Here is a 144,179-nt window from a genome sequence, read left to right on the forward strand (position 1 = left end):
GGTTGTGACTATAAAATTTAGCCTGAATTTTTTTAATTGGTTTTCAGCTCCTTACAATTTGGTGTTTAGTGAAGAAATGCCAATTTTAAGTGTACACGGTTAGAGACTGTGTTTTTGCCTTCTTTTGGATCAACAGTACAAACTGAAGTGAGAGAGGCTGAGATTGATGGACAAAAGTATTTTTCCCCCCACCTATATTGCTATTTAACTATATTATATAGCGTACAATAAAAACAACAAGTTACTTGTGCACTATCTCAAATCCCTATGCACATTTAAATAATTGGAGTTTTTTTTAATTTTTATATCACTCCAATGGCCATTTAAGTGTAAGCTCACCTGCCACATCATTAATCTTGCACTTGAATGGCCATTGGAATGATTATATAAAAAAAAACTCCTGTTATTTAAATGTGCATGGGGATTTGGCATATTGTGCACGTAACTTTAAATTTTTCTTAACTGTATGAATTGGGGCTGATGTGTACTATATTATAGTCAGTGCTGCTGCTCAGGAGTGATGGGAGTTTGAGCGCAGGGCTTAGTTTTGTATGTTTAATTATATTGCATGCCTGCTGTTTTAAGATAATGGTTTCGTTATTTTTTACTAGTAACAAAAAGTACAAGGAACAGGTTTGAACCAAATGACGTAAAGTGGATCTCACTTGGTCTTCTGAGTACAGCAGGAGTATGGGCCTTTGCGTGTTTTTATAGAACTGGATACACTTTTAGGCTTATCTTACAGATATAAGCATATGGTTATCACTAGACTTAAAGGACCACTCTAGTGCCAGGAAAACATACTAGTTTTCCTGGCACTAGAGTGCCCTGAGGGTGCCCCCACCCTCGGGGACCCCCTCCCACCCGGCTCTGGAAAGGGGAAAGGGGTTAAATCTTACCTTTTTCCAGCGCTGGGCGGAGAGCTCTCCTCCTGCTCTCCTCCTCCGATCCGCCTCTTCTCCTCCCCGTCGGCTGAATGCGCACGCGCGGCAAGAGCTGCGCGCGCATTCAGCCGGTCACATAGGAAAGCATTCATAATGCTTTCCTATGGATGCTGGCGTGCTCTCACTGTGAAAATCACAGTGAGAAGCACGCAAGCGCCTCTAGCGGCTGTCAGTGAGACAGCCACTAGAGGACATAGGGGGAAGGCTTAACCACTTTATAAACATAGCAGTTTCTCTGAAACTGCTATGTTTATGAAAAAATGGGTTAACCCTAGAAGGACCCAGACCACATTAAGCTGAAGTGGTCTGGGTGCCTAGAGTGGTCCTTTAAACAGTAACTTTCAGTACTTCACATCATTGTAAAGGTTAAAGGGACACCCCACTGCCCAAAATAAATAAAAATCACTGTTTAGTAGATATACCCCAAATAACATTTGTATAATCTAAAAACCGCTTGCAAAACCTTCAGTTCTCTTGTGTGCAACTTTTACAAAGCCCTCCCATTCTAACCCGCCCAGACTTTCTATGGCCGACCAATTACAGACTTCCCAATGCAGCTCAATGAGAAGTCTTTGCAAGGCTAGTTTCTCCTAGGATCAGTCCAACTTGTCTGTGCGCGCAGAGTGTTTCCCAATGGCTGCAATCCATTTATTGAGTGGTTTTACTTGTCCTATATGATCAGGTCTGAGACTAATTCCCAGCATACATTACATAAAGATATATTATTTTAATTTATATTTTTAGCTTCCCTCCTTTTCGAAGGGCTTTTCAGTGCATAAATATGGTCTTTGCCATTTCATGTTCTTTTCTACACATCTTTATGACCTATAAATGGAGTAGGCCTGCAAGGGAGTAATTTAAAGGAACATTAAAGAGTTGGGAATGCTAACCTGTGTACTTGACACTATAGTGCTGAAGTGGCTGTTTAGGTGACTGGCTCCTTGATTTTACTCCCTTTTACTCCAGCTCCATGCCTGACTTGGTGCAGCTCGCCCCTCCTCCGTGGCTGAGATCATCAGTCTTGATGACCATCCAATACATTGCTTTCCCATAGGAAAGCATTGAGAGCCTATTGTGTATGCATGGCCAAACACCACACTGCACCATTCAGTATCTCCTCATAGAGATGCATTAAATCAATGGGTGCTGCACACTTTGCAGCACTGGATTAGGAAGCACCTCTAGTGGCCACCTGAGTGATTGCCACTAGAGGTGTTACTAGGCACCAATGTAAACACTGCCTGTTTTCTGAAAAGACAATGTTTACAATGCTAAAACTACAGGGAGAGACTATTGACGCCAGACCCATTACATTAGTCTGTAGTGGTTCTGGTGACTATAATGTCCCTGTAAAACAAAAAGGGAAAAAAAGAATCCCCCACCCCTCCCAAATAAATTATTTTGACTGAAGTAGGGACAGGAATGTGTTTTTCATTAAAGCGGCACTGTCATGCCGAACTTACCTTTCTTTTCATCGATTCCTCTTCTCTCATGATCTGTCTCCTCTAGTTTTCTTTAAAACATAAGACAAAGTAGGGACTATTTTGTCTTATGTATTTGTCCTACGCCTGACCATCACTGACCAGCGAAGGAGCAAAGTGTGCTTCATTTCCGGTGGTCATAGAAATTTCCCACAATTCTCACCTATCCTCCGTGTTCCCACAAAGCCTCCTTTCCGGAACGTCCTGTCACTTAGACAGAACACCGGCATCTTGCATCCGCTTAGTAGAAAACGCCCTAATTCCCACAGTATCAGGGAGCTATCTGTCAAAAGGCTGAAAGACCTAAATTGGTCTTTCAGCCACATTTACTAATACTAAGTAAGGATTACCCAGAGGAAGATTACTTAGTATTAGTAAATTCTGCCCCATGTCTATTAAACAGTGAGCAGCCTAGTATCCCCCCTCCTGAGCCCCCACCCGTGCTGTGCGAGTGGGGGCTATCAAACTGAAGGGGGGACCTAGTAGTAGTTTTAAAGAAAACTAGAGCAGACAGGAAGAAATGAAGAACAGATACTGACAGAGGGAGAGAAGAGGAATCGATTGAAGAAAGGTAAGTTAGGCATGAAAGTGCCGCTTTAAGACCGTACCTATATTTGTTTTTGTACGCATTTCAAATTATTTATTTATTCTTGGATAACCTTTTCGAATATATATATTTTTTTTCAAAATAATAAAATATCAAATATATCAAAGTATTAAGTTGTAATATTTATGGATACATTTTTAAATCAAGGCAATTGTAAGCTGAGTTAAATATTTAAAAAAAAAATTTAAACTTCTGTACAAGCTATTAAGTTTTGAGATTTGGGTTTATTTTTTTTATTTTTTGGGGGGGAGGGGGAGTTATTGATTGTTCTGTCTGATGTAAAGAAGTCTTGATGATAACCCGATTTCCTCCTCCTGTTGGATTCATTATGGTTTTAGAAGCTTATCTGCTCCTTGCTTTATCTTTGCCCTCTGCCTGTCAACACCAGGAGGGGGGTTAGATGGGACTGCCATATTTGGACTTGGGGCCTGAAAGTGCACTCCTAAAACTGTCAGCATCTCAGAATGCTACAAAAGCACATTCACCCTGAGTGGCGTCGATGGTACTTTAGACCTGACAGGCATGCTTCATATCTTGGCTTCACCTAAAATAGCGTCATGAAACCAACTGAAAATCCTCTGGGTTATTTGTGTAGCAGAAGACTTAAGTCGGGTCATTGGGTCAAAGTACGGAAAGAGTAGTAGCTGTAACCAGCTCTACCCCTCTGTAAGGGCGTTATGGTGGTGCATATATATAGCTAAAGGTCTTCTGGACCAAATACTCCTCCTTAATTTCAAAAGAAAATTCCTAGCACTGTAACAGGGCAAAACTATAAAGAAACAAAAGCCAACAGATCTACGTCAAGTATCTAATTCCGATCATCGGTCAATAGTGTTATAAAAATAGTAATGTGCTATAAAGTTACAGTTTCTGTGCCGGAATGTTCGATTATACTGACAGTAGTTATTAATTAATGTGTGTGTGTATATATATATTTGTTTTTTTTTTAAATCTAATTTTTATTAAGTATTTTTCACTGCAAATTGCCCATATTATTACCACCAGATAAATACATTCTAAAATGCTAACTTACGTACAATCGTACCTTCTATCTTCTTAAAAATTTCACTTCCCTGGAATTGTTATAATATTCTTATTCATTATACATTATTGTTTCTTACTTATTCAGGGAAGAAATGCGATCTAAATATCTACTGGTAATGGGTGTAAACATACATATTACCAACATAAACATGGGCAAAAATAAAAATATATATAATTGTCCAGAGTCATCTGGGGATGAAGGGGCAAAGGGACAGCTCTTTATATAATTGATTTATTCCTTGGGTGATTAATTAATTTAAATTGCCGTGAATTTAAAAGTGCATAAAGTGCACTTCAAATTTTACGCCAAAATAGTCCAACTTAACACATGGTGGGTTTGGGGGTATTTTTCCACTTGGAATATTTTGGTCTAACGTTTGAAATTCTCTTTGAGTAGGTCACACTTTAGTATAAAATAAACTGCATAAATATGAACAATCGGAAGATATGTGTGGCCTCCTTTGCATCTTGCTGATAAGAAGTTAGTTGAGCTTCTTTCTTCACTGAGGTTAGAGACTCACATTTGTTCGAGCCCTTCGCTTCCAGAGTCTCTCCTTTGCTACGTCTATCTCAATGGATGGAATAAAGTGGCATATCATATAGCTGTGTACTGGGACATATCAGCTGTCATGTCTATCACCTTTGTCCTTTATTAGGCTCGAAGTACTCTTGTTTTCTTCTCTTCTTCTAAGTCCTGTTTTCTTCTCTTGTGATTTTTGTCCTTGTAGTATGTCTGGGTTCCTCTAGAGGGTGTAGGTAACTTTGGTATTGCTTTGAATAAGTTAGTAAACAATAAATTGCTCCTAACCCACAATATCATGTTGCTACCCTACATGCTGCCTCGTTTTGCAGAGATGTGCCACAGTCTTCCTTCTGGCCTGGTCCCATGCAACTAAATTCAATGAAAGTTTCTAGATTGTAACCTTTTACCCGGGTCTTTATCTTTTAATGCATATCTGTTCTCGAACACTCATAACATTAACCCCTTAAGGACCAAACTTCTGGAATAAAATGGAATCATGACGTGTCAGACATGTCATGTGTCCTTAAGGGGTTAAAGGAACACTATAGTCACCTAAATTACTTTAGCTAAATAAAGCAGTTTTAGTGTATAGATCATTCCCCTGCAATTTCACTGCTCAATTCTCTGTCATTTAGGAGTTAAATCACTTTGTTTCTGTTTATGCTGCCCTAGCCACACCTCCCCTGGCTATGATTGACAGAGCCTGCATGAAAAAAAAACTGGTTTCACTTTCAAACAGATGTTATTGACCTTAAATAATTGTATCTCAATCTCTAAATTGAACTTTAATCACATACAGGAGGCTCTTGCAGGGTCTAGCAAGCTATTAGCATAGCAGGGGATAAGAAAATCTTAATTAAACAGAACTTGCAATAAAGAAACCCTAAATAGGGCTCTCTTTACAGGAAGTGTTTATGGAAGGCTGTGCAAGTCACAGGCAGGGAGGTGTGACTAGGGTTTATAAACAAAGGGATTTAACACCTAAATGGCAGAGGATTGAGCAGTGAGGCTGCAGGGGCATGTTCTATACACCAAAACTGCTTCATTAAGCTAAAGTTGTTCAGGTGACTATAGTGTCCCTTTAATTCCTTTTGCAATATTAACTTTTGTAAAAAGCTACAATTTTTCAACCTAGTAAAGGTGTATGTCAAGGGTGTTTTGAACCATTACGAAGACCCTTATTAGAGCAAAACATTGGCCAAATGTCTTTTTGATTGAATAATAAAATCTAACCATGAATGTAAGTCAATGAATGTATTACCGGTATTTAAAGTTTGTATTTCCTTTCCCACCACAAAAAAAAAACAAAAACATAAAGATCCAATTGATGGCAATGTCTCCAAATGCTGAGCCTTCCCTGCTAATTACAACAAACTAAAAGTAGCTGTGATACACTGCCTGATCGTTGGTTTAGGCACACCACAACCGACTCTCATACAGAGCCAACGGCGTTATGTACGGCTTATTGTCCCTGACTACAAATGTTAAGGCAAAGCCTGGAGTTGTGGGAGGGGCTTACCCGGCCTATTTACTCCCAGACTTACATCTACTCAGCAATACAAGACAGTAGGCTGCGCCAGGGGGTTAGGGGTGAATGAATACTCAATAAAACAACTGAAGTAAAACAGATAATACGTGCTCAATAAAATGATATAAAATCATATATGCATAAAAGCGAACAATCCAAAAAGTCCAAAATGAAGTATAAAGGTATAGCTAAATCTATGAGAGTTTGCCTCTATCTCCAGTGACGTCATATTAAAGCGCACATTACATTCTAGCTCCCAGTATCTGTGTTTGGAGGTTTAAGCAGCTGCTGTGTTTATACTGAGACGCCCTATTACTGTGAGATCGTACAGAGGTAGTGGATACAGTGCTGGGAAACACAGGGAGTAGCTGCCAGTCAGGCATCAAGTTTTTATCTTCCCAGTGAGGACCTCACAAAGTATCCCTGGTGGTGATTATACCACCTACGTTGATTACACTGAGCGGGTTATCTGCTCAGATAAATGTGAGTATTATTTATTTATTTCTTCTCCTGGGTTCATATATTTTATACAACGAGCACTATTTGTTGCACCTTTGTTTGTATTTTTACATACCTTGCTGACAAGCTACGCAATGGTCTATATCTTCTACCATATCCCTGAAGTGGGGGAATAATACCACTGCAAGCGCTCCACACTAGAGCTGGTTTTAAGCTCCATCACATGTGAGTAGGCCAATTTGGATTTCGTTTTACCTAGGCTTTTAATATATTTTAAACATATTGCCCTATTGGAATTCTTCTCTTCTCTTTTATGTCCCTGGACCTCAACTATCTGGAAGACATACTCACCTGGAGATAAAGGCAAACTCTCATAGACTTACTGTGGCGAAACCAGCTTCGCCACTGTGAACTGGAGAGGCCTGGCTGCTAGCCTCCTGCCCTGCGACTACGGCCCCTGGACATATTGCTCTATAAACACTATATTTGGGCATGTAATAATTTATATTGCTGCTACTGGCCCTTTAAAATCAGCGATGGACATATTGGGACTTTTGGGCCTACTGTCCCTTTAAGACTGTGAAGCATATTCTAGTGTACTGCCTGTAATATTGTATATGTATTCATGTGTTAAGTTTAACCTGGGTGATATGTATGCAGCATTCAACTGATTGTTCGGTAGAATCACTCCATTCATTATATTGAGTGAAACTACCGAACAACCAGACCACCCAGGAATAAGTGTGCCTCCAATTACCGTTTGCAACAATGTTGCAAACAGGTAATTGGCAATCCATGTAATGTATTCTTTGTCCTCTGGGTGGCCGCCATTCGGGAAACAAACACGTGGCGGCGGCCATCTTAAACTACCGAACAGCGGTGTTTTGCCGTCGAGTGTCTGGAACTGAAATCGGACACTCGACTAGGCAAACACCGCTGAGACCTCCAGACTTCCAGGATTTCGTGGGGAAACTACCGAACGGCCCGCCGTTCGGTAGAAAGAAATGTACGAACTAGGGGATTCATGCGAATCCCCCTTAGTCTCTATAACACCAGTAATTCGTCTGCTTCATTCACTTGTTTGTGACCGACCGCAGGGCCAAAATGCATGGAACTGTTTTCGGATACTTTACCCATGCGGTCGGTCAAATCTTTGGAACCTCATATCTCCCGAACCATTCATCCGAATGACCTGATTCTTGGATATGTTGTCCCCCTGAATAAGGGCTATCAGGGGATACCTGTTTTGGAGGTGTAGCATATGTATTTGGGGTACATCCAGGAATTGGGGAAAAGGGTGTACGGTATAATTATGTTAAGTGCTAATCTAAGGGGAGGAAATGTGTGGGAGGTACATCCATGTGATTGGTTAAATTCATCCTCCCCCTGGGAGTGTCCTGTATGTACTTGTTTGTAATAAAAGCCAGACTGGGTGTCCCAGTCCAGAGTTCTTGCTTAACCCTCAAAGCGATGTGTCGTCTCGTTCTTTGGGGGAATGGGATTGTATGCTGACTGCCAGGAGTGTAAGCCGATGTCTGCTTTTCTTGTTCAGCTGTTCCAGTGTTCGTGTGGTTCCAGTCGGGAGAATGGTGTTTGCAGTAGCTGCCTGTGCATCTGGAAAGGGGATTATCGCATAAACTGGGTTTTACCCTCTTGTAAGTGAAACGGTCCGTTACACTTACCTATACCTTTTATACTTAATTTTGGATTTTTTGGTTGGTTCGCTTTTGTGCATATATGATTTTATATCATTTTATTGAGCACGTATTATCTGTTTTACTTCAGTTGTATTATTGAGTATTCCTTCACCCCTAACCCCCTGGCGCATCCTACTGTCTTGTATTGTTGTTTGTCCTTATTGGGTTTTTAAGAGAGTCTTACCCATTTAGGTGTGCTGCCTTCCCTTCCCCTGACTTAGCGCTATTCCACTCTTTGTTTTTGCTTACCTCTACTCAGGGCTGACACTGATCCAGACTCCCCACCCACTACACCCCTTAACAAACACTTCCTTGGTGGGCCCTCCTTTATTTCAGGCCTACCCGATTGTTGGTTTAGGCACACCACAACCGACTCTCATACATAGCCAACGGCGTTATGTACGGCTTATTGTCTCCGACTACAAATATACAAATTCATACGCTATGTGAAATGATAAATTATAGAGCTGTAATATTTTGTTCCCAGGGCTGCTTTGTATTCCCAGTCCAGGCCTGAATCTATGCCTTGACACATCAGAGCTGTTCTGGCAGTACGTGGAAGACCTACACAATATTAGGCTGGTGGTTTTAATATGTGTATATGCAGCATGCACATCCTGTATGCATGCAGCACTTCCATTCAAATTAGGCAGCTATCTGCTAAACCGAGACCTCGTATTGATTAACGGTGTCCACATTTCAGAAGCAAACATTTTTTTCCCCTGAATTTACTTTAGTTCCGAAAAAAGAATTTCTGATTTGCTCATGGACCAAAATTAGAAAATGTAACTAATCGTAATTAATTTTACTATGTTTTTCAACAGTACATGTCCATATTTAATATACTAAAAACTGGAACTGCACTCAATCCATAAATAGAGCCTGGGTGCAACCAAACCGTGGGCCAGCACCTACGGCCAAGAAGTTGTTTGTAGTCACTAAAGAAAAATGTCCAGGCCCTCCACGGTTTTGATCAGCTTTTTATTGAACTGCAGTGTCTAGCAGCAATGTTTCGACCAAATTCGAAAAGACCCTTTCTCAAGCTTGAAAAAGACCCCAGGGTCGAAACATTGCTGCTAGACACTGAAGTTCAATAAAATGACGATCAAAGTCTTGGAGGGCCTGGACCTTTTTCTTTCTTCAGTGACTACACACGTATTTAATATACTGACATTTTAGCAATATATTAAATAACTGCTAACGTTTGTAAGGGAGTGCTTGGTCTGCACCTCCTGCATTCATCAACGAGTCAGAACACTGCCGCTGGTTTACCATGGCAACCCTCTGGCTCTTTAAATGACCACACTAACCAGATGGAGTGTGTACTATGGTCTGCACCAGTCAGAGGTGCAAACCACATGTTCCTCCACTGGACGATCAAGGTTCCTGTCAGCAGCACCCCAAGGACCACCATGGATTATACCCCACTCCCTGCATAAAGGCAAGCACAGGGGCCTTCATTAATTCTTACACCAGGGCCCTGCAGTTTCTAGTTACACCACTGGCCTTTGGGGCCTCTGAACCACGAGTTCTTTTTAATAAGAGATATTGAATAGTTAGTAGCTCTAGGTACCGTGACTGTGAGACAAATTGTGGGAGAAAGTGTGAAAGGAGTGAACTAAGGTCCATGAAGGCAGCCGCTTACAAGTAAAATGTGCAATGTACCCTCAATATATGATATTTAATATCCCCAATATTTCTGTAACAGGTGATTGAAGAAGGTGCAGAACATATATTTTGTTGTTTGAAAATCTGAAAATGTATGAGTTGTGGTTTTGTAATGATTTCAAATGCTAGCTATAATAATATACTTTATACTTTCCACAGCACAGAAAACCCTTTTTTCCTGCTTATTGCTCAGTAGTGAATGTAAGGCACTCACAATAGCCGTCAGGCCGTGCTAGTAAGGGATGTAGTTATTGCAGCTGTGCCCTGCTCACTCCGTTTCACACGGTAACAACTTGTAATTTATAGATGCAGAATTAGCTCACATGCTGTACTGTGGAAATGTTAACACAAGCATGCCTGATCCAAAGCGTTGTGCTACCAGAGACTTAGAATAGCTTAGCTTAAGAAAACTGCATAACCCTGTGGGTGCGGACTGGCATTAACCGTAAGCTGTAAATGTCAGTCAGTAGCGGAGCTAAACGGAGAGCCCCACACCACCACTTTTTTTTAGAGCCCTTAACCCCTTAAGGACACATGACGTGTGTGACATGTCATGATTCCCTTTTATTCCAGAAGTTTGGTCCTTAAGGGGTTAAAGGGGCATAGTCAGCACCATAACCACTACAGCATACTATGTGTGATTCCAGAAGTCTGCTAGTGCCATCTGATGGTAAATTGCAGAATTATAAACTTCCACTTTCGCATATTAGCTCAGATCAGAAGCAGCTCCGGTCCTGACAGAGGTAAGTGTAAAATTGTTCTTAAATGGTTTAAGTTTACCATTGTATGTGCTAGGGGACTCTTGGCGCTGTAACAACTACAGGGTGTTGCAATGGTTGTGATGCACAGACTCTCTGGTTAACAAGTATCCCCTGCCATTTACATCACCATATTCCATGCCAATTATACCCAACGCTTCACAAGCCAACATTAACCCACCATTAGATCCTCTCCAATTTACATTCTCACAGTCTCTTGAAAAATAACTCCTTTTAAACTTAGTATAGATGTCCATATTTTCCTGCACTTAATCATTTGTTCCCAAACTAGAGCCCTTTACTTACCATCAATTTAACCTAACTCCCCAATCTCTCCTAGCTAGGGATTTCTGATGTCCCCAATAAGTATCAATAGAGACATCGGAGCCTGGAAGTCTTGAATAAAGACTGTCTGCTACTCATAGCTTTGGGAACGGGACAAAGAGCTTAAAGTGACACTATAGGCATCAAACCAACTTTAGCTTAATGAAACAGTTTTGGTGTATAGATTATGTCCCTGCAGTCTCACTGCTTAATTCTCTGCCATTTAGGAGTTAAATCACTTTTGTTTCTATTTATGCAGCCTTAGCCACACCTCCCCGCCTGTAACTGACTTCATTTTCAGACGTTAACTTGCTTTCCTGCTCTGTTATTTGAACTTTAATCACACACACAGGAGGCTCCTGCAGGGTCTAGCAAGCTTTAACAAAACAGGAGATGAGAAATTCTAAATTAAACAGAATGTGCAATAATGGAAGTTTAACCATTAGATGTCTAATGCAGAGACGTGTGACTAAGGCTGTACACATAAAGTTATTTAACTCCTAAATTGAAGAGAACTGAGAAGTGAGACAGCAGTGGCATGATCTATACATCAAAAGGCTTTGTTAAGCTAAAGTTGTTTTGGTGACTATAATGTCCTTTTAAAGGAACACTACAGTGTTACGATGCTGTATTCCTAGCCCTATAGTGTCCCAATGCCCAACATATCCTGTGGTATCTGGCATAAAGACATTACCAGCAGATCCTGCTACCATCTTTTCCCGCAGGTAAACAACGCATACACACCCAACCATCCACATGATCTAAAAGAAAATGTGATTCATCAGACCAGGCAACCTTCGTCCATTGCTCCATTGTCCAGTTCTGAGACTCACATTCCCATTAAAGGCACTTTGGAAGGTGGACAGGGGTTATCATGGGCACTCTGACTGGCACTCTACCCAGTGCAAACTGTGACGCACTGTGTGTTTTGACACCTTTCTATCATGGCCAGCATTAGGTTTTTCAGAAGTTTAAGCTAGAGTAGCTCTTCTGTGTGATTGGAGCAGATTGGTTAGCTTTTACTCCCCAGGCATCAATGAGCTTTGGGCACCTGTGACCCTGACACTGGTTGACCTTCCTCGCACCACTTTTAGTAGGTACTAACCACTGCGTACCAGGAACACCCCACAAGACCCAGTCTAGCCATCACCATTTGGCCCTTGTCATAGTCACTCAGATCTCCTCTCACTTGCCCATTTTTCCTGCCTCCAACACATGAAATTCAATAACGGACTGTTCACTTGCTGCCTAATATATCCCATCGCTCAACAGGTTCCATTGTAACTATATAACCAATGTTATTCATTTCACTTGTTATGTAGTGGCTTATCGGTGTATTTCCAACAGTGTTTTCTCATCTGTTACTTAAAGTTAAATTCTTTATTTTTGGTGTGTGATACAATACAAGCAAGCATCTGTTGCTACCACTGTGGTATCCATAACATATCAGTACATCATAGCATAGAATCAGAGTGGAGTTCTTACGTACTACACATTTTGTTTTTGTTTTTAGTTTATAACATATAACTTGAAACGTAACATGCGCTATTAGTAGGTAACTGAACAATCGTACCCTATTGTGGTGTTTTAAGTATTGATAAAGTGTAATCCTTACTTCATAGCCGTTTAAGTATGTTCATAGAGGCTTATATGGTCTACCCCCCTTCTGGTTGGCTGCTGGTCTCTATCTCCCCATCGGCTACCGCCGAGCTGGGGCAGGTCCTATCTTGTGTATGCTTCCGACGTTTGATGTCGGCCCTGGAGCGTAGCCCTTACCAGAGAGGCAGAAAATAAAGAGTGAGAAAGGAAAGGAAAGAGAGGTTAGAGGTCGAGGAGGGGTGGAGGGGGTCTCCGAGCCGGAGGGCAAGGCCGCCGCTTTACGCAGTGTGTGTGGTCCGTTTGGTGGTTGGACCCTAAGGGGGTCTGTCCCGTGGTGGGGTGGTGGGAGGATAGTCTCACCGCCTCTGTAGAGGGGTTTATTAGGCTAGATCGCTAGATGTCCAGGGTTCCCACTGTTTCTCGAACTTCGCCATGGTTCCCCTTACCCTTGCCGTTAGGTTATCCATAAGGCATACATCTTTAATGTTGGACAATACAGAGCTCACTGGGGGAACTTCTACTTGTAGCCACGTTTGGGCTAACGCTCTTCTAGCGGCTAGTGTCACCTTGTGTACTAGTTTTTGTTCTCTTTTCGTCCAGTTCTCAAGTGGTCGATTGAGTATGTATGTCCATGGACTTAAGTCTGGTGCTCTGTGAAATATGTGTGCTATCAGGTTGGATATTTCCTTCCAAAATTTTTGTACTTTGGGGCATTCCCACCACATGTGGAGGTACGTGCCTTTGAGGCCGCATCCCCTCCAGCAATCATCGGTAGGGGTCTTCCCCATTTGGTGTAGTTTGACTGGTGTGGTGTACCACCTGAATAGCGTCTTGTAAGCCTGTTCCTGAAAAGACACACAAATTGACACTGAGGTGTTTGCCTTCCATATCTCCTGCCATTCTACTCCCTCCAATACCTCTCCCAGTTCCCTTTCCCACGTCTCTGTGTAAGTAAGTGTGCCCCATTAGTTTGTTTCCGAGCTAACGTGCGTGTATAGTAGTGAGATGAGACCTCGTGGCGTATGTTCGGTCAGGCACATGTGTTCGAAAAAGGACATACGCCCTGTTGCTGCCTGTTGTAAGCGTGGGTGTTTCATGTAGTCTTTAAATTTTTCGGGGAGTCCCAGGTGTGACAGTAGTGTGAAGAGGTAAGGCCACTCCACCCTGTCGAACGCCTTCTCAGCGTCGAGGGATACCACTAGGGTGGGTGTTTCGGTTGTTTTTTGTTGCCAGATTATGTCTATATTCAGTCTAGTGTTCTCAAATAATTGACGACCTGGTATAAAGCCCACTTGGTCCGGGTGTATCAATGTTTTCAAGTGGGGGTTGAGCCGTTCTGCTAGGAATTTAGCTAGTATCTTTATATCGTGGTTAATCAGGGAGATCGGCCTGTAATTCGCTGGTAGCATGGGGTCTCCGCCCGGCTTCGGTAGAAGGATTATGTTTGCCAGAGACATTCCTTTGTCGGGATTACCGCCTGCCATAAAGTCGTTGAATAGCGTCATTAGCTTGGGGGAGAGTTCCTCCCGGAACGTCTTATAGTACCCTCCGTCAAAGCCGTCGGGGCCAGGTGCCTTGTGGCTTTTCAATTGCGATATGGCCCGGTCAATTTCCAAGCTGGTTATGTCTTCCGCTAAGAGTCGTGTCGCTTCGCCCGTTAGTTTCAGTAAGTTCAGGTCCTGTAGGAATGTGTGCATGGCGCCTTCTGCTGTTTGGCGTTGGTCATCAGTTTTGGGCGTATGGTTATATAGTTTTCTATAGTACTCTGTGAATATTTGAGCAACGTCCGCTGGGATGTTTTTTACAGTTCCATCTGCGTGTTTCATCGCACCGATGTGTGGTCTTCTTTGTCGTGGCCGTAAGGTTCTAGCTAGGAGGGTGTCTAATTTGTTCGCTTTTTCATAATAGGTTCTTCGGGACCACGTGAGATCTCTGGCTGCGTCGTCTAATAGTAGTTCTGTAAGTGTTCTCCTTGTATTTCGGAGTGTCTCCGCAAGATTGGGGGTAGGTGACATCTTGTGTTTCGTCTCTACGTTACGTAATTCATCCAGGAGTTGCTTTAATCGCTCCGTTTTTTTGCTTTTTATTTCTGGTGGCTAGCTTTATGCATGTTCCTCTGATTACGGCTTTATGTGCCGCCCAGATGGTTCCCGGTGATAGATCTTCTGTCGTGTTGTCTAGGAAGTAGTCCTTGCTCCCCTGTTTAATCTCTTCCTGAGTCTGTTGATCTCTGAGCAAGTTGGGGCTCAGTCTCCAGTTCCACGGGGGTGCGGTGCTTAGGTGCCCTAGGGTCAGTGAGATGACCGCGTGGTCCGACCAAGCGATGGACCCTATCGTTGTATCTGTTACTCTGGCTGCACCAGCGTCGTTGACTAAAAAGTAATCAATCCTCGAATATGTGCCGTGAGGGGCTGAGTAGAACGTATAGTCGACGGTGCTGGGATTCTGCGCCCTCCAAATGTCTATTAGGCCGGTTGCTTGGAGAAAGTCGTGCAGTGCCCTATCTTGTTGACCTCGTCCCTGAGATCTCAACTGTCCCGGTTTGGAGCTCCTGTCTGCGGCCGGACACGGCACGGCGTTGAAGTCGCCTCCCACCAGCAACATACCATGTGGCAGGGCCTTAACCTTGTCTGTTAGCGTCTCCCAGAAGTTCCTGTCAGGGGCGTTAGGGGCGTATAGGTTAAGCATATGGATGGTGTGTGAGTGCAGCGTCCCCGATAGGATCATATATCGCCCCCCTATATCGGCTTCTACTGTGGTTATGGCAACTGGGGTCGTATTACGTATGAGTACGGCTACCCCATTCTTTTTCTGGTGTGATCTGGCCTCGTAGGATGTGGAGTATGTGTGGTTACGTACTGTGAGTGTAGTGTTTTTCATCACGTGTGTCTCCTGAAGAAAGGCGACATCTGCCCCCATCCGTTTCACCTATTTAAACATTAAACGCCTCTTTCTAGGAGCGTTCAGGCCCTTGACGTTGATGGACACTACCTTCAGAGCCATGACTTAGGTTGGAACTTGTGCGTTTTTGGTCCTGCCCTGTGCCCCCACGGTTCGGCCAGCTTTGGTGCACGCGGCCTTTGGCGAGCCCCGTCCTCCAAGCCCGGTGGATATAGGTAGGGGAGGTTAAAGAGAGGGGAAAAGAAAGTAAGGGAAATAAAAGTGGATTCTGGTCTTACTAGTTGCCAGAATTAAATAGGGTGTAGCACCCGGTCTCGTCCCCTCTAACCTCGGGGTGACGATATGTAAATGCATAAAGCCGGGTGTGACTCCACCGTGTGGAGTGTGCTGTAAACGGTGAGGCCGGAGCGGAGCTCTACTCAGATGCATCCAGCTCGCTCCGTGTCCTGGCCACGCCCCTCTTTTTTTTTTTTAAGATTTTCTGTTCAACCAAAATTTTTGTTTCTTTCCATGAAATATCTATGCATATTGAACACAAAAATACATTTACAAACATTACTTCACAGGACACCCAAAATGCTGTTTTGTTTTTTCCATATCTCCAAATCACTGGGTAGTAAAAGTGTTTAATTGTTACTTTACCAGACCACGTCTCTGTGTATTATATAAAAGCGACAAATTGGAGATTTTAAATTACTCTAGGCTCTCCGTGGATTATTTATAGGACACAACCCCCATGCAAATATCTTACAGGAGAGGACTCGAGGGTCTTTATATACACGGCAGGAAGTCCGACATGTGGAACCTTCTTCCAGAATCTCCTTTATATCCACAGGTGATAATTCAGGGATATATTTTGAAAAATAAGCCTGTGTTCCTTTATCGTATGAGTCGGTTCTTGATAAATTCACTTTCTGTGGTGCCAATAGTACACACATCCTGGGGAGCATCACATACCAAGAATGCGTTCACATCATTTCTTACTTATCAGTTAAAGGAAATCACAAAATATGTCAAATGCGTCCTTCACCTTCATTGGAAGTGGCAACACTTCCAGTATTCCTGGGCTGCAGTCGTTCCTATAACCACAGCAAGACGCAGTCTGGGGTTTAAAGTGTAGTGAGATGATCTAGCTAATTGCAAGCCTTTATTATTGAGAATAAATATTCGGTAATAAAACTGAACCACAGCCAATTAAAAAGTGTTCCTTTAAGTAATTCCAGGTTTTTATTTCTTTGTAAAAAAAAAGTTTAATTTTTTCTCTCCTGTATCATATTTTTAGTACAGCCTGGAAAAGATCCTGCAAGTCCCATAATATGTATGTAAGTAATTGCAATTATTACAGTAATTTACACAGAAGCAATATCCTTCATGTAACTAAATGGGGCATTAAAGGAACAGTTACTTAAATAATGGTGTTTATTCTACTTTTTAAACAGATGGCACTGGATTTTATTTAGTCTTGTGTATAATATCAGTTCAGGACTGACGTGATGTGTAAAAGTTGACGTGTTGTGTCAGGCTCGTCCTACCCCGTGACTCCCTTTCCGCCTTCACTTCGTCTCTGGGCACCCGAGGGATTCTGCCTGGCTGCTCCCTGTCCTCCTACCTTGCTAGCCTACCCGGTGCCTCTGCTGATCACGACATGGAACTCTCCTCATCTTGTAACCATCTCCGACTCTAATCTGTCTTACATCACACTATTCTTCTATTACCTCTCTATACTTCTCCTCCCATTCACAATGGGACTCGTAATACACACCGTCTACTTAATTAATATTTCACACTGAAACCCGTAGACCAGAAAGAAAAATTAAACAGAAAAACCCTAATAAGGCGGGTCCAAAATAACAAACGCAGAGACATACGTATTCATTGCACTAATGTCAATATGTATTGCCGGTAAAATAATGCATCTTCCTACTTGGCCTACTGCCACTTGCAACACCGCTGGGCTTGTCCATCAGCAAATAGACATGTACGATTGTACGTACCTGAAGAATAGACCCAACCTCAATAACCGCTGCCAAACATCTCAACTACTAAAGTTACAGGTATTCATATAACGATTAAGTTGCATTAACTGTGCAATCAAAGTATTGTCAAAATGTATTATACTTATGTTACTGAAGACTTGATTGTTCTAGTCGATGACCTTGCCAAGATCGGCAAAAAATAAAGAATTAAAAAAAAAAAAAAACGGTTGACGTGTTGTAGATTTACCCCAAATTCTCACATTATGTTGACCTTTGTCACAGTCATACTGAATGAGTAGGTGAAAGTGCAGGTTTTCCATAGTCACACAGAATATATTGAGACCTGGGATTCTGTGGAACTCTGTGTTATCTTGGCTTGGGTAACAGTAAAGAGGCCATCAGATTCAGGGGCGAAAGATGAATGGCAAGGTACAATTAAGTGCCAAGTGTAAGTGTGATTAACTGAAAGATGACCCTGTGTTCTTGTGTGTCCAACTTGTCTTTTTGCAAATGCTTACTTGTCTTTTAGATAAAACAAAAAAATAGATTAGTCGGCTATCTGCAAAAACAAGGAACTTGAAGTAAAAATATATATTTTTTGTACAGTTTTTAAGGAATAATATGTACATTGCAGTGGAGAAGTGGCCCCAAAAGAGAACCATGTATTGTAACTAGTGAGGTCATCAGGAAATAACAGAATACAATTTTATACAATGTATAGACACAGCAAAATGGGGAAAGCTATAAAAGGCGATGAAAAAAATGACAAAATTATACTATACAAAGCCTTCTAATATGGTTGACCAGAATGGGGACTTTCAAAAGGTCCATTTAAAACCGGGAAGAAATTGGCTGCAAAGGGTTGATGCAGTCCTAAAAGGGATAGTAATATAGTTTGAAATATATGTATTGAAGTCCATCAACACTGACTGGTGGATGGAAGAAGAGAAAATCGGAGAGGTGAGACTTAAAGCAAGTCAGCTTTATGTAGTTGTTCTGGCGAGTATAGTCAGTTCCTGCAGGCATTTTTATGTAAGCTTAGTATTTTCAGAGAAAAGGCAGTGTTTACATTGCTCCCTAGGGTCACCTCAAGTGACATTCACTCAGACGGCCACTAGAGGTGCTTCCTAGGTCAGTGCTGCACATTGTGCATTCTGTAAATTAAAGGGACATGCATCACTTGACAATTGTTTTAAACCAGCAAGCAAATAAACCAAAATAAAGAAAAACCTTGAAAAGTATGTAATAACATGTATACAGTTACTATAAACTTGGTCAGATTGCACATCATTGTGTGCAGCAGCAAGCGTCTCAGTCTCCCTGCACTGTGGAGAGAGAAACCAGACACTGGAGACTGTTCTGCATGAATCACATTGATCAGACTCCCTTTCTTTTCTCTCTGTCAGAATGTTGCAAGGTGAAGAGATCTTCCCGCTGCACATGTGTGAATCTGTCAGGCATGCCCAAATGCACTCTTCCAGCATTCCTGGGGATGGGAAACTGATTGGTTAGATCAGAGTCCTCCCCACAGGGGGCGTGGAAAGCAAAAGAAAGAAGAATCAGGTGATTATTGCATTCTTTTTTCAGCCTGCAGAGTGAGAGAAATGCCTCATTCAGAGCTATAGCTTTTGAATGAGACAAATGTCAAAAAGTGATGTATGTCCATTTAATAGTCATTGATGCAAAACTGGGTCCATTTGTGGTTAGTTTTTCCCAATTTGGAGGTCCAAGCAATCTCGTTATGGAGTCTGCACCCAGGTGTGTACATGCTACACCAAGTGTAGTCCTTAGGAGGACAACCAGAGCCAGCCTGATTCACTATCTGAGGTCCATTTGCCAGCTGAACCCCTGCTGAATAGAGATGGCCAAATGTAATACTGTATAAAGCCAATAGCAGAGTGGAATGTAAGCCCCAAAAGTGGACAAAGTCAAAAGACGCATTCCAGCAGCGCAGGTATGAGTGTGAATGGAACTTGGCAGAAGAGCTTACATATGGCAGAAAATGTGTAAAAGGGAAACACAAATCCAATTTCTTTAAACCACTATGTAGAGGAAAGACAGGAAATAAAACCACTGTCTAAATATATTGCTTTATTTCACCTTCCAAATCATCCAAACATATATTTTGCCAATAGATCACTATGCTCCTCTGTGCACGGACAGAGCTATACATTTTCCATAACTGCCGCCCATCGCACAAGATGAAGCCCAGAATCACAGTGACACAACAATAAAAATTACAATTTTAAATCAAAAATGTTCTATGTGGTGTGGTTTTCTTTTTTATAGCGTCCTTGAGTACTACAGAACACAACATGTTTGTAGATTCCAATCTCTGGCTTAAATCCAATTCCAAAGTCACCTGTTAAAAAAATAAAATAAAAAAAAAAGAATAAATGAAACCAGTTAGACATGGCAGAGGTATCCCTGTGTTAAATCAAATTCACACCCACAACACCTGAAAGGTTTCAAGTCACAGGTTAGGAACCAAAGGTTGTCAATGCTAGCCATAGACAAAATAGTATTCTCAGCTCCCATGATGCATTGTCAATTTGGGCAGCTGGCAAAGCATCAAGGGGATGTAGTGTTTAGCCATCACGATACTTTGGGCATATACAAAGGTAAGATAGTAAAGCCAATATTTATCATTTTTTTAATAAGCCAAGACCCAGTTGCCAATGATTGTAGAACTACAACTCCCACGATGCTTTGCATGCCTTTAGAACGCTTTTAGCATGACAAAGTATCATCAAAGTTGTAGTTTTAAAACATCTAGGGATCCACCTTTTGGGCACCCCTGCTGTAAGCCGTAAGTCTGGTCATCTATTTCGGGACACTAAGCTGAGTATAAAAGGGAAATTGAGGGCACACTCAGAGAATTTCTCAGAATTGGTCCTCTGGTAAAGATCAAAATACAAAAAATAAATATGAAAAATACAGTTTTAAGCTGAGTGGAGGATAGGTCTACATAGAGTCTGGGGGTATAAGTAGGCATTAATACATAGCCCACATGACTCAGACGGCCTCCGTGCCCAGCTTCTATCCCACCTATAACTGGAGCACGAGACCTAAGGTGCCAGGGGTGTAGAGCTCATTTTAATACCTGTCTTTGGCATATTCTACAAGACAGACCATAAAAGAAAGAGCTGTACTCCCAGGGCATAGATCCCTTGCCCCTCTTTAACAGGCAATCAGAGGAGCAGGTAAGTGGCCCTCACAATTACTCACTCATATCACCCCCCTCCACATATCACTGGCTGGGTGTTGTCACATCAAGTACAAACTTACCTGCCATCAACCAACAGAATCCTTACTGAGGCACTAGCAGAACAAAGAGAAAAAACAACATATTACAAAAAACACAATATTCAGACACACTTTAGTTTCACAGTTTGCTGTAGGTTCAGATAAACAGGGCTGGCAGCCTGAAAGAACAAGCCAATTGAACTATATCTGCATCGCATTTACATAAAATGATGGCAAAGTCCTCCACAGCTAATCCCGAAATGTCTATTTGGAATATTTGACATATGTCTGTGACCTGAGAAAATGATGGACACTTATCAATGAGACTAAGTACTTTAACAAGAAGCAAATAGCGGTAAAACCTTAAAGGATCATAAAGGGTTTTAATTACCAGGCATTTGTTTGGAGTGAGTTAATAATGGGGGGAAAAATAAGGCCTTAAATAACGCAACTCACAGATTAGTGAGTAAGCCCCAATATCATATAGATTTGTTTTAAGTGACGATTGGGAATAAATTTGGCAAATTACAGGTCACTGCATTTGCTCACTCACCTCGGACCTCCAACCGGCACTCTGTCTCGGCTTCTCCATGCTCATTCACTGCTTTACATGTGTAGACTCCACCATCAAATGGGCTAGGCTTCCTCAACTCCAATGTAAGTACTCCCTGCTTACTGAATGAGCGGTAACGAGGTTCTTCCGAGAGGAGCATCTTGTTTTTGTACCAGAAAACCTTAGGCTGTGAAAGGGAGAAACAAGACATGATCAAGGTTAACGTGACTGGTTTACAAACAGTGTCTATATACAGATACAAGCACCTTTATGGTAAAACATCATAAAAGGCCATTTCTTGAACTATTATCCACAGCTTTGTAGACAATGGGGTTATAGAGAGATCCAGATCCCCTAGCGACATGGGGCTCATTTCACAATGGGATGTGTAGGGAGAGCAAAACTCACCAGCCACACGTTCTGCTACCCTAACCATACCTTGACAGACTCCATGAAAGTAATCCTATCAATACAGTCTGCGTTACCCAACCAAAACTGGATGAATTATCCTAACTCCATCAAGACTGGCTCTGTTACCCAACCAAAACTGGATGTATTACCCTAACTCCATCAAGACAGGCTCTGTTACCCAACCAAAACTGGATGTATTACTCTAACTCCGTCAAGACTGGCTCAGTTACCTTACTCCACCAAGACTGACGGTGTTAAACTAACTCCTCCAAGATTGACTCCATTGTCCTAACTTCTAACTCAACATCAAGTTACCCTAACTCCACTTAGACATGCTCCACAACACTTACCCCACCAAGACTGACTCCGTTTACCCTTACCTGACAAAGACTGATTCAATTTACCAATACGTCACTAAGACTAACTCAATTTATTGTAGCTAAAACAAGACTGAATGTAATACCCTAAGCCCACCAAGCCAAAATATATTACCCTAATTCCTTCAAATTTAGCTCCAAAACCTAGCTCCACTACATCTGACTCCATTATCATAACTCCACCAAGACAAGCTCCATTATCACCAAGATGTTTCCAAACTCCGACATGACTAGATTCCCCTTAAGGACACATGACATGTGTGACATGTCATGATTCCCTTTTATTCCAGAAGTTTGGTCCTTAAGGGGTTAAAGACTATACCACCCTAACACAATTGAGTTTAGCTCGAGTCTGGCTCCATGACCCTAAGTCCTAACCCCACACTTTATGTCTCGTTATTTTCATATTTTTATTACTACATAGAAGGACACAATGGGATACATCAGCATTTCACTTGCTTAGCTGTGAAGTTTACATTGAGCTACTCTTGCTCTTTGTGTCCTGTTGCAGTGTGATAGGACCATGTGTGCGGGTGAATATCACACATTGCAATGTAATGAGTAATCTCAGTTCAAAACTTTCCAGAAACAAAATCAGTGTTCTGCTACAGAACCTAGCTAAAATATTGTGTCTGCAGTTTCTCTGGTGAATAAAAGAACATACAATTATAAAATTAAAATAATTAATTACAATATCATAATTTATAATGTATCTTAGCAAAGTACAAAGACAGGGCTATTTACTAAAGTGTATATTGCTGGGAATTCAAATTTAAATTTAAGGCCACAGTAGCCTAACTGGAAGCATATTTGACTTTGGCTAGTTTGGCTGTTTTGACCTTAAAATGATTTATTTACCAAAGTGAAAATTCTAAGTGAATTTCAAATTTAAGTGCTAAAATGTAAAACACTTGGGGGCAGTGCTGACTTATTCTGAATGAGTCTTTTTTCAGTGGGTACAGGAGGTACGGTGAATGGATTTGAAATGATCTGTAAACAGTACGTCACAGGGCCTATGGTTGGCTTGGTCTGAGCAGGTCAAAAACATCTCAACTCCTTTGTGAAAAAGGAGATAGGCAAGTTCCATGATACCATGACAGTCCTGGCTAGTCTTGCTCTTGTAAATTATGTAAAAATCATATGTAAGCATTTTAACAGACACCGGATTTCAAGTTCCCAGCCTTGTACAATAAAGATTTGAAATATAATTTTAGAATTTGCCATCCTATGCGGATATATCCAGTATAAGCACACAGACAATGTGGGTACACACATTTACACACACAACAAACACATTGTAGCAAATACCTTAGGTGACCCTCGCAGTGCGCAGCTGAGGGTTGCATTGTACCCGGCCACCACAGAACGATTCACAAGAGGGTGGGTGAACTTAGGAGCCTCAGCAAACTCGTGATCTTTATAACTGGGGGGTTTGTAGGAGGTTCCTGGGAAAGAAAGAAAAAAGGAATTGGCAAAGGACCAATCACGAAATGAATTTCACTTAAATATATGATGTAAAACACGTTCACATCCCAGAAACATTCTCTGTCAGACTCTAATATTTGCCAGAGTAACTAGCGGTTACAATCCCACACTCACAGTGTGATCTATAGTATCACACCTTCATACAGACAGTGCACACAATGTATGTAACAACTAAAAAAAAGTAAAAGCAAAATGGACTTCTAGTGTAGTAAATTAAAAACTTCTTGATAAGGTAAGGTTAATTAAAAAGTATTCACTCACACTTTCAGGGAGCTTAAATACAGCTCCGACTCGCACGCCTGGGAGGAATAATCCCGCCTATGGATATATTGTGGTACAGATTCAAGTTGTTTTCATAGCGATGTGTATCCTCATAGAAAAATATAAAAGACAAAATCAAAGTATATAGTGTAGTATGTTGAGCTAATAAGCAGGGGTAGGTCATAGATAGGTGTACACTCACATATTATGGAGCCCAAGTATTGGCTCCAGATGTAATGCGTGAAGTGGTATAGGATATAGTTGATGTGGATTTTCCTCCGTGAATATATAAAAGAGAAATTTAAAAAACCCACAATAGTGCGTACCATAAAATAAGAGTGTAAAGCACAGTAGAACACTGTGTTTTTATTACTGTGCTTTACACTGTAATTTTATGGAACACATTTGTGTTTTTTTATTTCTCTTTTATATATTCATGGAGGAAAATCCACATCACCTATATCCTAGAGTGGGGATCATACCACTTCACGCATTACTTCTGGAGCCAATACTTGGGCTCCATAATATGTGAGTGTACACCTATCTACATACCTACCCGTGCTTATTAGCTCAACATACTACACTATATACTTTTATTTTGTCTTTCAGATTTTTCTATGAGGATACCGATAGCTATAAGAACAACTTGAAGAATCTGTACCAAAATATATCCATAGGCAGGGATCATCCCACCCAGGCATGCAATACAGAGCTGTATTTAAGCTCCCTGAAAGTGTGAGTGAACAATTACAAATTTTCCTTCCTCTATCAAGAAGTTTTTAACTTATTACTCTATCAGTCCTTTTTATTTTTCCTTTTTTTGTCATTACATACATTCCCTAAAGGACACTTAAGGCGCTACTCCTTCCTTTCCTGTTTTATCCAACCCCCTATCGGACAAGAGACTCCGGTTTTAGTAATTAAGCTGCCTTTGGACTATTTCAGTAGTAGTACAAGTGCTGAATTTTTCTGTTTTTATATATTCACAACTTTGCTGCTTTGTGCTAGATTTTGCAGTTAATTTATCGATGTATCACACTTCCCTGTTTAAGGAATACACTTTTTACTGCAGTATTACTAGTTCTTCACACGAACAAACATCAGATTACCAGATTTCTGGATGTATGCGCTGTTCTTTGATGTTATAGGTTTTTCGCTAAGTCCACACATGTTTTCACTGAATGCTCGGAAGTAGTACTCGTTACCCATAACCAGATCTGACACCACACAATGTAGACGTCGGTAATGTTCAAAGACTGTGAACCATTCCTAATATAGATAAAAACAAAAACAGACAAATGTTTCTAAGTCACATTTCTCACACTCCGAGTGCCTTATCGACACAGGCACCTTGCATAAGTTACATAGGAAGAAGCTCCCTGTCCCTTCAACTAATTCATTACCGTAAGCTATTCGCTTACTGAGTAGTTTCATTCATGTGTTCTAGTGAATAAAGCTACTTGTGACTGCCGCATTACATATCCCATAATCTCAGGCTTTCAATGGAATGGCCCTGATTGGCTGAGAAACCTCAGGCACCTCTTGGGCCTTGTAGAATCTTGAGATTGTAGTAAAAAAAAGGGAATTGGGAGATATTTTCATTTTATTTTATGTTAAGTTTATTTATTTATTTAGTTTTAAAGGAAATGAGAGACAACCATCTTTTTACCAGAATATATTAATATAACGTAGCTTATATTCTTAGTCTTATCAACTTACCATAGTCTTTTTGTCTGCTTTCTGGATGGTGTACCCTGTAATCTCAGCATTTCCATCATCTTGTGGTGGAGACCATTCCAGGGCAACATTGAATCCCCAAATTTCGACAATCTTCAAGTTCTGTGGTGCAGTGGGTTTATCTGAAATTATGAGCACAATGGTTAGTGAATCTGTCTGTCTGATAAGCCACATTTATTCCAGGTGACACAGAACGCCCCCATTCCATGGCATCATTGATTATGGTTTGTGAAGACCCCTCCCTTGGCCTTGACTTGAGGAAGTTCTTACTACATACCTACAATTTGGATCTCGATGGTGGCTGTATCCTCACAGTTCTCAATTTGGATTTTGAGCTGATACTGTCCAGAGTGACGCCTCTCTGCAGTCCTTATAAACAGGATGGTGTCAACATCACTGTTTCTCAACCCGACTTGTTTAGGGTCAATGGGCTGGCCGTCCTTTAGCCATGTTACTATGGGGCGTGGCTTACCCTGGGGGAAAAAAGGCATATGGTGTAAATACACGGCTATGTCTCGACACAGTGTGTAAACATCATAGTAATTAGTTACTTGAAACCTAAATACTTAGACACACAGACACTCAAAATGTACACTATTAAGTGCCAATGCGGCAGGTGGGGCATATCTATTAAATATTCAAATCTATTAAACTGGACAGCTATAAATATTGCTATTGCTGCCCAGACACTAGGAAGGCCCCACCTCACAGAGATGGAGCCTGTAAAATAAAAGGGTTACATAGTCCCCCTCGTGGGCATCAGATGGGGGCTTTGAATTAAATAATGGGGTGTGAACAGTTTACAGTCCACCCTCTGTCCCCACCTGTGCCAGTAGATGGGGGTTATAAAATAAAATATTTCTTTAAAAGAGGGGGAGACAATGGTGGGAGGGGAATCTAATAATAAAATTCAGAGTGGGGGGACCTAGTGTCCACTCTCCAGCCCCCACCCATGGCTCTAAATAATTATACAAGGGAGGAAGTAGGCAAGTAATTGTCTTCCCCAAGGAAGTAGGCAAGTCATTGTCTTCCCCAATTAGTGGCATGGTTCAACTCTTTAAATTAATCCTACCTACTCCCATAACCCTAATAGTATTAGGGGGGAGGGGACTTAAACTAATAACTGTTAACAAATAAATCACACTTCTCATCTTCTGCCCCAAAAAAGAACAAACCAAATCTACAATATGCAATGCAAATAAAAAAAACAACAAAAAAAAACAGATTCTAAAAAATGTGAGGGACCAGGGCAGAATGAGACTGGTTGGAAAAGTATTTATAAAAGCTTTCCCACGCTTTTTAATTCTCATCAGACAGGGAAATCATACTTCTCGTTAAACTTGCTAAAGGAATATTTGCACGATATCTTCCAAGGGTTATAGACACCGTAGAACACTATGGTGGGTTGGAGTAATACATTTCCATGACAACGGAACCAAACTGTTACCCGTATACTAGGGTTCTGATCTCTGTCTCCCACACCTTCTTTCAAATTATTATGGGTAGACTCACATCATATTTCTGGAACTTCTGATTCCCAAAACTCTGACTTTGCTCGACCAGAACAAACACTTATACCCTCTTCAAATATTACTCTTGGTAAGTGGTAACATTATGCGTACCAAACGCCAAGACTCCTACTGACCCATTGCTAGACAGATGCACCAGACTCCATTCTATTGGCTTTATCTACAAAATTTCAAATAGGAGGATTTACCCATATAACCCCAAAATAGCCCTTTTCACTTCCTAACTTAATTCTCTCCTCCTCCCAACAAGAAACACAATTAATCTGGTTTTATTTTATAAAAGATATAGAATACTGGAGATAGATACAATGTGTATACTTATAATTGCTGAAGATGCAAATGACTGATAACACATATTTCTAAACTCTAGTAAAATGGATTGAAACTAAATTGTAGGAATCCACATCTCTGTATTGAGCTCTATTCTCAAGTGCCTTCATCTTTTCATCCCTGTCAATCATAGACAATTCATCTTTTCATCCCTGTCAATCATAGTCAATTCATCTTTTCATCCCTGTCAATCATAGTCAATTCATCTTTTCATCCCTGTCAATCATAGTCAATTCATCTTTTCATCCCTGTCAATCATAGTCAATTCATCTTTTCATCCCTGTCAATCATAGTCAATTCATCTTTTCATCCCTGTCCATCAGAGTTATCGGTTATGTCCTTTGCTTGACTAAGGCCTCGATTTAATATTTTTGGACAAGCTTTTAAAACTGATTTAATATTACGAAAACAATTTATTTTGTAAAAGCTTTCCAAAGGATTTAATAATGTGAAAATGTTTGTAATATTTTGATATTTTTAATAAATGTACATATATTTTTATATATGATGGTTTGTTATGTCAACTGGTAAATATTTCATAAATACACAATTAAAAAAAGAAATCAAAGCACGGCAGGAAAACGGGTCAACACAGCTATCGGTGATATTTAATGATTTCTTCAATGTTGTCATTTTTAGAGTTGTCCCCTTTAAATAATGGTTGCACACCGCTGGGATTTAAAGAACATTTTTATCAGAAAGAGCCAGAATAGCGACTGAATGATCAGCTATTTTTTTGTCCTATCAGCCAAGGTAGAGATCGTATACATTCCTTCACCTCTGCCGAGTAATACAGAGCAGGATGAATGCAGAACATGATGTGATATTTGAGAAGAGGGGAGGTGAAGTGTAGACAGAGTTTAAAATGCCTGCTGGAGTGTTAATAACCACAATATGAAGTGCAATAAACCAATACTCAAGGCGTTTATGAGACATCACTTTAAAATCCCACTCACAGCTTTTGAATATGAGCTAAAATAGAAGCGGCAGCATTTCACATTCACACCGCGTCTGGTTTTACTGGTGAGACACATTGTAATATATCACTTAGCTCAATATGCACCAGGATTGTCTGCAAAACGTATTTTTAAGAATTGTGTTGCAGGTGGGGAGCGATGGCTAACCCATCTGGTCCAATCACACAGACGAACTACTGTAGCTTAAATTGCTGCAGGCCCCTTTCTCAAGAGTTTCTTTTCAGAACCAGTCTGAGGATTCTGGGAGGATTTTGTATATTTAGCGAATGAAATGCTGTGGCAGGACCTTGAGAAAAATGTGCATAAACAAATGCCAGCAAACCTTAATTAACTGAAACAACGTTGTAAAGAAGAGTGGGCCAAAATTCCTCCACAACCATGTGAGAGACTGATAAAGTCATACAGAAAACGATTACTTCAAGTTATTGCAGCTAAAGATGGTTCTACAAGTTATTGAATCATGAGGTGTACTTAGTTTTCCACACATGGCTTCTCCATTTTGGCTTTATTTTTGTTAAATAAATCTCGGCACGGTGTAATATGTTGTGTTATTGTTTATCTGAGGTTGTATTTACCTCCTTTTAAGACCTTCTAGGGAACAGATGATTGTTATTATGTCCTGATATGTAAAACAATAGAATTCAAACCGAGTGTACGTTCTTTTTCCCATGAGTGTACCTATATACACAGACGCAGAGTATTTCTGAATACCTGGAAGGGGATGACTATGTTGACGGTTTCTCCAACCCTCTTCAGCAGTTTCTGTCTCAGGTTTCGTGGTAGCCAGATCTTTGGACGTTCTAAATGAGAGGAAAAATTCCAATGAAAACTCCCCCCCCAAAAAACACCACTCATTAAAATACTTTAAATCTCCCGTGTCACTCAGCGGGCCCATTATGAAGGATATTAGTGTATATCAGATTTCACTTTATTTGGAAGTATCACACAGTCAGGATGCCATCCTGGGGCACTCCACATGCTACGGTGAGGTGTATTCACAAAACAGAAAACGTGAAGGATTGAAATAGGAACTGCAAACAGTCAGCCAAACTAGCAGAGCTGGAAACATAGATTTGGGGGAATTTTCAGATTTAGTTATTTTGATTTAGAATGTGCAATTCCCTTGCCAGTTCATCACAATCCCAATTTTGGTGACTGAACCACATTCGTTTATTTTCCCATTTTAAAAGTCATTATTCTATTATGTAGATTCACTGTGTTGGTGTCACATTGTGTAGTATGTAAATTCATTGGGTGAGTGTCCCGCCGTTTGAGTGTAAATTCACGGTGTGGGGAGTGCGACTGTGTTGTGTGTTGTGTGTGTTGGTAACTGTGTTAAAAAAACATTATTTGTGACAATGACACTTACGCATTATTTCCCGAATAGTCACAGGCTCTTTTAGTGTGCATGGTTCACTCGGGCCTGCCAGGTTAATTGCTCGAACCCTGAAATTGAGGCGTTCGCCCGTGGGCAGGTCTCGGACCATTATGGAAGTTCGCTCTGTCAGTCCTGCAAGAGCTGGAACCCATTCGGAGGCTGCAGGAAATAGAAAATTGCATGGAGAGGCCAAAAGAGAAGAGATATAGGATCACTCTTGCCTTGCTCTTCTGAGATGAATCTTTGACTTAGTAGGTGTTATTCAATAAACTGTGGGTTAGGCAGGGTGCCCCTGATATGTGCTAATCATTGAATAAAAAAATAAATCAAAATAACATTGAGAATTCACTCCTAGTTGTTAACTGATGTACTTGATCAAAGCTCTCACCAGCAGTGACACTGCCAAGGTCAAACTGGACTGCCAGTGTGTTTGAGTAGCCACACTCAGGGGGGACATGTTGCCAACTAGAGTGCAGTGGCTTTCTCCAGAATGAGCTTCGGAGTTGACTTGCTGTGTTGAATCCTCAAAGCAGTCAATGACTACATGTCTTGTGAAAACCCAAGGACACTGGAAGATGCTCTTGGCACTTGCTGTTAGCAGGACGTAAGGCTACCAGATTTGTAGTTTAGCCTCCCCTGAGTCCTGAGTCACTTTCAGCTGTAGAACCCTAACTTTAGTCCTAAACCTCATGATTTATTGATTAAACTCTTCTATTGAAGTCTGACAGATAAGCGTATAAACATGAGACTAGAGAAAGAGGAGACCGCACCGAGAGTGTGCCCGACTCACACCACATTAAGTAATTATCAGCTGTCTGGAAGCCAGAAGTAAATGGATCCAGTGTGATGGGGGTTGGGAGAGGAGCTGAACTCAGGGAACACCTAATTCCAAATAATAGGAATTCCAAGCTATGCCCTACGAACTGCTTATGTTTCATGTTCCTGGACTGCTTCCCTACATTAATATACGATTACTCCAATCAAACAGCTCATGGGGTATCATGTAAAAGCATCATACAAAGTGTTCAACCTTGTCTCTCCAGTATTGATCGACTACATTTCCCAGAAATCTCCGGGAAGTATGCCCCAAAATAACTTCCTGTCAGTGGCTCTGAAAAGTCACTAAAGTCATATGAGCACATTGTCATTACAGTTTTATTGACAACACTGCAGTTCTCAATGTGAAGTTTGGGTTAAAGGAATTTGGTGTTCGGGTGTTTTGGCTTAGTTTTAGGGTAGAGTTTGGCTTAAGGGTTACCTGCATTCATAATTCAGTGAATTGTGACTCCCATCATTTAGCAGAATGATAGAAAATACAGACTGCATCATTTGTAGTATCGATTCAGTATTTAGAACATGGGGTTCTCAGATATACTGACGTGCATCGTTATAACTTTTTTTATTCCTTTATATATTATATTATGCAATGAAGCTGTTCTTTTTAAGTTGACATTCTTAATGAAAACAATTTACAAATTGTTCTATGAAATATCCAGGTTAGTTGTAAAACGTAGTGAAGACTTACATCCCTCTTTGCAGTATTCCAGATTGTAACCGTCCAGCCCCCCTGCCCCAATTCTCTCCGGGGGTCTCCATTTCAGTGAAACGCTGGTGTCACTGACGTCTTCCACAGTTAGATTAGTGGGTTCACTTGTGGGAGCTAGAGAGAAAATTAAGCAGAACAGGTGCATGTGTTACGTAACACAGATAATATCACAGGCATGCGAACAAACATGCACGTTTACCAGACAGCTGAGACTAATTCGATTTTGTCTGGGTTCTTAGAATCTGCCAGTCTGCTAAGCTTTCGTTTTACGCAGTGTAATCACACAGACTCATATGAAGAGCTAAACTGTACGTGCCTATATACAGTATCAGGCTGGAGACTGGCAAAATCTATAACAGGAAACCTTCTCCCATCTCTACTGAATTTTTAATCAGTAGAAATTTTGGAAAGAAATTACAAATTTAAAAAAGAATTTCAACTCTGCTAGAGTCCGACTCTCTACTTTAGCCTACATTTTGCAATTTTGTTTTAAATTCATTACAACCACTGGATAAACATCTGCACATTCAATGCTTGCTCTTAAGGGGAATATAATTGTAGTAACATAATATTATATTAATATGAAGGTTTTTAGAGTTTGAAATACAATCACTTATTTGAAATCCTTTCAATCTTCTTATTCCTTTGGAAGAAAAATCTTCCTCTCACATATATCTTATTCTTCCACGTAGAGTATTTACAAACCGGATGTTCCTTGTTGAGTATTGAAGTGTTGGAATGAATTTCAAATTTTACCCAAAAATAGAATTGGAGAAATTCTCCCATTCGGCCGGGGTTTTAATTTGGCTATTTTGGGCCTAAACTTTGAAATTCCCTTTACATTTTTGCCAATTCTTTCTTTAGTGGATAAACCTGCAGGGGATTTTATATTTTAAGTTATAATAGCCACATCAGGAGAATTGTCCACATCAGCTATTTACACCACCTATAAGGCCTTCCCTAAAGTGAGAATTTAAAGTCAATTCAACGTTTTAGTACAATGTAACGAACTGGAAGGATAGCTGGCTTTTCCCACTTCTGATCTATGAATAATATATAATTCTCATTATAGTGAATAACCTCTCTCAGCTATCAGGGCCTACATTTTGCATTTCCACTGTCGGTTCTCTGCAAATCCACATTTATTTTTGAATAAACCACTCAAAGAATAGTGACTGTAAATGTATGTATTTTATTTTCTGAAATCCCTCTTGTTTAAACCTTGTTATCTTTTCTAGAGTAACTCCTGCGTTTTGACAGTCCTGCAAACAACTCAATGTTGTAAGCAAATATTTATGTACAGAGTTCTAGTGGAAACCGACACTATAACTACAACAAACACTACATATAGGTGGACATACAAAGAAATAGGATCCATATAGTCTAACCCTCATTACAAAGAGCAGAATATATTAGCTTGAACTCCGTTATTGTTGATATCGATCTATGTAACCTTTGGCACTCCAGATGTTGTGGACCACATTTCCCCTGATGCCTTGCCAACATTATGGCTGTAAGCATTATGGGAAATGTAGTCCACAACATCTGGAATGCAGAAGATTGCATACACTTTTTTTATAATTTTTGAACAACGGCTTACTAATCTGTAAACTCCTCACAACTATCCTATGTACCAAATGCCGAAATCCACAGTGAGTTTTGATGAGTTGGCAATCAATTTATAGTCTGCAACATAGGTTTATATTATAGTCTAATGTAGATGTGTAGGAAAATCTTACAACTCTGCAACTTAAGCCTAAATATTCCAAGTTACGGTACTTACCACCTCTCAATGAACAGTGAATCACCCTCACAATCATAAGACAGCCACTACTCAATATAGAAATATTTATTTACACAAATAAGTCCGTATGACTAAAATATACTTGGATTTAGCAAACTAATATAAGGATTTAAAAAAAAACAAATATGTAATTATACATCTAACGGCTACAAAAGGGAGCTGTATATAGAGATAGAAAGTCACACATGTACTAACACACCGATAGCTAACAGATACGAGCAATAACAATGCTCATGTATATCAGACAATCACGTATAACATAGCTAATAAGATAAAAACACCACAACAACATGAAGTACATTAAAAAAAGTAATAATAAAAAAGCAAAACAACTTGTGTCCCATTTGAACAATTACAATATTCTGTTATGTGACATTGTGGTTTTTCTAGATATAACACATATTTCAAACATATCATGACACAGACAATCTGTTGAAAACAAAAAGTCCTAAAACTGCCCTTCTCAAACATTTTGTCACCTTAATTTAGGAACCGCTGGGTTGCAGACCACACGTATGATCTCCAGGAAAACATCTGACATTAACGGCCTCAAAATCCCATTTTTACTAGAAACACGAAGGACCAGTCTCTAGGTTCCGAGATACAATGTCAAAGCTACATCCACTATCACCAGAACCCCAACATTGGATAGTAAGTTTACGATGTATCCGTTGTATTGACATTTATAGAAAACAAACAAACAGAACATTCCAGGGCTTTGCCCTATTTTCTACCCAGACCTCTGAATTCTCTTTTAGGTTTTGGTTTCCACTCATATCGTTTGTATTCTATTCTCTCCTGGTGAGACTCTGAAGGGTCCACAGGTCTAGACACACGGGTCATGGTGGTGGTGTATCTTCTGATGTGGGTGTAGGAGACTCCAGACAGTGAAACTAAACTCTCCAAGGACAGCGAAGGAAGAGACTGGCAAACATTGGCAGAGTTCTATTACTCTTTGACAGTGATGGGAGGGGGTGAGTGAGCTCAACTTTACAGACCCCACAGACCCCCACCCTTTCTCTACAGCGAATAACATTTCTCTCTGTGAACATCTCTGAGGTCCATTCCACCATCATCCTAATGCTTTCACCTCTAAATATAGCTGTCAAAATCATATCAGCACATTCAAAATAATTTAAAACCATTCAATGAGAATCAGGACAGAGAGCAGAATAGTTCAGGGTACCAATAAATGACTCCATTACATGCAAATAAAATATTTATGTCCAGAGTATTTTTCAATAATTTGAGATAATAACAATGGAAAAACACGTAATAAATTATCCAGCGTAGAAAGCAAAGGAGGCAGATTTTGGAACGCACCCAACTTGTCTGACTCAAAGGCGACTTTAGGTAACACACGATTGTATGAAAACAGAAAAAGATACTGTCAGCATTTATAGGCTCAGATGTGGTCCATCTGTTACTGTGGATACCTTTAATGTCACGGAGACTGACTCACGTTATATTTAATAACTGACTAATAAAAAAATAAAAAAAGAACTTTTTCCCCCCTTCTGCATTATGAGAAACGGTTTAACCATACGGGAACGGGAACCATAGTAAAAGATCCATTTTGGCAAATTGTAGATATTTTAAATCCTGTTGTTTGTGTATATATATATATATATATATATATATATATATATATATATATATATATTTATATATATATATGTGACTTGTTGGCCAACATAAGTCCTTGAATCAGTGACAACTAATTAAACAACCTACAGGATGAAAGTCATGAATTATTATAAACAGGATATTTTTTCACTGAAATGTAAAATGTTTGGTATTCAGGTGGGTTTGAAATTGTAGGTTAGAATAGCCCAACTGGAAATGTTTTCAGGTCAGTTATGTTTTAAGATCAACTATTTTGGCCTACATTTATTTAGAATTCACAACAATGCACACTTTAGTGAATTACTTCGCTTATTTACGTAGAGTGGAAGAGTGAAATTGTTCAGAACAACTAAAAAGGTAACCTTTTACGAACGATAACGTCCGTATTGCTATAATGTCTAGCTTAAGGTAACAAAGACAGCTTTTAAAGTTAAACTAGATAGGAAGAATCATAGTAGTTCATGAGTGCTCATTGGGTTCTCCAGGAAGATGATAGCATGGTGTAACCCCAAGCCTTCTACTATGCAACGTGAGATTGGATATAGAATAAGGGTATGATGTAAGTGTGAAGCTCTGTAAGACGAGTCGATGTAAGTCAACGGATGTCTGTGTTTCTTTGAGCTTTAAATACAGTCTGGCATTTTGTGGAGCAATGTAGCTTGTTTTCTTTGTTATTGTTACATTTTAAGTGACATTATCTGCTGACTTTGAAGTCGCCATTGTTGGTGGGACTGCGACCTTAAGGCTCCTCCCCCTGCCCTGTGATCTGAGTGCGCTAGTCCCTTTATGACATAGATCGCTACATTCTTGGAGAGTTCGTTACCCGTAAACCTTTGAAAGTCACATAGTTCTCCGAGACTATGTGACAACCAGGCAGTCTTTTGTTAATGTCAACGCGGTAACATAAGGACTTCTAAGTTTCGTCTTTCAAGATGAAAGGGGATTATACCAAAATATAAAAACATTTATATACCAGTCAATGTATTTTCTGAAAATTAACATCAATGCATTTGTTGTTTATAATATGGTAATACTGAAATTAAGTGTGAATTCATCTTTTTTCATGTTTTTGTTTGAATGCTAGTAAATCTGTTTTAATAAAATAAAAAAATCTATTCCACGCAAGAAACGTTGTATAATCTTCTCTGTCTAATATAAAGTCACAAACCAGTTACAAACAAGGACAGAACCTCAAGCTGAATTCTGAGACAGTTTAAACAGCCTACAGGACTGGATATCCACAATGAACATGTCTAAGTTTCATGGGTGTATCTAAAGCAAAATATATTTATTAAACTTTTATTAAAGGGTTACTCCAAGTATCACAAATATTACAGCTCGCTGTAGTGGTTATGATGTCCGAGGTACTATGATCCTATTTCCTGATATTGGGTCAATTTGTGCCATTACAGAGAGAACATATCTGAAGCATATCAGACTGGTCCCACCCGTATGGGCAGTCCAGGACCAGGGCCGGAGCTACCTGTTAGGCGGACAAGGCAGCCACCTAGGGCGCCCAAGGGGCGCTGCCAGGAGCGCCGGCCCCCCTCATGCTGCAGCCGCCCGAGCGCTCTGTAGAGAGCCTCAGGCGGCTGCAGCCTTGCCCGGGCTGGTGCGTCCATGAGGGCGCAGCGCCCGGGCGCAGCATGAGGAGGGGCTGACAGGAGGGAAGCGCTCCCTCCTGTCACTCCCTCACTGTAGTGTGGCCGAGCGCTGTATGGTCCGCGGGTACAGGGAGCATCTGTCTCCTGTACCCGGCCGGACTAACAGGAAGTGCACACTGAGTGTTCACTTCCTTTTAGTCTGGCCGGGTACAGTATACAAAAGCTCCCTGTACCCGCGGACCATACAGAGCTCGGCCACGCTACAATAGAAGTAGGGGAGGGTGGGGGGATAAATTGTAAGGGAGGGGGGGGATTAATTGACAGGGAAGGGGGAATCAAAAGGGGGGGAAATAAAGTGACGGAGGAGGGGGGGATAAATTGTAAGGGGGGGATTAATTGACAGGGAGGGGGGAATTGAAAGGGAGGGGGGGGAAATAAAGTGACAGGGAGGAGGGGGGGATAAATTGTAAGGGGGGATTAATTGACAGGGACGGGGGAATTGAAAGGGGGGGAAATAAAGTGACAGGGAGGAGGGGGGATAAATTGTAAGGGGGGGATTGACAGGGATGGGGGAATTGAAAGGGGGGGAATAAATTGACAGGGAGGGTGGGGGGATAAATTGAAATGGAGGGTGGGGGGATAAATTGAAAGGGAGGGGGGATACATTGAAAGGGAGGGGGGAATTGAAAGGGAGGGGGTAATAAATTGACAGGGATGGTGAGGGGATAAATTGAAAGGAAGGGGGGATAAATTGAAAGGGGAGATTGAAGGGGGGGAATACATTGACAGGGAGGGTAGGGGGATAAATTGAAAGGGATGGGGGGGATAAATTGAAAGGGAGGGGGGGATGAAATTAAAAGGGGGGGAAGAAATTGACAGGGAGGGGAATTGATGGGGGAGGAAGGGAGAATAAGAGTGGGGAGGGGAGACGAGAGTGACAAGGGAGGGGGAGAAGAGAGGGACAAGGGAGGGGAGAGAAGAGAGTGACAAAGGAGGGGGGAGAAGAGAGTGACAAGGGAGAGAGAGGGGGGGAAGAGACTGACAAGGGAGGGGGGAGAGATTGACACCCATCACACACACACACAATGCACCCCTTACACACAGAAAAACACACAATGCATTACACACACAGACACACACACACACACAAGCAATGCATCCCTTACACACACAGAAACACACAATGCATTCCTTACACACACTCAATGCACCCCTTACACAGACTCAATGCACCCCTTACAGACGCACACACTGCATCCCGTACATACACAGAAACACACCTTGCAGCCCTTACACCTACAAACACAGATTCACACAATGCATTCCTTACACATATCAGGACATCCCCTACACACTCCACCCCCTGTGAACAAACTCATTGGTGGAACGTGAAGGTGGACCCTGGGACACAGACCTTGAGCTGTGTAAAGGGCCCCCAAAAAATGGAGCTGCTTCCCGTTCTCCCAGAACATTGATTTTTGTGACCACAGTTACAAACAGCCTCCAGAGAGCCTGTTCTACACCAGACCAGTGGAGCCAGACTGCAGCCAGAGCCCATCACCATCTTCATCTGGTTGTAAGTAGGGAATCTAGCATATTATTAGTGACACTAATCTCTAATTTACCTCACATTAAAGAAACACTATAGTCTCCAGAACCACTGCAGCTTAATGTAGTGGTTCTGGTGTCTGTAGCCTGTCCCTGCAGGCCTTTTAATGTAAACACGGCGGCACTGCAGCACTGGTGTTAGTTAACATGGCAGATCATATGGGTGGGGCATTGTGATGTCACATGGGGGGGGGGGCAAACTTTACTTTTGCCTAGGGCGGCAAAAATCCTTGCACCGGCCCTGTCCAGGACCGAAATGCCACCAAGTTCTCTCTGCACGAGAGATACAGCAACCCCAGACAATCGTTTTGGCCTTCTTTTGGGCTTCGTCAGTGAGGTGTAGCTGATCCCCCTCTAGACACAGTGAGCACGGGGTCCACATCTGGATTAACCTTTAAACTTGGGGAGAGCCAAGTTAATGCATTGCAGCAAAAACAAAGGATACATGCAGAGAGAACTTGCTGGCACTTTGGGTGGAATTAGTTTGATATGCTTAAAATATTCTCTCTTTAATGGCACAAGTGAGGAAAAACTATTTTGAGACCTGAGCGGGCATTTACCGAAGGGCAAGCTACTTTCTCGCATTGTGAAATACTTTCCTATGGACTGTTTGAATGTGCGCGCGGCTCTTGCCACGCATGCGCATTCCGCTCCAATTGGGAGCTGATGTCGGCGGGGGAGGAGAGGTCACCAGCACCGAGGGATCCCGGCGTTTGATTAAAGTAATTAACTGAAGGGGTTTTAACCCCTTCAGCGCCACGGGAGGGGGACCCTGAGGGTGGGGGCAGGGGGGATTCCAAGGATGATATAGTGTCAGGAAAACGAGTTTGTTTTCCTGACACTATAGTGATCCTTTAAAGGATGTATGACTTATAAAAATAGTGTTATCTGAAGGAATGTCAGCGTTTTTCAACAGTGAGGAGTTTAAATATAAGATGGTATTTCTGAGAAATGCTACGTAAATACAAATACTAAAACATTATTACCAGTAATATTATATTAGCTAATCATAGCGATACATATTATTGTTAGTTGTGAATATTCAGTTGTGTATAAAAGAATTGCTATTCACCCAAGTGATCGCTGGTTTTCTATACAGCCTATATACAGCTTACCGGACACTGTGTTGCAGTGGTTATGGTGCTAGGATTCTACGAAAGCACTCCCTGCATTTTTTACCAAACCAAGTGGCTTGCAAAAAAAAACAAAAAAAACAAAACAAACACTGTGGTATTTCCCAACACTCAGTGTCCAGCCCCTCCATTGAAGACATCATGTTAAGAAAGTTTCACTTCCTCAATATCTGTCAAAAATATGTTTTATCAAAGCTGTTAACATGGGGTACAGGAAAACACAGAGTATGGACCCTCTGTAGTACTTATCGTGCTGCCAATTTACTGTCAGTGGTAGTCAGGTTAGGTGTACATACTAGACTGGCACCTGTAGTTAGCAGCACATTCTACCTACTAGCAAATCATGTATTTCCTTAGTCCCCCTAATACCATAACCACTACAATAAGCCGTATAATGAGCGGAGTGGTAAAGTTGCTTGGCGTATCTCTGTAATGGCTCTCTGTTGTCTATTTTTCTAATTGGTTTTGTTATTTAGGGTAATGCACACAATGTTTTTAGTGCTACGAACAACAACAGGCTAATTAGAATCAAGGCAACGGCTGTTGGAGCCATATGCAGAACATTCTAATACAGTGTTTATCTACCACGCTCACTACGCCTCCATACATCTGTAGCAATATATCAGAACAAAAATACTTTTCTGTAACTAAATGTTAGTTTGCCCACACAAATTGTGAGTTCATAAAAATGTTTAAATAATAACACAAATATTTAAAAGAGTGCGCTCCACATAATAATCGTTCCCCATTCGTTTTAATTTAATTCGTTTACCATTTATTTTTCCACTAGATCCTCCCACTACCAGGTTAAGTGACACTATTATCTATAAAGATGTGCTAGTATGTCACATTTTTTAAAAGGGACACTATCTTGCTAAAGTCATTTGTGGGACACTATCTTGCTAAAGTATTTTTTTTTTATTTTACAAAATGTGCAGATTTCAATCAGCACTTTTAAAAAAATAACTGTGTTACACCCTCTTGGATGTCAATCAAACATCAGGTCCTGTTACTTCCTGGTTTGGTTAGCTCAGTGGAGCTAAACTAAATAGGCAGCAATTGCTCAGAGCACCTGCCTTGCAAAGACTTCTAATTGAGCTGCACTGGGAAGTCTGTGATTGGACAGCCACAGAAAGTCTGGGCTGGGTTAGAAGAGGAGGGCTTGGAAAGGCTTCAGACAAGAGATCTGCAGCGTTTGCAAGTTGTTTTTATATATACATTCAAAGAAAAAATACATAATTAAATGTAAGCATGTTTTTATTTGGGGTATATCTACTAAATAGTATTTTTTAATTTACATTTTTTTTTTTGTGAAGTGGTGTCTCTGTTTCATGCCAACAATGATCCTTTAGGACAGATGCCCTGATCTGTAATGTCAACTCTGTAGTTTTTAAAACGTGTGATGCACCAAATTAATATTACAATTGACAGAGAGAAATATATATAAAAAAAAAAATTGACAGGACTCACTCACATAGATTAAAGGGATTCCCTGCTCTGGTGCGTTCGTCTATGATGGGGGAAATATCCCCGAGCATAGATTAGAGGGATTCCCTGCTCTGGTACGTTCGTCAATGTTAGGGGAAATATCCCTGAGCATAGATTAGAGGGATTCCTGCTCTGGTACGTTCTTCAATGTTGGGGGAAATATCCCTGAGCATAGATTAGAGGGATTCCTGCTCTGGTACGTTCGTCAATGTTGGGGGAAATATCCCTGAGCATAGATTAGAGGGATTCCTGCTCTGGTACGTTCGTCAATGTTGGGGAAAATATCCCAGAGCATAGATTAGAGGGATTCGTGCTCTGGTACGTTCGTCTATTATGGGGGAGATATCCCCGAGCATAGATTAGAGGGATTCCCTGCTCTGGTACGTTCGTCAATGTTGGGGGAAATATCCCAGAGCATAGATTAGAGAGATTCCTGCTCTGGTGCGTTTGTCAATGTTGGGGAAAATATCCCAGAGCATAGATTAGAGAGATTCCTGCTCTGGTGCGTTCGTTTCTGGGAAATTTCACGGAACATAGACAAGTGCACCAGAGCAGGGAGTCAATTAACTCCTCACTTACCAACTAATTTGTTCTACGACCGGGTCGCTAAGTGAGGGATACCTGTAAAGGCATTTTTTTTATTTTAACTACCTTGTTCAAATGCCATAAAAATATGCATTTGACTTAGACCTTCCCTTTAAGTATTTCTTTTTTTATTTTTTGAGTATATCTTGACACATCACAGAGAAAATTGCTCTTAATGTCTGTACTTTCTATTAGATGTAATATACAGTTTACAGAGAGCTGCCGGGCTCAGTTGAAATCAATAGCAAGTTGTTGTATCTCGTTTTGCTGCCAAGTTCATGCCAAACTCAATAATAATCAGCATCTCTTGCACTAATTTGGGAGAACAGACTGTCCACGTCATTCGATGCAGTGTGAATAGCTTGGAACGCGACCTGAATTCACAATGTAGGCCGCGATAACCAAACTGAAAACAGACTTTGAGAATTATGACAATTTGACTTTTGTGACCTACAATTTTAAATTTACTTAAAAGGCAAACCTTAGTGGACAGAATGCTATTGGGACTATTCTCTAAACAATGAATTATCAGGAATTCGGCATTGAGTTGCACATTTAAGCCAAATATTTCTGAGCTGGAAACACAGCTGAGTTTGGGAGATTTTTTTTTACCAATTTGGCTATTTATTCCTAAAATGTGCACTTCCCTTTTGATTTTGTGATCATTTATGGTATAAGACAGGCTTGGCAGCAACCTTTGGAACTTCAGATAGTGTGGACTACATCTTCCCTGATACTTTGCCAGAATCATGGCCGTAAGTGCATTATGGGAGACGTAGTCCACAACATGTGGAGTGCCAAAGGTTGTTTGCACTTGGTTTAATGAATGACCATCGGTGGTAATTCACAATACAGTAAATTAGGGGCAATTATTTCTTTTAATTTCCCTGTTTAGGTAATTAACCCTTACATTTAAAGAGGTAGGTAGAGGCACTTACCAATGGGCATGAAGGGTTGAGAAGGCTGACTGGGAAGTGACATGCCGATCGAGTTCACAGCATAAATGCGGATTTCATATATTGCGCCTTCAATCATCTTCTTTGATTCGTATGACGTTTCCTTCACCAAGTCGTAGTTCAGCCGCATCCACCGGTAACTTTTCTTTTTCTTCCTCTCCAAGATGTAGCCTGCAGGTTGGCAGAGATAGAATTTGTGACAAAAATATTGCTCCTCTTTCTGTTCTTCTGAATATAAACACTACGGAACGTATTCACTAAATACTGAAATGTAGTGATTTAAAATTCAAATTGCAAAATTTAGGCAAAATGTTTTTGTATGGTAACAATACAAAACAGTAGTAAGGTTTGATTAACTATAGTGTTGCTACAATCACCGTGTGTCTCACTCCAAACACACAAATAAAGTGCAAAACACAATACAAATAGTGATAGTACACAATAAAATACAATATAATAAAACGTTACCACAATCGGTGTATACAGTGGTGGGATCTATAAATATAAAAGTGGAGACATAGGGTAACACAGTTAAAAAAAAAACTATATGTATAAGCACATCTATGGATGCACTCACATGGTTCTGAGCCACTCCACGAGCTGGATCAGACTAAGGACTCCAATAAAGGAATGTGGTGGCAACTGTATCAGGATCTAGATGCTGCTCACAGGTTCTGCTGCTTCGTTTTGACACCAATAGAATCCAGGATGCTGGATATAGGTGAGAAAGCATAAACCTTCTTATTAAGAAACAAGCATTACAAATCAGACTCCCTCTAACAAAAAAAAAATTGACTTTTCTGTTAGAAGGAGTCTGATTTTAATGCTTGTTTCTTAATAAAGAAGGTTCACCTATATCCTGCATCCGGGATTCTATTGGTGCGAAAACGAAGCAGCAGAACCTGTGAGCAGCATCTAAATCCTGATACAGTTGCCACCACATTCCAGAGCTCGTGGAGTGGCTCAGAACCATGTGAGTGCATCCATAGATGTACTTATACATATAGTTTATTTAACTGTATTACCCTATGTTTCCTCTTTGATATTTATAGGTCCCACCACTGTATACACAGATTGTGGTAACTTTTTATTCTGTTGTATTTTATTGCGTGCTATCACCATTTGTATTGTGTTTTGATTTGGTAACTTTCTACAGCTGAGTTATAGCCACAGCTTTGGTTATTTTAGCCTACATTTTCCAATTTTGGTGTTTTGGGAATAAAACGTTATCAGTACTAATTTTAGCATTATGACTAAACATCTCAAAACTAATTCAGAAGACCCAAACTTTGCAGAGAAATAATAATCTAATCCTGTCAAATATTGCCCAATTCTTATTATTGTCCACAGCAGTAGAAAATGCTTCTTAAACGTTATTGTTTTATTTGTATGTGTTAAAAGCTACTGAGAGAATAAAACAATAGACATCTTAATTGTCTTTGATTACTATATATCATGGGTCGTCAACCTGGTCCCTACCGCCCACTAGTGGGCGTTTTAGGATTTCAGGTGGGCGGTAGGGATTTCCAGGTTTTGACGACCTGACGACCGGGCGGGCGGGTGCGAGCCGGCGGTACCCCTGCGACTGGGTACCGCCGTGACAAATTGCGGCTCCGGCCCGCGCGGCAAACCGCCGGGGCTGCATATGGAGGGGTCCATCGGGTGGCCCATGCTGTCAGGGCCACCCGATGGATGTGGATTGTGAGGGGGCCCGGTCAGCGCTGGGCGCTTTAACAGCGCGACCGGGCCCCCTGTGATGACATCGCAGAGCTGGGAGGAAGTGACTGCACATCACTCCTCCCAGCTAACCCTGAGAGCCGCGCGGGAGGAAGACCAGGGAGTCAGAGTGGGAACTCTGACTCCCATCCACCTGAGCCACCACTGGACCCCAGGGAAAGTCACCCTCCTGAATCTAAAAGGTAGGAAACAGGAGGGTGACTTAAATATAATGTGTGTGTGTGTGTGTGTCTTTGTATGTATGTCTTGTGTGTGTGTGTGTGTGTGTGTGTGTCTGTATATATGTGTGTCTTGTGTGTGTGTATGTATGTGTGACTGTCTGTTGGTATGTGTGTCTTGTGTGTGTCTGTATGTATGTGTCTTGTGTGTATGTGTGTCTGTCTGTGTTCCTGTATGTGTCGTGTGTGTCTTATGTATGTATGTGTGTGTATGTATGTGTGTCTGTGTGTGTGTATGTGTCGTGTGTGTGTGTATGTGTCTTGTGTGTGTGTGGGTATCTGTGTCTGTATGTGTGTTGTGTGTGTGTGTGTATGTATGTATGTGTGTGTGTGTGTATGTGTGTCGTGTGTGTCTGTATGTGTTGTGTGTGTCTGTATGTGTCATGTGTGTCTGTATGTGTCGTGTATGTATGTGTCGTGTGTGTGTGTATGTATGTGTCGTGTGTGTGTATGTATGTATGTATGTGTGTGTGTATGTATGTGTGTCGTGTGTGTGTGTCGTGTGTGTCTGTATGTGTTGTGTGTGTCTGTATGTGTCGTGTATGTATGTGTCGTGTGTGTGTGTGTATGTATGTGTCGTGTGTGTGTGTGTATGTGTGTGTGTGTGTGTGTGTATGTGTCGTGTGTGTATCTATGTGTCGTGTGTGTATCTATGTGTCTGTATTTGTGTCTGTATCTATGTGTCTGTATGTGTGTCTGTATGTGTGTCTGTATGTGTGTTGTGTGTATGTATGTGTGTTGTGTGTGTGTGTTGTGTGTGTATGTATGTGTCGTGTGTGTGTATGTATGTGTCGTGTATGTATGTGTATGTGTGTGTATGTGTCGTGTGTGTGTGTATGTGTCGTGTGTATGTGTGTGTGTATTTGTCGTGTGTGTGTGTGTGTATTTGTCGTGTGTGTGTGTATGTGTCGTGTGTGTATGTATGTGTCGTGTGTGTGTATGTATGTGTGTCGTGTGTGTGTGTCTGTATGTGTGTCTGTATGTGTGTCTGTATGTGTGTCTTGTACGTGTGTCTTGTACGTGTGTCTTGTACGTGTGTCTTGTACGTGTGTCTGTCTGTTATAGTGGACTATATAGTAAGTGGGCTACCTAGCTCAGCCTTCCTACTGGGCATTGCTACAAGGAAGGTTAAAAAATAGAAAAAAGGGGGAAAAAAAGGTGGGGAGGGGAATTGAGGAGGGAGAGGAGATGAGCTGACGCACAAGAAAAATCATAGAGAGGTAATAAGAGAAATCATATTATGCGCAAACAGAGAAGTCGTCTGAATATCACTGAAAGAGACCTTCGTTTGTTCCTTACGAAAATCGAACCAGATATCAAATATTTAGTCTCGCAGCATCAACCTCAAGGATCTCATTAATCACTAGTAAAGGTAATTTCAATTTACTTTATTGTTTTCTCATTAAACTTTATAAAGTTAAAAACCTTATAAACCTGCATTAAGTAGAAATAAAAAGATAAATGTACGTACATTTATTTTTTGTAAAACACCCTCCTTTCTAAAAAATATTCCGCATTTGCGCGAAAACTGGTGGGCGGTACGGAAATTTTTTCAACCAAAAAGTTGCATTAGTGGGCGGTAGGTAAAAAAAGGTTGACTACCACTGCTATATATGATATTACTATATTATTATAGATTACATGATACATGCCTTGCCTGGAAAGGGCACCACCATTAAAGAACACTCCAAGCACCATAACCACTACAGCCAGCTGTAATGTTTATGGTGCCAGGAGGGTCCTGGTGTCCTGCTGGAGTAAGTATTCAAACTGTTTAAGATTGGTTTGGTAACCTAACTGGGTCCAGTATAGCGCCCACCTCCACCTCCCCTGCTGCTGCTGGTTCCAGTGAACTAAGGGCTATGCTATTGACTGATGGCGTCATCGGAGTGCTCTCAACCAATGAACACAGTTCAGCATGGCTGGTCTTAGCTCAGTGTCAGAAACTTCTGGAAACTGGAGAGGTGGGGTCAGTCGCCTGCTAAGTTGCCAAATCTTTCACTACTTGTTCTAGGAGGAAGCCAGGACCTGTCTGGAACCAGAACCACTACAATGGGAGTGTTCCTTTGAGATGTCAATTCTAAACAGGTGATGGTTCATGATCAACATAATATTAAGGTGCAGGAGTGTAAAAAACAAGAAGACAGAATGCAGCAAGTGGTGTTATAGGCATGAACATCAAGGGGTATTGTTGACCTGGACTTAGTGGTGAGTAGACAAGTCAAAGGGCAACAGTGATAACTTACCCAGAATTCCCTGACCTCCATCATACTTGGGTGGGTCCCACTGCACAGTGCAGTAATCCTCTCCAATGTTCAGGATACGGGGTGACTCGGGTGGATCTGGTACCTCTGTAGCAAGAAAAGGGATAAACACGTCAGATGAAAAGGTCTGTAAATTATAATGTTTATCGGCAATGGGTTTCTAATAAAATCTCTACTAACAAACACAGTGTAATCCATTTATAATAGTTCGCAGTACGTCTACTGTGAAGGCAATGTAAATGTCCTCAGACAAGTAATATTATTTAAAAGAACACTATAGAATTATTGATACAAATGTGTATTCTAGTGCCTTGTAACAGTCTAGGTGTCTGGCCCTTCCCCAGTCAGAAATTGTAAAAAATACCACTTTTACTTACCTTTCTTCCCACATCGATCTGCACTTTACCTCCCTGGTTGAGATCGACAAGATTGATGATGTGAGAAAATCCAGTGCTTCCAGTGTCTAGGAACGGAGGTTGACTCTCACAGGGATGCACTTCTAGTGGCTGTCGGGAAGATAGCCACCAGAGGTATGTTTAACCCTGCAACAATACATTGCAGCATCTATTAACCAGCAAAGTTTTAGATTGCAGGGTTAAAACTAAGGACTATTTCATCCAGACCACTTCATTGAGATAAAATGGTCTATGTGTCTGTAGTGATCCTTTAACTACTGCTTGTCTTTGCTATAAATGCTAGTTCTTCTAATGACCCTTTGACACAGTTACTTGCGAGTCTTCTCCAAAACCACGACTTGTTCTGTGGATCCATTCATTTTCTTGTTTTGTGATATTATCAAAGCTTTGTGGGGAGTTGTTTCCGAGGACTAACTATGGCTCAGAAGAACCACTGCTTTATAACAAGCTCCTCAAGACACACGAATGGTCAATGTTTCATCCTGTGAAATGTCTAAATCCTGGACACTCGGAGTGCCTTGGGAACTGTGTTGCTGATTTGCAGTGACTGAAAAGTCCTGCAATATGCTACTGTATGCAGAATTCATATGTTACTGTACAAACATAATCAAGGCAGTCCCTTTAGGATCTTTCCTTGAAAAATAGATTTTACACCAGTGACATGAATTCTGCATTTGGCAGGAGAGCACACTTTCACTTGCTATCCATCGCACAAAAAAAACATAGTTACGTAGGCTGAAAAGAGACGTGCGGCTATCTGTGAGTCTAGAAAAAACATGGTGGATCTAGCAACTCTACAGCCCTCTCTGACCAATTGGTAACCCATCTGCCACATACCGATAACTTTAATGGTAACGTTGGCCTTGTCCTCCCCAGCAGGGTTCTTCACTAGCACACTGTACGTCCCCTCATCCTGCTTCTCGGCACCCTCAATAATGAACACGCAATGATCCGCAAAGGTTTCCACACGGACTCTGCCATCATTCTGGGAAATAAGCTGAAACAAAAAGTCTAGGAATTCAGGATCACTGAAATACGGAGGGTTGTTTTTTTCTAGGGTTTTTGTTTTGGAATCGTGTTGAAGAAATTGATAGCAAGAATTAATGAAGAGTCGGGCACAGGATTATAAATTTTTCAGATGTTTACACCAAGTCAATGTCTTGTTTGTAAGAAGTAGCAAAGTGACTGAACTCACCTGGATTTCAACTCAACCAGTGAGACATTGATTGCTCACAAATGATTCCCCCTACACATTGTGAGAATACTAACACTGTAACATTTAAATAGATCATAACAATAGCCCCACTCTGAGTCTGTACTATGAATCGGGTATTATTTCATTTTAAACAAACCACAGGGTGTGGGAATTTTTTTAAAATCAACACTTTTTGTTTGTATTTCACAACTTGGTTTTCCGTTTACTAAAATCGAGTGAATCAACCTCTTTGTCACTGATCTTATTAAACGATGTGCTGTGTTTTTTTTTAACTTGTAGACAAAACGTTCATTGTAGGCTAAAAAAAAATTAAAATAAAATAAATCTTCTTTGCATAGATCTGAGAAACATTATTCAACAAAGAAACACATTTCCACCCATTGTGAGGTAAGGGGCATTAACACATTATTGATAGTGAAAAGGGGGTGCAGCTCCGTGGTGGTGTTCTCAAATCCGGAGTAATATGGGGCATAAGATGAAAAGAAACTTAATATAGTGTAGTATGTTTAAAATTCTTGGTGGTTATGAATAAAACAAAATGCACTTTTCGGGAGCTTATGATGAGTTCCAGATATGTGCACCTGGACGGTATGATCCCCATCTGTGGATACGTTGATAGTTCTTGTGCGTCTTTGGGGGCGTCTTTCGCAGTTGTTGGGTTATTCTTGTAGTGTGCAATAATCCTCAGCATATAGGGAGCAGAATAAAAACTCTCCTCACTTTATCCTGTTTTTATTCTGTCCAACTATCATTTGATCATTCGAATTTGCAGACTTTGAGCTGAAATGTAGCCGAATCACGAACCAAACAAAACGTGCAAAGATCGCGCGTCATTTTGATTGGTGATTCTGACTTCCCCTGATTCTGACACCCCTGCCCTCCAAAAAGAGAGGTGAATGATGAGAAAAAAAAGATCATTGATGACTAAGGGAAAGTCACTAAATGCTGATTTCATACACAGATCAAGTACGAAGTGAGCAATAGAGGGGGATAAGAAGGAACAGCAAAAAAAAATAATACAAAAAAATATATTTTTTATATATTCAAATATATTAATACAGATATATATTTTACTGCTCCTCCTGCTCTTCCCAATATTGGTTACTTTTTCTCACATCTGTGGACCAAATGCGAGTATTATGCTCCTGTTAGTGTAATGCAAAATATATACTTAAAGAACCACTATAGTGACAGGAAAACAAACTCGTTTTCCTGGCACTATGTAGTCCTTAGGTCCCCCCCAGCCTCATGGCCCCTCTCCCGCTGGGCTGAAGGAGTTAAAACCCCTTCAGCTACGTACCTTTATCCTGCGCCGGGCTCCCTCGGTGCTGGTGATATCTCCTCCCACTCCGACGTTAGCTCTCGAGTGGAGCAGAATGCGCATGCTCGGCCAGAACCTCACGCATTCAAACCCCCCATGGGAAAGCATTACTCGAACGATGCTTTCCTACGGACGTTCTGTGTGCTCAATGCAATTTTTGCATTGAGCATCGCGGAAGCGCCTCTAGCTGTTGTCAGGAAGATAGCTACTAGAGGCTGGATTAACCCTCAATGTAAACATAGCAGTTTCTCTGAAACAGCTATGTTTACAGCTGCAGGGTTAAAACCTGGGGGACCTGGCACCCAGACCACTTCATTGAGCTGAAGGGTCTGGGTGACTATAGTGGTCCTTTAATATTTATACTAATCAACCAAAGGAATAAGGGCACACCTATTAATATTTGTACTATGTATGGTTAATATTTATATTATGGAGATATTTGACAGCACACTAATTAGTCCATTTTCGTGCCCTTTTGGTTCATCTGATTGGTTTTCTGGATGAATACTTCCTTAACGAAATTCTGCCGAACCGAACCAACATAAGGCTTATTTGGCCGTCCCAAGAAAATATTTTATTTTCGAAAAAATACAAATATTTTGGCCAACACAAGTTTTTTTTCTCCATGTACAAATCTAGTGAATACAGTGAGAAGCAAACGGAAAATAATTCTCAGAGTTATTCACTAAAACTCAAATTACTGCAAATGAAATAAAGCTCACAACTTTTTGCCTCAATTTTTTTGCCCCAGTTCTTCCATTCAATTTGATTTGCAAACTCTTGGAGATAAGTGAATAACTCTGTAAAAGCCACATTTAAGAAGAAGTTAACCTATCTTGCTTTGATTTTTGGCTTCATTTAAAAGTAACTATGTGTGTATCACTTTAAATACCTTAGAAATCACTATCATGTTCAGAGAAATCTGTTTATTTGAAGCACAGATCTGTCTCTGTAATGTCCGCTATGTCCTGTGGTGAGATTCGTATTTAATTGCCCTCTTCAAATTATGGTCTGTAGGCCAATATCACATCATTGCTTCCAAGTTATGAGTCTGGATATAAATTTAAATCTCTGACTAAGAGGCAGATGCCACATCGACTTTTCCAAACAAAATGCAGGCTGCCATTCAAATATAGCTTCTTAGACCACAATGTGTTTCCAATGCACAGTCAGACCTTTACTTGTGGTAACAACAGCATGACTTTAACCCCTTAAGGACACATGACGGAAATATCCCATCACGATTCCCTTTTATTCCAGAAGTTGTGTCCTTAAGGGGTTAAAAGGGACATTTCAGATCTGAGACATTTTTATTTGCATTTATAATCTGCAGGATCTGACACAATTACTGGCAAAACAGAGGATTTCTTCAGCAGGTTTATATACGTCACTCTGTATTTTGATATCTTGACGGTATTCCTGGAGTCTGAGATATCGCTAATACTGACATGGTCCAGATTATTTTACACAGCTTGCAGTTAACACCTGCATTGGTAGCTGTACATCGGAGGATTGAATTTCAGAAACATCCACCGGGTGATTCGCTAAACTTAGAATTTTCTTGAACTAAATCCAAATGGTAAGACTGAGCCGCAAGTAGATAATCTGGAAAAATTCTCCAGTTATATGCCAGTTAAATTGCCATATTTTTGCAGCAGTTTTTCCACTTGTGTGAAAATTTGGAATTTAGCAAACAACCCTACCTACCATTATTATTTAGAAGAATGTGAATTGTTGGGAATTTAGAGTGACTTCAAATTTTAGACTTTTTGGTCTTAAAGGAACACTATAGTGTTAAGAATACAAATATGTATTCCTAACGCTATAGAGCCCTAGTTACCGTTTAGGTGACTAGGGCCCCGTTCCGCGGCAAATAAATGGTTAATTAACCATTTATTTGCTCACCTTAATCGAGCTCCGGGCTCCCTCGGCACTGGTGACCTCTCCTACTCCATCGACGTCAGCTCCCGAGTGGAGCCGAATGAGCGTCCAGAGGTGGGCACGCATTCAAACCTGCCCATAGCAAAGCATTACTCAATGCTTTCCTATGGGGATCTTTTTTGACACTGGACTCTGTGAGGACGTCCAGCATCAAATAAGTGCGATTTACTCAGTGTAAATCGCGGAAGCGGTCTCTAGTGGCTGTCAGGGAGACAGCCACTAGAGCCTGGATTAACCCTGCAGCGTAAATATAGCAGTTTCTCTGAAACTGCTATGTTTTCAGCTGCAGGGTTAAAACCTGGGGGACCTGGCACCCAGACCACTTAATTGAGCTGAAGTGGTCTGGGTGTCTATAGTGGTCCTTTAAATTGAGAATCGCTTTAAATAGATACTAAATTCCTGGCAATGCATGATTCATTGAATAACTCCTTAGGAAGATACTTAGGAAGCCATATACCAACAGACTTTAATATTTCAACCAATTCAAATCGATATCCTCCTTACTTGCCGTACTTACCCCAGTATAGAATCACACATGGACTGGTCTCGCGGTTTCTAAACATATTTTCTATGCATAATTTTTTTGTTTATGGCAAATAGAGACTAGGCTTGCTGTATTTACTGCGATTAGATTTATCTGAAGGCTATTTTCACTAAGTGGTCTGCTGTCATTATTGGACAAGTATTCAACAACTTTGAAAGAACTTTTTAAAATGTAGTCCCAAATTGCTGATTGAGACGTATTCTCTAAGCCCGCTTAGAGATTTTGTTAAATTGACTTGGCTATCTTGGCATACATTTGGTCAGTCAGCTGTAACGCAGTACAGCAAATTAAATCAGTGACATTTACATTTAAAAAAATAAAAAAAAAGAGGTCATTTAGCATTGTGTCACAGAATGCAAATTTCTTGGCAAAAACAGAGATACATTGTTAGATACAATTATTTTTCCATCCATTTGAAGAGATTGGCATTCTAAAGTGGTTATCTCAATTGTGCGGTGGTTCCATGAGATATCAGTGCACTTACAGATTGGATACAAATACCTAAACAGTATACTACAAAACAAGGCTCTATATGGACTGTGTATGGTTTTATGCTGTGTTCGTAATAAGGGTCACATTAATTAAATTTTGAGGTGATTAGCAACTTACTTTATTTGGAACGTCTGTGCAGCAGAGTGGAAAAATGTTAAAAAAATGTTTTTTCTTAAATCACATTTTGTAAGATGGCTGCCAACCTACCACACGTCACTATTCAGGAGATAAACCAAAAACGGTTACATTTGCCACTGAAGGGATTTGCAAAGATTAGTTCTAAGGTGCTCAGCCTGCCACTCCACTGAGCTGGCTGAGCCTCATAAGAACTGTAGTTCAAAAATCTTTTTTTCTGTGGCAAAATTATCGATCACTGCAAATCATGTTTATTAGACTCATTGTGCTAGATTCTGTTAGATGACAAACTCTGACATCTGTCCAGCTATCCAATTCCAAGAGATAATCTCCTTTATTATAATAGAATCTAGCCCAATAGCTGAATATTTCTGTACATCTTTATTGACACATTCTCTACAATAATATAAAAACTTATTAATCACACAATCCCATCCATTTTCAACAGAGGAGAGAATAAAAATGGATAAGGGAAAATTCTGCGTTAAGTCTGATGGGATACACAGCAAAACAAGTGTTGTTAGACAGGTTGTGATCACACATGGCACGGCTCACACGTGGTATAAGTATCGGTGTCCACACATATTTAGACGCTGGTGGCGATTAAACCTTTTAACTTACATCCAAGTCACTGGAAAAATCGTCATCTGTGGTAGGCTTGATATGAAACTGCTCAATTACCTAATTACGGGAGAGAGAACTGAGACTATAGGGAAAATAAAACAAACTCAACAATAAAAAAGGACACAAATTATAGGGGGATGTGGCAATTATTCAAACAGCACTTGGAATTCTTCAATGCAGGCGTAATCATCTGAACCTATGGTAAAGGACACTTGTTAATTATGAGACAATGTCCTTAAAAATGACAGATCTGTTCGAGGCAGATTTTTTTTATTTAATGTTATATATTGTGTTAGTTAAATGGTCACCCAAAAATATTATAAATGGTTTAATACTTACCATTCAGGGCGTGACGGCACAATTTACAAATGTACGACGGTCACTTTTGTGAAATTTCTATTACTCTAGTACAACTTGTACGTTGTCACTTTGGTTCAGTGTGCACGGACTGCGCTAGCGCCAAACAAACAACTCATAGAACAAAGTTGCTGTAAGTAATCCCTAACATCATTCTCATGGGAAATATTCCTGGCTGAGAATGATGATAGTCTACAGCAAACATGCACCTGAAAGCTTAAACCTGACTCCAATAACCTTAATAATGTCAACCTATAATGTCAAGGCTTCATGATATGAATACATATCATGTCAAACATCAATGTCTTGTAATATTAATATTTATAAAGTACCAACATATTGCGAAGCGCTGTACTATCTCCCAGCCTGGTTATACCTTAAGAGATATGTAATGCAGTTTCTTACCTTTTCCCCCTTAGTCCATACAACGGTGGGTGCTGGATCTCCGGAGATAGGGACGTCAAGGCGTAACTTATTGCCAGCAACAACAATGATGGTATCAGAGTTATGGGTAGAACAGTCCAGTTTAATTTTGGGGGGTTCTGTGAGTGTAAAATATTGTATGTTACAAATGCATGCTATAGTACAGATAACGAAGTGAATGCAATGTTCACTCTTTGAAAAAGCAAGACAGACGCAACCATCCAACAAGCACGCAGAACATCGGAGTAATTAAACTAAAACACTACAGTTAGCTGGTTCCTGTCCTCTAGATATTATTACTACCCAACTTAACAGTGCTTGTTTTATTGACTTTAGAGAGATGAGCTGACTTTGCCAGGAATTTAACCCAGTGGTTCCAGGGAACTGAAAAAGGAGCTCTATCCGCTGAACTTTCTCACCAACATAAAAGTATACACATAAATATAGAACACAGTAAAATGTTGACTTGAAAAAATGATATATACACAACAGAAATCACATTGTTAACATGAAGCGTTGATCGAAAATAAATTAACTGGATCTAGGAACAATGGTAAAGTCATTTAAAGTGCTAGGCAACAAGCATTGCAAGATATATTGTTTAAACCCTAAATATAAATATCTAAAATTATATAATTATACTCTGACTTCAGAACTGTCTTATGAAATGGCACAAACAAGGCATTTAATGCAAAATAACCTACATTTCCCATCATCACTGTTATATCTTGGCAGACAAACTTCCAAAATAAACACACAAAATGAGTCCCTGTTGAAGTTGAAGTGGCCTTATATCTTCTTGCTCACATACATTATAGGAGCATTGCTAATAGGAGAAGAATTGTGAGGGAAATAATTTGATTTGCATAAAGTGTGGGGAAACTTGTTCGTGTATAATTCAAAATGGTGGCGCCCATTCTGTTGCCAGAGGTAAGCAATTTATTAATTTTTAAATCAATGTTTAAGAGCAGAGACAAACAAGGTCAGTAACAGTTCTGAAAATACAGTATTGACAAAGTTATTAGTATAGTAAAAAGTTAATAGTATTGGAGTAGAATGCATGTAGAAACTCCAGATGTTTTTCAGTTGTTTTTTTTTATACATTATCAGTCATGACTGAGGAGGTAGGGGGTTGGAGAATGGCAGGTGATGACTGAAGGGAAACAAAAAGAAATATATAGGGGGCATCCTATATAAAACAACCGAGAGAGGGTGATTACCAGGTTAAGAACAGAAGGATGGGATTAAATCAATGAGCAGATCTGGAGTGTAATTGTGCGGAGGAGAGACCCTAGCAAGGGGACAGTTGTGCCATCATCTGTAATTTTATTTTATATAGATAGTATTTGAAATAACCCAAAATATGCAATAGTAGTGTTTACGGAGATGAATATACTATAAAACATCACCTAGATAAATGTAAGTGTTTTTGTAAGATCAGCAATCAGTGTGTCTGCAGTTATAGGCGTTGAGTTGTTAAACAATACTGTAAAGTCTGGAAAATGAAACAAGACCAATTGGAATAAGAAGCAATCTGATAATACGTATTACCTTTACCACTTTATATACTTGCGTTCAGTTGCAACTATATTGATACAAACAAATACACCATGCAAAATCACGTTTCACAAGAGAATTGTCGGCAGTACCTTGTCTTGGAACAAAGTCGATCTTAACCTCTGAGGAGACAAAAAAATAAAAATAAAAAACAGATCAAAGAGTAATGGCCATTGTTTACCTAAAGGGGGGAACGGTGATGCAATTAGGACAGAGCAAGAGTTAATTTTGCAGTCCATGGGAGGGATTAAACTTCAGCAGAACATCACGAGAAATGTAGTCAGAAACAATACAACAAAAAAGTTTAATCGTCGCTAGTCTATGGTAAACAGTACAGGTTGTGAAACATTTTAGTCAAAGTTAAAGTCTGTAACTTATTACACTGAAAATTGGACCAAATCTTAAGAGGAAATACTAGACCTTCCGTAATGTGATTCAATCTTAATGGTTGACGATCAACATAACAGAACAGGTGTGAGCTCATCGATTCTACTAATTCTAATTTGCCTTAATCAGGGATGTGTAGTTCTCAAATATATAGAGTCCCAGGTTAGGGTTATCACCTAGTGGTCACTGGCTGGATACTGGAAGAAGCCAATAATTGTCACATGGTATCTATTTTTCTTTAATATATTGTGCCCGATGGCCTTGTATCTAAGGCATCTATGGCGGTTACAATACTGGAGAGGCTCCAATAAACAAAATAAGATTTTTATTCACATACTGAGTGTGCCGAGATAACAGCCTGGGATATTCCTATATTTACAATATTTGTGCCTATCTTTCAGAATATATGAAGATTTGACCCTGTTTTGCGGCTGCACAGCATTTATTATCACATACACAGAGTCTCTGCTGGGCTGTCTCAGTCCACACACTGACACAGCGACACCAAGTGGTAATACTGTGCTTAGCCTTTCATATATGTTCTAGGTCTCAGACTTACCCATGAAATGTAGCTTTGCAGAGAGGTTAAAAGCAAATCCGTTGGGGATGAAGGAATAATCTCCCTCATCCGTGGGAACCACATTGTCAATTGTCAGTTTGTGCACCCTGAAATGAAGGAATAACTGTGTAAAGATATTACAGGACAAGACAAAGCTATACCTAGCAGAGGAGGGATAGTGATCTTCTTTAAACAGACAGAGGGAAGTGGAATGTAGATAGAGGGACGAGAAGGACATTAGGAATGAAGGAGGAAGGGCAGGAAGAACATGAGGAAGGTAGGAAATGGGAGCAGGAAGGACAGTAGGAAGACAGGAAGTGAGAGCAGGAAGTACAATAGGAAATGGGAGCAAGGAGGACAGCAGGAAGGCATGCAGTGGGAGCAGGGAAGAAGGTAGGAAATGGGAGCAGGAAGGACAGTAGGAAGACAGGACATGGGAGCAGGAAGTACAGTAGGAAATGGGAACAAGAAGGACAGCAGGAACACAGGCAGTGGGAGCAGGGAAGAAGGTAGGAAATGGGAGCAGGAAGTACCGTAGGAAGACAGGAAGTGAGAGCAGGTAGTACAATAGGAAATGGGAGCAAGAAGGACAGCAGGAAGGCATGCAGTGGGAGCAGGGAAGAAGGTAGGAAATGGGAGCAGGAAGGACAGTAGGAAGACAGGACATGGGAGCAGGAAGTACAGTAGGAAATGGGAGCAAGAAGGACAGCAGGAAGGCAGGCAGTGGGAGCAGGGAAGAAGGTAGGAAATGGGAGCAGGAAGGACAGTAGAAAGACAGGAAGTGGGAGCAGGGAAGAAGGTAGGAAATGGGAGCAGAAATGGGAACAGGAAGGACAGTAGGAAGACATGAAGTGGGAGCAGGTAGTACAATAGGAAATGGGAGCAAGAAGGACAGCAGGAAGGCATGCAGTGGGAGCAGGGAAGAAGGTAGGAAATGGGAGCAGGAAGGACAGTAGGAAGACAGGAAGTGGGAGCAGGAAGTACAGCAGGAAATGGGAGCAAGAAGGACAGCAGGAACGCAGGCAGTGGGAGCAGGGAAGAAGGTAGGAAATGGGAGCAGGAAGGACAGTAGGAAGACAGGACATGGGAGCAGGAAGTACAGTAGGAAATGGGAGCAAGAAGGACAGCAGGAAGGCAGGCAGTGGGAGCAGGGAAGAAGGTAGGAAATGGGAGCAGGAAGGACAGTAGAAAGACAGGAAGTGGGAGCAGGGAAGAAGGTAGGAAATGGGAGCAGAAATGGGAACAGGAAGGACAGTAGGAAGACATGAAGTGGGAGCAGGAAGTACAGTAGGAAATGGGAGCAAGAAGGACAGCAGAAAGGCAGGCAGTGGAGCAGGGAAGAAGGTAGGAAATGTAAGCAGGAATGACAGTAGGAAGACAGGAAGTGGGAGCTGGAAGTACAGTAGGAAATGGGAGCAAGAAGGACAGCAGGAAGGCAGGCAGTGGGAGCAGGGAAGAAGGTAGGAAATGGGAGCAGGAAGGACAGTAGGACAACAGGACATGGGAGCAGGAAGTATGGTAGGAAATGGGAACAGGAAGGACACTAGGAAGGCAGAAAGTTGGAGCAGGAAGGGCGGTAGGAAGGAAGGAAGTGGGAGCAGGAAGGAAGGTAGGAAATGTTAGTAGTAAGGACAGTAGGATGGCAGGAAGTGGGAGCAGGAAAGAAAGTAGCAAAGAAGGAAATGGAAGCAACAAGAACATTAAGCAGTTAGGAAGTAGGAGCAGGAAATACAGTAGGAAGGTAGGAAGTGGGAACAGGAAAGACAGTAGGAAGGTAGGAAGTAGGTATGAAGAAATTATTGTTACAACATAAGAGTTATAGAGACCAGTAAAATCATAGAAATTATAGTGATGGCAAGAAAATTAAAACCCCAGCTGTTATTGAGCCACAACACCCATAATGCTTTGCAGCCTTTAGAGCTGCAGATTTACCTTTTGACCAACTCAGTATCTGACTGACCTTCCAATGTGTGTAATCTTGATCCTGTCATTGGGAACGACTTCCTTTCCATTCTTCACCCAGATACCTGTCACCGTCTCATCAGACACCTCACACCTGAACACAGCCTGCTCCTTGGCTTTCACGGTCAGATCAGCCACATCTTGTAGGATTTCCAACTTCCTCTCTGTGGGGTATAGAACAGACAACAATCTAATAGCAACATTTACTCCACAATAGCTACACTGTTACTGTGATAGAAGAATTTTGCCAAACCTGGTTTTGTCGTCTAATTTTTGCTGTGCAGTACTAATCTGTTACATGGTGGGTGGCGTGTGCGGACAGACCTGTTATTTTAGATCCTATAACACTCACCTTGTACCATGAGTTCTGCCACAGATTCTCCTCCGTTGGTCTTCACTACATAGTTGCCACTGTCTTCCGCTGTTGTCTCATTAATAATCAGATAATGTTTCTTCCCATCCTTTTTGAAACGGTATTTGAAGGTCTCTTCTCTGGTCAATTCTACCCCATCCTTCTCCCTGTGTAAAACACATACTTAGCCATATTGTGCTCTCACCAGAGAAACGAATAAGAAATAAAATATTTCCTAGGATTCATCCACTTATCTGGATAGCAATAATTACAAATGGAATTAAATTTGATGGAAATGGTTGCTTGCCCACGGAGTAGCGATTAGCTACCCTAGGAGAGGTGTGAATTATGAATCCTGAAAAATGTGAGTACTGATACTGGGGGGAGGGGTTTATTCGTTAAACAGTGGACCGAAAACGTAATTGCAAAATTTAGATTAAAAAGCCAAGATGCGCCTTTAACAGACTTCTGAGCCTACATTTGCAATTTTGTTTCAAACACACTACAATTTTGCGTATTTTTTTAAAAAAAAATTTTCAAAATGCACAAAATTTGAATTTCCAATTTAATGTCATAATAGCCAAATTGGAAAAATTTGCTTTTTTTTTTTAAGTTTAATTACTTTAAATGAGAAATTTACTTTAAATTCACTTTGTATTCTCACTTCAGAAAATAACCCTATCTGTATTTTGAAACAAATACATAGTTAAATTTGAATACATTGTTAAATTTGAATTGCAAAATGTAACCAGAGCAGATGCACAACTAACCGGCATTGCTATTTATTTATTTATTGCTAAATGCTTATATTGTGGCAAAGGAAGTGAAAATTGTCATCATGTAAAACCTTTGTTTTTGACAAAACCAGTCTCTTTTACGGTGCATCTATTAAAAATTTGCATAAAGTTTGATTCTAATTTTATTTGCATCAGACTTTGTAAAAGTAAAGTTTAAAAGAAAAAACAAAGTTATTTCCTATATGACACAATTTGGATTGTAGCCTGCTGTATAAGCAAGATGGTTGCTCCCATTTTGTTCAGCTGCATAAAAAAAAGATACAAAGTTTTCTATAAGTAAAGTTGGGTATCAGTAGATACTAAGGATTTTATAAAGTTGATTTGACTACTCCTATATCTATATATTTTTTATTTCGCTGAAAGAGGAAAAAAAAAAGTGCATGCTAACCAGTGCCAATTAAAATGAACCCAAAGCTTTAACCCCTTAAGGACACATGACATGTGTGACATGTCATGATTCCCTTTTATTCCAGAAGTTTGGCCCTTAAGGGGTTAAAATTCTCCCCCTGTGTCGATGTTTTCCTAAATAGCACATGTGTAATGTTGTAACATAAATAGGCAGGATTACTAGACACTCCTCAAATTCTGCATGTGTGGTAACATATCATTCGGACTCTACCAGCTGGGAAATATTGAGACACTGTGTAAGTGGTAAACTGTAACAGAAAAACATTAGAAGGCTAACTAAAACCCCATTGTGGATGTACTGTGATTAAGATGCATTTGTCTGAGTGCCTATTACTGTAAAATGCAACGGCAAAATGTATACGAATTAGTAGAGTAAAAAAAATTATATTTTAAAGGTATTTCTTTGCCTCTATAATACTGTCAGTACAACCTCTCAATCTGTCTGCTGCCAATGAATTAATTAAATATGTAAAAATGACCGCTTATTTCATAGATATAATGATGTGTTGTGAAGTCTAATACATTCCCAAGCTGGGACATAAACATTTACTGCAGCATTCATGTCCCTTAGAATGTAAGCTTGTTTGAGCAGTGCTCTGAGCACCTTCTGTTCCTGGACCTTCAACTGGTCTTGTTGCGACTGCTTGCATGTTAATCTACCTATCGTACAGTCCTCTAGAACTTGTTGGCTCTTCATAAATAATTAAAATAATGATTATGAAGATATTACCCTGCCATGAGAAGGGTTAGGCACATTGAATGGGTCCTAAAATTCTATTTGCCACAAAGGAGTTTTTTTTTTGTAAATATATGGACGCCATCACGCCAACCTTATTTGGGCATCTCATTTATTGCCATGCATAAAAGCATTTAAAAACCTTATTACATGTATTTGCAATACAAACGAATTGGTATCACTATCTGAGATGGTTACATCTCAGATTGGGAATGTGGAAGGCATGTCCAGTTAACAGATGTTTCTATAGGGTAAACACAATTTCTCTTTCCATACCGCCACCAGAACCATTCTGACGTCGCACAATTAGTGGGAAAAAACAAACTTGCCAGTAATGAACACTGCATTGGTTCATAAGGCCGCTTCTGCATCCACCACCTGTGATGTCCATTTGATATTTGAGATTCCATAAAAAAAGAACTTTGCCAATATTGGGAGCCATATATTGTTCCTAAGAGGCATTATGCATATATCAGAATATCCAATCCTTTTAGACTAGAAGTCTCTTTATTTACTGGAAGGGAATTATGGGAAGTGTAGTCTCAACAACAGATGGAGGTTAATGCCAGACCCTTCCCGATATCTTACTAAACCCTAGTTGTAATGGACATTTAAACATTATTGGTGCATTTTTATTTCTCCATTTTGAAACATCTTGGAGTTTGATTTTCTCCTTAAAAAACGTATATGCTACATATGAAATAATGTTCTAAAAAAAGACATGGTGACAATTTGCAAGCTTGTTTTTCACTACATCGGGGCACTGGGTGTCTGGTGTAAGAGGGATCGAAAAGGTACTCAGTGTCTGTTTTTACCACCCAAGGTGACTTTCTAAGCAAGCTCCGTGTTACTGCTGACACAGCATCTCAAGTCAGAACAGGGGAAGAACATATGTTGTCAGCTGTGAAATGACATCGTTGAGATGGCACCCATAGCTTCTCACGTTCGTATTAAGTGAGCCGATACATCAATCTACGCCGAGAAGCTATTTTAAAAAGCTGAAACCTATCCGAAGACAAAATTCTAAAGGCCGCAGCTAGAAGGGTGTAAGTAGGCTGGTTGTTAAGATGCCAGCGCTTCCGCCGAAACGTCTTGTGCCGTGTGTATATGTGTTAATATTTGGTGGGGAGAAAAATAAGTGTCTTGTTACATTTTCAGTGCTCGTAATTAAAAAGATAGTGTGTCAAAAAGTGCAGAGTGTCTCCCATTACAGAAAGGCTGGGGGTCAGGAGAACTCGAGAGAGGAGACAGCAGAGACACTGCTAATCATGTCATGTGTTTCGACTTCCATAGCTCTGAAAATGTAACGAAGAAGATCAGTCATCTCCAAACAAGGTCATCCAAGAAACGGTTTATTATTACAGAAGAGAGGTTAGAAAGTGTACACGGATAGTGTCACGCCAGGTGGTGAGATAGGATTGCCATTCCCGTCATTCATTGCACGCTGTATGTAAGGTTATCTGGGTCTAAGGCAATCAATATTAACAGATACGTTCACTTGGGATTAATCAATCGATTCCCTTAATATTGGCAATATGCACGAGCGTCCATTTAAATGTATGTTAAGTAGGTAAAATAAGGTGAGTTCAAGTAGGGGACCTCTAAGACTCAACCAAAAAAACTAAACAAAACACAATTAATAAAAATGTAAGGACTGAAGAATTTTACACAAAAAAATACGCCAAACAATATTAATAGCTATAAGAATACATATTTTATATATTTTGAATGTGTGCCCCTGCTTAGAAATGCCAACAGTTCAGATATGTCCATAGATGTGAAATTTGACATGTTCTTATATCGTATTGAGAGGTAAAGCCCTCTCTCGGATAGAACGTCCTCCTGGGATGTTCTCGGGCACAGTCTCACAATGTGGAGACCATTTAGTCTGGTGTTTCCAAGGGAAAAACGATATCAAAGCTAACAAACCTTGGTATCTCTCTGTTGTCGGACAACAATCCCCATAATTCTCAATCAAAATTTTTTCTGCCAACCTGATGATTTTATTTTGAATTGCAGTTCAAAATCAACTGGAGCAAGTTCAGACAAACGAGAGCCATTGGAATGCCAACGGAACATGGCTGGATTGATTACCCCATGGCAAGGGTGCAGCTGAGCATTCTGGCTATTTTCACTAAGGTTTGTGTAACATTGAATCATTTGGGCCACCTTGTAAGACCAATTATCTACTTTGAAGACAGCAGGTGCTAGAGAAGCATATGGGGCACCTAGCAATCACATGCATAATAACATATTATTAAAGGGACACTACAGGCATCCAGACCACATGATCTCAAGGAAGTGGTTTGGGTGCCATGTCCTTGTTCTTTTAACCCTGCAACCGAAAACATTGACATTCTACAGGATTAACATTCCTCTGGTGGCTGGTACATTGACAAGCATTAGAGGTGCTACATCAATCGCTACATCAATCAGATGGTCTCATAGACCCATTTGATTGGCACAGCACTGGATTTTTCTGCACATGCGCAATAGCCTACCAAGGCTTTCCTATAAGAAATCATTTGATTGGCTGAGATCATCAAGGTTGACACAGAGAGAGCACCGCAGCAAGGGAGAAATTCCCCTCACACAGGGGGTAAGAGGTTAAAAACCGTTTAGGCGATATTCCCCTTTCCAATACACGAACAGCGGTTGCAAGCATCAATCTCCCGAGCTGCAAACTACACGAATCCTCCAACTCACGAACCGGAAACATACGAACACTGGAAACAGCCGAACAGGAAAAGCATACCATCAGCTTACACTCCTGGCAATCGGCATACAATCCAATTCCCCCAATAACGAGACGACACTTCATTTTGAGGGTCAAGCAGAATCTGGTTTACTGGGGCTACCTGCCCGGCTTTTATGCAGGTCTCCCACCTGGTGGACACTCCCCTAGGGGACCAGATGGAAGACTGGGACACAAAGGGTAAAAGGACCAATCACAGACTTACACATTTCAACAATCCCACAATGCATCACAATCCCTCCTCTCTGGCCTGGAGATAATTGGGAAGTAATTATCTATTACACACATTTTCAGTAAAAAGACATAAAATTACATACGGTTACATTTATCACATAAAGCATACACATTCTACATATCGCCAGATAGCTTAGATCTGAGCGCACAGTATTACTGAATGGCACTCAGATCACATACATACAGTTTAATCGCCATAGAGCCAAAGTCTTTCCCATAGTCTTTCATTACACGAATAGGCTCCATGGCATGGCTATCTGGGGTGATGCTGTTCATACGGTTAAACTACCGAATGAACAGTAATTCGGTTCCACTACCAAATGCGGAGGTAAGGAGGCTGGCGGCTCAGCGGTGTTCGCGCAAATAGGTGTCCGTTTCCAGTTCCATAGTTTGGGCGCTGAACACCGCTGGCCGTTCGGGAGTTAAAATGGCCGCTGCCACGTGTTTTGGCAAATGAACAAAGGCCACCCAGCAATCGTCAATTAAGCTGCGGTTAACCGCAGCTTCTGGGCGGTCAATTGACGGCACACTCCAGTTCCCAGGTGGTCGATCGTTCGGTACTTTGTTCGGTAGATTGAATCTACCGAACACCCCGGCAGAAAGGCACAAATACGCCTTTCTGCAGGAAAAAAAATAAAAGGTTTTAAATGCCGGGCCATAGTCTAAAGGGAGCAGGCGAGCAACCAGGCTCCTCCAGTGGACAGTGGCGAGGCTGGTTCCGCCACAATCATTATAGTGTTAGAAATACATGTTTGTATTCCTAACTCTATAGTGTTCGTTCAAGTCACTCCCGTACACTGCTTGCTCATCAACAATAAATAACAGAAATTGACAGCAATGTTTCAGGGACAGACTGTTCATTGTTTTGTCCCTGCTTTCACAAAGGTGAAGTTTATTTTGGCATTGTAAACACAAGAGGTTTTACGAAAGCTGTCTCCAAATAAACGTTGACACAGGAGAAGATATTGGCCTTCCTATTTCTTCTCTATTCCTGTCTGTTATCATATTCCTTTTTGGTATTGAAAACATTTTGTATTGATGTGAGCAGAATGCAGGGTGTTCGTCTCAGTTTGCTGATGTAGATTTCTGCTGGGTGTGAAATTTAAATTCCCCTCCCTTCACAAACCAAAATAAAACTAAGCCTTGCTGATTAGATGGCCATAGATATTGTGCCAGCAGGATCTGTGCACAATTTATAATGTTGCTCTGGTCTGCAGTTCTCTCACAGATACTATAATTAGCTCAGGGCAGTGTTGTCCCAAAACACTTTCATAGCATCACGGGCATGCATTAGCATAACTGCTTATCAGTTATACATCAGATATATTGGCCAGTATGCCAAATGAGCAACCTCTGGCACTGACAACCTTTCAGCACGCTTATAATATTTAGTATTTTATTAATAAAGGGCCAATTAAAACATACAGGACAGAACACAGTCTGCAGCAACGGACCACTAGCAATGTTTGGTCTGACGGAGAAGGACATACAAATGACCTTTGTTTTGGTATGACATAATATGGCCGTGCAACATCCATCAATATGACTTGTGCACCATGAAGGTGCATACACAAAGATTTTACCACAATTATGGTGAAACTAATGTGTCACACACAGCTACTTGCTAATACCTTTACGTTATAAATAATTTGGGCAGAATTGTTGGCTGCAGGAATTGTAGTGTCTCAGATAATATCCCAGTGGGCCAATCCAGACCTTGAGATAATTGACCTAATGCACACACCTACATGTTGCTAAGCTAACAAAGGTTATGCATAATTACTGCCTGCTGGACCACAAGCATCCCAATGTATCTCCGGTAGTTCTAAATCAAAAGGAGAATGTTCTGTGAGGCTGCAGACTCTAAACATTGTTTTTTAATGGCCCAGAGGGAATTGTCCCCTTTCCCAACCCTCCCCTGACCTGCATTACTAGAAGTAGCCGATTCCTACTTTATGTCCGTCATGGAAACATGGCAGCAACTACGATCTGATGCACAATCATGGCTGTTTGGGATGGCATCCTGACTAACTGAAGAGGTGGCGCACCTCGAAAGCCAACATTTCTAACTGTTGAATGAAGAGGTGCCATGCCTTAAAAACTAACAATGCTAACAGGTAACCACAAGGTGGCATGCCCCAAAAGCCAAATCTACTAACAGGTAAGTAAGGAGGTGGAATGCGCCAAGACTGAACACTGGTAACAGTGCCGATGTGTATGTTGGAGACTTTCTTGAAAACATGATATAGTGATTTAGTTATAGTATTGAAGAGTATGAGATAAAAGTGCACACGTAGGTAATGGACATTACATTCAATATTGGCATATAGACTATACGTCAGTGGATACCGTATCTCTTACCATTTGACTTGTGCTCCTTCCTCTGACACCTCGCATTCAAACTCTACCCTCTCTCCTACCATTACAGCCTGGTCCTCCAGGGGGCGTAAAATCAGAATGGGAGGTTCTGTAAGACAACAAGGAAATGTTTGGTAAATTAGGTAGAATTTTAAATATAGAGATTGCTAGCGTCCAGCTCCCATTGGACAATTCTCTAATAAAGAACACGTGGGACAACTTATCAATGTGGAACTGAGAAAGTGAATTATTTCGTTTGCAATAAAATCAAACCCAGCTCATCTCTCTACTGGTAAAAAAAAACTGTTGGTTTATATGAAAGATTCATAATACAAAGGTTTATGATTTAAAAAAATAATAATAATAGAAAATCACGATTACAGCAGGGATTTCAGTGAGATGTTTTTTCGTTTTCTATTGTAGAAAGGTGAGAACTGAACTACAATTCCCAGAAATCAATGCTATGTAGCCTTTCAGGACAGTACAAGTACTTGTATGCACAGCTCAGTGAATGTAGGGTGTTTTTTCTATTGCTCAATTATTAAGCGCATATATGAAAATAAATATGTATACATGTACACTTCAACCATACGCACTACACTATGTGTTTTAGGTTTGTGTGTGTTTTTTCACTAAGGGTGCGAGATAGTGTGTGGACACCCCCGTATGCAGTGTAATGTCAAACTGTATGCGACAGGGAAGCACAAGCTCAAATTTATTGTGTTTATATATATAAATATATAGTGTGTGTGTGCGTGTGCGTGTGTGTGTGTGTGCGCGTACGTGTGTGTGTTTTGTGTTCTTTTGTGTTTTTGTTTTTAAATGGGAGCACAACCAGTTTCATAATCTCACCACTTGTATTCAAGACTGACCTTTTACAAAAAGCTCAGTGAAGCACTTCTCGTCTCCAATGACACACGAATAGGCAGCGTCGTCTGCCAAGGAACAGTGATTGATGGTGAGAATTCTCTTGTTTCCAATATTCTCAAATATGTATCTAAAAGAAGTGCAGAGAAAGGCAAGATGGTTTTATCTACACTTGTGCTGAGTTCTACACAGATGACATGGAACCAGCAGAGTGAAGTTTGGATTTTTGTTTTGAAATGTTAGGATTCACTGCAGGAACTGACTGATTGTAGACAGGTTACATCACATTTAGCAGAATTATTCGGAGACTTGATAAACCAATAATTTAGTGAGTGGCAAGCTTTCTAATCCAGCTGATGGTGCTCATAAATCACAGCAGCGTTCAGGCAACATACGCATGTTTTAAGAGGTGTCCATCCTTTAACATGGAATTATTTATAAATACTGTATACTTTTGTAGCTTGAACCTTGGAGAAATATGAATCAGGTTCATCCCAGTTCTAGCAGACAGATGCTGATTGTAGTTATTAAAATACATTAAATATATTAAATATGCTGGCCATCTCGACAGCCCAAGTCGAAATATGCATGATTTTTTTTGGACAGCAGTAAATAGTCTATAGATAGAGAACCCACTATTATGGCGCCCATACTGCCATTTTATTTAGGGATGCTTTTAAAAATGTATACTTTAGGGTGGCAAACAAAATATATATGGCAATGTGCATTCTCAATCTTATCTAATGCACACCTCGGGTTACGTATGTATTTAAAAAACCTCCCTCCCTTATGACAGCCAAACTCTGCCATTCCAGATATTGTGGACTACATTCCCCAGAATGCTCCATGCTGGAACAGCAGTGGGTAGCCTAACCATGATCTAATTTGATATAAGCAGATTTAACCTGGGATTCAGAGTTTGCACTACACAAGCTATTTTTGTAAAAAATACTAGATATACACTATCTGTTTAAAATTTGGGATACAATGGTCAATACACCCTTAAAATACTGTTCAGTGATTCAGAGGGAGATTTGTTCAGTGATTCCTAAAATGTAAATTACAAATGCAAATTTACACAATAATGATGTCTTCAATAACTAAGTACATTTATACTGCAGCTGCATCACGCAGGATATCGCAGGCTGCGAAGGGACAGAAAAGAGTGTTGGTGGAATAATTAGACTAGCATAGGTATTTACTATAGTGAGAATTCACTCCGGACCATCAGTCACCCCATTCCCGGGTCTCCATCATAGAGTGTTGTGCTAGGGAACCACAAGCTTTCTCTAGTTTTCTGTTGGGGGGGCACATGTGTGGGGGACCCCTTATATAGTATTCCTTTGAGCTTGTTGTATCGGTATTCGAATGTCCCTTGTGGTGATCAGGCTATAAGCATTTTTTAATTCAGTGTTTAACAGCAACTATTACTACTGTTATTTACCTTATCATATACGTGTCTACAGGATATATTCTTAATGTGCAGTCTAAACTCATGTTAGGGGTACACTGGGTTAATATGTTGTTTGTAGCTTTCGGCAAGATAAACGTTTATGAGAGATGCAATTTGTTGCATGTGGGGTGCCTTTGGGGATCCCCATTAAATATCCTGACATCCTGATGCTCTTAATGCAGTATGAATCACTGATATTCTCTATCTATCACCAAATCCAGACTGGGGAAGCCACCATTGTAATGAGGTTTGAGTAAACAACAGTCTGTTAGTACTCGTATTTATGTAAACGCAGACTTACTTGCTACAGAATGCAGATACAATTCACAGGAACATCGCAGAACAGATCGGGCATATAAAAGAGAAAGAAAATAAAATGCATGAGTTCAATGTACCGTAATATCAAAAGCGAACAAACTGCAGCGAACAAACGGTAGAATGGATGCCTATCCCAGCTGTAAAAGCACCAGATATTTTTTTATATATCTATATTTTTACATGTTACTCCCTTGCACAAATCATCTTAAAAGCTTATCCAAAAAATAGTCAAATTGAGGCCCGTTATCTATTTGTGTGGTACATGATACAGTTGCCTCTTTATATCCATAAAGCAAATTCGTGAACTTTTTGGGTGGTTTCTTGGTCCTATCAGAGGAAGCAGAAGTGGATATTGTTCTGTGCATACTGCGTCTCTGTCTACTGTAATTCACCTGCCAGAGACACGGATTTCTTGACCATTCTTGAGCCATTTGACTTCAGCATCCGGATTGGCCACTTCCACAACCAGTTTCATCTTCTGACCTTTCTCCACTTGGTACGCTGGATCAAGCTTCTTTAAGAAGGCTAATGGAAGAGAAATTTTTCAGGAAACGGCTATAATCAACTGTACCAGCAGAAAGAATTGCTTATATATCATATTGAAATATCGTCTGAGGTTTATCCTATTTGATATAGAAATTTGAATTTCTAGGTTACCGATTTATTAAAGTTCTAGTTGCTACATTTTATCGGATCAAACCTGTTCCGTTCTGCTTCTTTAGAGTTGGATGGCTTGCTGTCCCCCACATAAAGCCCAATTGAAAAATAAGGTATCACTTTAAACAATGTATACTATCACTTTAATTACAGAGTTCCATGATTCAGGAAGTCACGTTTTAGAACTGGAACAGTGAGAAGTATTAGAAAAGGGAAAATGTACATTAAATAGTAAAACTGTTGATTTAAAAAGTCATTATTAATCCCTCCCTAAATGTATACAGACAATTTAAAGGGACACTATAGTCACCAGAAGAACTACAGAACAAGTAGAATCATTCCCTTCAGGCTTTTTGCTGTAAACACTGTCTAGAAAATGCAGTGTTTACATTACAGCCTAGGGATAACTCCACTGGCCACTTATCAGATGGCTGATATAGGTGCTTCCTGGGGCAGTGCTGCACAGTGTGACTGTCATTCAGTGTCTCCACCCTCAGCATGCAGACACTGAACTTACCTCATAGAGATTCATTGATTCCATTCATCTCTATGAGGAGATGCTGATTGGCCAGGGCTGTGTTTGGCTTATGCTGCCCCTGCCCCTGCCCCTGATCTATCTCCTTGACAAACTCTGCAAATCTAATGTGAAAGCATTGTGATAGGCTCATAACACCACTTCTGATGATGTCTGCCAAGCAGGCAGATCAGGGTCAGAGCCAGCAGCAGCAGACTGCAATAAAGGTAAGATTTTGCTATATTTAGAGAGATCAGGGGGGCTGGATGGTGGTTTTAACACTATAGGGCCAGGAATACATGTTTGTGTTTCTGACCCTATGGTGATCCTTTAACTATAAGGCACAAGCATCCTCTATACCTGGAACAGCAACAAAGTCTTAGCTTAAGTACGTATGATCTCTTAGGACAATTTAGCTAAAAAGGATATTTACGTGCCTATTATACTTATAGTGCATCATTAATGATGTCCTATGTTGCCCAGATTTGTTACTGTCTCACCTTCACTCTTCTTTTCCTCCTTTTTCATTTTCTTCAATCTTTTCAGCAGCCCACGAAGGTCAGTGATACCGTACTGGAAGGCAATTTTCTCGTATTCAGAAGGAGGTGCCTTGCGGAGGATTTCCCAGACATCCACATCAATCGCTTGCTCCTGTTTGGCCTCATTACTGATCAGAAAAAAAAAAGAATGTCAATCGACAGCGATGGTGAATCCCTGACCCATAGTATGGCCAGGAGTACCGAAAAATCTATCCCATAATTAATGAAAAACACATTTGATACCATCGGATGAGACCATTAGCCCATTGCTAATATGCACGAATTGTCAGCTCTAACCCATTGCCTTTCAGATAAGTGTTGCAGTTCCTTCTGAAAGGTAACAATTCTATATATTCTTACCATATTATATGCTTCAAACCTCATTCACAATTTACATCTCTATTTAATAGGATATTAGAACTAACCTACTCTCTAAGTACTTGTGCAAGTGTCCAGTATGGATCTGTTTCAGAGTGACATAATCTTCTGTAATCTTCACCTCAGGCGGCGAGAAGGTCTGAAAAAATGGTTACTATTCTAATTCGACAGAAGATTTAGTTGTGAAATGTTGGATTACTTTCCAAATTAACACATACGGCAATACGGGTTGTAAACAGCAATCCGAACACATTTGGCCTTTGTCAGCATCCGTTGTGAGGATGTAGATGTACAATTCCAGACTCTCAGACTTACCCTGCAGCTGAAAACATAGCAGTTTCAGAGAAACCAGAGAATCCAGCCTTTAGTGACTGTCTCCCTGACGGCCACCAGAGGCTGCTTCCGCGATTTACACTGAGTAAATCACACTTATCTGATGCTGGACGTCCTCACGGAGTCCAGCATCAAAAAAGATCCCCATAGGAAAGCACTGAGTTTACTATGGGTTTGAATGCGTGAGTGCCTCTGGCCGCGCATGCCCATTCGGCTCCACTCGGAAGCTGACTTCCATGGAGGAGGAGAGGTCGCCAGGGCCGAGGGAACACGGCACTGGTTTAAGGAAAGCAAATAAATGGTTCATTAACCATTTATTCACCACGGAATGGGGCCCTAGTCACCGTTTAGGTGACTAGAGCTCTATAGCATTAGGAATACATGTTTGTATTCCTAACGCTACAATGTTCCTTTAAGAGCAAACAGCAGAATCGGTTACCTTCACTTGATTGTTACCTTCACTTGATTGTTCCAATTTCTGGATACAAACCTGGGGAATCGTAGCCGGACCCCTAACTCTAAATAAACTTCATGCTGCCACAACCGTTATCTCTCCGAAATCAAAATCTTTCTCTTGCTGTATTTCAACCTTTATGCAAAGTCTTTCCTGTCTACGCTTCTGCCTCTTCCGAAGGCTGTCTCTCTCTCTCTCTCTCTCTCTCTCTCTCTCAGCTCCTTCCATACCTTTTCTCTATGGCTGTTTGTTTTTTTTCTTCTTTGAAAGTCTCCCTCTTCACTCTCAGTGTCTATCTTACTTGTCTTTTGTATGTTTTCCCCTCCTTGGAAAGTCTCCCTCCAATATACTTTTCGTTTGCAAACTCCCACTCACTTGATAGTGAACCCCTTAGACACAACTGGGTAATCTCTAAATCCCGGACTGTTAGGGGGTACTTGAGGACTGGGTTGGGAACCACTGTCCTAGAGGACATTTGATTGACGCAGCATTTTTCCATGCATGCGCCTTAGCCTCCCAATGCATTCCTATGAGGGGGTGGAGTTTCAGTGCGGAGACTGGCGTGCTGCAGGATATAAGGTAAGTAAACACATCTTTTAAACCCTCACAGCAGGGGGTGGCCACCTAAAGGTTGAGGAACACTGTAGTGTTAGAAAAACACGTTTGTATTGCTAATGCCACAGTGTTCCTTTAACTAGACATTCTAGATCAGGTATCCAACAAGTGAAACATTTTAATGGATTTGGCCAATACACTAATACAATACTAATAAATGTGGTATGAGAAGAGATGAGGAAATGAAATGAGATGAGGTAAAAGATGCAGAACTAGAAAACACTTTTTAAAATGTTTGCATTTATGAAAACCTCCTCCGTCACCCATGTCTATACCATCTTGGCTATTGTGGATTCTGAAACGTTCAAACTTGAATAACGCTGTCATAACAGTCTAAACACAAGACATAAAACACTCCTGTATGAACCAGCAGTGAACCAATGTTTCACAGGCTACTTTTGGTCTTAACGAAGGTCGCGGGATATCGTTATAGTGTGAATCTTACCGATTTACTGTGCGCAGGAAACTGCTGGACTTGCAATGAGGCATTCAGAAAAACATGCACCGGAGACAGCGCCCGCATCACGGGGAGCAAGAGACAGCAAGACACGTCAGTGCATGGCACTCATCAGAAGCACGGTCACTCGCCAGAGACATGGCGTAGAGATAGACAGAAATGCAGACTTGAGGCATGCAATGGTTCAGACGCAAGAAACAGTGAACAGTAATCCTGATTTAGTCAAGAACGAGAAACGTGCAGCTACCGAAACATGCTCGTTGTGAGAGATACACAATTATGTACAGTCCCTCATAGAATAAATAAGACATGCAGAATGCACAAAGACATATATACAAAATGGAAACATTCCAAGAAAGAGAAGACATCGTGAACTACAATGGACACTCGGTGGTCTAATAGGAACATTTATATCTTAGATTAGAAGACAGTCATTTATAATTTATCACTATCAGAAACCTATACATCTATACAACCTACATGATCTTTCCTGCAGGAAATGATCAGAACTCCTCAGGGGCTGAGACTTATATCCAAGGGGAGGAGACAAAATAAATTCCTTCTGTGTACTGCCTCTAGTGGTTTCCTAAAACATAAATAATTGAGCTTTCAAAAGCTACAGCTTTGAGATAAGTCCTTTTATATCTGTAAATAAAATTAATGAATAAAAAAAAAAAGTGTGTGTGGTAGAGGGGATTTACCAACTTTACCATTAAACAATGCAGATCACAGATATTAACCCAACAGGGAATTAAAACTCTATGCGGGCCTCAGCAATAACAGCTAACCTTATGGTTAGCTAAAGAAAATAGAATTAAGTTGTTTTGTTATAAACCTAAGATAATACTATACTTTTTATGTTGTTACCTATGTGTAATTAAACATATAAATGTTTATTTTAGCATCATTAATCATGAATCTTGTGCAAACCTTATTGTATAAGGCATCATAAAAACAGTGAGTGACATACTTCTCGCACTTACTAATTATTGAATGTAGAAAATTAGAGATGTAAATGCTTTGCATTATTTAATTTGACATTTGCACATAATGACCTAGACAATTCTCATGCCAATTGTAGTTGATTTTTTTTGTTTATTACGTTAAAACGTTTAGTACATGCCCCTTGTTGGGTTTTTTTTGCAAAGGGTGATGGGGAAATCACTGCCTAAAATGCAAAGACAGCATTATCCTAATAGTTCCTCTTTTCTGAATATACTTTAACTGCTTTACCCTATTTCCCTTTTTAAAAAAAAGTCCATTTATTTGCAGCTTGTACAGCACTATGTTTATTCCCAAATAATCCTCCAGTATACAAACTGATTTTGCGCTTTTTAAAGTAAACACACAGTAACGTTACCGTGCGTTGCACTGACAGTACCCCATTTTTACCCATAATTCCTGCCCACGACACATTGGTTCTACATTCCACCATTTTTTTTTCCCTGGTCAAGTTGTTTAAAGACGAAAGATATATCTGCAAATCGTATCGGAGGGGGTTAAATATAGCGATGACTCTCCTTCTTCGGCGTATGATGTAGGCTATCCTGTTTCTCCAATAGGTACCAGCTGTCATCTCCTAAGAAAGGTGCCCTTCTTTAAAAGAGCGAGACAGCTGCCTTACTTTCTACATCTTTTCTTGGTCACTTTGTATATTAGGCCTTGTAGGCATTGAGCGTGAATTTCCTGGGGCATTACTAGACACTGACTATATATAGATAATTAGCTGGATCCCAGTGCGGATGACTCACTGCACAGAACTGACCAGTAGTGTCACACGGCTACTGGTAGGAGCATTAATCGGGTTAGAGTAGCGTAGAATTTCACATCACACTGGGCCATTCTGTATTATTAGGCCGTGCTAGTAGCAGGAGAATATTTCACACATGCACAGCACATGCTCAGTACTAACAACTTACTCTCTGTGCGAAGAATGGAGTACAGAGATAAAAAAAAGAAAAAGGAAGAATATCATTAAGAAAATGAAAAGGGATGCAGACATTAGGGCACAGAGGAGTTGCACGAAGCAGGACACGAGCAATGGGTTTAGATGAGATGCAGCAAGCGGCACAGGAGGCGTAACAAGCGTCGCGGAAGGTGGATGAGGAAGACGCAGCAGGTGGGGTAAGAGATAGAAATGTAGCAAACAGCAAAAAATATGGACGAGACGTAGAGGCAGCATTTGGAGTCAATACGGCTAAAGGATACATGGCAGCTAGCAGCATAAGACGGATGGCGAGATGTTTATACTAATGTATAAACGCAGAGTATTTTTGGTTTTCTGAAAGCAAGGATTAAGCGATGGGAGGAGAGCAATAGGTAACAGTTTATAATGCAGAGTTTCCAAAGCACATGATGAGGATATACAAATAGGCATGCAGCGCATGGTTCTGGTACGGACAAAGTAACAATATAAGGGTGTCGGATATAGGGCGGAGAGCAATGAAGCAATGCTTGGGAGTAGGAAAGATACAGGAAGCTAAGCATCTGGGAAACAATATTGGGACCAGAAAGACAGCACACACAGGAAGTAGATGGCACGAAATGAAGAGGCACAGGAAGCAAAAGTAGAAGATATTCGTGTAATGGTACAAGGCCCGGATAGAGATATTATACACGGCTGGGCAGAGATATTATAGTCCAGTAGGAGCCTCAGATCTATTTTAACATGAAGAAAGGCAAATTAACACAGATTGCACTGCATGTAGCGGAGATACGGGAAGCACTGCATGTAGCGGAGATATGGGAATCCCTGCATGTAGCGGAGATATGGGAAGCATTGCATGTAGCTGAGATATGGGAAGCCCTGCATGTAGCTGAGATACCAGAAGCACTGCATGTAGCGGAGATACGGGGAGCACTGCATGTAGCGGAGATACGGGGAGCACTGCATGTAGCGGAGATACGGGGAGCACTGCATGTAGTGGAGATACAGGAAGCACTGCATGTAGCTGAGATACCAGAAGCACTGCATGTAGCGGAGATACGGGGAGCACTGCATGTAGCAGAGATATGGGGAGCACTGCATGAAGCGGAGAAACGGGGAGCACTGTACGAAGCGGAGATACGGGGAGCACTGCACGAAGCGGAGAAACGGGGAGCACTGCACGAAACGGAGATATGGGAATCACTGCATGTAGCGGAGATATGGGAATCACTGCATGTAGCGGAGATATGGGAATCACTGCATGTAGCGGAGATACGGGAAGCACTGCATGAAGCGGAGATATGGGAAGCACTGCATGTAGCGGAGATACAGGAAGCACTGCATGTAGCGGAGATATGGGAAGCACTGCATGACGCGGAGATACAGGAAGCACTGCATGTAGCGGAGATACCGGAAGCACTGCATGTAGCGGAGGTATGGGAAGCTCTGCATAAAGCAGCAATACGGGGAGAACTGCATGTAGCACAGGTACGGAAAGCTCTGCATGAAACGGAGATATGGGAAGCACTGCATGCAGCAAAGATACGGGATGGCAGATGGAGGAGATACAGAAAAAATGGAAACATAGGAAGGAAGCGATTTGTATAGAGAAGGTACAGAAAGCAACGAGTGAGGAAAAGGTACAGGAAACACTAAATATATATGAAGTACAGGAAGCACTGTGTATAGAGAAGGTACAGGAAGCACTGGATATGTATGAAGTACAGGAAGCACTGGATATAGAGAAGGTACAGGAAGCACTGGATATAGAGGAGGTACAGGAAGCACTGGATATATATGAAGTACAGGAAGCACTGCATATGTATGAATTACAGGAAGCACTGGATATATATGAAGTACAGGAAACATGGGAAGGAAGCGATTTATATAGAGAAGGTACAAAAGCAACGGGTGAGGAAAAGGTACAGGAAACACTAGATATATATGTAGATATATGAGATATGGGAAGCACTGCATGTAGCAGAGATATGGGAAGCATTGCACGTAGCATAGATACGGGAAATACTGCATGTAACAGAGATATGGGAAGCACAGCATGTAGCGGAGAGCACTACATGTAGCGGAGATACGGGAAGCAGTGCACGTAGCGGGGATACGGGAAGCACTGCACATAGCGGACATACAGGAAGCACTGCACATAGCGGAGATACGGAAGCACTGCATGTAGCAAAGATACGGAAAGCACTGCACATAGTTGAGATACAGGAAGCACTTCATGTAAGGGAGATACGGAAGCACTGCATGTAGCGGAGATACGGAAGCACTGCATGTAGCGGAGATACGGAAGCACTGCATGTAGCAGAGATACAGGAATCACTGCATGTAGTGGACATACAGGGAACACTCCATGTAGCAGAGGAGGTACAGGAAGCACTGGATATGCATGAAGTACAGGAAGCACTGGATTTAGAGGAGGTACCGGAAGCACTGAATTTATATGAAGTACAGGAAGCACTGGATATGGAGGAGGTACAGAAAGCATTGGATATAAAGGAGGTACAGGGAAGATGTACAGGAAGCATTGGATATAGAGGAGGTACAGGATGCACTGGATATATATGAAGTACAGTGAAGCATTGGATATAGAGGAGATACAGGAAGCACTGGATATAGAGGAGATACAGGAAGCACTGGATATATATGAAGTACAGTAACCACTGGATAGAGAGGAGGTACAGGAAGCACTGGATATATATGAAGTACAGTGAAGCATTGGATATAGAGGAGGTACAGTAAGCACTGGATATATATGAAGTACAGTAAGCATTGGATATAGAGGGGGATATAGAGGAGGTACAGAAAGTACTGGATATGGAGGAGATACAGGAAGCATTGGATATAGAGGAGATACAGGAAGCATTGGATATCGAGGATGTACAGGAAGCATTGGATATGTATAAAGTACAGGAAGCACTGGATATAGAGGAGGTACAGGAAGCATTGGATATAGAGGAGGTACAGGAAGCACTTTATATAGAGGAGGTACAGGAAGCACTGGATATAGAGGAGGTACAGGAAGCACTTTATATAGAGGAGGTACAGGAAGCACTTTATATAGAGGAGGTACAGGAAGCACTGGATATAGAGCAGGTACAGGAATAATTGGATATAGAGGAGGTACAGGAAGCACTGCATATAGAGGTGGTACATGTAGGATTGGATATAGAGGAGGTACAGGAAGCACTGGATATAGAGGAGGTACAGAAATCATTGGATATAAAGAAGGTATAGGAAGCATTGGATATAGAGGAAATACAGGAAGCACAGAATATTGAGGAGGTACAGGAAGCACTGGATATAGAGGAGGTACAGGAAGCACTGGATATAGAGGAAGTACAGGAAGCACTGGATATGGAGGAGGTACAGGAATCATTGGATATAAAGAAGGTATAGGAAGCATTGGATATAGAGGAAATACAGGAAGCACAGAATATTGAGGAGGTACAGGAAGCACTGGATATAGAGGAGGTACAGGAAGCACTGGATATAGAGGAAGTACAGGAAGCACTGGATATAGAGGAGGTACAGGAAGCACTGGATATAGAGGAAGTACAGGAAGCACTGGATATAGAGGAGGTACAGGAAGTACTGGATATAGAGGAGGTACAGGAAGCACTGGATATGGAGGAGGTACAGGAATCATTGGATATAGAGGAGGTACAGGAAGCACTGGATATAGAGGAGGTACAGGAAGCACTGGATATAGAGGAGGTACAGGAAGTACTGGATATAGAGGAGGTACAGGAAGCACTGGATATGGAGGAGGTACAGGAATCATTGGATATAGAGGAGGTACAGGAAGCACTGGATATGGAGTAAGTGTATGAAGTTCTAGATGTAGGGAATGAAAAGGAAGCATTGGCTGTAGCGGGGATACTGGAAGGAGTGTACATGCACAGGGTCTGGGAGATATGAGCAACAAGAGTAGCTAAAGAGGAAATCCAGGAAGTATAGAAGGAGCAATTGGTATATTGAGAAATGCAGGAAGTGTAAGAACATGGAATATAAAATATGCAGTAAACAATGTAAACATCAGATGCAAAGGGGATAATATAATCTATGCAACAGCTCTGGATGAATAGGAAGTACAAACGAAAAACATAGTAATATCTGGAAAATGAATATTGTAAGCAGTATAAAAACACTAACTAACTGTAGATGAAATGCAGGAGGCTGGGTAAGGGTATAGGATAGGTATAGATTAGATCAGTGGTTCCCAAACCAGTCATGTCCCACCAACCATGTCCAGGATTTGTGCATTTTCCTGTTTTATTCCAATGAAGATACTGACAAAACCTTGACTGTTGGTGGGTCTTAAGGACTGGCTTGGGAAACGCTGAATTAGATACTGGAAACACAATAATAAGTTCCTATGTGTTGCAGGAAATAATGTGTGAGCACCCGTGGGAAAAGGAAATACAGAACAGTATAAAAGCAGCAGATATATATGGAGATACTGGAAGTTCTAGCAGACAGCCAGGCACACAGCGTAGTGTGAACAGTGTGCGCAGTACCGGATGTATGTAGAGCACATGTAGGAAGCAGTGCATTAGCACTGTGTGTATGTAGAGCACATGTAGGTAGGAGTGTAACATGTAGGAGGAAATGGTGTACAATAGAATACAGGAAATAGTGTAATAACACCGGGTGTATGTAGCATAGATACAGGAAATAGTGTAACAACACCCGGTGTATATAGAATAGATACAGGAAATAGTGTATGGTAAAATACATTGTATCACTATGGTAAGACATGAATAGTGGATGTGCAATAGTCATGTGATCCTATAGTTATATTAACGCATGTTAGAATGCTCATTGGGAGGAATTTTGCAGGAATTCTGGGATTGTTAATATGGGCAGAGTAGTGTAAATGTCACAGGTACGTGGAAATGCAGATAGTGGGGTCCGTGTGTTGGTTGCAAGAGAAATTCAAGCAGTGAAGTACGAGTGTTCAGAGGGTGGGGTCATAGTAAGAGTGTGGAGTGCGAAGAACGTATTGAGGGCATTCAGAGAATGAAAACAATGTTTAGAGCTTGCTACAAGAGATGGACACGCTGAAGACATGGAGATCAATATAAAAGTGCTTGCAATGTGGACTGTACTGAATACAATCTAAGGAATTGGCAGGCTTTCCATAGTGATTGCTGGGCACCTTCCAAAACAGTGCAAAACTATTTAATTGGGGCATCTATCCAGAACTATGTACGAACACAGTGGGCGACATCCAGACCAGTACGTGCCAAGGAATTCCAAGTGAATGAGGTGCTATGAAGGACAAAACAGAAACTCTATGCCCTATACTCTATTTACATCAAGAGCGATGTGGATATCCTGGTATGGTGGGACTGTTTAGTGCAGGTTAAAATAAATCTTGACTTTTGTCACTCTGCTAATCCAGAACGAAGCTCGAGTGCTGTCATCCATTGCAACATTTGGTGTCGGTATTGGCACGGCAAATGATTGTTGACTACATGATGACATGGCCAGGTGTCTTGTGACATGTGGAACCTCACAAGCATCTGCAGTGCCAAACATAGACATTTTAATTCTAGATGTTTCTGATAGGATTTTTAAAGACAATACAAAACGTTGTCAACTACAGAGGTCCGAAAATACTATACTGAGCACTATGAACAATAACTATGAACTATTATTAGGAGCTAGAACGTTTTAGAAATAAAATCAAAAAAATCAGAGCAATTAAAAGTGCGCTGTAGGAATTCTTGATCTATAGAAATAAATCTAGAGAAATTTCAGTATGATGGGTCTCCATGGTGATATAACTAATATAATGCAAGTATGCTCTGTGTTTTTTTTTAAATTTAATTTAAATTTTGATGTGACAATATTGTGTTTCATCAAAGTAGCTTATTAATGACAAACATATGTAAGAAGAGTAACTGAACGAAACATCACAGCAACGTTATGGACTTGCATTATGAGATTATAAGAGATCCCTCTCTACATACCTCAAAACAGAATGCACCTGTCATGGTTCATTATATATTTCCTACCTGTTCTATGTTAAATTTTGTATGTATTTTGTATTAATATTGTTTTTGTATTTTATTGTGTCCTATTGTCCTAATGTTTTGTGGACCCTTGAAAATGAGAGAAATCTCAATGTATTTTTCCTGGTAAAATATTTTATAAATAAATAAATTATATTTACAGTCACACATAGAATAGTTATTTTAAATAAAAGAAAAAGGAAATTATGACCGAAGAGCATCATATTAACAGTAAAGTTAGTAGGAAGCCACAGACAGCACTGAGTATCCAGTTATTGATTTTTTTTTTGGTACAGGAATATAACAAAGATTACGGGGTCCCTATATATCGTATTAACAGTCAAAATAATATATTACATTGTTAGAAATTTATCTCATCTCGAATTGCACTAGTGACTGGTATAAGGTACTCAGCTAAGATTAACAGCCCCTAATTAATGAGGACACGGATGTGGGGGGAGGGGGGATAGAAGTATCCCAAGGTTTAATATAGCGAATGCATAAACTATGTATAGTGTTAAGGACAGCAGGGTGCCTGAAAGAGTGTAATTATTAAAAAAATATAATGGGCAAAAACACAAAAAATAGACTAAATAATGGTGTAAAAGTCAGATCACTGTGGCGGATCTCTCTCCTCTCCTAGGAATTGTCACATTTACATCCTCTACTTATACTATGCACAACAAAGATCACCCTTCCAGGAATAGGAGAAGTGCTGCTCGGCGGTCCTAATCCATAAGACCGGCTTTTGCAACATGCCAGTGGACGCTGGACGCTGCGGATCCACACTGTTATGTAGCCCCACATCTGTACACGATGTTAGCGACATCGACATACGGATGACGTCACACAGAGGACGCGCGCATGCTTTGGGGTTGTAGGCTGGATATGGCCAATCAGATTCACAAGAGGGATATTTAACTCACTAATTTCTACTAATCATTGCCCTGTTGTGGTTTCCCTTTGCTGGTTATCCGAGAGTGTGTTCCTGATTGTGTTTCTTTGGTTATTGAATTTGGCTTCGTTCTGACTTCCCAGAATTCTGGTGTCCCTGACTTTTGGCTATTCCTTGCGACTGTGTTTCATTCTGTGTTCCTGACCTCGGCTAGTATTTTGACTATTCTCTGGTACATTAAGTCCGGCCATTTTAAGGTCCGGTTAGACGTTATCCTTATTCCGAATTGTGATACTAATACTGTGTGTTGGATCAATTGTAATCCTTACAGGAATAAAGGGAGTTACTCTCTGGGAGTCCCACTTGTATGAAGTAGATGGTGTTACTGAATTTTGAGGCTGGAGAAATTATGTGGCCATAGAGTCATAGAGGACAAATGCAATATTGAACCGTTGCTGGTAACAGTCATGGACCTCGGTGTTGACTACCGATATTCCACTCCTGCTTCCCAATGTTGGCGAGTTACTGGACTTTAAGATCTTCTTCATTGTAGCATTGTTCTGTTTACGTTCTGGAAAAAGGTGAGATGTGAGAATTCAAAGGCATATGGTGTCTTGCCCTGTACAGCACCTATAATAACTTTTTCTGAGATTGACTGGCACTAGACAATTACATTTTGGGAAGCTAATGGGAGAGCTTTTGGATAATTTATGCCATTAAACCTGATTTATTTGTCCTGGGTTGGGGGAAGAAGCAAAGTGCTGAGACATCTTAGATAGAGGTAATTCCGTTAACTTGATGGAATCCGGTATGCCACCAATTTATGCAGGTCATCTTAAGAGGCCTGCATCCTGGCGGTCACTGCCTGAACATCTGCTATGACCAGACCTAGGTCCACTGCGAAAATCCGTTTAAGAACCAGTAGTAGATTATGGATGTCCTGCTTAGTCGACGGTGCTTGTGAATTGTTCTCAGCTAGTACCACTGGAGAGGATATTTGATCTTGGGTTGCAATAATATGTCCTCTAAGTTGATATCAGAGCTGGAAGAATATGTCTCCTGATCTGTCAAATCTGCCTGATCTGTCTGTGGGACACTGTAGCAAGGTGCCTATATCCCATGTGTATTTACTCACACTCGCTTCCGTTTTTTGGGATCTGCGCTCCATTGTGTAGGTGCTGTGTGCCTGGTAAAGATCTTCAGACAGGGAGCCGAATGGAGTTAAAGTTGTATTCAGTCGTGCTACCCCTCCAGGCTGGAAGTTGAGCTGGGCCTCAGATCTGGTAGAGCTTTTTTGCCCGGAGTAAATTAAAAAGGGCATCAGACGATAGGCCCTGTGTGGGGAGGTAAAGGTAGGTGGTATACATGTTGTTACGCAAGTGCTGCTGAGGTCAAGGGATTTTTTTGTAATCAAGCAGGAGTTTGAGAGAAAGCCAAGTTTGAGAGAAAGTTCCACCCCCCGAATGCTCTGTGTTTTCCAAGCACCATTAGTAGGTGGAGGCTGATCTAGAGCAATATAGTAAAGGACGTTTGATTTGTGAAAGTGCTCAAGGCAATGTAAGAGTGCAGTAGAGTAACCTAGTCCAATATAAAATTTCAATAAATTGTAACCTTACAGGCTAATTTGGGGGCGAGGCCGGACCTCTGAGTGGAGCGAATGCAAGTCGATCCAGCTTCCGCATTTCATGTAAAAATTGCCTATTTACCTGCAATTGAAAGGCTTAATCTGCCGCATCTCGGATCCCCACAAAACGGGAACCAGCAGTGATCACAGTGGTGCCACTCAAGATATCTCTTGCCACATAATTAATTAAGCGAGCACTGAGGCCTACTAGAGCAGCTGAAGTGGGGGAGGTGGCCGCTCCCTTGCCGCTGATGCTGACTGGTACTTTGCATATAGGCCCTCATCCCCCCCCTATCGACCAAGAGGGGTTATCCCGGTCCCAGGAGCTTACCTCAACAATCCGCAGCTCAAGCGGAGATGGTGCGCGGGCCCTCTGCTGAACCGCTACAGAGGTTAACGCTACACAAGCTGGATGAAATATTTGCAGCATTTCTGTCTTGCTTGGCTGAGAAGCAGAAGGATCTGTCGACACCTCCAAGCTACAACTCAGCTGCTGTTATGCCTATGGGGAGTCTTGTGAAGTGTACCTCCTTTTGGGAGCAGTGTGTTTAATGTGTGTTCAAACAAGGTGCTAAAGTCAAAATATAAATGGTAGCAGCTCTTAACGCTTGTGTGGAAATATCCTCTTCTCCACACCCAAAACGATCAAAAGTTGTAAAGTGTTGTAAGTGAAAAACCTGAAAAAAGTGGAGCACTGAATTATGGATAAAGTAAACTTACCCCGCGTGGCTTAATAACGACCGTGATAGGCAATATATGTAAGAGAGAATAAAAAATACAATATAGTGCTGCAGATGGTACGTAAACAACAATGAGGTAAAACGGTGGTGAAATAAGAACACTCACATTTAAGAGAGCCTGTGTATAAATACTGGCTCCGTAATAGAGCTTGTATGCTTTTAAGGTAGCATCACACCCTTAATCCGCAGTATGGAGTATCTCAAAGAGAAAGCATAAAAAGAGCGGGGCCAATGTGCAGTCTCTTTGAAGTGATATAAATGGTGAAATGGGTAAAATGCTCACCTTTTTGAGAGCTTTGTAATCCCGGCTCTGAGGTATAATGGCTTGGTGCCAATTTGTGAGGGGATGGCACTACCCCAATGTTGATTCAGTAGGCTCCAGAGGACTTCTTAAAATATGTCTAAAATGTATTTATTTGTACAGTAATAACATGTAGCATATAGTAAAAGAAAAAATATATAGATAAAAGAATCCTATAATTGCCGAGTGAAGCGCGTTTCGACAATTACAGGACTCTTTTATCTATATATTTTTTATTTTACCAGCATATCCGTGCAAAATTATAAATTGTACACAGAGGAGGGGGAGGAGAGAGATAAACCACAGACACAATGAAACTGAACGTGTTCCATGTTTATAAAAGTTACTTTGTCAACAGTACATTTTATAAAATATTTTACCAGGAAGGATACATTGAAATTTCTCTGGTTTTCAAATATGTTAAATTCAGTTCACGAACCCAATTTTTTGCTACCGAAATTCTGCCGAGCCGACATTTGCCCAAATTTGCCAAAATGCTGGGTGTAGCAGGATGTCCTGTAACAATGCTGGGTGTAGCAGGATGTCCTGTAACAATGCTGGGTGTAGCAGGATGTCCTGTAACAATGCTGGGTGTAGTAGAGTGACCTGTATAAATGTAACAATGCTGGGTGTAGCAGGGTGACCTGTATAATTGTTACAATGCTGGGTGAAGCGGGATGACCTGTAACTATGCTGGGTGTAGCAGGGTGTCCTGTATAAATGTTACAATGCTGGGTGTAGCAGGGTGACCCGTAGAAATGCTGGGTGTAGCAGAGTGACCTGTAGAAATGTTACAATGCTGGGTGTAGCAGAGTGACCTGAATAAATGTTACAATGCTGGGTGTAGTAGTGACCTGCTGCACTGTAACTATGGATGGGGTAGCAGAGTGACCTGTAACAATGTTACAATGCTGGGTGTAGTAGTGACCTGCTGCACTGTAACTATGGATGGTGTAGCAGAGTGACCTGCAGAAATGCTGGGTGTAGCAGAGTGACCTGAATAAATGTTACAATGCTGGGTGTAGTAGTGACCTACTGCACTGTAACTATGGATGGTGTAGCAGAGTGACCTGTTGCAGTTTAATTATACTGGATGTAGTAGGATTTCTTCTCACCTCTTTTTGAGCAGAGCGCTGAAGTCCAGTTCTCCGGCTTCTTCTGCGCCATCTCCACTGTAGAGAAATGAATGAAGAGAAGAAGAAGTAAGAGTCTAGTCTTTCTGTATTCTCATCTCTGGTACCCACCACCACTGGGCCATCCCGATAATGGGCTCTTAGATGGGGCCTGATATAAAAATGTCTGTTTTTATTTGACAATTCTAACTATGTAGAAGAAGTTCCATCTCACTCTATGCAACTATGACCCCGAGGAGAAAAGTATATCTTTTGTTAAATGTCTCCTTCAAAATGATCCGTAATCTAGAACCAGCTATCTCCATGCCAAGAACCCATCTTCATGTGAGAGAAAATTTCCAAAGATCTGCTTTAAGGATCTAAAACAATGCAGAATTTAGAATCTACCTAGAGACATTTCTGGACAAAATATAAAGACCTTGGTTTACAATCAATATGATCTAAAACAATATGATTTTGACACTGTTGCACATAGAAGGTTTGTCAATAAACTGCAATCTTTATGTTTGGATTCCAATATTGTTGAATAGGTAAGGCAGTGGCTGAGTGACAGGCAACAGAGTGTTGTAGTCAATGGAGTATATTCGAAGCTTGGGCTTGTCACCAGTGGGGTACCTCAGGGATCTGAAATTGGACCAATTCTCTTTAATAATTTTATTAGTGATATTGCAGAAGGACTTGATGGTAAGGCATGTCTTTTTGCTGATGATACTAAGATATGTAACAGGGTTGATGTTCCAGGAGGGATAAGCCAAATGGCAAATGATTTAGGTAAACTAGAAAAATGGTCAGAGTTGTGGCAACTGACATTTAATGTGGATAAGTGCAAGATAATGCAACTTGGACGTAAAAACGCAAGGGCAGAGTACAGAATATTTGATAGAGTCCTTCCAGCTGAAGTGGTAGAGGTTAACACAGTAAAGGAGTATAAGCATGCTTGGGATAGGCATAAGGCTATCCTAACTATAAGATAAGGCCAGGGACTAATGAAAGTATTTAGAAAATTGGGCAGACTAGATGGGCCGAATGGTTCTTATCTGCCGTCACATTCTATGTTTCTGTGTAAACTGCATTCCATTTAGGATTAAAGCATAAAACGTACTGAATATTGTGTGTCTGTATAACAGTTTATATTGGTCCAATCATACATTTCTGCTCAGCATCTAACACAATTGTGAATACGCTCTCTCTCTTTGTATCCAATAAATCGAATTAGTGGGCACGATGAACCTCTTTTTCCTGAGTGCTTGCTCATTTTATCACAATTGCTGTAATTTGTTTTATAATGAGTACAAGACCTGGGTGGGTGACCGGTTATCAAAATATAGGGGTACGGTCAATTAGCATGTGTACAGTTTGAAGACAAATATACCTGTGTATGTATGTATACAGTAATGTACATACATACGGTATGTACACACACACGTTCCATAGAAATGCAAACAAAAGACAAACATTTAGATAGTTTTTTTTTAGTTTTTTTTAACAGATCCCACATTAATGAAAATTTTTGTCTAAGCCAAATTATCAGGGTATCCTATAAAATGGCTTCAAAATAAGATACTTATGGAAAATTTAAATCAGGTATACAGTATAAATACTATACTATACTTATAAATCCTAGAAAGGACAGGAAACGAAGTCTCTGGGAATGTAGAGAACATGTAACATTATATCACACACATGAAATTAGAGGTGCACATTTTAAGAGTATAGCAATATATAGACATATCGCCTGCGCGACCCTGGTAACTTCAGAGAAGCATATATTTTTGGGTGACAAGTGTAAAGTGAGACTCCTTAGACTGGAGGTGCAATAAATCTGCACATTGGGTGAGAGAAATCTAGGTCTGACAGATTCAAGCAGCGCATGCAATGGCAGATGGGAGATACAGTGCTCATGGGTGGAATGAGGCATGTGACATTACAAGCACACTACTGTATATACTTCTAAATTAGGTGATGGGGTGCACATAGTGAAAGTGACACATGATAGACCTCACACCATGTCCCAGAATTAAGTTGTACTTAAAGTCCAAGAGGATGACTTTCGCTGACAACTTGTATGGAAATGCAGTCAATTCTGGATCATTTACATTAGCTCAGCAGTGTCCAGTTCTCCCAATGATGCTCAGAAATGTTCCACCTAAACAGCTCCTGACCCACCCTCCTGTTTCTCGTGTCAGTCAAAAGGTTAACAGTAAGATCTACGTAGAAGAGACACATTTACATAGTTTTCTAAATCTAGATTTTATTTCTACCGTTTTCTATTTTTCAACCAGTCCCCCTCTTTATGTCGGTCCTTCCCTTATTACAGTTTCTGTCTTCATATAAGTTTCCCCCTTTTATTCCATCTCTTCCCTCTATGCCGCTAACAATGTTTCAACTCAATTTAGAGATTGGGGAAAACTCACAGGTCATACACAGAGAGCGCAAACGTTGAGCACACGCTTTGTGGCATTCAGAGTCAGTTGTTTTTTCTGTGCCATGTGAGTCCTTCTGAGCACTATCCTTGCATTTCTCAAACTGATACATCTACAAAATGTTCCTGGTAGCAACAAGCTTAGAACTGTAGTAAAACTGCAAACATGTGTGCATTGGCTTACTTACTACTGTGCCCAGCAAGTGTGCCATGGCTTATTCCCCCCTGCTAGCACAATCAACAGACCAGTTGCCCATCATCTACAACTTCTATGGTGATGACCACACCTGGGCTGGATGGGATTTGCAGTTCATTACTTTACGATATTGCATAAAGTGCACTAACAGGGTATAGTTTTTCAAAAGAAGCAATAACTTTGGAAACTGAAAAAATGTCTCCCCAATACATTTTCACTAGACGTCACATGTCAAGGTTTCCCTGTTGGGGGGCTTTGTGGTGCTGTTTTAGGAAGAACATCATTGGGGTCTGTTGGATTGATTGCCTGAGCAATGTTTAGCTACCTTCCAGCAAACGAAATCCTCCTCCTCGGTCCTCCTATTAGGCTCCTGGGTGGTTTTCACAGACAGACATTTTAGAGGCAGTCCCCCATCACTACCATTTAATTGTTACAAATTATCGTTCTCATTTCTAGAATGCCAAATCAATAAAATAAATCCGTAAAATAACAAACAACTTTATTGATGTCAACTAAGAAATAACCATAGAATGGATCTGGTTGACTAAAATAAGTGCAACTGCATCTTAAATTTGTGCTCGCACATATATTTCAAATTAGCACCATAAAATAAACACATTTGTATACAATTTCTTTGTTATAGGTCAGGGGTAGGCAACCTTCGGCACTCCAGATGTTGTGCACTACATCCCCCATAATGCGCTTACACCCACAATGCTGGCAAAGCATCATGGGAGGTGTAGTCCAAAACATCTGCCGTGCCGAAGGTTGCCTATGCCTGTTATAAGTGTTAGACAAAAACAAAAGGGATTTACCTTGTTTTATTAGATCCGTTCACGGGGCTAGAATACTGCGGTTTAATAGCAGCCTGTAAATCCATGTATTCTTAGCAGTTCGGGTTTTCATCCAAGTTTCGGAGGCTTTGGTTGGCTGAGTGTGTGCTAACACTCTCGGCCAATCAATGCTGTTCAAATTGGGACTTAAATTGACATGGCAAGTGTTCATGGACGCTTGAGGGACCCTCAGTTTGTGCCAAAGAGTTGGCAAAAATTTTGACACAGAGTATGGAAACGGTGCTAGTAGTCTGGTAGCACATAACCACTACAGGGAGCAGAATAAGTATGATTCTTAGAGTGTCCCTTCAAAAGATATTTTAAGATTCCTTCAAGGCAGATGTCAATTAGCAGTTAGATGTACCCTGGCCATACTCCTTGCTCATTCCATGTGGTTTGGGATAAATGGGTGGGTCAACAAAATGTAATGTGATAAAGATAGCCATTTTTTTCTTTTCTATTATTATTATTATTATTATTATTATTATTATGTTTTATCTTTAGAAAATGAAAAAAATAAAAACCACGACCACTTTACATCACATGGCATTAACAAACGTTCTAATTATCAATAATTATGATGGGAAGCATTATTGGTACTACGCAAAAAGAAAAACGAACATGACGATTTTCTAAGTGGAAAGCAAATAACATAATAACCCTCTGCTGTTAATAAACATAAATACAACATATTTCTGCAAATTTGAAGGCACAGTTGCATAGATTTCTTTGGTCTGAGAACCTTAAATGTCTTAATTGACTCATTAGGTCTTGATCATCCCATTGGTACAGCTCTGCAGAATTTGTTGGATTCATAAATAATAATAATAATAATAATTAAAAAAAGACATTTAAACACTTCCCGTTAGCAGTTTCAACTGTCCAAAAAGGTCATAAAGAAATATAAAAGTTAAGAGGAACTATTAAAAGGCAAAATATGGAAGACAAGAAAATAATCAAAATAAGTGTTTGTAAACAAATCAGGAAAGAATACGAGACCTTCTTATGACAGTACATTAATTACAAGAAGATTTAACTGGCACTGGGGTAGTTGGGCATCGGTGGATTGAGAAGCCAAGCTTACATAATCACAGATGAGATATCAGCAATAAATATTATCTGCAATATCATCCCAAACCTAACATCCCAGGTGTGCAACACAACACATAGGTAAGCAACAGGGTTGCAATCTGATGATGTAAAACTAAGCTCTTTGGCTACAATCACCAAAAATTTGGAGAAAAAAGAAGAAGCATTTGACGAAAAATAACACCATGGCATCTGTTAAGCACGGAGATGGATTTATGAAACTTTGGGGTTGTGTGGCTGCCTGTCAATGGCACAGGAAATATTGTAAAGATTGAGTGTATAATAGATTATTAAATATCAAAAAATCCTGGAAGCGAATCAGTCAGTGAATAAACAGATGCTGAAAAGGGTTAGGGTATTTTAAGAAGACGATGATGAAAAATCACACATCAAATTCAAACATAAACTACTTCAAGAATAACATATTAATCCTAGCGTTGATCTCAAACATTCAGTGCAAGAGGGACAGTCTAAAAATATTTCCGAGCTAGACGCATTTTATAATGAAGAATGGAGAGGAATCCCTGAAGCAAGATCTAAACCACCATTAGATGGCTACAAGTTGTATTTAGAGTGAGTGACTTCTGCCATAAAAGATATTACTATGTGACAGGGTGATCACACTGTGCACACCTCACATTTACTCCTGTTTTCACTCAAGGTAAATGTAGCAAATAAATAGTAACTGTATATTAACAAAATCAGAAATCGGTAGAGTTGGAGCTTGCACTTTTATTACTAAAAAGGGAATTTTAACTTCTTTACACTTGGAAAATAAACAAAACATGTAATTTTGTCAGGGGTTCATGCCACTGTATCTATACATGTATAAAACTCACTTTACTTTTAATTCCAAAGAGTGGAAATTTGTGATAGACACTTACGTGCGTCTGAAGGCGGAACGTATATCTATCTCTCCAGCGTTAGATGCTTCTGTAGAGTTAGAGAAAGAAAATGAAAAGTTAATGGAAAAGTGCAAAATATGTCATTCTTATCCTGTTAAGAGATAAACTGAAAATTGATTGGCCACAGAAGAAAAACAGTTTACCATAAGCTCAGTTCTACAACACAGACACATCAGTGTCAAGTACAATACAAGCAAAATCAGTTTCAGATTTCATACTTGATGGACACTATGGGCCAAGGAGTTCCTAGCATCTACTGGCTCCTTCTTTGTTTCCATGTTACTTTTCATTGGAACGAAGAAATGAAATAGAGGGCATATGAAGAACTAAACTTTTTGAAACCTTACGATGAAGGTAATTTAAAGAGGTCATATACAGAGAGGTTATGATGATTCAAGGCCTGGCATATGGTGTGAGATGCTAATACCTTGACTGAATTCATGATAAGCAGTATAGTTTAGAAAGTCCAAAGTGAGAACACACTGACATCCATCACCAAATGTGACATGCATGGGTGACCCTATTGGTGGACGTGGTGAGTTACAAGTCAAATCGGGGGGATTGTGAAGTGCTTGTGCATTGAATGGAACTCCAAATTAATCTTAGAGCTGGCACCTAAGTTATTATTAGGTGTTATTTGATGCAAAAGATGAAGAAACATAATTTTTTTAAGTGATGAACTGTGGCTGGAATTCTGACTGATCCACCTTCCCCTGGTGATCTAGAATGAGGGAGGAAGAGAAATGGCTTCTCATGATACTGATCCCTTTTCACTACGCAATCTTCCACAGCTCCCCACTGCAAAACATGATGGCACTAAGATATGATGTCATACTCTGGCACCCTGTTTACTTACAGCAAGAGGACATGAAATGGAGCGGTTCTATTAGTCTCCAACAGCAAAGGAAATGGGCGCCTCACTTAAAAACATCGGGAACCCAATCTCAGAATTATGATCCATCCCAAGAAGGTATACAATGGTGGATGCAGTGGAGATCACAGAAAATATGAATTTTTAACAGTTGTCCTAATATGGATCAATATTTTTAAAAGTTGATTCTGAAGACCAACATCCGTCATCACTATAGGACTACAATGTTTTCTCAAAAAACACAAGGAAATGACTTAAGTCTGATTTGCCCGTGCTATCAAATAACAAAATCACAATCTAAGTGTTCTAGGTCCAAACTTAAAATCTTAGTATAGTGCATTGTGACAAATTATTTTCACGACCAGAGTAGGGTTCATGTCCACCTTGTTTTATACTTTTTATGTTCCTCCTTTTACACTATTTCTCCATGAGTAGTCTTGGTGTCGCAATATCATCCTACCGAAAACGGCAAGCAGAGGACATGTGGAATGGGAGTAACAACCTTGACAGTAACGCACATTCTAATACCAGCTACAACATTAGCAATCCAAATTATACCAGTGATAAACACGAGAAACTGTTATGATGAAGTCTGAACTCACCGTTAACATTCAAGTTGAAGTTACAGCTATCAAATTTGTCCTTGGAGGAAACCTCACAACGATATCCACCAGCATATGTGTTTTTTGCCTTAATGATACTAATCTCAAAAGTATACACCTAGAAATGAGAAAAAGTACAAAAAGGAAATAAGAATAAAGACGGTGTTGGTAGCAATATGTGCATCCCTGGGAGTGGTCTCCATTGGTGGAGGGATGATAGAGGTCTGTGAGCACCAAGTCTAACTAGAAATGTTGTCAGACCCACCATATTTAGCTGGAAACATGTCACTTTTCCATACAGTTGTAAAGTATATAAAGAGTGCTTCTGCAACATGCACATTTAATCAATCGATAAGGCATCCCAAAGTACCTTGACCAAAAATTACTTTGATCAAGGTTTTGGGTTCTCTCTTGAAGCAAACTAATTCTACATACAATGTACTTTCTCAGCCTTTCTTATATGCACTTTCTTAACCACTAATCTCTCCCATTACTCTTGTTGACAAAGTTAAAATATTTCTAGCTTTTTGCTTTAAATACGGTAATATGAAACATACACATCACTTGTGCCATACTACCTCATTAGAGGTTAGTGAATAGAGGAATTATAAATACCAAAGCGTCCTTTGCAGAGTGGGACAGCTAAGGAATTCTGGATCCCGTAGTTCAGTCACAGTCTGAAAATCACATGGAACTTAACAAATAATTTACATAATTTAGGTAAATTAATTTCTCCCAGCAAAGCTTCTATGAAACCGAAATACTTTTTATTCCTGTATTCCTTCAACCCTAGTTGCTACACACGCCGGAGGAGCACGATATGCTTAATCTGTTACCTAAATATTCTACATACTGCCATGTGATATGTCAGCACAGGTGTTTTAAATCACTCTTTTCTGGTTAATCTAGAAATTATTTTTAGAGGGTTTTCATATAAATTATTATAGGATGCAATTTATATAGTAAAAGTTTAAAGAGTAAACTCAATGTTTATGGGAAATTTTTCCCAGGCTTGGAAGCAGAAGGCGGTAGTCAGTAGAAGCAGAATGCTGTGTTTAGTCCCTTTAATTTTGGTACATGTAAGTAAATATCTATCTATGCCAGGTGATCTTGACCTATAGCAATGGAAAGTTGCATGGATCAGAACAATTTATGGGATAAGGAAGTCTCATATTACATAAATTTAATATGTAACCAATTAGGCAGGCAAGCTCCACAGTACCTTGGTGTTACGGTCGTAAGTCTCTGTGATCTGAAGGTGCTTCCCTACTTTAGTGGACAAGTCCATCCATTTTCCTTTGAACCATTTGGCCACTGGCTTCTTCATCAGGTTGGCACCAGCGACTTTTGCTGTAAATTTTATGTTTTCCCCTGGAGATTTAAAAAAAACAAACAATTAGATGGGTTCAATATGACGTCTGTGTCAGGTAACATCTGTGTATCAAAACATTCCCGTACCCATTTCAAGGAGTGATTATTGTTCCTTGAAACATTATAACACACAGATTACAATAAACTAAACAGATACATGAAAACAATGAACAAGTCAAGAATGAGACTGACCGACAGTGACCTCTCCATCAGTTGGTCTCTGAATGAATAGTCCGATTTCATCTACAGGAACTTCTGGTTGAGGTGCAGGTGCAGGTGCAGGTGCAGGAACTAAGAAATTAAAATCAAAACAATGCGGTGAGTAATACTCAGTTCAGCAAAAGGACAGAGGTTGTACAACAACAAGATGAACTTACCGCATACATACCACTGTATTAGGCAGAATATCAGGGTCCACGAAATTCTGTAGCAACTTGATATACTTTATATAGAAATTAAGCAGTTCAACTTGTAAAGACCCTAGGTTGGATACAGTTATGGTCTACTTACCCTCAGCCTCTTTCTTTTCTTCAACAGATGGGGCAGCTTCTTCGGGGGCAGGTGGAGCTGAGCTTTCTGCGGCAGGAGGAGCAGGGGCTTCCTCAGTTTTTTCTAGGGATAATTAAATATTACAAAACAATCAAGAACCTTCAACAAAATGATCTAGATCAGGGGTCCTCAAACTTCGGCCCCCCAGATGTTGCTGAACTACAACTCTGATTGATGATTCTTTGAATTACATAGATAGCCAGAGAATCATGGGAGTTGTAGTTCAGCAACATGTGGGGGGCCGAAGTTTGAGGACCACTGATCTAGATAGTCAATTACCACTTTCTTCTAATGCAGTACGATGTGCAGAGTTACATTGTATCTGATTGATTTATCTAGCACTATACATACATTTATTTTGGTAGATGGCCTTTATTAAAAGCAACCCCTACTGAAAAAAACACCTCCAGAAACACCACTTCTTTTTCCACAGTTCAACAATTTCTAAAGACAATTGTTTTAAAATATACAAGGGATTGTTCCCTAAGCACTGAATTGCAGTGAACTGGAAAACCAAATCTAAATGCAAAAATCTAGAGAAAAATACTTAATATGGAAAATGTATCCATTCCACTATATTCACAGGCACTTAAACCTACATTTTGCGTTACAGTTTAGTAAATCAACCCGTAGAGTTCATATTGCACCAATATATTTTGTATAAATTAACTATTGTATATGTTTGGAAAATGTGTTTTTACGTACATGAGATATTCCTGTCATTCATTTATATAATCATATTATTATAAAGTGGTGCATATATTTTATTAAAGGTGGTGTGCAGCATTTATTTATATTGTCTAGTTAACAGTAAAGGGGTACTAGGAATCATTAATATTACATACACCCTAATCAATGTGTATATGGTAGAATGTTCTTATGTGTGATAAGATATATTTATATATGTTCTCTAAATAAAGCTTGACTATGTGCAGAATTATATAATATTTAGACTCAGTCTCTGTCACATCACGTAGTGAGTTATATATATTGGTGAAAAAACAAATACTAAATTATCCAAAAAGACAATTTTCCCCCTAAGACTCCTACCTGGTGCTTTGACCTTCAGTTCAAATTTAACTTTTGATGTCCCGGCAATCACGGAATAGACCACTTCATCCTCGGCAGCAGCATTATTGATTGTCAACGAGTGGCTTTTGCCATTAGCCTTGATGACGAATCTGTCACTCGGGCTGATGTCAACATTATTTTTTTGCCATTTCACCTTAAGGGCCGGCTTGTCTGTCTCGGCCTCAAAGGAGACAGAGCCACCCACCTGAACTTCTGCAGATTTTGGCTTCTTGGTGAAGGCTGCACAAAAGAAACAAGTTGAAAAAAAAAAAATAAATTTCATCAGACAGAGCCTATATTCTAGGTCAAAAATGTCCAACTAGAAAAATGCTGGCTTGATGGCACCTGCAAGTTCTTTCCTGTAACCCTAAGCCTGCCCAGTAACTTCATACAGGTTGACCTAAAACTGGTTTGTTTTAGGTTTTGGCTGGTTGGAATACAAAACTTAACCCTTTCTCAACACAGTCTTCAAAAATAATGAAACATCACAAGACTATTGTGGAATTCACATATGCTTCACAATATGAAACTTTGAAAATATGAATATATTAATATATACTAATTTGCATGGCCACAGTGGCCATAGGCCTTTAGTTCAAAAGATATTAAGATTTTATTTCCACTTCCAGCCTTTATTGGCATGACTGGAAAAAAAACAACACAAATATTTGATGAACACAAGTTATTGTCCCTCCTTTATACTGTGTGATACAAACTGATAGAGTGGTCTCATGCTGTCTGTCAAATACGCAGGCAAGTACAGCGCCTCACACTGGTGGGAGGACAATTAATCAGTACCAAAAACCACCAATATCTTTTAAACAAAATTGCTATCGCCAGTCACTAAAGGGCCTAATGTGGATCAGCACACTTCTCACTAAAATGAGAATTGTTGGGAATTCAGTTAATTCAGAGTGTTTTTTTTAGTTTTAGACCAAAACCAGACAAACTGGAAGAATAAATATCCGCCGTGGAGAATTTTTCCAGTTTAGCGATTTAGCATTTACATTTAAAATCCCCTTTGAATTCACTTTTCGCTCTTCAATTCTCTCTTTAGTGAGTAAAGCTCTAAGTCGCCAGTTCAGTCAAGTGTATAATTTTTCTAACTTTGCTAGTCTGATCTTGTTTTTACATATTTTATAAGTTCAGGATCTTAAAGCTGTGATGTATACTTTAAAGATGTATTTGGTGAGATATATTACAACCTATATGTTAATTCCAGATAGCTTTCAGATAAATAATCAAACCCGGACAACCTATTATACTTTATAATACGTTTATTTGACAGGGCTGTCTTAAACTTATTTTGCATATTTTGAATTCTCCCCAGCATTATAGAATAACATGTCTAGTACTCTAGAGTCTGGAATGGGTAAATTCCTAGTACTGCATTTTGATTTTTTATTTGCCCCTTTATGTTTTCTAAGCAGACCATTTTTCTGGCTTTATATAACATTATGTAATTATTGCTTAATAGCAATAGGACACCTCAAAATATAAGATACAGTATAGAAAGCATTTTGTTTTGTTCCAATAGATTACTACTATGAATGAGAACCTTTAAGACCATACGTGTTACAGTATGGATCATATGAGTTATAAATGACACACATTTAGGGTTAAATTTACAATAAATCTTTTGAGAATCGACACATTAACTCATATGACAATCTCACGGATACTTTCCAGAACATTTTTTCCATTACCATTTCGAATGGCGCTATACCCTACAACAGGGGTGCCCCAACAGGTCGATCCCCAGATGCTGTAGAACCACAACTGCCATGATGCCTTCCAGGCCTTCAGGATGACAAAGCTTCAAGGAAACTTACTTTTAAAACATCTGGGGATCTACCTTTTGGGTATCCTGCACTAAAATATACAGTCAAAATCTAGTGATCACGTCTCTTCCTTTGAAGAACTGTAGTCACACTGATGGAATCGGACAGTAATCATTTTTAGCACCAAGAAAGACCGGACAAACCACAGAAAAATACTTTTCTAGCATTTAATTAACCGATACCTTGTAAATGTTCAATGTGTTTGAGCGTGAATAGATCTAACATAGCCACAAACAACGAGTTTAAGAACTCATTACTCATATAGAGCAGGTCAAGTACCATTAAGCACGGTAACAACAAAATGAAACAGTGGAATACTCAAAATGTCCCATTTGACCAAACTTAAAGAGACACACGGAAGTCAACGTTGATTTGGAATGAATGCATGTTACCTATTATCACAACTGCTCTTTAACCCCTTAAGGACCAAACTTCTGGAATAAAAGGGAATCGTGACATGTCATACATGTCATGTGTCCTTAAGGGGTTAAACTGACGGAAACAAGCAGGTGAGATTACATTGATTGATGAAGAACTGACCAGGTGAGATTACATTGATTGATGATGAACTGACCAGGTGAGATTACATTGATTGATGAAGAACTGACCAGGTGAGATTACATTGATTGATGAAGAACTGACCAGGTGAGGTTACGGTGATTAATGATGAACTGACCAGGTGAGGTTACGGTGATTAATGATGAACTGACCAGGTGAGGTTACAGTGATTAATGATGAACTGACCAGGTGAGGTTACGGTGATTAATGATGACAGGTGCTGTGCCGTCAAGCACAGTTCTAAGTTAAACATTTCTAATTTTGGGAGTACTAATGACAGAAAAATAATGTGTGATGTGTTTGGATATAGATCATCTAAGAAAGTATTATGACTTGGACTGGATCCAGATCTGGACTGTGATTTGCACCTATAACAGTAAAATGGTTACAATGAACTATTTCTAAGCGCACGGGCAAAAAGTCACTTAGACAACCTACATGACCTCAATGATTTCAATTGTTGGACAACCTACAGAACCTAAAAAAACTAAACTTTTTAAAATTCATAGCATCTCAAAGACTTCAAATGTTGGGGAACCTACAGAACCTTGAAGACGTGAACTGCTGAACCTTGCAGAACTTTAAAAACTTCATCTGTTGAGCTTTATAAACTTCTATACAATCTCAAAGTTTCAACTGCTGAAGAACCTTCAGAACCACAGAAGGTTTCAAGAGCTGATAGATGCATGGCACAAAAGATAGTTTATTCTAGTTTGAAAGATGTTATGTAGCAATGCGTGTGTGAGATGGGTGAAGTGTGTGTGAGGAGTGAAGTGCAGTGTGTAAGGGGTGCAGTGTGTGTGCAAAGGGTGCGGTGTGTGTGTGTGAAAGGGGTGCAGTGTGTGTGTATGTGTGTGTGAAGGGGCAGTGTGTTTGTGAGGGGTACAGTGTGTGTGTGTCAAGCAGTGTGTGTGTGTGTGTGTGTGCAAGGGGTGCAGTGTGTGTGTGAGAGGGGTGAAGTGCAGTGTGTAAGGGGTGCAGTGTGTGTGAGGGGTGAAGTGTGTGAGGGGTACAGTGTGTGTGAGATGCAGTGTGTGTGTGCAATGGGTGCAGTGTGTGTGTGCAAGGGGGCAGTGTGTGTGTGTGAGGGGTACAGTGTGTGTGTCAGGCAGTGAGTGTGTGAGGGGGAAGTGTGTGTGTCGGGCAGTGCGTGTGTTGGACAGTGTGCATATGGGGGTGCAGTCGGGGCAGTGTGTATATGGGATACAGTGATGGCAGTGTGTGGATGGGGGGCAGTGTGTGTATGGGGCTGCAGTGGGGGCAGTGTGTTATGGGGGCGGTATGTGAATGCAGTGTGTGTGGGGGGCTCATTCAAACAAACATGTTTTTAAATTAAAATAAATATTCTTTATATCCCTCCTCCCTGCTTATTTTTGTCCTGGGAGGGAGGACATGGGGGTGAAACCCTGGTGGTCCTAGTGGGGAGTGACTTCTAGCCTGCAGCTCATGGGCTAGGGTTCACACTCGTGATATCCAGAGCATTGCCATGGTAACCACTGCAATGATTCAAGCTTGCGAGAGGAGAACCTGATGGAGCTGTAGGTTAGAGCTCCTGGGGTCCTCTCCCTTCCCTCTTGGCTGCCCAGCAAGGTGTCTGTCGGCCAGTGAGATCTCTGAAGACACATAGCAGGGCCTGCGCTTGGATAGCGCAGACCATGCATAGACCGGCAGTGGAGAGCAAGTCAGAGGGAGAGCCTCTGCACTGGTATTTGCTCAGAAGGGGGTGGACAATTGCCCCGTTGCCCCCCTGGATCCACCACTGATCTGAGCAGACATAAATTTAACTGAAGCATTGCAATAAAAATACTGGGACATTGTCTGATCATGTCACACATTAATAATCAACGTAAAAGTCCCATGTGGACCTTGGTTTTGCTATATTTAGAGAATACCTTCCATGGAACAAGTGCAGTAGATACATGAGTTTGAGTGAAGAAGTTCAAAGTAGGGTTCCATCATTTGGGGTGCCCTGCTAGTCCATCATTTCGTTCGGTTTCTCCCATGTGCTTTTGGGAATGGAAATCAATGTTGCAGAGAAAGTCTAAGTCTCCATTTGTCTAGTGTCCATATCTGGAGCCCATTTAGGAAGTAGTAAAGAAGAGGAGTATGGAGTGAGAAAAGTAAATATCTTGTGGGTAATATCAGAAAAGGGAAAGAAAAGCAGGTACTATACAAGGCAAGCAGCCGAGGCCCTCGGACCCACCCTGTTCCCAAAACCAAGAGGGAAGACAGGGATGGGCGATAGGGGAAAGGGAAGGGGAGTAGGGTGCTGTGGGGAAAAGGATGGATGAGGGGAGCAGACATTAACTATGGATCATAGTGCTCAGAGAGACTGTTCAAGTAAGTTAGGTCGTTAGTTTACCATGGTGGGACGTGTCCCCGACCAACCAAGTATCCCAGATTTTGTGGAACTGTTTAAGAGTCTCATGAATTTGGGAGGTGAATTTATCCATATCTATGCTATCTTGTATTTTTTAGGGGGGTTTGTAGGTATTCGTGTTGTCGACGACACCTCACCTATCACTCTGCCTGCTCACTAGGAGTTTGTTTTCCTCTCTCGTAAATGTGTCTAGTGGCTTGGAAAGCAGTAGGGCCCAAGGATCCAATGGACAGGGTTTGTTTAGAAATTTAGTCAGTAGGGACGTCACCGCTTGCCAAAGCGGTTTTAATTTTAGGCAGGTTCACCAGCAATAGTAAAATGTTTCCACCTTATTGTACAACTTCCAACATAAGTTGGAAGGAAGGTATGTGGTGCATGATTGCCAGGCGTTGTGGCGTAAGATACCACTAAAATAGCATTTGAATGCCTGTTCCTTATAAGTCACGCAAATCGCAATGGAGGACATTGCCTCACAGATATCCGTCCAGTCAGTAGCTTCTTCAGGTGGTCCCTAGTCGGCTTCCATGCTGTAACGTATGGCAAGGAAACTTGTGAAAAGTGTGATGTATAAGAAAAGTGTGATGTATAAGTCATATATCTGGCCCTTCTTAAGTGGGGAGGCTAGGCATCCTCTCTCAAACTCGGAAATAGATATATTTATTTTTTTATAGGCAAGCTTTTTATAAACAGGTGTATTCAGGAACATATATGCTTTCCATATCTAGTGCCAGATAGGTTTGTAAGGTTATTGCCTTATATGTTATTTCTGTCCTGCTTCTAGGGGATACCAATGAAAAGTCCTGCTAGAAAGAATTCCAGAACCTTCCGCTAGGGAAGAAACATTCTGCACCACGAAAGAATTATAGAACATTCCAATAGGGAAGAAATATTCTGCAACAGAGAACAATTCCAGAACATTCCGCTAGGGAAGAAACATTCTGCACCAGGGAACAATTCCAGAACATTCCGCTAGGGAAGAAACATTCTGCACCAGGGAAGAATTCCAGAACATTCCGCTAGGGAAGAAACATTCTGCACCAGGGAAGAATTCCAGAACATTCCACTAGGGAAGAAACGTTCTGCACCAGGGAAGAATTCCAGAACATTCCGCTAGGGAAGAAATATTCTGCACCAGGGAAGAATTCCAGAACATTCCGCTAGGGAAGAAACATTCTGCACCAGGGAAGAATTCCAGAACATTCCACTAGGGAAGAAACGTTCTGCACCAGGGAAGAATTCCAGAACATTCCGCTAGGGAAGAAACATTCTGCACCAGGGAACAATTCCAGAACATTCCGCTAGGGAAGAAGCATTCTGCAACAGGGAAGATTTCCAGAACATTCCGCTAGGGAAGAAATATTCTACAACAGGGAAGAGTTCCAGAACATTCCGCTAGGGAAGAAACATTCTGCACCAGGGAAGAGTTCCAGAACATTCCGCTAGGGAAGAAACATTCTGCACCAGGGAAGAGTTCCAGAACATTCCGCTAGGGAAGAAACATTCTGCACCAGGGAAGAATTCCAGAACATTCCGCTAGGGAAGAAATGTTCTGCACCAGGGAAGAATTCCAGAACATTCCAGCCCATATACAAACAATACTGTATCCCTCTGCAGGTGGGCAACCTGTCTTCTCATGTGCATGTGTGCAGAGACAACACCCCTCATTTACTGATGGGCACACCACGGGCATGGACCCACGCTGCCCAGCAAGTTTACAGTAACACACAGGGTACTTCTCACAGAGTTCAACAAAAATAAAACTCATAGCAATATGCATTGTACATTGAATATCTCCAAGGCCGATAAAACTCCCATCACAGAGCTCCACAGCAATAAATGTCATGTGCAGTGTACGTTAGCATAACAGAGCTCGATAGCATAACAGAGCAAGATTTACAATAATACACAGAATGTTTGGCACAATGTTGTTTGCCGCAGTGCTCTGTGATCGACTCGTACATGCTGCATATTACATTATGTCTTATTTCTGTAGAGATCTGGGATCTACTTGTATGGATTAGCCATACAAAGTTTAATGATTTGGAGCTCAACACACACACACACACACATATATATATATATATAGCTCACACATTATGTATGTTTCACAGAGCTCCAAACTAAGGCTAGCAATTTTAAGCCACCCACAGAACTCACTATTTAGGGTCTCCGTGCGTGCTGAAACTGAGAGGCTCTCACACTAATAACTCCAAGTGCCAGGTAGAGCGTTAACTACAGAGCGCCTGGCACCCACCAACATCATCGCAGTTTTATGTTGCCAATAACCCTGTCTATCACACATTAACACTGTGACGGGCACTGGGTGCTGGAATGTGATGTCCCTGTCCCATCGTTTGTTGAGAGTGTCTTCTTTCTCGCTTTAGTGCGAAAGACCTCCAACTGCAAATAGTGGATCAAGATGTTATCCACCCCACCTTAGGGGCTCACAGGCTTGTTGGAGTATAGTTGGTGTATATAAAAACACAGAAATAAAAAATATAGTGCTCACTGATGTTATTGTATATTAAAATAAAAATTAGGAGATGTACTCACAAATACAGAGCAAATTATGGCATTGCTCAATCCACAACGCTCAAGTGCTATTTTCCGCACCAAAGGAATGTGTGGTCCCAGGCTAAACAGAAGACCATGTCTATAATGAGTCCATGAGTATGCAATCCCTTAACGGGATAATATATCACTTGATCTATGATGCCATGTGTCAGATTCAAATGTGCTCCCAATTAATTCTGTGAAGTCCACGAATATTTAAGACTTTTGAAAAAGCCTTTTACTGGCGAAACACGTTCAGTATTTTTTTACCATTTTGTACAGCTTTTATGTTATGCACTGGTTTATTAAAATAAAGTATTTAATTTGTTAATTTATTTGAACTTGATTTTGATCTTCTATTGAGCCTGGATCCACACATTCCTCTGGTGGAGAAAATACCACCTGAGCATTGTGGATTAAGCAAAACCTTATTTCGCTCTCTATTTGTGAGAACCTCTTCTAATTTGTATTTAATATATAATAACATCAGTGAGCCTGAGGAGCACAAAGATGTCCAGGTGACCAGTGGGAGCACAGAGAGACCCTCTTCTGCTGGTTGTGGAAGGTTGTGGAATCCCCATGTCCATGATCAATTCATGGCCAAGTTTGCTGCCTATGCCTCAGTGGAGTGGATGGGAGCAACGAGGAGCGGCCGCAGCTCACAACCAATCACTATATGAGTGCTGGGATATATGACATCATATCCCAGGGGCCAAGTACTGTGAGGAGAGAAGGGTAGCTTTAATTGGGCAGCAACACCAGGTCACTGGTAGGACCCTTGTTTATGTAGTTGAACAAGTATAAGAAATAATAAGTGAATGATTGTAAGAGCGAGTGTGTGTTTGTGTGTGTGTGTGTTTGTGTGAGTATAAGAGCCAGTGTTTGTATCAGAACCTGTGTGTGTATGTGTTTGTGTGTGTATAAGAGCCAGTATGTGTGTGTAAGAACCAGTGTGTGTGTATAAGAGAGAGAGAGAGAGAGTGTGTGTGTGTAAGAGCCAGTAAATTAGTGTGTATGAACTAGTGTATTAGTGTGTATGTGTAAGAGCCAGTAAATTAGTGTGTATGAGGCAGTATTTTAGTGTGTATGAGCATGTGTGTGTGTAGGAGCCATTGTGTGTGTGTGTGTGTGTATCAGAACCTGTATGTGTGTGTGTGTAGGAGCCATTGTGTGTGTGTGTGTGTGTGTGTGTGTGTATCAGAACCTGTATGTGTGTGTGTGTGTATGTGTTTGTGTGTGTATAAGAGAGAGAGAGAGAGAGAGAGAGTGTGTGTGTGTGTGTGTGTCTAAGAGCCAGTAAATTAGTGTGTATGAGCTAGTGTATTAGTGTGTATGAGCATGGGTGTGTAAGAGCCAGTAAATTAGTGTGTATGAACTAGTGTATTAGTGTATATGAGCATGTGTGTGTGTGTGTAAGAGCCAGTAAATTAGTGTGTATGAGGCAGTATATTAGTGTGTATGAGCGTGTGTGTGTGTATCTGAACCTGTATGTGTGTGTGTATGTGTTTGTGTGTGTTTAAGAGCCATTATGTGTGTATGTGTAGTGTGTATGAGCGTGTGCGCTTGTGTGTGTGTGGGTGTGTGTAAGAGCCAGTAAATCAGTGTGTATGAACTAGTGCATTAGTGTGTATGAGTGTGTGTGTGTGTGTGTGTAAGAGCCAGTAAATTAGTGTGTATGAGCCAGTGTATTCGTGTGTATGAGCGTGTGTGTAAGAGCCAGTAAATTAGTGTGTATGAGGCAGTATATTAGTGTGTATGAGCGTGCGCGCGCGTGTGTGTGGGTGTGTGTAAGAGCCAGTAAATTAGTGTGAATGAACTAGTGTATTAGTGTGTATGAGCGTGTGTGTGTGTGTGTGTGTAAGAGTCAGTAAATTAGTGTGTATGAACTAGTGTATTAGTGTGTATGAGCGTGTGTGTGTGTGTGTGTGTGTGTAAGAGCCAGTAAATTAGTGTGTATGAACTAGTGTATTAGTGTGTAAGAGCGTGCGTGTGTGTGTGTGTAAGAGCCAGTGTGTGTGTGTATGTATGAGCCAGTTGGTGCATGTGTGTGTATAGATCATGGGTCCTCAAACTCCGGCCCCCCAGATGTTGCTGAACTACAAATCCCATGATTCTCTGACTATCTATGTAATTCAAAGAATCATGGGAGTTGTAGTTCAGCAACATCTGGGGGGGGGAGCAGAGTTTGAGGACCCATGGTATAGATCAGGGCTGTCCAACCTGCTGCCCCCACATATTGCTGAACTACAACTCCCATGATTCCCTGGCTATCTGTTTCATTGAAAGAATCATGGGAGTTGTAGTTCGGCAACATCTGGGGGTCCGGAGTTTGAGGACCCATGGTATAGATTAATAAATCGTCATCATTGAGACTGAGTATGGATCAGTGAGGGCTAGTGTGTGTCAGAGAGTGATAGAAATAGATATATATGCTACAGAGAGGAATAAGACAACAGAGGGGCGAGAGAGACAAGGAGGAGGGTTAGAGACAAAAGGGGGCACAAGAGATAGGATACATTAAAGGGGGGAAAGACATTAAGAAAAGGGATAAAAGACACAAAGGGTTTAAGAGGCCACAAAAGGTGGGATATTGACAAACAGGGGATATAATATGCAATAAGGTAAAATAAACATAAAGGCTGCAAGATGCACAACAATAAATAAATAAAAATCGGTTAGATGGGCAAAAGTGGGAGCTAATAGACACACGGGTATAAATGGATTTTGCATGCAGCAAAATGCATCTTCGCCTGTGTAAACATAAATCCTTGCACCGGCCCTAGGTTACAGTGCTTAGCCTCCAGGGACAGGCTATAGACTCTACAACCACTACATTAGGCTATAGTGATTCTGGTGGCTATAGTGTCCCTTTGAAATGGCAGATCTGCAGAATATGCTGGCGATATACAAATAATTGTACAAGGTGGGCCCCCACTTCAAAACAATAATTTAAAAAAAGCAGGGTTAATCACTTAAGTGATTGCAAAGTGGATTTAAAATTTGAGGCCCAGATAGCCACATTGGAATAGTTTGAATTCTCACTATATTGAATAACCCTGACAGTGTCTCTGTCTCTGTACAAAGCAATACAGCTCTTAATTTATTTGGGAGCAATTCATTGAAGTAAAAAGATAAGGAAACAACAAAATGTTTATATGTTGGAGGGTTTTAGTCCCGCTAAATGCAGCCCAATATTTGCAATTCCTGTGTTAATTCATAGTTTACTGCATAATGTCCTCAGTAATGAGAGAATTTCACAGTAAACTGACAGGAATGTGTCCACTGAAGATTAGAATTGTTAGAAAATGAGAAGTGAATTTGCAAGATCTGGCCAATGAGCTGGAAATGTCTCTTACTGAAAAGTTAAAATGAATTACTAAATCACAGACTCAGCTGTTACAGCTCAGTTATTTTGGTGGACACTCGAAATTCCCCGGTGACTTGTTTTAGTAAAAAACGATGTTAAATAAGCAACATTCTAATTTTAGTCCACATGCTACACATCCACCGAGTTATTCGCTAAAATGTAAATTGTTGTGAATGTAAAGTAGATTCAAAGTGAATTTCAAATGTAAATTATAAAAACCTATCATCTTGTTCTATGTGTTCCTAATGATCTACTCAGTTACATAAATAACAGTCAATAGAGCGTGCTGTCAGACACATTTAGCCATTTGAAATGTTGGGAGGTGTGTATAGCTATAAATTACTCAGGGTTTCTTTACTAAACTAGAAACTCATACCTCCCAAGTGTCCCTATATAGGAGGGACAGTCCCTATTTTAGGCCCACATCCCTCTGTCCCTCTTTTCTATCCTAATGTCCCTCTTTTATCCCATATTGTTGGTGTGTCTGAGTGTATAACAGAGCTCCACAGCAATAATACTCTCAGTAATGTGTCTGAGTGTATAACAGAGCTCCACAGCAATAATACTCCCAGTAATGTGTCTGGGTGTATAACAAAGCTCCACAGCAATAATACTCCCAGTAATGTGTCTGAGTGTATAACGGAGCTCCACAGCAATAATACTCCCAGTAATGTGTCTGAGTGTATAACAGAGCTCCACAGCAATAATACTCCCAGTAATGTGTCTGAGTGTATAACAGAGCTCCACAGTAATAATACTCCCAGTAATGTGTCTGAGTGTATAACAGAGCTCCACAGCAATAATACTCCCAGTAATGTGTCTGAGTGTATAACAGAGCTCCACAGCAGTAATACTCCCAGTAATGTAACTGAGTGTATAACAGAGCTCCACAGCAATAATACTCCCAGTAATGTGTCTGAGTGTATAACAGAGCTCCACAGTAATAATACTCCCAGTAATGTGTCTGAGTGTATAACAGAGCTCCACAGCAATAATACTCCCAATAATGTGTCTGAGTGTATAACAGAGCTCCCCAGCAATAATACTCCCAGTAATGTGTCTGAGTGTATAACAGAGCTCCACAGCAATACTACTCCCAGTAATGTGTCTGAGTGTATAACAGAGCTCCCCAGCAATAATACTCCCAGTAATGTAACTGAGTGTATAACAGAGCTCCACAGCAATAATACTCCCAGTAATGTGTCTGAGTGTATAACAGAACTCCACAGCAGTAATAATCCCAGTAATGTGTCTGAGTGTATAACAGAGCTCCACAGCAATAACACTCCCAGTAATGTGTCTGAGTGTATAACAGAGCTCCACAGCAATAATACTCCCAGTAATGTGTCTGAGTGTATAACAGAGCTCCACTGCAATAATACTCCCAGTAATGTGTCTGAGTGTATAACAGAGCTCCACAGCAATAATACTCCCAGTAATGTGTGTGAGTGTATAACAGAGCTCCACAGCAATAATACTCCCAGTAATGTGTCTGAGTGTATAACAGAGCTCCACTGCAATAATACTCCCAGTAATGTGTCTTCAAACTACAATAAATGTGTTTAGAAATCAGTCTGTGTGAGTAAGATACATTGTTCTTGTTATAAATTACATTTTAGTTACATACATTGTTATTAGTAAATCAATTAAAATGTCTCTGAAAAACCCGGCCCCTGACCAATACCCACACCCCTAAGATGAAAGTATCCCTCTCTGTCTATTTGAAATGTTGGAAGGCATGTGTGAAATGACAAGGCAATTAAAAGTTTCGGTTAATGTTGATGGATCAGAAAAAAATAAAATCCCCAGTTTACTAGTTTTGAGCTATTTTGGTCTAAAAAGGCCAGTTCGCATCACAATGAGCAGTTTAGTGAATAAACGCTTCTCTGTTTCTTATTTCATCGCTGTAGGTGGTAGAATGGTTAGATTTTTGGAAATAAGCATTTCTGTTCTGGTAAAGATAAACAATATAATAGCGCCATTTGTCCTGTATGATAGCACCAAAACAGTTAAAAATTTCCTATATCAGTTCTAATTCATGTGATGCAGTCAAGGACATTTATTCACTAAACTCTAAATTGTAGCAAATCAGGATTTTAAGATTTAGAAGCAAGAAAAGGTGCGGATTTGGAAACACAATTCTTTAACTCAGCTTTAGGTGCAAAGTGATACTTTTGCAATTCCGTTTTAAACTTTTTGTTTAGCGCATAATACCCATTATATGTCTCATTTATATTTTGGGGCATTTTATTTAGCTACAGAGAACCAATGGCACACAGTAGATATCGCCAAAAAGTATGTTGTGTTTATTCGCTAGACTGAGAATTATAAGGGTCAATATAGCTGGGACTGAATTTTTTTTAAATTCTGCAATTTCCATGTTAATTTGCTACAATTCCCATTACATTGAAAAATAACACCCCAAGGAACTCTTCAACTGCCATAGTACACTGCAACGGTACAAATGACACAAAATTCTCTCACCCATCACCGACAGGCTTTTTTTAAATGTATCAAAGTCAAATGGAGGTTAATATCCAGCTCAATCATCCCACCACAGGCTCTGAATGCAGTTAGAATTATTCAAATCGGTTACATCCCATAATACTGCACTCTACATCCAATGTTGCATCTGGTTCCTATTCCTCCAGTTGTCCTGAGCCCATTTTCCCGTGGTACCTGTTTTCTTGGCAGGCTCGGGCATCGTAACTCAGCCTAGCAAATGAAACTCCCAGGAGAAAGTTTTCCAACACTAGCTCCAGACCATCCAAAGGTTGGAACTGGAATGAGGCTTGTAGATTTTACAGACCCCTTAAAGCAAGACAGATAGGGAGAAACCCTTGCTGCTCCACCCCCCCACACTCTCTCCTGTTGTCATGCTATTCTGTCACCTCCTCAGCAGCAGACCTCACTTGACAGGATATATCAACTGGGATAAATATAACTAAAGTGCCAATACCTTGCTGTTTGCCCTCTGGCAGTGGCACAGATGGTTAAGCACTGACCAACAGAAAATGCCCACTGTGCCACCCTTTGTCCATGCCATGTGTCCTCGTTGACCTTCAAATGCCATAGCCAAGGATTGCACCTCACTACAATAGATACATTATATTCCTTCATACATCAGTTAATCTCAGTATAAGAGTCAAGATAGGGGCAAGTCTTTATTGACAAAAATATTGTCATACCCAGTGGCTGTGCTCACACACTTTCCCATAGAATAGTTTGGAAGAGTTAAACATCAGACAAATATTAATTGCTTTAGATATTAAAAATAGAACTGTTTTAATGGTGGAGTGGGAGGAGGGGGGTGGATTTGAAAGGAAAATTGGTCTAATTTTAACACACAGACAGGACATATCTCCCAAGTGCACTGATTTAAGAGCAGGGTTGACAAGTGCTTTGTAGAATTTAGAGGCCTTGATGACATATTTTAGCCATCAATCTGGTTTCTAGAGGTAAAAGTAACCAATGAACAGGGAAGTTGTGTTTATTTGGAGAAAAGAAAGATAACATGTTACTTAGAATGCATTGTAGGAAATGTGACTGATTTAAAAAGGACAGTTTAAATTAGAGGCAATATTCAGATCGCCAGCTTACAGAAACCCAACTCTAAACTTTGCCGATATTGTTTAATCTTGTTCTAGTAACCCTCTATGTTTTGATGTTTTATCAATATGGAAGTTGTCATTAAGGTGTTGTGTACATGTGTCATCACATACAATGCAGCCCTGTAACATATTGTTTAATTTTTGTGGATACTGAGCAGTGGTCTCTAGTACAGTCCTTTTTTTGTCCCTAGTCTCCTCTTTCCTACTTTTGATCTGTAGCTCCAAATACTTTGGCTGCATAGCTGGGTGTCAAAACATTTCTACTTGGCTCAACTTTGAACCTCCTGACCTCCTCGTTGTCTCATCCAGTCAGTAGTACAGTTTTGGATGTTCACTGCTTTGAAGGCCTGAGATCTGAGGAGATTGAGGAGATGAGAGCACTCATGCTCCTCTAATAAAGTCTTGTTTGCACAGATGATCACTAACCTGCTCCTGGACTCCCGTTACAAAGCTTTTTGCTCACATGCACACCACCACATGCCCATTATGTGGTACACATCATACTGTGCCTTTTTTCTAGGAGCTCAGAATGTTTGGTGTTAATGAGTGTATCACAGAGCTCCACAGCCATACAACTCCCAGAAATGTACATTGCATATGAGTGCATCACAGAGCTCCACAGCAATTAAACTCTAGTAATGTACATTGCATATGAGTGAATCACAGAGCTCCATATCAATACAACTCCGTGGAATGTGCATTGCATATGAGTGTATCACAGAGCTCCACAGCAATTAAACTCTAGTGTACATAACATTGCACATGAGTGTATCACAGAGCTCCTCAATACAACTCCCTGGAATGTGCATTGAGAATGCATTGTATAACAGTGCTCCACAGCAATAAACTCCCAGTAACGTACATTGCATATGAACGCATACCTCCCTACACTGGAGATATGCCAACAGGGACAGGTAAATTGCATCACAGGCGATGCCCAAAATGGATCGAACCACCACACACATGAGACCAAGATCACACACTCTGACATGGTCCTAGAACACTCAGTAGAGTATGTCTGATGATCTCTGGACGCAGGACTCCATGAAGCAGAAACAGGAGTCATTTATAGAGGGACTGTCCTCTATAGGTTAAATAGATTAAATCAAGGCCTTAAATAGCCAGTAACAGGTCATGATGTCATCCAAACATTTCCAAAATTGTTCTATCACGGTTGTTGCAACATCATAGAGAAGAGTGTCTCTTTGACCAGTCGATATGCTGGAATGTATGCAATTTGGTCTTATCAGCCATGAAATATTGTGTATTATCTACCCATAGGCTCCTGACTACCTATTAAGGAACACTATGTGTTAAAAACACATTTTAGGTGGCTGTCCCTCCTTACCTTTATTTTAGCACCTCGTAGGTCTACCACAGCTGGCTCCGCTCCATCTCCTTTGCTGAGATCATTAAAATTGACAATCTCAGTCAATCAAATGCTTTCCCATAGGAATGCATTAGAAGGCTATTGTGCATGCGCGGCAAAACGCTGCGCTGCGCCAATCCGCATCAACTCATAGTGATGCATTAAATCAATGCATCTCTACAAGGAAAACGGTCAGCGCCTCCATGCAGACCGTGGAGACACTGGGCATCGGTGCAGCACAGTCCTAGGAGGCACCTCTAGTGGCTGTCTGAGATACTGTCACTAGAGGTGTTACAAGGCAGTAATGTAAACACTGACTCTTTTCCTGAAAAGGCAGTGTTTACATTAAAAGGTTTGCAGGGATGGATATAGACAACAGTAGCTCTATATGAAAGGAACACTATAGTCACCTAAATTACTTTAGCTAAATAAAGCAGTTTTAGTGTATAGATCATTCCCCTGCAATTTCACTGCTCAATTCACTGTCATTTAGGAGTTAAATCACTTTGTTTCTGTTTATGCAGCCCTAGCCACACCTACCCTGGCTATGATTGACAGAGCCTGCATGAAAAAAAAACTGGTTTCACTTTCAAACAGATGTAACTTACCTTAAATAATTGTATCTCAATCTCTAAATTGAACTTTAATCACATACAGGAGGCTATAGCAGGGTCTAGCAAGCTATTAACATAGCAGGGGATAAGAACATCTTAATTAAACAGAACTTGCAATAAAGAAAGCCTAAATAGGGCTCTCTTTACAGGAAGTGTTTATGGAAGGCTGTGCAAGTCACATGCAGGGAGGTGTGACTAGGGTTCATAAACGAAGAGATTTAACTCCTAAATGGCAGAGGATTGAGCAGTGAGGCTGCAGGGGCATGTTCTATACACCAAAACTGCTTCATTAAGCTAAAGTTGTTCAGGTGACTATAGTGTCCCTTTAAGCAGTAGTTGTTCGGGTGCCTTAGTGTCCCTGTATTTATCTTTAGTTTAATAAAGCTCTATAGCGGCCGTAGCACCGTACCTACCTAAGCTGTCAGTCATTATTCGAGTGAAATGCTGCTACATTTTTTAGCAATACAGACACAAATCAGATCATATAACGGAATGATACACAAAAATCGATGTACATGTGCTCAGTTTACACAACAAATCCGCAGCCCGGTCAGAATAACTGTGTGAGTGTAGCAGAATTTACCAGGAAGGCTTGAGGCTTATCGGAGTTGACATTCTGGCCATTCCTTCTGACCTTGACAACTCTGACATCTGAAAGAAAGCCCAACGAGTAAAACAATTTATCAGTGACGGACTGTCAGCAGAGAACTAAGCAAGGATTAACTCTCAGTCACTTTGTTAAAGATATAGAATGGTAGATGTTCTGTAGTGCGAATTCTACCGAGAAATCTTACGATATTCCGCAAAGACCTTCAGCACGAATGAAATCATAAAAGTATATTCGTACATTGATAAAGCTGCTTTAAAAAGCCGTGTGATGTATTCATCAAACATGGAACTGTGGTGAACCGTTTATCAGATTGCAAGACTTAAACAGAAAAAATTGAGTTGGAAATTTTCTCCGACTACACACTTTTCGCAGCTTGGCTATTTTAGACTGAATTTTAGAGAGAGAATCCAGAAATCAGTAACTGAATCTATTTTGGTTTGAGGCACCTTGAGGCTGGCTGACAATACGTAGGCATAGATTCCACCGAGGCAGCACCTGTGCACCAAGAGATCACTTCATTAAGTAATTCTGTTTTCTAAGACTGTCCCTTTAAAACAGTGGCTCCCAAACCAGTCTTTATGGCACAGCAACGGTCCAGAATTTATGTATTTCCATTTTCTATTGGAATAGAAATACTGACAAAACCTGTACTGTTTTGGATCAAAAGGCTTGGTTTGGGAATCGCTGCTTTACATAATGTATGGAATGTTGTTATATTGAAAAAAATAATGTATTCAGTAAATAAGACTCCAGAGGTAAATCCTGTACGCATCGATTCCTTCAGCCTTAGATTAAAAGGAATTTGATTCTGACGACCCGGAAGTCTAATCCTAACCATCTCACTAAACCCGTAATTGATCACAAACCACACAGAGAGGTTTATTCACTACACACAGAATTACCGTATATATAAAGCAGATTGATAAATGTAGGCACAAAAAAAGCAGTTTTTGCTAAATTCTCCAAGACAGTTATTATAATCATAACTTGCCTTGAATTTTGCAATTCGTAGTCTTGTGTGTACTATGCTGCTTGTAAAGAGAGAGGGACATTTGTTTGTGAAACAGGTCCTAAATTGTTTGATTTAAAAAAAAAAAAAAAAAGACTTTGCACCATAGCTCCAGCACGGAGGTATTGTGCTTCAATTGCTCCTTTAAGTGAAAATACTATTCACTCACTTTGAAAACAATGGGAATTCAAATAGGGTCATTAACTAAAGTGAGAATTGTCAGGAATTGAAAGTAGATTTTAAGTGAATTTTAAGTTAAAAAAAGTTATTCGTTAAAGTGAGAATTCAAGGTGAATTCAAATTGAATTTCAAATTTAAGGTGAAATGAGGTCAACTGAAAGAATTCTCTAAATCTGCTCAGCTTCCAGTACAGCTAGTCTGGTCTTCCATCTGAATTTCACTTTCCATTCTCATGTTAGTAAATAACCGTGTTAGAGCAGAACCGGCAAACGGAAAGCACGGCTAACGCTCAGATTATTTCTAATTCACTTCGCATTCACGTTGAATTGCTGGCAATCCTCAACGTGTCAAGGATTAAATGAATTAATGCGACTTACCTAAAACATTAGTCAGGCCAGTTACATAGTGACACCTGATCATAGATCTCAGTAAATCAGCTAAAGGTTGCTCTCAAGTGGCACAGACACATATAAGGCAGATGAATTATAGTGTAAAAATGACAATGCTTTGTTCGAAGCGAAGTCTGTCTAAGCAGGGTAATTGAATCTAAAAGCACCTTTACCCCTTTGGGGGTTTATCTGCTTACGATATGGATTACCATATGCCATACTGGAGTTTGTATGCCAGTCATTCTACGTGCGCTACTTTGAAGGCATTACATTTTAATGCCCAGGAGATTAGAGATTTTATGTGATCCCATCCTTTTAATAGTGAGTTAGGACAAGGATTTGAAAAACAAATTGTAAATCCTCAAGTTACACAAGGGAACGTGATGTACAAGGTGTCAGATTGTGACTACTTAAAGCAAACATAACACATTAAATAAAATGACCCAGCCCACAGCCAAGTTTCTAGGCAAAATGATTTGCAGGACGCCACTCTTCATTTGTTGGGAGTTTAAAAAGCACTACACTTTCTTTTTTAAATTAAAACATTATTTTACAATATGAGTGTGAGGTTTTGGAGCAAATCACTGATTATTACACGAACATAAACTAAAAAAATACTCACTCCAGTTCTTATTTACTGTTAGTATTTGGGGTTCTTACCTTTTCCCCCTACTACTTATCCCTAATTATTTATTTTATATATTATTTGATTTTAACTTTTTCTTTTACATTCGTTGAAATGTAAAAATCCACAAAAAAAAAATTAATTATGAAAGAAAAACAAACTTTAATACTTGTAATATCTATGCATCTCCCCAAAGATATAACAAGATATAACAATTAAAACTATTTAGATAGCGCCAACATATTCTGCAGCGTTGCACAATATAAAACAAGGCAAACATTTAATTCTAACAAAAAGCGTATGACATACAGTAGGTTAAGAGGGCCTTGCACAAGCAAGCTTATAACTAATTAGAGCATATAAATAAATTATTTGGCAACGGCAGGCAGACCATATAAGTGGGTAATGTACAGAGTTATCCAGTAAAGTGTGATTGATGAGAATTCTAACCAAATTCATATTGACGGTTTCAATTTTAGTAGAGCCAAAATAGCCAAATTAAAATATAGCTGCATTTTTTTCCAAGCTCAGCTAAACTGTTTATAAATAGCCCTGGAATAAGGTTTTTCTAAACATATTTATTACAATCAGTGTTTTCTGTCTGCATATTTTTGTTTTCAGGTTGATCGTAATAATTATCTCCATCCCAAATGAAGCCTTGATTTCAGCACTGATTGTCAGCTTAACCACAAGAAAGGTAAAGCTGCATGTTTGTGGTGCCAGTGTGTTTTGTACAAACCTACGTCACAGCCTGGTATAAACCAGATGTGGTTTCATGCTAACCCACACAAGCCACCTGAACAAATACGTTTTGTGTCTTCGTTATAATGAGGCGCTCTGACTCAACCTGATCTTCAGAATGATGGGGACAAAGATTTTAGAACACGCTTCCTAGATTCCTTCTTATAACTAAACCCAGAAGAGGCAGACATATCAAGACCCATACTTAGAGGGATATTCCACTACCCAAATAAACACAAAACAAAACATTGTTTAGTTGATATACCCTCAATTAAAACGTGCATGCATTTGATAATGTATTATTTCATTTGGGGTATATATAAAAATAGCTTGTAAAAGCTACAGATCTCTTGCCTGCTGCCTTTGTAAGCCCTCCCCTTCTAACCCCGCCCAGACTCTCTGTGTCTGTCCAATCACAGATTTCCCAATGAAGCTCAATGAGAAGTCTTTGCAAGGCGGGTGCTCTGACTAGGTTAACTCCACTGACCTAAACTACCAGGAAGTAACAGGACTGGTTGTCTGATTGATAGCGGATGGGGGGTGTAACAAGGTTACTTTATAAAAGTGTCAATTTCAGCGAGTTAAAGTGCTTTAGGGATCTTGAATGTCCTTTTAAGCAGAATTATAACTGATCAATAAACACTGAAATGTTTGTGCTGATTGTTGCACATTTAGAACTTGCAATATCTACATGATCCAGAGATTTCAAAATGGAATGCTTTTTCCAAAAAGTGCCAGCTATATTTTTGTTTCACTATATGTCGGCTTATATTTATAGACTAACCAGTAAGCATTTCTGCAGGGTATGTAGGTGCTTTTTAAATAAACTAATAATAATATTAACTTGGTCTATGACCTGGTGAACACAACTATGTATATACTCAGAAAATGGGCCGTCTTTTCAACATGCCCTAAAATCTTGACATGCTTAGTTACTCATCATTAAGAAAAAGGGAAACGGTGTTCACCGCAAAACGAATATCGATAAACAGTTCTATGGCACACTTATCATTAGTCGTTACAACTCCAATAGATTTGTTTTTATTAGAATGTAAACTGGGGGGAGCGGGAATGCCCTAACTGCCCCTATGGACCAGCCTCCACTGGTACAGTATAAAGTAGTTTTTTTAATGCAACACATTGTAATTGTGGATTCTACACCTTGATACCATCTCTATCTGTTCCTAGAAATGGACAGGATCTTAACTGGTTTGAAAATGGTTCAAAATGGCATGTTTACGAAAATGTCCCGATCTGCGCATGCAGACTAGCCATATCCCATTTAAATCACTCACCACGATATCAAGACGAAAGCCGAGATCTGGATATTCGGACAGCATTAGAAAATTAAATGCTACAAAGAACTTTGAGAGTTGAGATAATGACTGAATCTATTCATCATTTGCTTTAAAGATTTTAAAATATAGTTCATGTTTTATAATCGGTACTGCACAATACACACTGTTACTGATATCGTGTAGCTCAGGGCTTCTAATATCAAGGCACCAATGTGACAAATAACAGCATTTACGCTCCATATAACTCAAAATACCTGCTATTTCCTGGCCAATCCATGTCAGCATCACCTGTGGGTTAGCTCTTCCCTCTCAGCTGATAGGACAGGAATCTAACTTTCAAATGATGGTATATAAGGAATCCACCTGCCCAGAATAAGCAGTCTTTTCTCCTGTCCTCCAGCCGTTAGGCAGCACAGTTTTATTTATTTTTTCAATTTATACTTTTTTTATTAGAGTTTGGATACTCATAGTATATCTTGCCGTATTATCAGAGTAATAACAAATTTAAAGTAATAACACAAATATGACAATGTCTCAGAATACATTTTGCTGTAGTTTGGAGGTGTCAATATGGTTACGTCATCGCTCCTAGTCTGGATGCGATTATTCGATAACTGTGCGCTACGAATGAGAACTGGATTAAAGTAATAACAAACAATAACAAAATTATGACAGTTCCTTTACCCGGCAGCACAGTTTTATTTTATTTAACGTTCACCTGCCATTAGTTTTTCTATGGTATCCCTGGGGAGTGCAGCCTCTCTCCCCAAGAAAGAGCCCAGATACAGCCCAAGCAGTTTGGGATTCTCTGGGTTAAGATTAGTATGATAGTTCATAGTAACTGAAGATTGAACTTTGTTGGAAGTTTTACAAAATGGTGTGAATGAAGGTTTAAACCTTAGTTCTCTTAATGAAGAATTATCTGCGTATTTTTTTTTCCCCTGGCTATCCTACGAGTAAACATTTTAACGAAGGAGCAATGAGAATGTTTAAAAAAAAAACCTTAATTCCAACATGGGACTTGCCTACAGTTTTGCATAGTCTGACAGGAACACCCTTTGAGTCTATGGATTCTTCATCTTTAGGGGTCTTAACACTGAAATGGGTTTTTCCTTGTTGCCACCACCTCAGCCTTCAGAATTACAAGCTCTTTCATCTGATCATCCTCTTACTCAATTTGTTGGAGATAAGGCGGTTCTAAAGTTGGTTCCGATATTCATTTAAAAGGTTCCTTTCCTAATTTCACTGGAACCAGGAGATTATCCTACCTTCTTTCTTGGAAAACCCTTCTTCTGAAGAAGAACCTTTAGCATACTTGGATGTGGTTAAGTCTTTACGCATTTACTTTTATCGTACTAAAGAATTTAGTAAGTCAAGTAGATTTAATAGTACCTTTTTAGTTACCATAAAAGTATATCTGCCTCTGTTTCTACTATCAGGAGATTAATTAATTCTGCGATCCAGAAATCGTACAGAGTCACTGACAAACTAGTGCCGGAAGGTGTTCACATGCTCGGCCTCTTTGGTCGATACTTCTACAGAAGAAGTTTGTGGGGCTATAGCCTGGTCATCTTTCAACACTTTTTTGCGGCACTATCGCCTAGACGTTTCAGGCTTATCTGCCTCCTCATTTGGGAGAAATGCCCTAATTCCACAACTAATGTTTGATTAAATTTGGTTTAATATTGGTATGGTATAATTGTTTTTGTTTTTGTTTTATGTGTCATTTGCAGTATAACTGTCCTGTACGATTGTTCTTTTTTTATGCGATTGCCTCTTGCTAATCTCATTCCTTACTTTCATTTTGGCTTATCCTAAACTAAGGAAGAATTTAGAAGTTGACCCTATTTCAACAGGAAATAAAATAACAAACAAAAAAAAATAAGAGGGAATACAAATGAATCCAAATTGCGTGAGACAATTCTGAAATGTAAAGTACAAACTGACGGCAATTAAAGAAATGAAAGATTAAAATGGTCATGGTAAAAGGAATAATGACAGGTGCAAAGAGCATAGCCTTTCACAAGGTAACGTACACTGCATTAAGACATGCCATCGGACCCTGACAGACAGCTATTAAACGTATGCAATTACAGTAGCCGCATGGAAAGGGCTTAATTAGAAATGAGCGTAATGAAAATGTGTATGCATGGCGGTTTGTAGGACACATTAACGCAAAATATTTCCCATTGCAACAATCATTTAATTGGATACTTGTAGTACGAAGATATATAATTATAGATATTAGGAGAGTCGTATGAGTGCTATAAGGTTTATCAATATACATCAGATGTACTTCCTGGGAGAGTGATATTTTTACCAGTCCAAAGTTAGAGAACCTCCGTAAGATTCAAACCATGCTGTGGTTTCACTTACTGAGTATTTTTTTAAATATACTCTGGGGGGATCCTTACAAAGTAGTCTCTATTACTTTTAAAGGAACACGCGAGGCAGATGTCCCATTCTTTTCTTCTTTCCTCCCAACTATATATTTACGAAGGACAGTCCATATTTTAGGCCCAAATCCCTCTGGCCCTCTTTTCTGTCCTAATATTGCTCTTATCTAGGAGCTCCATATTATTGGTGTGTCTGAGTGTATAACAGAGCCCCACAATAATAATACTCCCAGTAATGTGTCAGAGTGTATAACGGAGCTCCACAGCAATAATACTCCCAGTAATGTGTTGGAGTGTAAGACAGAGCTCCACAGCAATAATACTCCCAGTAATGTGTCTGAGTGTATGACGAAGCTCCACAGCAATAATACTCCCAGTAATGTGCCTGAGTGTATAACGGAGCTCCACAGCAATACTACTCCCAGTAATGTGTCGGAGTGTATGACAGAGCTCCACAGCAATAATACTCCCAGTAATGTGTCGGAGTGTATAACACAGCTCCACAGCAATAATACTCCCAGTAATGTGTGAGTCTATAACAGAGCTCCACAGCAATAATATTCCCAGTAATGTTTATGAGTGTATAACGGAGCTCCACAGCAATAATACTCCTAGTAATGTGTCTGAGTGTATAACAGAGCTCCACAGCAATAATACTCACAGTAATGTGTCTGAGTGTATAACAGAGCTCCACAGCAATAACACTCTCAGTAATGTGTCTGAGTGTATAATAAAGCTCCACAGTAATAATACTCCCTGTAATGTGACTGAGTATATCACAGAGCTCCACAGTAATAATACTCCTAGTAATGTGACTGAGTGTATAACAGAGCTCCACAGCAATAATATTCCCAGTAATGTTTATGAGTGTATAACGGAGCTCCACAGCAATAATACTCCCAGTAATGTGTCTGAGTGTATAACAGAGCTCCACAGTAATAATACTCCTAGTAATGTGACTGAGTGTATAACAGAGCTTCACAGTAATAATACTCCCAGTAATGTGTCTGAGTGTATAACAGAGCTCCACAGCAATAACACTCCCAGTAATGTGTCTGAGTGTATAACAAAGCTCCACAGCAGTAATACTCCCAGTAATGTGTCTGAGTGTATAACAAAGCTCCACAGTAATAATACTCCCTGTAATGTGACTGAGTATATCACAGAGCTCCGCTGCAATAATACTCCCAGTAATGTGTCTGAGTGTATAACAGAGCCCACAGTAATAATACTCCCAGTAATGTGTTTGAGTGTATAACGGAGCCCCACAGTAATAATACTCCCAGTAATGTGTCTAAGTGTATAACAGAGCTCCACAGCAATAACACTCTCAGTAATGTGTTTGAGTGTATAACAGAGCCACAGCAATTATACTCCCAGTAATGTGTCTGAGTGTATAACAGAGCTCCACAGCAATAATAGCCTCAATAATGTGTTTGAGTGTATAACAGAGCTCCACAGCAATAATACTCCCAGTAATGTGTCTGAGTGTAAAACAGAGCTCCACAGCAATAATACTCCCAGTAATGTGAGTGTATAACAGAGCTCCCCAGCAATAATACTCCCAGTAATGTGTCTGAGTGTATAACAGAGCTCCACGGCAATAATACTCCCAGTAATGTGTCTGAGGGTATAACAGAGCTCAACGGCAATAATACTCCCAGTAATGTGTGTGAGTGTATAACAGAGCTCCACAGCAATAATACTCCCAGTAATGTGTCTGAGTGTATAACAGAGCTTCACAGTAATAATACTCCCAGTAATGTGTCCGAGTGTATAACAGAGCTCCACAGCAATAATACTCCCAGTAATGTGTCGGAGTGTATGACAGAGCTCCACAGCAATAATACTCCCAGTAATGTGTCGGAGTGTATAACAGAGCTCCCCAGCAATAATACTCCCAGTAATGTGTGAGTCTATAACAGAGCTCCACAGCAATAATATTCCCAGTAATGTTTATGAGTGTATAACAGAGCTCCACAGCAATAATACTCCCAGTAATGTGTCTGAGTGTATAACAGAGCTCCACAGTAATAATACTCCCAGTAATGTGTCTGAGTGTATAACAGAGCTCCACAGCAATAATACTCCCAGTAATCTGTCTGAGTGTATAACGGAGCTCCACAGCAATAATACTCCCAGTAATGTGTCTGAGTGTATAATAAAGCTCCACAGTAATAATACTCCCTGTAATGTGACTGAGTATAACACAGAGCTCCACAGTAATAATACTCCTAGTAATGTGACGGAGTGTATAACAGAGCTCCACAGCAATAATACCCCAGTAATGTGTCTGAGTGTATAACAGAGCTCCACAGTAATAATACTCCTAGTAATGTGACTGAGTGTATAACAGAGCTCCACAGCAATAACACTCTCAGTAATGTGTTTGAGTGTATAACAGAGCCACAGCAATTATACTCCCAGTAATGTGTCTGAGTGTATAACAGAGCTCCACAGCAATAATACCCCCAGTAATGTGTCTGAGTGTATAACAGAGCTCCCCAGCAATAATACTCCCAGTAATGTGTCTGAGTGTATAACAGAGCTCCACAGCAATAATACTCCCAGTAATGTGTGAGTGTTTAACAGAGCTCCACAGCAATAATACTCTCAGTAATGTGTCTGAGTGTATAACAGAGCTCCACAGCAATAATACTCCCAGTAATGTGTCTGAGTGTATAACAGAGCTCCACAGCAATAACACTCTCAGTAATGTGTTTGAGTGTATAACAGAGCTCCACAGAAATAATACCCCCGGTAATGTGTCTGAGTGTATAACAGAGCTCCCCAGCGATAATACTCCCAGTAATGTGTCTGAGGGTATAACAGAGCTCAACGGCAATAATACTCCCAGTAATGTGTGTGAGTGTGTAACAGAGCCCCACAGCAATAATACTCCCAGTAATGTGTCTGAGTGTATAACAGAGCTCCACAGCAATAATACTCCCAGTAATGTGTCTGAGTGTATAACAGAGCTCCACATCAATACTACTCCCAGTAATGTGTCGAAGCGTATAACAGAGCTCCACAGCAATAATACTCCCAGTAATGTGTCTAAGTGTATAACATTGCTCAACAGCAATAATACTCCCAGTAATGTGTTTGAGTGTATAACAGAGCTCCCCAGCAATAACACTCCCAGTAATGTGTCTGAGTGTATAACAGAGCTCCACAGCAATAATACTCCCAGTAATGTGTTTGAGTGTATAACAGAGCTCCACAGCAATAATACTCCCAGTAATGTGTCTGAGTGTATAACAGAGCTCCACAGCAATAATACTCCCAGTAATGTGTTTGAGTGTATAACAGAGCTCCACAGCAATAATACTCTCAGTAATGTGTCTGAGTGTATAACAGAGCTCCACAGCAATAATACTCCCAGTAATGTGTCTGAGTGTATAACAGAGCTCCACAGCAATAACACTCTCAGTAATGTGTTTGAGTGTATAACAGAGCTCCACAGAAATAATACCCCCGGTAATGTGTCTGAGTGTATAACAGAGCTCCCCAGCGATAATACTCCCAGTAATGTGTCTGAGGGTATAACAGAGCTCAACGGCAATAATACTCCCAGTAATGTGTGTGAGTGTGTAACAGAGCCCCACAGCAATAATACTCCCAGTAATGTGTCTGAGTGTATAACAGAGCTCCACAGCAATAATACTCCCAGTAATGTGTCTGAGTGTATAACAGAGCTCCACATCAATACTACTCCCAGTAATGTGTCGAAGCGTATAACAGAGCTCCACAGCAATAATACTCCCAGTAATGTGTCTAAGTGTATAACATTGCTCAACAGCAATAATACTCCCAGTAATGTGTTTGAGTGTATAACAGAGCTCCCCAGCAATAACACTCCCAGTAATGTGTCTGAGTGTATAACAGAGCTCCACAGCAATAATACTCCCAGTAATGTGTTTGAGTGTATAACAGAGCTCCACAGCAATAATACTCCCAGTAATGTGTCTGAGTGTATAACAGAGCTCCACAGCAATAATACTCCCAGTAATGTGTTTGAGTGTATAACAGAGCTCTACAGTAATAATACTCCCAGTAATGTGTGAGTGTATAACAGAGCTCCACAGCAATAATACTCCCAGTAATGTGTTATAACAGAGCTCCACAGCAATAATACTCCCAGTAATGTGTCTTTAAACTACAACATATGTGTTTATAATCAGTCTGTGTAAATAAGATACATTGTTCTTGTTATAATATACAAAGTTTGCAACTAAAATATCCCTGAACAGCCACCCCGTGGTCATAACTCCACTGAAAACCCTAAAATGAAAGTGCCCCTCTTTGTAGATTTGACATTTTTGATAAAGTTAGTGTAGGATTTATATTGTTCTACTCTGACAAAGTTATGGACTTAAACACAGTGACAGTATGAGTATATGGTATGACCTAATCTCCATCGTTATTTGCTAAATTAGGGGATTATAAGTAGTGGTGTAATAGTTAATACTGTATATTTGTTTGTGCGCTGTTCCCTTGAACTGTATGTTGAATATATGTTGGTCTTTATGGAGATATTCACATTCTGGGTGTTTCCCGAAAATCCCTTTTTTCTAATAAAAAATTATCAATTTTACTGATACCTACAATACAATGACTACAGACACTTAACATGTATGAGTGTCTGGAGAACCCTTTTAACTATATAAACTTTTGTAATGGTAATGGCCATGTAATGACCTTAACGCCTTCTTCCCGTGTACCATTACCCAATTCATGTTCCCTATACCTTTATTCAATCGGTTTGAAAGCAATAATGGAAATAAATTAACATTATGCAACAGTACATTTAGCTGGAATTATCATATGAAGCTCAGTCCATGTTTCAGTTTGTAGGTGAAATATTTAAATTTAAATAACATCATTTAATCTATCTCTTTGCTGCCGGTATTTGTAGCACACTATAGACATAAACGTTACTAAAAACTCATGTCTAATGTTACCACCTCCATATTTAAGGATGGCTAGTCTACTTTAGCAAGTCTAGTCCATAACCAGTACATGTATCCAGAACATGTGCTGGACACACCGTGGAATAGTTAGGTAGGCGACACGGAATGTGATGGAGACTTTAAAATTCCAAGAACCTAAATATAGAATATTAAGGAATACATGTTCACGAGAAGTGGGAAACTCGAGAGCAGAAGACAGACAATAAGTCAAAGAGTTCTGAAGAGCTACAGCACCAAATGAGAAGTTACTGAGAAATATTTCTACAACATGAGTTCATGCATGGGGGAGATACCCAACGAAGATGATGGGGCGCATTAAACTAGTAGCAAATATATAAATATACAGGGCCAGTTGGTGTCTAACTCATATCGCTGTAGTCTCCCAGAGGAAGGTATATCTTTGTTTAGTGGGAAGTATTTTTTAATTGGTCATACAAATGTTAACATGACTTTGGACCACCACCTGTTGGCTGGACAGTTTGTAGGTCATGATCACAGCTGAACACGGTGTTAATAATAGAACAGATTTTGTCCTATCATTAATAATACAGTAAACGGAGCTGCTCTGTTCTCTGATCGGTTTTGTGCCCTGAATATCATGTAGGTTGTATATATTTATCTTTTTGTTTATATAATGCCTATAGTTGTACGCACTGCCTAGATAGACAGGCAGACTTTAGTAGGTCAAATATAAATTATCCTCAGGTTGGATTTACCAGTATACAAAGTAGGCAACTGCCTACAAACACTTGTCTAATATTGGTGCCAACAATGACTAAAAATATGATATTTATCATTTTTATATACTTTTTCTTTCTGGTATCTGAGGCAAGAAGTGAACTGAACCCTGTGTATCCTGACTCTGTAGTCTAGTACATTTTCCAAATCATGGTGCATTTTTTTAAATGTACACTACTGTTACACCAGACATGAGTTGCACTGGTGTGACACTGTGCCCTGGCAGGCCCTGAAACGTACACATGTGAAGGAAACTGACTGCTATTATTTCACAGTCAAATTTCTATTTTTTTTTTTTTTTTTTAATGTACACTACTGTTACACCAGATATGAGTTGCACTGGTGTGACACTGTGCCCTGGCAGGCCCTGAAACGTACACATGTGAAGGAAACTGACTGCTATTATTTCACAGTCAAATTTCTATTTTTTTTTTTTTTTTTATGTACACTACTGTTACACCAGATATGAGTTGCACTGGTGTGACACTGTGCCCTGACAGGCCCTGAAACGCACATGTGTGAAGGAAACTGACTGCTATTATATTACAGTCAAAAATGTATTTATTTTTTTAAATGCAAGCTATTGTGACACCAGATATTAGTGGTGGCACTGGGACCACCTTAAAAATATTGGATATCGCTAAAAATCATGATCACTATATACTTTCTCTACAAACCTCTAAAACTAACCAAACTACTCATCCATCCGCTATACCACTTTATCCCACCTAGAACTAGTGCCCAATTAAAATACTTGACTCTTACTTACCCACACTCAGTCATGCCACACACATTTCACCATACTCTCACAGAATCCCTCTGACTACGGCTAAATTCATCTTCTACATCAGAACACTACTCCTAAGATTGGGTTGTATCCATGTCTCGGGTCTTTCATTTAGAATAGGGGCAGCTTCGGTCTTCTTCAACACTGACACTCCAGTGCATATTATTAAAAGATTGGGCAGATGGAAATCCTCAGTCTACAACCGATATATTCCTCATCCCGAGAAAGAAATGAGGAAAGCTTTTAAAAGTTTGGCTTTGTAAATTGTATGCAGTAAGTGTGTTTTTCTTTAATACCCTTTCACCCTCTTTGCATGAACCCGATTTACATATATTACTAATATGTTTCTGAACATATATATTACATTATTCACTCACTCACTCACTCTCTGGGCCGGCCTAAGACATCATGCTGCCTAGGTCCAACGATAAATGACTATGGGGGATAATGTATAATAAACACAGGTTACTTGCTATGGGGGGGGGGGTAATGTATAATAAACACAGGTTACTGGTTGTGGGGGGATAATGTATAATAAACACAGGTTACTGGCTATGGGAGGATAATGTATAATAAACACAGGTTACTGGCTATGGGGGGGGGGGATAATATATAATAAGCACAGGTTACTGGCTATGGGGGGATAATGTATAATAAACACAGGTTACTGGCTATGGGGGATAATGTCTAATAAACACAGGTTACTGGCAATGGGAGGGATAATGTATAATAAACACAGGTTACTGGCCATGGGAGGATAATGTATAATAAACACAGGTTACTGGCTATGGGAGGGATAATGTATAATAAGCACAGGTTACTGGCTATGGGGGGGATAATGTATAATAAACACAGGTTACTGGCTATGGGAGGGATAATGTATAATAAGCACAGGTTACTGGCTATGGGGGGGATAATGTATAATAAACACAGGTTACTGGCTATGGGAAGGATAATGTATAATAAACACAGGTTACTGGCAATGGGAGGGATAATGTATAATAAACACAGGTTACTGGCCATGGGAGGATAATGTATAATAAACACAGGTTACTGGCTATGGGAGGGATAATGTATAATAAGCACAGGTTACTGGCTATGGGGGGGATAATGTATAATAAACACAGGTTACTGGCTATGGGAGGGATAATGTATAATAAACACAGGTTACTGGCTATGGGAGGATAATGTATAATAAACACAGGTTACTGGCTATGGGAGGGATAATGTATAATAAGCACAGGTTACTGGCTATGGGGGGGATAATGTATAATAAACACAGGTTACTGGCTATGGGAGGATAATGCATAATAAACACAGGTTACTGGCAATGGAGGTTAATGTATAATAAACACAAACACAAAAAAAAAAGAATACAAAAAAAAAGAATGCAGCTTCAGAATTAATCTAAATTGTATGCTGTCTAGGAGGTGGGATGGTCTGGGAGGGAGGGTCTGCTGCTGATTAGCTGGAATGTGTCTGCTGACTGTGAGGTACAGGGTCAAAGTTTACTCAATGATCATGAATAGGGGGCGGACGAACATCGCATATGTTCGCCGTCCGTGGCGAACATGCGATGTTCGCCGGGAACTATTCGCCAGCGAACCGTTCGGGACATCACTAGTGTCAATGATATTTACAGAACAACTTTGCAAATTAAAAGAATCTATAATGATGCCAAGATACTGTGCCTATAGGAAGTCACAAGAAAATATCTGATCAAGCAGTGTGATTATTTACTAAGGTGAGGATTCAATGCAAATTCCAAATTTAAGGCCAGAGTAGCCAGACTAAAAGCATAGCGGACTTAGAGAATTTTTCCCGTTCAGCTATTTCGACCTTGAATTTTAAATTCTTTAAATAGTTTTCGTGTTTTTATATTGTTTTATCTAAGGTACTGTTTGCATAGTATGATAACTGGACTGTACTTTTGAAAATAAAATGTATTTATTGTATGTAAAATCTTTAATAAATACTTTGAATTCCCCGTAGTTCTCACTTTAGTAAGTAACCGTGTAATAAACAGAATTAGTCATGTTATGAGATGTGTATCTGGCTCCTATGTTCTGTAGCTGTAATGCATAATCAAATGTTATATTTCTACACAGCATCTCATGTTGGTGAATACGTTTGCAAATGTAAAGTAAAATCCCACTTGTGCTTTTCCAGGTTCCAGTAATATAAATAATTCCCTGCATATTGTGAGCCCAGTGTTCTATCATTTTTTTTTTAATTTTTTTAACGTTTTGTAGAATTCTAACACTGGCTCCTCTGTCCCACCTCCTCTATTTTCTGTTCTATAATAATTCCTACTTGCCGATTCCAGTACTTTCTATCCTTTACGTCAGACCTTCAGTATCCAATACGTTTGCTGCACATGTCAGCATGTCACTGGTAAGCACAGCACCGTATTCTATGAATTGCAGTTATACCAACAGCTATCCAGCTCTGTAGACAAGAATTGGAGCCTCCTGATTGGCCAGGCTGATCCTGGAAATGGGCAAATCTCATGGCTTATGATATAAATCTGAAATTCACTGTGAATTCTCATTTTAGTAAATAACCCTGTTGCAGTTAAATATACCTCCCAACCATCCCGAATTCGACAAGACAGTCCTGATTTTCGGGTTCTGTCCCACCAACCCACCAACCCACCTTAGTTCCCTGCTGTCCTGCTTTTGGGAACACCAGGGAACTGTCCCCAAAAAGCTTCGCTATGATTAGGGCACTAAAACCCCACAGAGAGCACTGAAACTCTGCTCCATTCAGGGTTTGCCTTCAGTGGGCCGACCTGCATAATGGACAGGCAGCCTCGCATGCATTCACACCAGGCTGACTTGCCATTAAAGGGACTCTCAAGTACAAGGAAAACAAACCGTTTTCCTGGCACTGCAGGTCCCCTCTCCCTCCTATCCCCCATCCCAAGTTGCTGGAGGGGTTAAAATCCCTTCAGTGACTTACCTGTATCCAGCGCCGAAGTCCCTCGGCGCTGGGTCAGGGTCTGCCCACGCTCGTCCCCCACCGACGTAAACACGCATTAGACCTCCCCATAGGAAAGCATTGAAATACTTTCCTATGGGGATTTCAGCAACGCTGGCGAGCCTCACATAGCGGAATGTGTGCTATAAACCCGGAAGTGCCCTCTGGTGGCTGTCTAGTAGACAGTCATTAGAGGAGGAGTTAACCCTGCAAGGTAATTATTGCAGTTTATAAAAACTGCAATATTTACAGCTACAGGGTTAAGAGTAGTGGGAGTTGGCATCCAGACCACTCCAATGGGCAGAAGTGGTCTGGGTGCCTGGAGTGTCCCTTTAACACAGGTGAACCGCCCCCTTTCTGGACAAGTCAAAAGTTATATTAATAAAAGGAAACCAACCAGCGTAGGTAACTGACAGCAAAACGTCACATTACAGACTGTGTGTGTGTCTGGAGGGCCTGTTTATTGTAGAAGCAGAAAGAATTAATGGAGTTAAAGAATTATTTAAACAAAATTTACCAGACTTCCCTTCAGCCATGCTGACCTTTGTGGAGCATCAGTATTCTGAGTTTCTGGAATCAGCTCACTTTGAAATTGATACTGCTGGACGCATTCACTAAATACTGAAATGCAGTAACTTGCTGAGTTGAAGAATTTTTCCAAATCAGTTATTATTATCTGAACTTTAAAAAAAAAAAAAAATATATATATATATATATATATATATATATTTTTTTTTTTTCATTATATATATTTACTACCATTTACTGTTTAGTTTTTTGTTTGCTTTAATGCCTGCCTGCATTTGGGCCTTTCTGGTGTTTTCTATTTTTTTTATAGATTATTCTAAAAATTATTTTCAGGTAAACATTTGTTGTTAAAGATGAAATGATATCACACACATTCAGTTGTGTTTTGCCCTGGGCAAGGTAAGAGCAATACATTAATTAATATATTATGTATATTTTATATATTTTGGAAACATAATCCTATTTACCCCTTTCACTACTGGGTTATCTTTTTATATTTAATTTAAGACTATGTCCTCTTGTGGTAGTTTTTCTTCTTTTAAATATAGTCTCCTCCTTTACTGTGTTAACCTCTACCACTTCAGCTGGAAGGCTATTACATGCATCCACTACCCTATCAGTAAAGTAATACTTTATTTTTAAACCTTTGCCCCTCTAATTTAAGACTATGTCCTCTGTGGTAGTTTTTCTTCTTTTAAATATAGTCTCCTCCTTTACTGTATTGATTCCCTTTATGTATTTAAATGTTTCTATCATATCACCCCTGTTGCGTCTTTATACATGTTAAGATCCTTTAACCTTTCCTGGTAAGTTTTATCCTGCAATCCATGAACCAGTTTAGTAGCCCTTCTCTAAACTCTCTCTAAAGTATCAATATCCTTCTGAAGATACGGTCTCCAGTACTGCGTACAATACTCCAAGTGAGGTCTCACCAGTGTTCTGTACAATGGCATGATCACTTCCCTCTTTCTACTGCTAATACCTCTCCCAGGTACAAGAAAAGGCATTGCAGTCTGTAAATATACTCTGGTGATTCACCCTGACCTCTCCCTCTTTCCTCTCTCTGGCTGCTAGAATGAAGCACTCTCTTCATTAGTCTCTTTTGCTCCAGTACATTGCACGTCTTTTACTGTCCCCTTGTGTGAAGCAGAAAGACTGAATGTATCCTACGCAGATAAATAATTTTTTTCACATGGTGAAAAACAGTTTGTAAGGTATATTGTGAAATATCGTGCAAAAGTCTCCACACTCTATCTGTTTCAATATGTCTTAAAGGACCACTATAGTGCCAGGAATACATACTCGTTTTCCTGGCACTACAGGGTCTCTAGGTCGTCCCCGACCCTCTGGGTCCCCCTCCCGCCGGGCTCTAGGCGGTGGAAGGGGTTAATCCATTACCTTTTTCCCCCGCTGGGCTCCCTCGGCGGTGGGGACTCTCCTCCTCCTTTTCGGTGTCATCGGCTGAATGCGCATACGCTGCAAGAACCGCGCCCATTCAGCCAGTCTCATAGGAAAGCATTCTTAATGCTTTCCTATGGACGCTGGTGTCTTCTCTGTGACTAGAGGCTGGATTAACCCTAAAGTAAACATAGCAGTTTCTCTGAAACTGCTATGTTTACAGCAGGCAGGGTTAATCCTAGCTGGACCTGGCACTCAGACCACTTCATTAAGCTGAAGTGGTCTGGGTGCCTATAGTGGTCCTTTAATGATGGCTATTTATTTGTTGTGTAGGTGTTCTTTATATTAATGTTATTTAAATATATGACTAGAGCCATCCCTCCCCTAAAGTGTAATTCAAAGCTTCTCGGCTCCTGGGTGTTACATTCTGAACTTAGTTTGCTTGTGAAGTTGAACAAAACGAATTCCGTGATTGCTAGCGAGACATTCCCACACCTACATTGCCCACTGGGCACATACTTTGAGTGGCGAGCATGCATTGTAACGCATGCAGCGGAAATGGGCGTTGGACAGTCTCCATGCTGGGATAGTTGGAGATGCCAATCGCAGCCTGCGGTTAATGAGCTATGTATCCAGATAATTCTGCTCTTAGAACAAAATCAGAAAACATCTGCCACAAACATTCATGGTACGAGCTTCAGTCATTCAGTGGCTGCACGTAGCTCTCTTAGGACTGAGTTATGGCTTCTAAATTTAGTTTGAAGCCTCACCATTCTAACTCCAGATTGGAATATTAAGAGACTGCCAAAAGCAGAGCACAAATACCTCTATCCCCTTCTCTATGTGTTATTTCTATGTGGAGTTAAACTGGAAATTAAGGATAAACATTTCAATTCCACTTTGAATTCCTGACAAGTCACTCTTTAGTGTGGTGGTTTATTGACTAAATAACAATTCTGTAGTTGCGTCGAGATCTGAATTGCAGAATTAATTCTAAAATAGCCAAATATTGACTAAAGTTTAGTTAAAGAATTTTACCAAATCATCTCTTTTTGCATCCGTGTTTCAATAAGGGTTTTAAGTTCACTAGAATTTGGCATTTAGTAAATAAAGGACTAGTGAATTTGATCACATTCCTGGGCTTAACTAAATACAGGCCACCCCTTGGCTGATAGACTTTCACTTTAAAAAAAACAAAACTTTGTTGCATTTTGTCAGACAGCCTGGGTTCATCAAATCTCCAAGTATTAAAGGTACAGTTTAGTCTCCAGAATAACTACAGCTTAAAGGACCACTATAGGCACCCAGACCACTTCAGCTTAATGAAGTGGTCTGGGTGCCAGGTCCATCTAAGGTTAACCCTTTTTGCTGTAAACATAGCAGTTTCAGAGATACTGCTATGTTTACCTATGGGTTAATCCAGCCTCTAGTGGCTGTCTCATTGACAGCTGCTAGAGGTGCTTCCGCGCTTCTCACTGTGATTTTCACAGTGAGAAGATGCCAGCGTCCATAGGAAAGCATTGAGAATGCTTTCCTATGGACTGGCTGAATGTGCGCGCGGCTCTTGCCGCGCATGCGCATTCAGCCGATGATGCAAGAAGAGGGAGGAGAGTCCCAGAGCCGAGGGAGCCCGGCGCTGGAAAAGAGGTAAAGAATTAACCCCCTTACTCCCCCTTCAGTGCAGCGGGAGTGGGACCCTGAGGGCGGGGGCACCCTCAGGGCACTATAGTGCCCGGAAAACGAGTTTGTTTTCCTGGCAATATAATGGTCCTTTAATGTAATTATTCTAGTGAGTATAGTCAGTCCCTGCAGGCTTTTTGCAGTAAACATTGTATTTTCAGAGAAAATGCATTGTTTACATTACAGACTAGGGAAACCTCCGGTGGCCATTCCTCAGATGGCCACTAGATGTGCTTCCTGGGGCAATGCTGCACACTATTCAGTGTATCTGCCCTCTGCATGGAGACACTGAACTTTCCTCATAGAGATGCTTTAATCAATGCATCTCTATGATGAGATGCTGATTGGCCAGGGCAGCGTTTCGCTCTGCTCATGGCCCGCCTCCTTGGTTGAGATCATCAGAATTGACAATCTCTGCCAATCCAATGCTTTTCTATTTAAAATAATTGTGTGTGGCAGAACCTACCACCAATTTCATATACTTTGGCCCTGTTCGTGTGTTTTTCCCTTTTTCCGTTCGGGAGTTATTCCATACAAATGCCATCCATTCGTCTCCCAAACGAGGACCACCCCTGTACCCCATTAGAACGTTTACACCAGTTTACACCAGTAACTTGAGTGGGAAACCACATGGGAAGTAATTTCATATAACCGAATACGTATCCTGAAACTAAGAGATTTCACCTGCATGGTGTTCACAAAGGAACCCCTGAACCGAGACCGGCCAGGACACCTCTTTCTCTGGAACTGTTTTGGTCTAGCGCCTCATGGGTGCATTCCAGTTTCACCGAACAGATCTGAGTGATATTTGAATATGTTATAGACTTAGATGAGGGCTATCCAGGGATTTGACTTTTGCAGTGTTCCTAGTTATAGTGGGGGCACTTTTGGGCTACTCTATATTTTGTATGGATTTTCTGTACCTGAGAAATAATTATGTTTACACACGCAGTTATCTCGCAGGCACAGAGGATCTTGGGATTGAAATCCCTATGTTATTGTATTGGAGACCCTATGTAGAGGTCTGTGCATAAAAGCCATGTGTGGCAATAAAATCAGTTGACTCCTAGAACTATGTTTAGTCTGGTTACTGGGGGAATGGATGTCAGTGTATTCTAATTGTTCCAGGATGGCTGAAGGAAGGAATAAGCGGAGGTAACCAGTTGTAACATTGTGATTGACTGAGATCATCACTTCTGATTATGCCAGCCAAGGAGGCAGATCAGGGGCAGAGCCAGCACCAGCACCAGCACCAGCAGACTGGAATAAAGGTAAGATTTAACTATATTTAGAGGGCAAGGGGGAGCCAGGGGGGCTAGATAGTGATTGTAACACTACTAACATCAGAAATACATGTTTGTGTTCCTGACAATATAGTGTTCCTTTAATTGTTGAACTTGAAATGCTCCTATTAGGAAAATATAGCTCAGTGAAATTTTACAGACAACACATTGCCATTGTTACATTGTTGTAGCAAAATTGACAACAATCAACAAGATTGTGTGATATTGAAGGTACAATCGCCTACAGAGTTAAAAGTTTTCTGTGGTCGGTTGCAACATTAACCATGTTTGTAGCTTTAGGATTGCAACATTTCTGTGCTGAAAGTGGGTTGGGACGGATTCAGAGTTAGATCATTCTTTTTAGAGTCATATAACTCCTATTATCCTTGGTCAGCCGCTAAGCTACTGAGAGGGAACTGTATTATTCTGGACAAAAGTTTTTTTTTTTTTTTTTTTTTTTTTTTACAAAATACACCACTGTAAGGATTTCTTTCTACTTTTTATCTGGTGTATATGTGTCACAACTTTACCCTTAATTTGACAAATAACAGGGTTATAACAGGGTTATTCACTAAAATGAAATTTGTTAGGAAATCAAAGTGAATTTAACATTTTAGACAAAAGCAGCCAACCTGACAGCAAAGCTGACCTGGAGCATTTTTCCAATTCATCTATTTTGGTCTTCATTTTTTTTTATTATCCCCACTCCCTTACTTTACACCCCTAACGTTCCTCTTTCCATATTTCTTTGCTCCAAAATCACCTCTCTGGGTGCTATTAAATTAAAACCTACTATCCACTGAGCCCCCACAGATTGGCGGTAGGGGGCCCTAAATAACAATAGAGGGTAAACCTATTCTTCCCTCCGGCCCCTGCCCATTAACAGCAGGTGGGGACCCCTAATAAAAAGTGGGAGGGGTGGACTTACTGTCCCCTCCAGACTTTATAGATTGGCGGTGGGTGGGGGCCCTAAATAATGATGAGGAGTTGATCTATTGTCACCCACACCCACCATTTGTGGTGGGTGTGGGCCCCACCCTGGCATGAGGTGTGGACTCAGGGGGGTGTGGAGTGTGTCTTGCTCTCTCATGGCTTGTAGCAGCAGGAGGAAAGCAGCCGCCTTTCCTCTCCACCGTCTCCAGTAGGCCTCAACTTGCTGCAGCAGTTCCCGGTTGTTCTGGGTGTCGAATGTGGTGTCTACAGGTACATGCAGGCTTCCCCCATCCGTATAGCTCCATTACGGGAGATTTCCAGCACTGCAGTCCAAGTGATCAGCGAGAGTTTAGCCCGTGCAGCAGGAGCAAATGTGAGGCACGACTTGTCAGCTCATTGGCTTGGCTCCGCCCCCGATGTCTTCTCTTTTCCTCCATCTTCTTTTTCCAGCTCTAAAAAAAAGGCAAATTACAATCCATAAGGTCACATCGAACTGTTAAAATTAAAAAAGGGACAAGATCGCAAAAAAAACATTTGCGCAGACTGAGCTCTCCCCATTTAACAAGTAGCATCCACCCACTGAAGACAGGTGGGGGCCGGATAGTCAAACCTCCAGTATTTTATTAAAAGCCCCCACCTGATGACCAAGAGAAAGGGTCTTTCTAGTACCTGGGCAGCAATGGCTGCTGAGTCACTAGTTCTTAGACACACTGAGCAGCCGCTGGCTCCTCGCTGTACAATAGATATGCCCCCACCTGCAGCCTATTGGGGTCATATTGACCACCCTACTCTTTTTAAAATATGTTATGTGGCATTTGGCTCGCACCCCCCAGGGTTTTTTAACTGTTTGCCCACTGGTTGCAAGTTGTATTGGTGCCTGGAGTACTCCTTGAATCACAGAGGTGATTAGTTAATTACATTTCTGCAGAATATGAATGCTGTATTCTAGCATGGCTATTTACTTTGGTTAGAATTGTAGGTCATTTATATTGAATTTAACATTTTAGACCGAAATAGATGTATTGGGAAAATGCTCCAAGTCAGCTGTGCTTCCAGGTTGGCTATTGCACAGCAAGCACAGCTGAAAAGGAGAATTATTGAAATTCAGCTATTTGGCCTTAAATTTGAAATTCCCTTTGAATTTACTCTTAATGCCGATAATAGAGCTGTAGAGCTGTAGAGCTTCGATAACATCTGATGTGCTCATACATTAAATAGAAATTTGTTTGAAAACCAATATTGTTTGACTATATTGTATTCGCACACGTGAGTTTGGGGTGATGTGGAAGATATGGTGTCTGGATATGGTTTCATTGAGATCCTGGGACGTCGAGGCTTTTCGTCCTTCTCCACCTCTATGTTATGTTTCCACTCCCCTGTCCATCAACAGCATGATGTCACTGTGCCTTGGGATCTCAACGAAAGCATGGAAGGTATTCAATGTGTTCCTATAATGTCAAACAATCAGCATAATGTGTAGAAAAGGGGGCGAAGGAAGACGTTATTGTGGGAGGAGATGGGATCAGCAGTCACATGGGGATAACTGGGGACTTTAAATCAACACTCCAAACACCGTAACCACTACAACACACTGTAGTGATTATGGTGTCATAGGTGCCACCATTGTTTTAGAGCAGTTTAAATTTTAACCTGGGGTCCACCGCCTCCACTACATCCTTTGGAGAGCCAGAAACTCCTAAACAGAAGCTGATCACTCTCAACCAATATGGTAAGTCCTGCATCACTGGGCTTAGCTCATTTAGAGAGCGTCCAACTCAATATAGGATTTACCGAACTACCTATTTCCAATCAAGAGTCTCTCTATAGACAACATGAACCCATGACCTTTGCAAATAAATAAATAAATAATAAATACATATTTAGTCTAAAACAGCCAAGCTGCACTATTATATTTATAGTGATTTATCATGATTTTCAATGTTTTTTTTTTTGTTTTGTTTTATTAAATTTTCACAAATATTTCCTGAAAAGTGATTGTCCCCCTTTAAGGCTGCATCTTGTAAAATAGGGAGATACAATATCTCGGGTGAAAAAAATGTACAACACTAACTGTTGCCATACAAAAAAAAAAAAAAAAAATAGAATGCGGGGGTGGGGGAGAAAATTGCCAAATTTGCAGTTGTCTCAAGAAGTGTTGCGAAAGATCCGCTAGAAACATTCTTGTTTCATGTGATCTCAGCCTCTATCTGTCATGAAGATAAACTCGTATGTCTCCAGTGTAAGCAAAGAGGGGGAGATGTGTGTAGGTAAGGAAGGGTGAAATAAAATTCACTTAACAAAATGGGGGAGCAGAATTTTTTCGGTTTGTCCATTTTTGTCTAATATTTGCAATTTCCCAGCAGATTTGCTGTGCCCTTATCAGTGGTATAATGACAACTTGACAAGTAAAAATTAAATGCAAAACAAACAAACAAAGAAAATAACCGCAAACCTCCTCCCCCCAAAAGATTTAAACTTTTGCCAGATTTTTGCAACCCTCATAAAATTAATTTTCTAGTAACATGTAACTTGAGACTGTGACGTGGATCTTCAATAAACAAAGGTCGATCTCAAAATTAGATTTAAAGCATTTGGTTTAAAGTGGAACTGTCCCCGTCCGGGGATTTTGCATAAATAATAAGAGCGCAAAAGTGACTTTTACTTAACTGAAACCGGCTCGTGGAAGGTGCTGCAAACCTGTTCTTGGCGTTTCCGCTGCCAGGAGCCGTCAGCGCTGTACTCTCATGCATGCGCGTGATCCTCCATAGAGAGATTTAATTTGCCTTTGGTGACGGCTGCGGAAAATGACACTACAAACATACATTCCTGACACTATAGTGTTAAACTGACTATTTTGGTCTCTGGCCCTTATTAGATCAAAATAAAAAGGTGATTTTAATGACCTTTTCTCCCACGCCGTGCCAGTCTCACTGCACAATTGAGATTAAAATAACCAAGCTCTGACTTTAACTGAAATTGAGATTTGTATTTTTCCAAACCAGCTATTTTTGCCTGCATTTTGCAAATCAATTTTTATATCACTGAAAAGAGACCAAACAAAAAGTCATGATCTGGACTGTCCACTAAACAGCAAATCGGGACGAACTGGGAACTGACTTAAAAAAAAATGAAACCTTTTAAAGGAACACTCCAAGCATTGTAAATTAAGTTGTTATGGTGCCAGGAGGACTCTGGCACTTTCTTACCGTTAGGCGTTAAACCAGTCATGAACACGCAAGCAACTATGCTCTAATCCTAACTAGTTTAACGGCTTTATTTGAATATTTTTGTCAACATCTTTTTCATTATTGAAAATAAGCAGTGTACAGACAGTATGCCATCTGTGTGTGTAATATCATGTAATGCATGCAAATAAAGGTTTTTTTCAATGCATTTCCTGGCTTACTCTTGGTCATTTGGGTAGCCATCTTTAATCCTCTATGGTCAGAAATATATGGATATCCAGTCAAATACTGACAGCTAGTAAATCTTCACAAATCCTGAAACATGCGCAAGAGTCAGACATCTCAACAACGAGCTGCTCTTAATCATTCACCGTGCATGGTCCTTGGTCAGACCAAAGAGGACTAAACATGGCCTCCCAAGCAAAGCAAAGGTAAGCCAGTAGACAATGCTAAAGTAGCTCGTTTGGTGAATTGCGTTTTATTTTTCCTTACTTTGTTTCTTTCCCTATTTAGAGAGCATGCAATCCGATCACTACTAGCCTTCTGGGCCAATCAAATGTTTCTTATAAGGAAGAATTGTGGTCCTACACCATTTTAATGTTTCTCATGGAGAAATATTGGATTTTCTGTTGAATGAGAACTCAAATCAAGCATGGAAGTTCACCATCCCATTTGTACGATTGTCTGGGGCAAGTCTTTGGTCATTTATAAAAGTGCTGATACCTTATTAAATGATAAAACAAGGGGGGGGCGGAGCCAACAGCCGAACAGAACGGTCGCATCTCCAGTGAGCTCCGTGATAATACCAGCTTATTTCAACAAAACTACAAACTATTATCCCCCAAAAAACCATACGACCAAGCTGATAACTTCTACAACCTAGGTAGCATGGGAAAGAAGAGTAAAAAACTGAAATCGGACGGCACACGTCCGGGAGCAACTATTGGTGACTTGTGGCGGAGAGCGCAGGGGGCCCTGGAGCCCAACATGGCGGACTACACAAGCTACGTAGACGACTTTAATAACTCCGACGACCCATTCTCCGACCAAGAGGAGATTGCCCTACCCGTTTCGAAACCGCCGACAACACCCAAGGCACAGACGGATGCATCTCCGGTCACAAAGGTGGAGATGAGGGAGCTGCTGGCCGAGCTCCGACGGGGCATCCAGGCCGACATGGCGGAAATGAAGAGAGACATCCAAGGCCTGTCGGACCGCGTGGATGTCGTCGAGCGAAACACAACTAGCCATACAAAGCAACTTGCCACTCTGCAGAGAGATCTCGCCGCCCTACAACAGCAGCACATCCAAGCGGAACATAAAATGGCGGCAATGGAGGACACGCGGCGGGCCTCAAACCTTAAGATCAGAGGTATAGCGGAGTCTGTCTCGGATGCCGAGGTGCCTCATCTCATTCAGCGGCTGGTAAGCACGATCCTCCCAGTAAGACAGGCCAAGGGCATAAGCATCGACGGCGTATTCCGAATACCCAAACCCACAACAGCGCCACAGACAGCACCCAGGGACATTATTGTCAAATTCAATAAACGCCAAGACAAAATGGCAGTAATGGGAGCCACCAGGGGAATCACGCCATATGCCTTTGAGGATATGACCCTCCTTTTTTACTCGGACCTGTCTAGAGGAACTATGCAATGGCGCGCGGCCCTCAGACCACTTACCACCTTACTCCGTGCACATAACATACAATACCAATGGCGCCCACCCCGCAAACTACAAGTAATCCACGGGACTGGCACCTATCTCATATCTGACCTCCCAGAGGCGAAAAAGTACTTGGCGGCATGGGGCCTCCCTCAGGACGCCATTCAGCAGCCTGGAAGGCCCTCCAACTCCCGTATGGGGAACCCGGACACCTCCGAGACATTTGTCCCAAGAAACGTCACCCAAATGACAATATCGGCAGACTCTCGCTGTAACCAAAGGCGGACTTAAGGCTCCTCACTTACCTGTTTGTTGTTGTCCTTGGGACTATGCGGACAAAGGGTCACGAGGAAAGACTTCAAGATGCACCTGGAATACCGGCTGAACGACGCCTGAGGCCTACACCCAGGCTGGCCACCTGGACGCAGAATGGGACACCTAACGTCCTTGTAGAAATACAACTGTTGGCACATCCAGAGACTTAAACTCTCCCTTACATTTTGTTTTACTAATGTTTTATTATTGTTACTTGCTTGGTTATATACTTTTACTCAGACACCACAAGATGCGAAGATGCATAAGTTTAATGTTTAAGGGAAACTCTCCGGCCATTCTTAAGGATAACTGACCTCTTTTAGAATACTTCTAGAGGTTGGGCCGGTTATGTAGGCATGTTAACCTCACTGCACCCGCAGGGCCTTTCCACAGACGCCTACCTCTACCTTGTGTCTCGCCACTTACAAGCCTGTTCGACCTTCAACCTATCAATCCTAGGCCTCCTACTGTGCCAGACTGCCCTAGATCACGCAGGCAAAACACTGGGCACGAGACAGGGTCGCTACCACATAGACGGGTAATACCGACATTAATGCACTCAGCACAGGCAGAACTATTCCGAAGTCACCGTCTCACAACTACATTCTGCTTCTATGCTGACCGTATGTTTTAGCCCCTTCGGTTAAGCGACCACAGTACATAACCCGACGCTAGCCTAACACGGTCAGCTACCGTTACGAGCAAGATCCATGGCATACAGGGGTAAAATGTCCCCCATGGGCTTACGTAGTGCCCGAGCGCTCCAACCACGGGCTTAATTCTCCCCCAACCATTTATTACATCTTAGACCCGCTAAAACCCACACAGAACATGACTGTCCCAGACCGGTGCGGTTAGTATGCGGGATAGCAAGAATTACCACTAGCCCCTAGCATGACCTGCCCGCCCTGAACAGCAGAACAAGGCACATACCCCCTCATTTTCCCACTCGGAGAGGATAGTAAGGGATATAACCCAGGCAGCCTCATCTCATGCCTACCTAGTGAGAACTCAGCTCACATCTACAATTAAGCACACTGAGCTCGCACAGTCATCCTGAGCAACAACAGCCACATATTTCAGAACCTAAAACCACTCTCTTGTTCATCCGTATTGTTTTTTGTTTTTGTTTTATACATGTTTATCGTTCTTGTGCACCCTGGCAGACTCTTATGTAAACTGCAGCTGTAAAGAGTGGCTTTACTCATCTCATTTACATTATCACTATACGCGCAGCTAGCCACATCTCAAAGCAGTTGCGACATGTAAACGAGGCCAACTAGTCTTACATACTCGTGTATTTTGTACTCTTACCCTACGCTTAAACCTGTTTCACTATGCAACACTTAATCAAAAAAAAAAAGTGCTTTGTCTGTTAATACCCATCGTAATGAATGTTTAATACTAAACGTATGGATTGCCGTCGGGGTACCATACACACGCCTGTAACCATTCCAAGCACTGCAAAAATAAAGAATTAAAAAATAAATAAATTATAAAACAAGGCAAAGGACTCAGTTAGCCTCTAAGCCACTTCAACAGGCTTTGGAGTGTTTTAAAAAAAGCAACGTCTGCCCTCTGAATGTAACTGTGCTTATTTATCTCATGTTTATCAGAGGAACTCGGTAGAATACTGTAAGAGGTTATTGACAAGAGACACTGAACAATGTATTGATTTTATTTCGTGTTACTTATTTTAGGCTGATATTTCCCTTAAAATTATCAACAAGCAATTTATATGTTAAGATAAAAGACCACAATATTTTGAGATGCAGAACATGCAATTAAAATAGGGAACAAGCTTAGACAAAGATGGTTTAAGTGGTTCTTAACCTCATTACCAAGTATATGTCTATGAAGACAAACAAGTACTTGAATGTATGCTATATCCACAGAAAAACAGGATGTATGCTAACACAGGCAAGCCAAAATGAATTACAAGGAAAAACCAAGAATAGACAAAGCTCAGTAGCATGCCCTAAGGCCAGTTCCTTTTCAGATGTCAGCCAGGTTCTACATCACTTACAGAGGGGACCTATACCATTTATTGATCACAATCCCTCGAATCCCACCACAAGGACAGTCTAGAAGAGAAATGTTGAGCAGGTCCCCTTAAATCGAGAGCTACAACTCCTGGTGATCATTTGGCCTTCTTGGGCCTCATCAGTAAGGTGTAACATGGACAGATGTCCCCTCTTTTTGGGTACTCCTGGTAACATGCTACCAAGGTCAATTATTAAAGGGACAGTATAGGTACCCAGATAACTCAATGAAGTGGTCTGGGTACAGTTCCCCTGTTGTTTTATCCCTGCTATGTAAAACATTGCCATTTGGCAGATACGGTAATGTTTCCATTGCAAGTCTAAACACACCTCTAGTGGCTGTCTTCCTGACAACCACTAGATGCACTTCCTCTGTGAGAACCAAGTCAGACCGCTAACCTCCTAAAATGCTTCTCATAGACAACATTTGATTGGAGGAGCGCAGTGCTTGTGCTGAACAAGAGGCTGAAGAGTTGGTGTGATGTCACAGGAGGCGGATCAGGCAGATGCAGGGATTGGATCTCAACGCAAAAAAAAAAGGTAAATAATGCCCTTTTTTCCATTTTTTTTTAAATTTGATTTTGAGGGGCTAATTCTAAATGCTGAGAACACTATGGTGTTAGGAATACTGTTAGGAAAATAGTGTTGGTTTTAACAGCCTCACAACCTGATCAATCTAGAATGCTGGAAAGATTATATATCAAATATTTCTTGTCAGTACAGATACTCTCCAACATATATCCTGCTGAGGGGTATATCCACTAAACGGTGAGATATAGGTGAACTTTGGTGAACTGAAAAATCTCACCTCACTTCATTAACATGCATTAAAACTGGACTTATTGATGCATAAGTAAAGAGAATTGATCTCTCAGTTTACAGTTACTAATAGTAAATAAATCAAAGGATGGTTCAAACTGATACACCATAGGTCTTCATGGACACTCCCCCTTTCCCCACAAACGTATCTGGGGGATTTTCAAAACCTTCGCACTTATTGCATGACAGTGGATGTGAGAATTACTTTAATGTAAGGCATGAAACACGATATCCTTCGAATACCATAGTAATTCATTTATTTATTTATCAAATATTTTACCAGGAAAGATACATTGAGATTTCTATCTTTTCAAGTATGTCCTGGGTCCACAAAACATTGCATTGATACAATAGGGTACAATAAAATATAAAAACAATATTACTACACAATATATAAACAATATTTTTACATAGAACAGGTAGGAAATATATCATCAACCATGACAGGTGCATTCTGTTTTGAGATATGTAGAGATGCTAGCGAGAGATCTCTTAAAGGACACTAGGCTTGGGGAAGATTTTAAAGTGTGCGTGAGGTCGTTCCATAATTGCGGCGCTCTGTAGGAGAAGGAGAATCGGGCCGCTTTTATTTTGCATTAAAGTAGACTAAATAAAGTGCTGGTACTGGATCTGAGCTAATAGGAGGTGGGAACAGCCGGGGAGAGCATTCTGCTGAAGTAGGGTGGGAGCTTCCCAGGAAAGCTCTTAAACACAAGGCTGGAAAGATGAAGGGTGCATCTGGATTACAGCGACAGCCAGTTCTTTTAACATGTCACAATGGAGGGTCCTGTAATTACATTGTAGCACAAAGCGGCAGAGCAAAATATACAATGTATTGAGTTTATTAAGGTGGGTTTGCAGTGCAGGTGCATATACTACATCCCCATAATCAATGATTGGCAGCAGTATTTGCTGTACAATCTTTTCCTTTACTGTAGGGCTTAGGCAGGATTTGTTTCTGTACATGGCACCCAGTTTTGGATAAAGTTTAGATGCAAGTTTTTCTATGTGGAGGCCAAAAGATAGATTGGGGTCTGACAACATACCCAAGTATTTGAAAGAGTGGACTGCGGTCAGTGTGGCATTTGATTTTGTTTTGATGGCTAGGTGGGAATTGTGTAATTTGTGTAATTTAGGTACTGTTCCAAAGAGCATTGTGACAGTTTTGTCAGTGTTTAGGAAGAGGTTTATTTTTGCAGTGCATAAGAATGTTACAAACAGGCATGAGGTACCTCAACGGCATTACTGGCATATTATCACGCTTTACATTTGGGGTAATTGAGAGCACATGCACAATTTTATATTATTGGATAGGAGTGATATAGGTTAATGCAGGAAAGTTATGTAGTTTAGTTCAGGCTAGGCACAAGATGAGCAGGGCCAGACTGGGGATACAAAGCATCCCTGGAAAAAAATGTATGTCAGCCCATAGTTATATATATATATTCAGGGTAAAAAGTTTAATTATACAGTAAGCATCCTCACATGCAGACACACACAATCTCACGGACTCTATGATACAGCTCATTGATACACTGGCTCACAGACAGACAATCTCATTGATAAACATAAGCTCACTGACATAAAAACACAAGCTTAATGATACACACAAATATTCTCACAGACAGACAATCTCACTGACACACACACACACACAAACTTAGTACAAACTCTAACACTCACACAAGCTTACTACAGGCAAACTCATTGGTATACACATTTTCACTACAGACAAGCTCTCTGACACACATAGACATGCTCACTACAGACAAGCTCTCTGAGACACATACACATGCTCACTACAGACATGCTCACTGACACACATGCTCACTCCAGACAAACTCACTGACACACACATGCTCACTACAGACAAGTTTACTGACACACACATGCTCCCCCCAGACAAGCTCACTGATACACACACATGCTCACTACAGTAAGACTCACCGACACACACTTGCTCACTACAGAAAAGCTCACTGACACACACACACACACATACAAGCTCACTCACTAACAGACACACACACACACACTCACTGTCATGGGCAGAAACATACATGTCACAGAAGGCTGTGGGAGACAAGGAGCACTGGGAGATGATGTCTCCATTTTCTTACCTCTTCCTTCCAGGTCAACAGCATGTGTAGGGGCGGAGCTTGATCATAGGAGGTGGGATTTCAACCGGGAAGCGGAGCTTAAGTCATGGGGGTGGAAAATAGAGGCAC

The 144,179-nt window shown here is 40.5% G+C and overlaps 1 protein-coding gene and 1 long non-coding RNA gene across 2 annotated transcripts; both read right to left on the bottom strand.

Moving 5' to 3' along the window:
* Nucleotides 1-20,734: 20,734 nt before the first annotated feature.
* On the bottom strand, nt 20,735-108,644 carry MYBPC3 (myosin binding protein C3). The gene is made up of 34 exons (XM_063438225.1): nt 108,464-108,644; nt 95,065-95,325; nt 93,976-94,077; nt 93,658-93,756; nt 93,317-93,465; nt 92,095-92,212; nt 90,601-90,649; nt 88,120-88,164; nt 85,159-85,215; nt 81,726-81,728; nt 72,510-72,533; nt 70,246-70,412; nt 68,967-69,099; nt 68,558-68,560; nt 66,809-66,933; nt 65,940-66,045; nt 58,649-58,815; nt 58,295-58,460; nt 56,335-56,441; nt 55,481-55,510; nt 53,814-53,950; nt 53,049-53,108; nt 47,616-47,775; nt 46,345-46,449; nt 42,126-42,314; nt 31,319-31,453; nt 29,785-29,952; nt 29,127-29,215; nt 25,857-26,052; nt 25,562-25,701; nt 24,952-25,111; nt 23,405-23,541; nt 21,309-21,495; nt 20,735-20,830 (listed from the first exon to the last, which is right to left on the bottom strand). Exons 1-34 carry the CDS (start codon nt 108,486-108,488, stop codon nt 20,820-20,822), a joined length of 3,810 nt encoding a protein of 1,269 aa, XP_063294295.1. The 5' UTR covers nt 108,489-108,644; the 3' UTR covers nt 20,735-20,819.
* Nucleotides 47,874-48,843, bottom strand: LOC134579067 (uncharacterized). The gene is made up of 2 exons (XR_010086156.1): nt 48,397-48,843; nt 47,874-48,319 (listed from the first exon to the last, which is right to left on the bottom strand). It is a non-coding gene; the product is annotated as an uncharacterized LOC134579067 (long non-coding RNA).
* Nucleotides 108,645-144,179: the final 35,535 nt, after the last annotated feature.

This window comes from Pelobates fuscus, chromosome 12, assembly GCF_036172605.1.
Source record: "Pelobates fuscus isolate aPelFus1 chromosome 12, aPelFus1.pri, whole genome shotgun sequence".
NCBI lineage: Eukaryota > Metazoa > Chordata > Amphibia > Anura > Pelobatidae > Pelobates > Pelobates fuscus.

Coding starts and splice junctions, on each gene's coding strand:
- MYBPC3 (XM_063438225.1), bottom strand. CDS start 108,488: ATGCCCGAGCCTGCCAAGAAAACAG. Junction 58,816..65,939: donor GAAGGAGCACAAGTCAAATG/GTAAGAGATACG, acceptor TGTTTTACACAG/GGAGAAGGATGGGGTAGAAT. Junction 31,454..42,125: donor TCAACCCTTCATGCCCATTG/GTAAGTGCCTCT, acceptor TTTTCTCTCTAG/CTCCCACAAGTGAACCCACT.